Consider the following 144,179-nt stretch of genomic DNA (forward strand, 5'->3'; position numbering starts at 1 on the left):
GGCTGTCCTTATAGAATTTGAAGATTTTCGGGTGATCATCTGCTGTCACTGTACAGGTTATGGTGACCCTCTCTGCTTTCACATACACCCCACTTGACTGATTAAGTGATGTCATTGGTGATTTCAGAGGATCTGTAGTGATGAGATAAATGGTAAAGAACAATTATTCATATTATTTGTTTGTACAGCAGGTCGCCATCGGTATCATTCGCTGGGAAGATGTTTATGGTCCATAATTGATGCTTGATATGGAGGTGACAAGTGTTCTTCTTGAACCTAATGAGCGCATGTCCTATAGTCAGGCCCACATCAGCATTGGGAATGATAAGTCTGTGACCCAAATTCAGTGATCTAAGGGCTGTAGCATTCATCGTGTTTTAAGAAAGACCGTTTCAAGCCACCTGGAAGAGACATGACTGATCCCTTTTCATCAGATTCGTTAGATTTAGTTCCAATGTAGGACCAGGCCAGAACTTACCAACCCTCTCCTATTACCCTCATTGAATTATTGTAAAGGGGTAGCCTTGGCTTCAGCAGTTCTATTTATTTGAAGACAGGTCTCAGATGCTGTTTTCCAAATTTGATCCGAATGATCCATCTCCAGGCTTTCATCAAGATATACTTTATACTTACAACACACCCAAAGCACAAAACAAATGTGGAATTGGCACTGTTTTGATTTTACTGAAATCCCGATCGAGATAACATGTCATTTAAAAACTAATAATCAAATGTGCCAATATATGCGGCATCCCATAAACTCGCCCCTTGTGTAAAATGCAACTCAGCAAATCAGGTTTCATGTTTGTGTGCTGTCCTTTCACTTGCACAGCAGAGAGACAGGGATGTCGAGCTCCAAGCGTAAGCAAGCCACTTGGCTCAAACCTTCTTACAAGAAAAAGCCTTCATGGGTTTGTGTCAGTCCAGAAACGGCCACTCGTCATTCTTTGGTGTGATGCAAAACGAACATCCCCGGGAGAAATGTCCATTTGATGCCAGAAGGAGACATTTCTTCATCACTATAGCGACATTTCAAGAGAAACACAATGGAACATCTCTCTCGAAAAGGGGCACAGTGTTGACACGTTCTAGAGGACGGAGTCAAACAGATACTACATCTTTCAGAATAAGTAATTTCACTATTTCCTCCCAGTACGAGCCTGTCTGAGCCCACCCACTTGGCAGCACAGTGACTCTGTGGTTAGCATTGCTGTCTCACTGCGCCAGGGACCGGTGTTCTTTTCCCGCCTCAGGCACCGATCTGTGTGGAGTTGCACATTCTCCCCGCATCTGTATGGGTTTCCCACGGTAGCTCTGGTTTCATCCCACATTCGAAAGATGTGCAAGTCAGGTAAATTGAACATGCACTTCCCATAATGTTAGATGCATTAGTCATGGGAAAGTCTAGGGTAGGGAAATGGGTCTGGATGGGTTAATCTTCAGAGAGTTGGTGTGGACCTGTTGGGCCGACGGGCATGTTTCCATACTGCAGGGAATCTAATCTACTCTAACCTCAAACTGCCATCAACGTTTATCTTTGTCCATGTCGTCTGATTCTCAAAACTGAAGCAAAGTGGGACTTGAAAGTACTTTGCTGTATGGAACACGTGATAAAATACACCCTGATTGTTTTTTTCGCCCTGGCTTACTTCGTCCTATTTTGTATTCAATGGTCAAATAGTGCAGGTGGAAGGGAACTTTCTAAACCTTTCCACAATTCCACTATTCTGTTTCCTCCTAGCAACAGACCATGTGCTCCATTGTCATTGAAAGGATCGCGGGAACTCATTGCGGGCAATCTCTGAGAAACAGGATGGTACGTCTTTCTCTTATCAGGCACAGTCTTATCACAGTCTCCAGGACGGTGTTAAAAGGATATTAAACATTGCGTAATCAGTAACGTTACTACTTTCTGTCTATCTGAAGTGAGCTTATATTTCTCCATGGAGTTCCAAAAATGACGCTTTATGTTTCTGGAACGTGTGGGAAAATAAACATTCTCCCCTGGTTGCATTCGGTCTTCTTTGCATTTAAAGGTTTAAAAATCAAATTGAAAGGGATTTATTTTTTTCTGTTTCAGAATCATTCCTGATATTGAAATCTCAGACTTAAGGATGCTCGTTTAAAGCAGATATTTTTAGGAAATTATTGTTTCAGATAATTGGGAATCTGTAGAATTCTGACTCCCAGAGGGTAGTTGATTTTGAATCGGTTGTATGTTAGGGACTGTGACGGTCAGATTCGGAATCAGTAAAGTAATCCTGTGCGATGTTGATAAAGTTTGATAGTCGTGTTTGAGGTTTATCAAATCATCCAATTCTCATTGAATAGCAGCACCGCCACGATGGGCTGATGGCATTGCTTCATCTACTGTGCCTGATGGTCTAAATGCTGTACCAGAACAACCACATATTGTCTACGCATATTTCCAACGAATTGGTTTCCCAGCTTCTGAATCAAGCATTCCTGGAAGCAACAAGTTACAATTTCATTGCAACTGGTATGATGTGATACCATGCGCCACAGACGACAACACAATTGAAATCAGAATCAGGGTGAAACCGGAGGTAATGTGGGATTAATCACTTTCCTGTCAGGAAAAGATGATCTCACAATCCGAATCTTCAAACCATGTTCCACTTCATTGTGCAACATAGTGAATTCGCACTGAATGGACTTTGCAGGATGGTTAGGGTCATGCTCTACGAAACAAGCAATGGTGCAATCTCAGCATGCCTTACATCTGGGTACGATTTTCACTTATTTTTATTCAAAACACAAACATTCGGTGAGGAGGAGACCAGCCAAGCAATTCTGGGCTCTGTCTGGAGGTCAGTTCTGAGATGTCAATCCACTCTGTTGTTTGGTCACTTCAAAGTAAACAAACCATTTCGTGACACTGAATGCAACATCAATTTTTGAAAGTACCAAAAGTGCACGTAACAAAGAGGTAACCTCTGTTCCCTGTCACCCACCTGCGATAGTGACGCGCACAGACTGGCTGGGCTTCGATTCCAACCATCTTCCTTTGATGTTGATTCCATACTTACATTGGTATTCGCCGTTTTGTCGTTCATTGTATGTCCAGAATGTTCCTACATTGTCTTTCTCGACAATTTCACCATGTTTCATTACCTGGCTGTCTTTGTAGTGTTCGAATGATTTCTGATGATCATCTGCAGTCACTGTGCAAGTCATGGTGACCTTCTCTGCTTTCACATACACCCCACTCGGCTGAATAAGAGATGTTACTGGTGTTGTTGGAGCATCTGTAAATGTGGGATAAATGATCAGAAAAAACAATCATTTATATTCCTTGTTTCCCCTGTAGTGTACTGTAAGTGGCACTAACTGGAACAATGTTAACGATCCCCTCAATTGCTTGATAAGTTGGTGGTGAGCAGTATTCTTGTTTCATTCCTGACGAAGGGATTCTGTCTGAAACGTCGATTCTCCTGCTACACGGATGCTACCTGACCGCCTGTGCTTTTCTGGCACCACACATTTTAACTCTGACCACCATCATCTGCAGTCCTCGCTTTCTCTGAGTCATCCTGAACCACAAGACCCCATGTGCAGTAGTTAGAGCCAGAACATCATTCAATTGAGAATGTTGAAACTTTGGCCAAGAGGCTGTGATCGAAGAGATGATATACCACCAAGTCAGACCAGGGATTGGCTTTCAGGGAAATTTGATGCTGGTGATATTCTCATGTATCTCCAAACTGACTCATCTAAATGGCAAGGGTTTGGAACGTGTTATTAAGTGAGAGGAAGTGGGTTAATCGGTGCTACATTAAATGATTGATGAAAACGTTCGTTCAGTGCCAAGTGGCAGACTTTTACTTGGTCAAATTATATCACTGACTGTTGGCTTTCTCAGCTTGGGTTCCTGTTATGGACAAGACCAGAGGCTGCACCCCAAAAAGGCCTACATCCAACACGACACAACATTGCAAAGAGTGAAACCTGATTCGACCGTTTATATTTATATAAAGGCAAGTAGAAGGCATTGTATTCTGTTATGAATCGATTGGGTTCACAACTAGGGTTTAACCGAAACACACTTTAGTCTTAGAACACGGTCAAATCTCAAAAATTGCATGGCTTTAACTCAATTGAAAGGCGTATCGAGATAGTGCTCAATTTGACCACCAATCGTTCACTGTTCTGATATAGGCAGCATCCCATAAATAAACCCTTGGATAAGTTGCAATTCGGCAAAACAGATTTTATTGTCATTTGCTGTCATTGTACTCTCACTGCAGAAAGTGGGCTTTATCTGCTCGTGTCCACAGCCAGTTGCCTGAAACCTGATCATTAACTGAAAAACAAATGTAAAAGACTGCCTTGTTTTGTGTGAACACTGCCACTCATGATTTATTTTCCTCATTAAAAATAAACACTCATTCGGAACTCAAAAGCTGTTTACTAATTGCTGGTCTGAAGAAGGCATTTCGATACAACGGTGGAAACACCGCCATGCAAGAGAAACAGGAAAGCTCTGTCAAAGGGCACATATTTTCACATTCCTGAGTACTGAGTCTAAATGATATTTTGAAAATTGTAATCAATGACTGTCCTGCTTCAGCCCTGGAATGTGTGTTCATTTTTCCCATGGAGTGTAATTGGCAAAACAGCAGAATAATGAAACTTTGTGATGTGTTGTTCAGCGATGGGCAGGAACAACGGCACTTTCTAGTCACTTGATTGAATTCCGTTTCCTTTGCATTCAATTGTTAAATAATTCTAGGTGGAAGAGATTTCTAAAATTCAATCCCTCTCCACTTTTCCACTATTCTCTTTCCAACTAGCAAAGGACTACGTGCCACATGATCACAGAGACTCGAGCAGGACTTTGGACAATTTCTCTAAAATAAACAGTTTATTTGAAATGGATAGGTATTGGGAACATTCAGATGTGTCGCAAAGGTATATCAGCAATCTCTGTTCCTGTAAAATCACCTACAACTGTGACGGTCAGAGAGTTGCTGTGTGGTGATTGCAGCCATCTTTCATTGATGTGAACTTTATATTGACATTTGTACTGCACTTCCTGCATTGCATTGATCACAGTGGGGAATGAAATGCTGCTCTTCTAGACTTCTTCAGTGTAGTACTGCTCTTGGCTTCCTCTGTAACTGTAGAATATTCTGGAGAAACGATATTTGACCACAGAACAAGTGACCGTAGCCGTCTCCTGAACGACATACACTCCAGGTGCTTGATCCAGGGAGATCTCTGGCGCTCATGCGCATCTGTACCAAAATGGGCGGCCCACTGACACAGTTGTTTGCACTGCTGCCTCACAGTGCCAGAGACCCGGGTTCTATTCCTGCCTCAGGCGACTGACTGTGTGGAGTTTACGCATTCTCGCCGTGACTGCTCCGGTTTCCTCCCACAGTCCAAAAATGTGCAGATTAGGTGAATTGGCCATGCTACATTACCCGTAGTGTTAGGTGTAGGGGAATGGGTCTGGGTGGGTTGTGCTTCGGCAGGTCGGTGTGGACTCGTTGGTCCTGTTTCCACACTGTTAGAAATATAATCTAATTAGATTAACTGAAAACGTTTAAGGGGAGTCCGTGATACTTTGTCCAAAAGCGTTCTGTCCGCTCATCTTTCAAGAGTCACTAAATAGTTAAATTGGCCTCAGCAGAACTATTCACCTCCCAGCAGAATGGCTTAGATATGGCTCTTTATTTCAGGTCATGCGCGGGTTTCACGTTACTTTATTTCCATATCAGGGCTGGGAGCAACAGTCAGGTGACGGCAAAGCGTCACATTCTGCAAACAGTCAGGGATGCACCGGGAAACAGATGATTGCATGGTGATGTCACCATCAAATGCGCCTCCCTACTTTCGAAATCCAAAAATACCCTCAAGCGCTGAGGTGAAAACCCAATTGTAACAGAAATACTGGCATGCATTGTTTTAATAAACAAACAATATTCTCAATATTAAGGCCAACAGAAGGCAATCTATGATTTCTCACATTCCAGGCACGATATGTTGTGTAGTTCACCAGATAAGCCTTGAGATCACGCTTCCCTCCAGCGTGTAATTCAGTGCATTCACACTGAACGGAGGTCAATGGTGACTTGGCTTCCAGTAAGTGTTCAAATTCTTTCTCATTTTCATAAAATAAACAAACGCTTGATTAAAAGGTGCGCTGTTGCAAAAATGCAGGGCGCTTGTTTGGGGTTGATCTCTGAGATAGAAATCCATGCCTTTGGATGACTCTCACTTTAAAACAACCAATCTGTTACACCACGTTGAATTCAAGTCGATAATTAGACAAATTGTCTCTGTTTCGTTTCACTCTAACCGTCTTCCTTTGATGTTGACTGTATACTTACATTGGAATTGGCCGTTTTGAACGTTGCCATTCACCCGAAATCTTCCCACATGGCCCTTTATGTCGATTTATCCTGGGTCATTTTTGGGCTTCCTTTGTAAAAGTCGAATGGTATATCATGAACATCTTCAGACACGATGCAGATTAGAGTGACTATCTCTGACTCAACGTACACTCCACTTCGATCATCAAGTGACATCGTTGGTTTTCGAAGAGGATCTGTAGGGGTGAGATACAAAGGCAATTACTATTTGTTTGTAGATTAGTGAGAGGTAGACATCGCCCGCTAGAACAGAATTTATTGCCACTTCCGAGCTACCCATTGGTATGTTGAGGGTAAGCTGCTTTATTGGACCCTGCTGTCCATGTCCTGCAACATGATCCATAATGCCGTTAGGGCGGGCGATCCATGATTTTGACAGAGCGTCATTGAAGGAACTTCAAGATGTTTCCAAGTCAGGGTAAAGAGTGGCACCTAGGAGAACTAAAAAGTGCTGATGTTGAAAGAATAATAGAATCCAGGCAGTACAGAAAGATGGCTTTTGGCTTAACTGGTCTCCAACAAGCCACTAATGAGCATTGTATCTAATGCACATACCCCATTTTTACCATGGTGTTGGACTAATGTGTGCAAAGTTAAATCTCACACAACACCAGGTTTACAGCCCAACAGGAATCACTAGCATTTGGAGCACTGCTCCTTCGTCAGGTGGTTGTGGCATGTAAGATTGTAAGACCCAGATTTTATAGTAAATGTCGACAGTGTGATGTAAATGAAATTTAACATTGAGAAAACCCCAATTGTTTGTGAAATCTATCACCTCTTAGAATGACCATGTTGGCTTCAGTTCTTTCATATGTAAATCGTAAAATATCCTAAAAATACATTCTTAATGAACTTTAGCAATTGGTGTCATGTCGGGCAAGATAATTCTTTCAAGGTGTGAGCTACCCTGTGTGAGACTGTGCCACGACGTTCAGACTGATTCTAATCTAAAGGCGGATTTACTGAACCTTACAAGCTCAGTTCTTTCATGTGTAAATCAGAAAATGTTTTTTTACAACTTACATTCCCAAATGAACCTAAACAATTGGTGTCATGTCGTCCCAGATAATGCATTGAAAGTGTGAGATGTACTGTGTGAGACTGTCTGTGCCACAATGGTCAGACTGACTCTAATCTAAAAATGGGCTTTCCAGAATTTTACATGGTCAGTTATTTCATATGTAACTCGCAAAACTTATTTAGAAGCGACATTCTCAAGTCAACTTTAACAATTGGTGTCATGTCGGTACCGATAATGCATTGAAGGTGTAACCTCACTCTGCCACAAACCCAAGGACAACCTCATGATGCTACACTTCTCCAGCTTCCACCCAAAACATATTAAAACAGCATCCCCTATGGTAATGTCCTATGCATACACAGGATCAGTTCAGGTGAGAAGGAACATGATGGGCATCTGGAAGTACTCAAGGATGCCCTCATAAGAACAGGGCACGATGCTCAACTCATCGACCGCCAGTTCTGATGAGCAAGGAACCGTAATGACTTCCTCTGGAGGCAGTCACAAGCTGCATCTGACATGGCACCTTTCATTGTCCAGTACTTCCCAGGGGCAGAAAAACTACACCATGTTCTTCGTAGCCTGAAAATTATTATGAATCAGGATGATTACCTCGCCGAGGCCTTCCCCACACCTCCACTTCACATCTTTAAACAATCACCAAACCTCAAACAAATCATTGCTCGCAACAAACTGCCCGGCTTTCAGGAAACTACCACACAACCTTGTCGTGGTAAATGCTGCAAGACGTGTCAGAGTGTGGACATGGATACCAATTTTACAAGTGGGAGCACCTCTCACCATGTACGTGAAAGGTACTCATACGACTCAGCCAAAGCTGTCTACTCATACGCTGCAAGTCAGGATGCCCTGAGGCATGGTACATTGGAGAGACCAAGCAGAGGCAATGGCAAAGGATGAATGGACACTACACAACAATCATCAGACAGGAGTGTTCCCTTTCATTCAGAGAACACTTCAGCAGTCAGGGACATTCGACTCGGAATTTCGGGTGACCATCCTCCAAGGCAAACTTCGGGACAGACAATAACGAAAAGTGGCAGACCAGAGGTTGATAGCCAAGTTCAGTCCCCCATGGGATGGCCTCAACCGGGAATCATAGGTTCATCACACACTACAGGTGACTCCATTGCACTATACACACACACACACACACACATACACACACACACACAGGCAGATGCACAAAAAGACAATCGCACACACACATAAACTGCTACACACACACATACACACTCCTTTCCACACATACACTCATCTTCAAACCCATTAACTCACGCAGACCCTCTCTCATGCACTCAGACATTATTCCCACACTCACACACACTCTCACAGACTATGCCCCTTTCCACTCACTCTCACACAATACACACATACACACACAATCTCACAGAAACTCATAAAACCCTCCCTCACGCCTATACAGCAACCCACATTCACACAGAAACACATAAGCTTGTGGGGTGAATTTGAAATTGCAGGATTACGTTTTATTTTGCTCAAACCCTGGCTGAATCTAGTAAGATTCTGTAAACCTGTTTAGATTAGAATCAGTCTGATCCAATTTCGATTTACCTTGGTTAACAATTCAGCCTGTTCATCCATGGACTGTATAGATCAGTTTAACATGGCCAACCCACCTAAGCTGTACACTCGTGGACTCTGCGAGGAAACCACAGGACATGGCTGAAACCCGCATAGATAGGAGGTGAACTGTCAATCTCTAAATAGTCGCCTGAGGTTAGATGCAATCCCGAATCAAAGGAGCTATCAGTCAGCAATGATAAATAGTTTGTCACCAAAACGATTAAGTCTCGTACTTCCCTGTTGTTTGTAGCGGGATTTGAAACCATGAGCCCAGAAAATGATCACGGAATTCCACATTCACCAGAACAGTGACACTACCATCATACAAGACGAACCCAACCTATGGATGTAGGTTTACTTGCTGAGCTGGGAGGTTCATTTCCAGACCTTTCGTCACCCAACTACGTCGCATCTTCAGTGAGCCTCAGGCGAAGCAGTGTATATGATTGCTGCTTTCTATTTATATGTTTGGGTTTCTTTGGGTTGGAACATCGCTGAAATGATGTGCATGACTCATACGTGAATTGCCTCCATTTGGATTTAAGTGTTTGGAATACTGGAAATAATTGCTGGTCAGGCATCATCTGTTTGTGCGGCAAGAAGGCAAGTGATGGCCAGGCTATGAAAATTGAATCCATTCATGTAACTTGCTAATTGATATTCCACTAAAAGGCTTCAAAGGGTAGCATAATTTAATTTAGTGAAACGGCAGGACGGACATTGGAATTATGAGAACAACACGTTATTCGGTAGCAAATTGCAGGATTAGGGTGAGAGGGGAAAGATATAAAAGAGACCTAAGAGGCAACAATTTTTCACACAGTTGGTGAACATTTTCAATCAATCACCCCCGCTGTCTTCCTTCAGCTAGCCAATTTCTGATCCAAACCGCTAAATCACCTTCAATCTCGAAACGCTGTATTTTGTGCAATAGCCGTCCGTGTGGAAGCTTACTAACGCCTGTCTGAAGTTAATATGCACACATCACTCGCTGTGCCTTCATACACCTGTTTTGACACCTTCTCGAAGAACTCAGTAAGGTTATTGAGGCATGACGAATCCTTCTGTAAACCGTGTCGTCGATCCATAATCAAATTACTCCTTTCCAGATGATACAAATCTTATCTCTTATAACATTTTCCAACACCAGCCCAGAATCGAAGTAACTCTTTCTGACCTTTCATTATCAGGTTTAAGCAGAGTCCCCTTCTTAAACAAGGGTACAGCATTTGCTTTCCTCCAGATGTCTGACACTCCGCCTGTCGACAATGAACCATAATGATCAAAGCTAAAGTCTCTGCAATCTTCTCCCTGGCTCCCCAGAGAATCCGAGCGTAAATCCCATCCAGCCCAGGGGGCGTATCTATTTTCAGATTTCGCAAAATTGCTAAAACCTCCTCTTTGTCAAACACAATATCATCTAATCTAGAACCATACATCTCCGTATTCTCACTAACATTGCCCTTTTCCAATGTGAATAGTGATAAAAAGTCTTCACTCAGCTCTTCCTCTGTGTCCTTAGTTTCCACGCACAACCTCACACTGCTATATTTGATTCGCCTAATCTTCCTCTCGGTAAAAACAATGACTGCAGATGCTGGAAACCAGATTCTGGATTAGCTGTACTTTATTCCTGATGAAGGGCTTTTACCCGAAACGTCGATTTCGCTGCTCCTTGGATGCTGCCTGAACTGCTGTGCTCTTCTAGCACCACTAATTCAGAATCCCTAATCTTCCTCTGGCAATTCATTGTTCCCATATATTCCTATCAAACGCATTAGAACTTTCCTTGATCATATCCAGTAGCAACTGCTCATATCCACTCCTGGCTCTTCTTAGACCTCTCAATTGATCATTTCTGGCTAACCTATAACTCTCAAGACACCTGTTTGAGGCTTCACACTTCGTTCTCACATAAGCCTCCTTCTTCCTCCTGACAAGAGCTTCAACTTCTTTAGTAAACCATGGCTGAAAGGTATTTAGTTATCAAGGACCCGCTGTAGCAACTCCTTGAACAAGCTCCACAGTTCACGTGTGTCCATTCCCTGCAGTTTCCTTCCCAATCCTATGCACGTTAGGTTTTTCTAATCGCATCATAATTGTCTTTCCCCCAATTATCCCTCTTTGTAACCTCGGCCCAAACTACCTCTGTACTCAAATATTATCTCAGCTGCTGTAATACTACTCTTGATTAACAATGCCAACCCATCCACACCAGCCCCAACCCCTTTTAGCATCTTCTCTCTTCTTACTGAAACATCTATATCGTGGAATCTGCAACAACCATTCCTGTCCCTCCTCTAGCTACGTCTCTGAAGTGGCCACGACATCAAAATCCCAGTTGCCAAACCACGCTGCAAGTTCATCCATCATATTCTGGATGCTCCTGGAATTTACGTACACACATTTCAATTCAAAATCCTGATTGCAGGTGCGCTATCGCGACATCGTAATCCTATCCCTGACTTATTTACTCTCAAACTCCTGTACACTGGAACTACAATTCATAGTCCTATCTTCCTGCTGCATTATTCTAAAACACCTCCACGAAGACCATTTACAATTCCGCCCCCAGCACAAAGATATTGGTACCTCTCTGAATTATTTGAAGACCAGCCTGTTTTGGAGGAGCCACCTTCCCCAGAAAGTGCACAAATTATCGCCGAATCCAAAAACCTCTCTTCTGCTCTATTCCTGCAGCCACATGTTCAGCTCCGCTCTTTCCCTGATCCTCGCTTCTCCCGCAGGTGGGACGACCAACAAAACAGAGAGAGCATCTCGGTTGTTCTAGCTCGAGGTTTCCACCCTAGCGTCCTACATTTCTGCCTGAGATACCCATCTATCTTCCTACCTTCTTTGTCGGTGCCAATATGGATCACGATTTGGGCCTACTCCCCCTCCACTGCAAGGGTCACAAAATCACGATCAGAGATATCACAAACCCTGACACCTGGGAGCAAACACACCGAACGTCAGTCTCCGTTGTTCCCACAAAACCTCCTACCTGTCCCCCTAACAATGAAATCCCCAATGACAAAAACTCTGCTCCTCTTCCTTTCCCCTTTGAGCAACAGAGACAGACTCTGCGCCAGAGACCTGCACCCTATTGTTTTTCCCTGGTAAGTAGCCCAACCGCCAACAGTATCCAATTCGGTATTGATGCTTTTAAGGGGAACAACCACACGTCTTCCCTGCACTTGCTGCCAGTTCCGTCTCCTACTCCTGTCGGTAGACCCTCTACTTTCTTCACGTGGCTGTGGAGGAACGACCTTCCTGTAACTCCTCTCAGTACCCGCCTCTGCCTTCTCAGTCATCCAAAGAAAATGCAATTGAAACACCCTCCAGTTCCCACAATGTGCTCACTTGGTTGGGCATCAACAAATGAAGTCAGCAGGGGCAATAGAAGTGACCCTTACCTCCCACGTACTGCAGGAAGAACATTCAATTGCCCTAACCTCCTTCACCTGCTCCCCGGACTTAGTCTGAGTCACGACATAGATACAAGTGTTGGATGAACTGCTCAGAAGTTCCAACATGAATCTCAGGATGAGTAAAAACACAAACCACTAACCTAAATACCACAGGTGGTACCATACAAAATAGACCATAAAGAATGACCACAACAGGATAACGTTTCCTGAGATAAAAAATAGCAACAGGATTTATTTCTTTCGGCTCTCCATCTTTGCATCTGTAGCCTTCTCCCCAGCGCCATGTGCCAGGAGTCTTTTCCAGGCTCTGCTGCTCAATACAATGTGCTTGATCGTAAAAATATTAAGCAGAAGAATCAAAACAAATGGAACACATGGGATTATAATGTGGTGGAGAAACTCACAGCACCACACAGACCCATGGACTGTTCAGAAACGAATAGAAGCTTGTGAACATGAAATACTAGAAAATGTTCTTTAAAAAGCTCAGGACAGTCACCGTCCCCAGAATTACAGCTGCCGTTTTCTCCTGGCAGTATTGAATTTTCAGTTTCTGGCAACAAATGGCCACAAATCGATCAAAGGTGAAAGCGACAGGGAACCACTCAGAACAATCAGTGACTGCGTAAAGGAGGACAGCGTGGATGTTACAACCTTGGATGAAATATGGTGCTTCCCCATAAACGACAGGAGTTTGTCTCAAAGCTACATCGAGGATAATGACGAGTAGATCCGTAGTGTCCATGGCCACCGAGTAACAAGTAATACATTTTGTAAGTCCCACACTATCCCCTTGACAGGACTGCAATAGTCATTAGGTTGTCTATGAGGAGTGACAATAGATTAACACATTAGTGTAACAAAATGATCATCAGTTTCTTTTATTAAATAGGAACCTGAAATTTCTTTCTGTATCAACTAAGACATTGAATTTGGTGTGTCTGTGTCATCTTTGTGCGAGACCTACACACAGCCATTTCTGGTAATCAACAGTTAAGTGGAAAATGTAATGTTTTGTACATATCGCCACATGATCAATCTGAGTAATGAAGAGAGTCTCCGCAGAAATTGACTATGTTCACTATTTCTGAGGACTGGTGGCTCCATATTTTAAAAGGATGCACAGACACACACTTAAGTGGTAAGGCAGTTATGGAAAGAATAATTATGATCCATGACTGTAAGTTAGCGTGGAATGAATCGAGACAGGGTTCCAAATAAATTTGGGACAAGCCACCCAGGGTTTCTGCTTCACACAATTATCCAGCAAGTCCGTATTATTTTTGAACGTTCCATTCAGTTAGCGATCAAACCAATTTTTAGATTAGATTACTTACAGTGCGGAATCAGGCCCTTCGGCCCAACAAGTCCACACTGACCTTCCGAAGAGCAACCCACCCAGATTGAGAATGAACCCTTTGACTCATGATAATTATCTGTCGCATGTCAATGCTCTCTGACTCTCAATAATTCAATGCCTCTGTGACTCTAAGATCGCTGATTGGCTCTGAGTACTTTATGACTATGCAGATCATTATGACTCAATAACACTCAAAGATTTCCTATTAAACTTGACGTCCGAAAGTGAAGACATACATGTACAGGGCAGTGAAGAAGACATTTTTTTCACTGGCCTTCGTCAGCCAGATCACTGAGTGTAGAAGTTACAAAGTTATGTGCAATTATATAGGACGTTGTGTTCAGTTCTGCTCAATTTACTTTCAGAAGGCTGGTGTTAAACTGGGAGAAAGTGAGGACTGCAGATGCTGGAGATCAGAGCTGAAAAATGTGTTGCTGGAAAAGCGCAGCAGATCAGGCAGAATCCAAGGAGCAGGAGAATCGACGTTTCGGGCATAAGCCCTTCATCAGGAATATCCTGAAGAAGGGCTTATGCCCGAAACGTCGATTCTCCTGCTCCTTGGATGCTGCCTGACCTGCTGCAATTTTCCAGCAACACATTTTTCAGCTCTGTTGTTAAACTGGAAAGAGTAATGAAGTGATTTACAATAATGTTGCCAGGACTCGAGGGTATACGTTACAAGGAGACGATGAACAAACTTTTTCTTCAGAGTGCAGGCCACTTGCGGCAGGGTGTGTGTGTGTGGGGGGGTCCTTATCGAAGTGCATAATATTGTGAGAGGAACGGACAGAGTGACTGCACTCAGTCTTCTTCCCAGTGTTGGGGAAGCAAGGACAAGAGGGTATCAGTTTAATGTTAGGGGGGAGTGAATAAAAGGTAACCTGATGGGCAAAACGTTTTTACACAGAGGGTGGTACGCATAAGTAATGAGCTAACAGTGGAAGTGGTTGAGGTGGACTCATTACCAAAATTGAAAAGTCGTGATTGAGGTGGACCCGTTATCAAAATCTAAAAAACGTTTGGACACACGCATGGATTGGAAGGGTTTGGAAAGGTATGGACCACGTACATGGAAACAGGGTGCGTGTGGACTGACATTCTTGTCAGCGTGAACCATATTGGCCTAAAGTTTCTGCCTCCGTGCTGTAGTAATCTATAACTGTATGACTCAACGTCTGTCTAAAACTTTTGAAGACTCTCTCTGAATTTATAATTCTTGATCGTTCTCCAAAACTCAAAGATTGTCGACGTCTGCATAATGACTCCGTGAGCCACTTTTGGAATAATCTTCATCTCCTTCCTATCCGAAAGATGTTGTGAACAGTAAGGCCTTGGACAAGGTTTCCCATGGGAGACTGATTAGCAAGGTTAGGTCTCATGGAATACAGGGACAACTAGCCATTTGGATACAGAACTGACTCAAAGGTAGAAGACAGAAGGTAGTGTTGGAGGGTTGTTTTTTTTTCAGACTGGAGGCCTGTGACCAGTGGAGTGCCACAAGGATCGGTGCTGGGTCCTCTACTTTTCGTCATTTACATAAATGATTTGGATGCGAGCATAAGAGGTACAGTTAGAAAGTTTGCATATGGCACCAACATTTGAGGTGTAGTGGACAGTGAACAGGATTCCCTCAGATTATAATGGGATCTTGACCAGATGCGCCAATGTGCTGAGAAGTAGCAGATAGAGTTTAATTCAGATAAATGCGAGGTGCAGCATTTTGGGAAAGCAAATCTCAGCTGGACTTATGCACTTAATGGTAAGGTCCTAGGGAGTGTTGCTGAACAAAGAGACCTTGGAGTGCAGGTTCGTAGTTCCTTGCAAGTTGAGTCGCAGGCAGATAGGAGAATGAAGAAGGTGTTATATGAGTTATATGAGTTACAATCCCTCTCAATCTCTCTATGGCTCTTGTTACGGACCAAGTCACACCCCCTGAAAGTACTTTTAGAAAGAAGCCTTCAACCCGACTTGCTCTTATTTTGATTAGATTACATTACATTACAGGAGAAAGTGAGGACTGCAGATGCTGGAGATCAGAGCTGAAAATGTGTTGCTCCTCATAGACAACCTAATAACTATTTCAGTCCTGTCATGGGGAAAGTGTGGCACTTACAAAATGTATTACTTGTTACTCGGTGGCCATGGACACTGCGGATCTACTTGTCATTATCCTCGATGCAGTTTTGAGACAAACCCCTGTCTTGTATGGGGCAGCACCGTATTTCATCCAAGGTTGTAACATCCACGCTGTCCTCCTTGATGCAGTCACTGATTGTTCTGAGTGGTTCCCTGTCGCTTTCACCTTTGATCGATTTGTGGCCATTTGTTGCCAGAAACTGAAAATTCAATACTGCCAGGAGAAAATGGCAGCTATAATTCTGGGGACGGTGACTGTCCTGAGCTTTTTAAAGAACATTTTCTAGTATTTCATGTTCACAAGTTTCTATTCGTTTCTGAACAGTCCATGGGTCTGTGTGGTGCTGTGAGTTTCTCCACCACATTATAATCCCATGTGTTCCATTTGTTTTGATTCTTCTGCTTAATATTTTTACGATCAAGCACATTGTATTGAGCAGCAGAGCCTGGAAGAGACTCCTGGCACATGGCGCTGGGGAGAAGGCTACAGATGCAAAGATGGAGAGCCGAAAGAAATAAATCCTGTTGCTATTTTTTATCTCAGGAAACGTTATCCTGTTGTGGTCATTCTTTATGGTCTATTTTGTATGGTACCACCTGTGGTATTTAGGTTAGTGGTTTGTGTTTTTGTCTCGTCCTGTTGTAGAACTGGGATTCATGTTGGAACTTCTAAGCAGTTCATCCAACACTTGTATCTATGTCGTGACTCAGACTAAGTTCAGGGAGCAGGTGAAGGAGGTTAGGGCAATTGAATGTTCATCCTGCAGTACGTGGGAGGTTAGGGTCACTTCTATTGCCCCTGCTGACTTTATTTGTTGATGCCCAACCAACTCCAGCACATTGTGGGAACTGGAGAGGGTTGCAATTGTATTTTCTTTGGATGACTGAGAAGGCAGAGGCGGTTACTGAGAGGAGTTACAGCAAGATAATTCCTCCACAGCCACGTGAAGAAGGTAGAGGGTCTACCGACAGGAGTAGGAGGCGGAACTGGCAGCAAGTGCAGGGAAGTCGTGTGGTTGTTCCCCTTAAAAGCATCAATACCGTGTTGGATACTGTTGGGGGTTGGGCTACTTACCAGGGAAAAACAATAGGGTGCAGGTCTCTGGCGCAGAGTCTGTCTCTGTTGCTTAAAGGGGAAAGGAAGAGGAGCAGAGTTTTTGTCATTGGGGATTTCATTGTTAGGGGGACAGGTAGGAGGTTTTGTGGGAACAACGGAGACTGATGTTCGGTGTGTTTGCTCCCAGGTGTCAGGGTTTGTGATATCTCTGATCGTGATTTTGTGACCCTTGCGGTGGAGGGGGAACAGGCCCAAATCGTGATGCATATTGGCACCGACAAAGAGAGTAGGAAGATAGATGGGTATCTCAGGCAGAAATGCAGGGAGCTAGGGTGGAAACTTCGAGCTAGAACAACCGAGATGCTCTCTCTGTTTTGTTGGTCGTCCCACCGGCGGGTGAAGCGAGGATCAGGGAAAGAGCGGAGCTGAACATGTGGCTGCAGGATTAGAGCAGAAGAGAGGTTTTTGGATTCGGCGATAATTTGTGCACTTTCTGGGGAAGGTGCCTCCTCTAAAACAGGATGGTCTTCAAATAATCCAGAGAGGTACCAATATCTTTGTGCTGGGGGCGGAATTGTAAATGGTCTTTGGGGGAGGTGTTTTAAAATAATGCAGCAGGAAGATAGAACTATGCATTGTAGTTTCAGTGTACAGGAGTTTGAGGGTAAAGAAGTCAGGGATAGGAATACGAGGTCGCGATAGCGCACCTGCAATCAGGATTTTGAATTGAAATGTGTGTACGTAAATTCCAGGAGCATCCAGAATATGATGGGTGAACTTGCAGCGTGGTTTGGCAACTGGGATTTCGATGTCGTGGCCACTTCAGAGACGTAGCTAGAGGAGTGACAGGAATGGTTGTTGCAGATTCCACGATATAGATATTTCAGTAAGAACAGAGAAGATGCTAAAAGGGGTTGGGGCTGGTGTGGATGGGTTGGCATTGTTAATCAAGAGTAGTATTACAGCAGCTGAGATAATGTTTGAGTACTGAGGTAGTTTGGGCCGAGGTTGCAAAGAGGGATAATTGGGGGAAAGACAATTATGATGCGATTAGGCAAAACTTAACATGCATAGGATTGGGAAGGAAACTGCAGGGAATGAACACACGTGAACTGTGGAGCTTGTTCAAGGAGTTGCTACAGCGGGTCCTTGATAAATAAATACCTTTCAGCCATGGTTTACTAAAGAAGTTGAAGCTCTTGTCAGGAAGAAAAAGGAGGCTTATGTGAGGACGAAGTGTGAAGCCTCAAACAGGTGTCTTGAGAGTTATAGGTCAGCCAGAAATGATCCATTGAGAGGTCTAAGAAGAGCCAGGAGTGGATATGAGCAGTTGCTACAGGATATGATCATGGAAAGTTCTAATGCGTTTGATAGGAATATAAGGGAACAACGAATGGCTAGAGGAAGATTAGGGATTCTGAATTAGTGGTGCTAGAAGAGCACAGCAGTTCAGGCAGCATCCAAGGAGCAGCGAAATCGACATTTCGGGCAAAAGCCCTTCATCAGGAATAAAGGACAGCTAATCCAGAATCTGGTTTCCAGCATCTGCAGTCATTGTTTTTACCGAGAGGAAGATTAGGCGAATCAAATATAGCAGTGTGAGGTTGTGCGTGGAAACTAAGGACTTAGAGGAAGAGCTTAGTGAAGACTTTTTATCACTATTCACATTGGAAAAGGGCAATGTTAGTGAGAATACGGAGATGTAAGGTTCTAGATGAGATGATATTGTGTTTGACAAGGAGGAGGTTTGAGCAATTTTGCAAAATCTGAAAATAGATAATCCCCCTGGGCTGGAAGGGATTTATGCTCGGATTCTCTGGGGAGCCAGGGAGAAGATTGCAGAGACTTTAGCTTTGATCTTTATAGTTCATTGTCGGCAGGCGGAGTGTCAGAAGTGTGGAGGACAGCAAATGCTGTACCCTTGTTTCAGAAGGGGTCTCGGCTTAAACCTGATAATTATAGGTCAGAAAGAGTTTCTTCGATTCTGGGCTGGTGTTGGAAAATGTTATAAGAGATAAGATTTGTATCATCTGAAAAGGAGTAATTTGAATATGGATAGACGACACGGTTTACAGAAGGATTCGTCATGCCTCAATAACCTCACTGAGTTCTTCGAGAAGGTGTCAAACAGGTGTATGAAGGTACAGCGATTGATGTGTGCATATTAACTTCTGCCAGGCGATAGTAAGCTTCCACACGGAAGGCTATTGCACAAAATACAGCGTTTCGAGATTGAAGGTGATTTAGCGGTTTGGATCAGACATTGGCTAGCTGAAGGAAGACAGCGGGGGTGATTGATTGAAAATGTTCACCAACTGTGTGAAAAATTGTTGCCTCTTAGGTCTCTTTTATATCTTTCCCCTCTCACCCTAATCCTGCAATTTGCTACCGAATAACGTGTTGTTCTCATAATTCCAATGTCCGTCCTGCCGTTTCACTAAATTAATATATACTACCCCTTGACGCCTTTGAGTGGAATATCAATTAGCAAGTTACATGAATGGATTGAATTTTAATAGCCTGGCCATCACTTGCCTTCTTGCCGCACAAACAGATGATGCCTGACCAGCAATTATTTCCAGTATTCCAATCACTTAAATCCAAATGGAGGCAGTTCAAGTATGAGTCATGCACATCATTTCAGCGATGTTCCAACCCAAAGAAACCCAAACATATAAATAGAAAGCAGGAATCATATACACTGCTTCGCCTGAGGCTCACTGAGGATGCCACGTAGTTGGGTGACGAAAGGTCTGGAAATGAACCTCCCAGCTCAGCAAGTAAACCTACATCCATAGGTTGGGTTCGTCTTGTATGATGGTAGTGTCACTGTTCTAGTGAATGTGGAATTCCGTGATCATTTTCTGGGCTCATGGTTTCAAATCCTGCTACAAACAACAGGGAAGTACGAGACTTAATCTTTTTGGTGACACACTATTTATCATTGCTGACTGATAGCTCCGTTGATTCGGGATTGCATCTAACATCAGGCGACTATTTAGAGATTGACAGTTCACCTCCTATCAATGCGGGTTTCAGCCTTGTCCTGTGGTTTCCTCGCACAGTCCACGAGTGTACAGTTTAGGTGGGTTGGCCATGTTAAACTGACCTATACAGTCCATGGATGAACTGGCTGAATGGTTAACCAAGGTTAAACGACAATGGATTAGACTGATTCTAATCTAAACAGGTTTACAGAATCTGACTAGATTCAGCCAGGGTTTGAGCAAAATAAAACTTAATCCTGCCATTTCAAATTCACGCCACAAGCTTATGTGTTTATATGTGAATGTGGGTGTGCGTATATGCGTGAGGGAGGGTTTTATGAGTTTCTGTGAGATAGTGTGTGTGTGTGTGTGTATTGTGTGAGAGTGAGTGTAAAGGGGTATAAGTCTGTGAGAGTGTGTGTGAGTGTGGGAATAATGTGTGAGTGCATGAGAGAGGGTCTGCGTGAGTGAATGGGTTTGAAGGTGAGTGTATGTGTCTATAGGAGTGTGTATGCGTGTGTGTAGCAGTTTGTGTGTGTGCGATTGTCTTATTGTGCATCTGCCTCTGTGTGTGTGTGTGTGTGTGTGTTTGTGTGTGGAAAGTGCAATGGAGTCACCTGTAGTGTGAGATGAACCTATGATCCCGGTTGAGGCCATCCCATGGGTACTGAACTTGGTTATCACCCTCTGGTCGGCCACGTTTCGTTATTGTCTGTCCCGAAGTTTGCCTTGGAGGATGGTCACCCGAAATTCCGAGTCGAATGTCCCTGACTGCTGAAGTGTTCTCTGAATGACAGGGAACACTCCTGTCTGATTGTTGTGCAGTGTCCATTCATCCTTTGCCGTTGCCTCTGCTTGGAATCCCCAATGTACCATGCCTCAGGGCATCCTTACATGCAGCGTATGAGATAGACAGCGTTGGCTGAGTCGTAGGAGTACCTTTCACGTACATGGTGAGAGGTGCTCCCACTTGTTAAGGTGGTATCCATGTCCACACTCTGACACGTCTTGCAGCATTTACCACGACAAGGTTGTGTGGTAGTTTCCTGAAAGCCGGGCAGTTTGTCGCGAGCAATGATTTGTTTGAGGTTTGGTGATTGTTTAAAGGCGTGAAGTGGAGGTGTGGGGAAGGACTTGGCGAGGTAATCATCATGATTGATAATATGTTTCAGGCTACGAAGAACATGGTGTAGTTTTTCTGCCCCTGGGAAGTACTGGACAATGAAAGGTACCATGTCAGATGCAGTTTGTGACTGCCTCCAGAGGAAGTCATTACGGTTCCTTGCTCATCAGAACTGGCGGTCGATGAGTTGAGCATCGTGCCCTGTTCTTATGAGGGCATCCTTGAGTACTTCCAGATGCCCATCATGTTCCTTCTCACCTGAACTGATCCTGTGTATGCATAGGACATTACCATAGGGGATGCTGTTTTAATATGTTTTGGGTGGAAGCTGGAGAAGTGTAGCATCATGAGGTTGTCCTTGGGTTTGTGGCAGAGTGAGGTTACACCTTCAATGCATTATCGGTACCGACATGACACCAATTGTTAAAGTTGACTTGAGAATGTCACTTCTAAATACGTTTTGCGAGTTACATATGAAATAACTGACCATGTAAAATTCTGGAAAGCCCATTTTTAGATTAGAATCAGTCTGACCATTGTGGCACAGACAGTCTCACACAGTACATCTCACACCTTCAATGCATTATTTTGGCCGACATGACACCAATTGTTTAGGTTCATTGGGAATGTAAGTTGCAAAAAACATTTTCTGATTTACATATGAAAGAACTGAGCTTGTAAGATTCTGTAAATCCGCCCTTAGATTAGAATCAGTCTGAACGTCGTGGCACAGTCTCACACAGTACATCTCACACCTTCAAAGAATTATCTTGCCCGACATGGCACCAATTGTTAAAGTTCATTGAGAATGTAATTTTTGGATATTTTGCGATTTACATATGAAAGTACTGAAGCCAACATGGTCATTCTAAGAGATGAGAGATTTAACAAACAATTGGGGTTTTCTCAATGTTAAATTTCATTTACATCACACTGTAGACATTTACTATAAACTCTGGGTCTTACAATCTTACATGCCACAACCACCTGACGAAGGAGCAGTGCTCCAAATGCTAGTGATTCTTGTTTGGCTATAAACCTGGTGTTGTGTGAGATTTAACTTTGCACACATTAGTCCAACACCAACATCTTCAAATCATGGTAAAAATGGGGTATGTGCATTGGATACAATGCTCATTAGTGGCTTGTTGAAGACCAGTTAAGCCAAAAGCCATCTTTCTGTACTGCCTGGATTCTATTATTCTTTCAACATCAGCACTTTTTAGTTCTCCTAGGTGCCACTCTTTACCCTGACTTGGAAACATCTTGAAGTTCCTTCAATGACGTTCTGTCAAAATTATGGATCTCCCGCCCTAACGGCATTATGGATCATGTTGCAGGACATGGACAGCAGGGTCCAATAAAGCAGCTTACCCTCAACATACCAATGGGTAGCTCGGAAGTGGCAATAAATTCTGTTCTCGCGGGCGATGTCTACCTCTCACTAATCCACAAACAATTAGTAATTGCCTTTGTATCTCACCCCTACAGATCCTCTTAGAAAACCAACGATGTCACTTGATGATCGAAGTGGAGTGTACGTTGAGTCAGAGATAGTCACTCTAATCTGCATCGTGTCTGAAGATTTTCACGATATACCATTCGACTTTTACAAAGGAAGCCCAAAACTGACACATGAGGAAATCGACATAAAGGGCCATGTGGGAAGATTTCGGGTGAATGGCAAAGTTCAAAACGGCCAATTCCAATGTAAGTAGACAGTCAACATCAAAGGAAGACGGTTAGAGTCTAACCTCAGCCGGTCTGTACGGCTCACTATTGCAGGTGAGTGAAACGAAACAGAGACAATTTGTCCAATTATCGAATTGCATTCAACGTGGTGTAACAGATTGGTTGCTTTAAAGTGAGAGTCATCCAAAGGCATGGATTTCTATCTCAGAGATCAACGCCAAACAAGCGCCCTGCATTTTTTCAACAGCGCACCTTTTAATCAAGCGTTTGTTTATTTAATGAAAATGAGAAAGAATTTGAACACTGACTGGATGCAAGTCACCATTGAAATCCGTTCAGTGTGAATGCACTGAATTACACGGTGAAGGGAAGCGTGATCTCAAGGCCTATCTGGTGAATTACACAACATGTCGTGCGTGGAACGTGATAAATCATAGATTGCCTTCTGTTGGCCTTAATATTGAGTTTATTGTTTGTTTATTAAAACAATGCATGCCAGTATTTCTGTTACAATTGGGTTTTCACCTCAGCGCTTGAGGGTGTTTTTGGATTTCGAAAGTAGGGAGGCGCATTTGATGGTGACATCACCATGCAATCATCTGTTTCCCGGTGCATCCCTGCCTGTTTGCAGAATATGACGCTTTGCCGTCACCTGACTGTTGCTCCCAACCCTGATATGGAAATAAAGTAACGTGAAACCCGCGCATGACCTGAAATAAAGAGCCACATCTAAGCCATTCTGCTGGGAGGTGAATAATTCTGCTAAGGCAAATTTAACCATTTAGTGACTCTTGAAAGATGAGCGTACAGAACGCTTTTGGACAAAGTATCACGGACTCCCCTTAAACGTTTTCAGTTAATCTAATTAGATTAGATTTCTGACAGTGTGGAAACAGGACCAACGAGTCCACACCGACCTGCCGAAGCACAACCCACCCAGACCCATTCCCCTACACCTAACACTACGGGTAATTTAGCATGGCCAATTCACCTAATCTGCACATTTTTGGACTGTGCGAGGAAACCGGAGCAGTCACGGCGAGAATGCATAAACTCCACACAGTCAGTCGCCTGAGGCAGGAATAGAACCCGGGTCTCTGGCACTGTGAGGCAGCAGTGCGAACCACTGAGTCACTGGGCCACCCATTTTGGCACAGATGCGCATGAGCGCCAGAGATCTCCCTGGATCAAGCACCTGGAGTGTATGTCGTTCAGGAGAAGGCTGCGGTCACTTGTTCTGTGGTCAAATATCGTTTCTCCAGAATATTCTACAGTTACAGAGGAAGCCAAGAGCAGTGCTACACTGAAGAAGTCTAGAAGAGCAGCATTTCATTCCCCACTGTGATCAATGCAATGCAGGAAGTGCAGTCCGAATGCCAATATAAAGTTCACATCAATGAAAGATGGCTGCAATCACCACACAGCAACTCTCTGACCGTCACAGTTGTAGGTGATTTTACAGGAACAGAGATTGCTGATATACCTTTGCGACACATCTGAATGTTCCCAATACCTAACCATTTCAAATAAACTGTTTATTTTAGAGAAAGTGTCCAAAGTCCTGCTCGTGTCTCTGTGACCATGCGGCACGTGGTTCTTTGCTAGTTGGAAAGAGAATAGTGGAAAAGTGGAGACGGATTGAATTTTAGAAATCTCTTCCACCTAGAATTATTTAACAATTGAATGCAATGGAATCGGAATTCAATCAAGTGAATAGAAAGTGCCGTTGTTCCTGCCCATCGCAGAACAACACATCACCAAGTTTCATTATTCTGCTGTTTTGCCAATTACACTCCATGGGAAAAATGAACACACATTCCAGGGCTGAAGCAGGACAGTCACTGATTACACTTTTCAAAATATCATTTAGACTCAGTACTCAGGAATGTGAAAATATGTGCCCTTTGACAGAGCTTTCCTGTTTCTTTTGCATGGCGGTGTTACCACCGTTGTATCGAAATGCCTTCTTCAGACCAGCAATTAGTAAACAGCTTTTGAGTTCCGAATGAGTGTTTATTTTTAATGAGGAAAATGGATCATGAGTGGCTGTGTTCAGAGTTCACACAAAACAAGGAAGGCTTTTACATTTGTATTTCAGTTAATGATCAGGTTTCAGGCAACTGGCTGTGGACACGAGCAATTAAAGCCCTCTTTCTGCAGTGAGAGTGCGAAGACAGCAAATGACAATAAATTCTGTTTTGCCGAATTGCAACTTAGCCAAGGGTTCATTTATTGGATGCTGCCTATATCAGAACAGTGAACGATTGGTGGTCAAATTGAGCACTATCTCGATAGACCTTTCAATAGAGTTAAAGCTATGCAATTTTTGAAATTTGACTGTGTTCTAAGACTAAAGTGTGTTTCGGTTAAAGCCTAGTTGTGAACCCAATCGATTCATAACAGAATACAATGCCTTCTACTTGCCTTTATATAAATATAAACGGTCGAATCAGGTTTCACTCTTTGCAATGTTGTGTAGTGTTGGATGTAGGCCTTTTAGGGGTGGAGCCTCTGGTCTTGTCCAGAACAGGAACCCAAGCTGAGAAAGCCAACAGTCAGTGATATAATTTGACCAAGTAAAAATCTGCCACTTGGCACTGAACGAACGTTTTCATCAGTCATTTAATGTAGCAGCGATTAACCCACTTCCTCTCACTGAATAACACGTTCCAAACCCTTGCCATTTAAATGAGTCAGTTTGGAGATACATGAGAATATCACCAGCATCAAATTTCCCTGAAAGCCAATCCCTGGTCTGACTTGGTGGTATATCATCTCTTCGATCACAGCCTCTTGGCCAAAGTTTCAACATTCTCAATTGAATGATGTTCTGGCTCTAACTACAGCACATGGGGTCTTGTGGTTCAGGATGACTCAGAGAAAGTGAGGACTGCAGATGATGGTGGTCAGAGTTAAAGTGTGTGGTGCCAGAAAAGCACAGGCGGTCAGGTAGCATCCGAGTGGCAGGGGAATCGACGTTTCAGACAGAATTCCTTCGTCAATAATGAAACAAGAATACTGCTCACCACCAACTTATCAAGCAATGAGGGGATCGTTAACATTGTTCCAGTTAGTGCCACTTACAGTACACTACAGGGGAAACAAGGAATATAAATGATTGTTTTTTCTTATCATTTATCCCACATTTACAGATGCTCCAACAACACCAGTAACATCACTTGATCAGCCGAGTGGGGTGTATGTGAAAGCAGAGAAGGTCACCATGACTTGCACAGTGACTGCAGATGATCATCAGAAATCATTCGAACACTACAATCACAGCCAGGTAATGAAACAAGGTGAAATTGTCGAGAAGGACAATGTAGGAAAATTCTGGACATACGATGAACGATAAAACGGCGAATACCAATGTAAATATGGAATCAACATCAAAGGAAGATGGTTAGAATCGAAGCCCAGCCAGTCTGTGCGCGTCACTATCGCAGGTGGGTGACAGGGAACAGAGGTTACCTCTTTGTTACGTGCACTTTTGGTACTTTCAAAAATTGATGTTGCATTCAGTGTCACGAAATGGTTTGTTTACTTTGAAGTGACCAAACAACAGAGTGGATCGACATCTCAGAACTGACCACCAGACAGAGCCCAGAATTGCTTGGCTGGTCTCCTCCTCACCGAATGTTTGTGTTTTGAATAAAAATAAGTGAGAATCGTACCCAGATGTAAGGCATGCTGAGATTGCACCATTGCTTGTTTCGTAGAGCATGACCCTAACCATCCTGCAAAGTCCATTCAGTGCGAATTCACTATGTTGCACAATGAAGTGGAACATGATTTGAAGATTCGGATTGTGAGATCATCTTTTCCTGACAGGAAAGTGATTAATCCCACATTACCTCCGGTTTCACCCTGATTCTGATTTCAACTGTGTTGTCGTCTGTGGCGCATGGTATCACATCATACCATTTGCAATGAAATTGTAACTTGTTGCTTCCAGGAATGCTTGATTCAGAAGCTGGGAAACCAATTCGTTGGAACTATGCGTCGATAATATGTGATTGTTCTGGTACAGCATTTAGACCATCAGGCACAGTAGATGAAGCAATGGAATTCAGCCCATCGTGGCGGTGCTGCTATTCAATGAGAATTGGATGATTTGATAAACTTCAAACACGACTATCAAACTTTATCAACATCGCACAGGATTACTTTACTGATTCCAAATCTGACTGTCACAGTCCCTAACATACAACCGATTCAAAATCAACTACCCTCTGGGAGTCAGAATTCTACAGATTCGCAATTATCTTCGACAATAATTTCCTACAAATATCTGCTTTAAACGAGCATCCTTAAGTCTGAGATTTCAATATCAGGAATGATTCTGACACAGAAAAAATAAATCCCTTTCAATTTGATTTTTAAATCTTTAAATGCAAAGAAGACCGAATTCAACCAGGGGAAAATGTTTATTTTCCCACACGTTCCAGAACCATAAAGCGTCATTTTTGGCACTCCATGGAGAAATATAAGCTCACTTCACATGGACAGAAAGTAGTAAAGTTACTGATTACGCAATGATTAATATCCTTTTAACACCGTCCTGGAGACTGTGATAAGACTGTGCCTGATAACAGAAAGACATACCATCCTGTTTCTCAGAGATTGCCCGCAATGACTTCCCGCTCACCTTTCGGTGACAATGGAGCACATGGTCTGTTGCTAGGAGGAAACAGAATAGTGGAATTGTGGAAAAGTAGAGAAAGTTCCCTTCCACCTGCACTATTTGACCATTGAATACAAAATAGGCCGAAATAAGCCAGGGAGAAAAAAAACAATCAGGGTGTATTTTATCACCTGTTCCAGACAGCAAAGTACTTTCAAGTTCCACTTTGCTTCAGTTTTGAGAATCAGACTACATGGACAAAGATAAACGTTGATGGCAGTTTGAGGTTAGAGTAGATTAGATTCCCTGCAGTATGGAAACAGGCCCGTCGGCCAAACAGGTCCACACCAACTCTCTGAAGATTAACCCATCCAGACCCATTCCCCTACCCTCGACTTACCCATGACTAATGCATCTAACATTATGGGAAGTGCATGTTCAATTTACCTGACCTGCACATCTTTCGAATGTGGGATGAAACCAGAGCTACCGTGGGAAACCCATACAGACGCGGGGAGAATGTGCAACTCCACACAGATCGGTGCCTGAGGCGGGAAAAGAACACAGGTCCCTGGCGCAGTGAGGCAGCAGTGCTAACCACAGAGTCACTGTGCTGCCAAGTGGGTGGGCTCAGACAGGCTCGTACTGGGAGGAAATAGTGAAATTACTTATTCTGAAAGATGTAGTATCTGTTTGACTCCGTCCTCTAGAACGTGTCAACACTGTGTCCCTTTCCGAGAGAGATGTTCCATTGTGTTTCTCTTGAAATGTCGCTATAGTGATGATGAAATGTCTCCTTCTGGCATCAAATGGACATTTCTCCCGGGGATGTTCATTTTGAATCACACCAAAGAATGACGAGTGGCCGTTTCTGGACGGACACTAACCCATGAAGGCTTTTATTTTCACTTTGTAAGAAGGTTTGAGCCAAGTGGCTTGCTTACGCTAGTAGCTCAACATCCCTGTCTCTCTGCTGTGCAAGTGAAAGAACAGCACACGAACATGAAACCTGATTTGCTGAGTTGCATTTTACACAAGGGGCGAGTTTATGGGATGCCGCATATATTGGCACAGTTTATGATTAGTTTTTAAATGACATGTTATCTTGATCGGGATTTCAATAAAATAAAACGGTGCTAATTCCACATTTGTTTTGTGCTTTGGTTGTGTTGTAAGTATAAACTATATCTTGATGAAAGCCTGGAGATGGATCATTCGGATCAAATTTGGAAAACAGCATCTGAGACCTGTCTTCAAATAAATTGAACTGCTGAAGCCAAGGCTACCCCTTTACAATAATTCAATGAGGGTAATAGGAGAGGGTTGGTGAGTTCTGGCCTGGTCCTACATTGGAACTAAATCTAACGAATCTGATGAAAAGGGATCAGTCATGTCTCTTCCAGGTGGCTTGAAACGGTCTTTCTTAAAACACGATGAATGCTACAGCCCTTAGATCACTGAATTTGGGTCACAGACTTATTATTCCCAATGCTGATGTAGGCCTGACGAGAGGACATGCGCTCATTAGGTTCAAGAAGAACACTTGTCACCTCCATATCAAGCATCAATTATGGACCATAAACATCTTCCCAGCGAATGATACCTATGGCGACGTGCAGTCCAAACAAATAATATGAATACTTGTTCTTTACCATTTATCTCATCACTACAGATCCTCTGAAATCACCAATGACATCACTTAATCAGTCAAGTGGGGTGTATGTGAAAGCAGAGAGGGTCACCATAACCTGTACAGTGACAGCAGATGATCACCCGAAAATCTTCAAATTCTATAAGGACAGCCAAATAATGAAACATAGTGAAATTGACATGAAGGACAATCAACATCAAAGGAAGATCTTTGGAGTCAAAACACAGCCAACCTGTTCGGGTCACAATTGCAGGTGGATGCAAAGGAGTGGAGATTACCTGTTTTTCGACACGATTGGCATTTACGCACGACCATGCTGTATTCAGTTTCACAGAACGGGTTGGTTACTTGGAAATGACAGCAAACTAACAGAGTGGATTTGCCTTTCAGAACGAATCCCAAACTGAGCCAGGAATTGCTTGGCTGGCCATTACCATCCCGAGGGTGTGTGTATTGAATGGAAGTCGTGAGAATTGAATGCAAGTGTCACGTGGACTGAGCTTATCCTGTTACTTGTTACGTAAAGCACGGAAGACTGACCCTGCATGGCCCATTTAGTGTGAATTCATGGACTTGCATACTGCAAGAATCAGAAATCAATGACATGAGATGACAGTTGAACAGGTTTGTCTGAAATCGCAAGATTTTGAAGTATTTCCCTTCCTCAGGTGAAATGAAGAAAATCATGCAGGTATGGATTTTATAGGAAGAAATACCAATAGGCAGAGAGATCAAAAGATCATGCCAATGGTGTGACTAGATAGGCTAAATAATAAGTCTCTGCAGTTGATCAAATGTTTCAGACGGTGTGAGTAAAGTGTCAACACTTGAGTACTAAGTGAAGGAACTTAACTGCAATACAATTAATTAAGGCAGAGGTGGTGCGGGAGACCGCTCAAATGGCTGGAATAACATGATAGTTATCAGAGTCACATGCCGACGGTCTAACCAAAGCAGCAAGTAAACCAAAACAGTGCAAACCATTGAAGGTTTAGACATCACAACACGTTACCAAGGTGATGAAGTTAACATGGGTCAATAAGGAAGATTTTGCAAAGACAGAACAGTATGATGAAGTTTTCAGGAGCGTGACGTGTACCCAATACCACCACTGAGGCTGTTTTCCTGCGTATGGAACTTGGTTTCCTTCCTTCTCAGTGATTCTACGTTGTTGTGCATGTCGAAGGCCGCCTTGGAGGACGCTTTCCAGAAGATTGGATGCTGAATGCCCTTGATCATTGAAGTGTTCACCGACTGGGAGAGAACATTCTTACGTGGTCATTGTTGCATGGTATCCAGTTGTCCGTGGTCGTGCCGTTTGTATCGTCTCACCAATATACCATGCCCTGATGTTGACAGGGTTGGAGAATTTGAGCGGCAAAAGGATGCTGACCTGGCGGGTGCTAATGTTTTTTGGAGATTCGGAGGCAGACTGCTGAGCTCAAAGAAGTTTCTAAATTCATGAGGAGCATGGATTGGTTGAAGAGCCCTGATTCTTTCCTTGGGTTCGTGTTTCCAAATGTCGAGGGCAGAGGTTTAAGGTCATTTTTTTTTATCTTGCAAAGGCTGGTGTACATATAGAAGCAACTGCCAGAGGAACATATTGTATTATTACAACGTTCATAAAAACATCTCTATGGATGTCTGAATAGGAAGGGTTTAGAGGGATATGCTCCAATTGCTGGCAAATGGGACTAGGTTAATTTAAGATCCCTTGCCGACATAGACAAGTTGGACTGAAGGGTGCGTTTCCATGCTGTACAGCACTTTGACTCTAACAGCGCCTGAGAGTTCCCTTGATCAATCGACAGGTGTGTGTGCAATTGGAGAGAAAGCCGCTATTACGTGCTTTGCAGTGATACTGTGTTCGTGTTATCGCTCGGTTTAGAGGTGTATGAGAAACTTGTAAGTTGAATGCAAATGAACCCAAATCTACCAGCTGGAAAGCAGGCTATGTTTATACAATTCCACCCCATGATCGTGACACCTCCATGTTCCATTGTGCATAAGCTTTCTGTGGTGAACATATACTTGATGCAATTTTAACATGAACTATTCTTAAAATGTACAGACGCCGTTATAAATAGCTCTCTTTTAATGACAACCTCAAATATTTAAGTGAAATTCAAAATCTTGTGTCCACGCACAAATATATGGATAAGAAAGGATGAGAAGGACATGAGCCAAGAGCAGGTAAAATTGGGTTAGCGTGGATAGACATTTAGGTCAGCATGGATCGGTTTGGCAAAACATCCTATCTCCGTGTTGTTGGATTCTCTGACTCTACATATTGAGCATAGAAAGAAACGCGGCATTTTTCCTTCAATTGTAGATTTAAAGAAACCGAATATATCAGTGGATTCTCGTGAAGCAGTTGAAGGCAGCACAATCATCATTAACAGCACTAGCCCTCCGAAAATTTCGGCCACCATATTGTATTTAGAGACAGAAGCGTCGAATTACTCTGATACCCAATCATTTAACGCCAGCAGCAATGCTGGCATTTTAACGGTCACAAGTATTGATCTGGGCGAAGGACGTTACTTGAGTCAGTGTATGAAACCGATGTGAAGGGACAAAAGCTAAATGCTTCTATGAGTGATTCTGTATACATAAATGTAAGAGGTGAGTGCGATAAAACTGATCGTGAGTTCATTACATTTCATTGATATATATGTTTCAACTTCAGATTTTACTGATAATTGTAAGTCCCAGTTTAAAATTAGATGCAATGGCTTTCATTCTCCTTTCATCTGAATCGATCTTCCAAGTTGCTGCTGCCTCTCAGTAACACAGATTGGACTTTGTAATGTTTCAGGACTAGTTCTGTCCCACAAAAATCGCATGTTTCTATATTAACCTCGAGAAACGTAGAAAATGGGAGCGAGAGTCTTTCATTCCGACCGTTGAACTTGCTCTGCTGTTCAATAAAATCAGGTCTCCTTAGTCCTCTGTTCCCCTTTTGTACCATAACCTTTGATCCTTTCAACCAAAACAATTGTTTGGACTGCTTATGGAAGAATATTCAGTGTAATGACTTCAGCAACTTTGTGTGACAGAGAGTTCTACAGATTCGTCGCTCTCTGGGTAAAGACTCGTTCATTCCTAACCCGTATCCTTAGACTGTGATGTCTGGCCTTGAGACTCCCTAGTTATTGCAGGCATCCTAAAAGCATGTATCCTGTCCAATCGCTTTAGAAAACTAAATTTTGTACGAGCTCCACATTAATTAGAAACGCCAGTGAACATAACCCAAAGTGTTCCATTGTGTCTTTATATGTCACTCATCGAGTCATCGAGTCTAAGAGCACGGAAACAGATCCTGTGGTACAAATTGTTCATGCTGACTAAGCGTTCCCACAATCCTGCCACCGTAAGAATTATTCTGGTAAACCATCAGTGCCACCACGGATTCAATCACTGTATGCACTGAAATTTCTTTCTCTGATGAAGGGACCAAAATTTCACATAATTCCATAGGCTGGGTCTCAACAAGGTCCTGCATAATTTCCACAAGACATGCTTGCTCCTGTAGTCGAATTGTCTCAATGCGAACCACAGTATACAATTTACACTCTTCACCACTTGCTTCAGAAGTGCGCATTTCTGCTTGAGACACTAGGCATTGACTCGTTCGAGCATGTCCTCTTCATCTACTTTCGTTAAATCCTTTGCAAATTTCTTATTAAGATTTGCACTGGAGTTTCGTGTTTGTTCTACTGTGTGTCTGATTCTTATCCTTGTTCTGATGGGTGTGAGTCTCTGGATGCAAGGTGGGTTAATTCGAGTGTTCTCGCTGTCAGTACAAATTTCATAGACATAGGAGATTACAACACAGAAGAAGTCCCTTCAGCATATAAAATTTGTATTAGTCAAAACCAATCACTTGACACTACAAAACCCACGTTTCTGTACTTATTCTATAAATGCGTATGTCTTGGAATCACAAATGGGCATCTGAATGCTTCTTCACAGTCATGATGTTTTCCGTTTGCCACCGATCATCCTATCTGTCAATCTCTACACCCAGATAGCGGAGATATCATCCGGCTTTTTCTCACAAATAGTTTATTTTAATGTCAATACATATTTACTCGAACAAAGACCAATTTGACTGTTTTTTCAGTCCGGCCAAAATCGAGATATTAAATCTGTACAATGTAACATAATCATTCTGATGTTGGTCAAAGTGGCTTGGTTTCCAAAGCACCACCTTATCGATTCACAATAAAGTTTTACCATTGATAGCAACTGAACAGAACTGATATTTTCGGTCTCGCTGTTGTGCAGAATATGGTCATAATCAGGTTGTTGTCATCCAAGAGGGAAGTCTGACATTTGGGCATGAAGTTCTGTGTTCACTTCCCACGGGTTAGAGGTGCGAACCTTACCATATTTTATCAGGTTGATGCTACAAACAGTTCAATACATGTTCATCGCTGCAGATGGCTTAACGAATTAGACTTGGATGATGAAAAGAGATAACATCCAAGCATTTATTGATAAAGATACAGTGTACATATGAAATTCAGGCTGAGTGAGCTTAATGTAGAATGTATTTAAGCATCATCAAGAATATTGAATCCATATCTAGGCATTGCCATTTAAGTAAGATGTAAAAGCTATTGAGTGAATGTAAATGAGGTTCACAAGAATTTTTCCAGTAATGAGCAAGTTGCATCATGTGTGCAGTTTAGAAGTAAATTGAGCTTAACAACGATTTTGCATATTAATGATTCGACACAATAACGCTTTTTGGCAGTGTAGATAACAGGAAACTCCTTGGTGGGGGTGGGGGGGGGGGGAGGATGGGAGAGAAGAGATGCCAAGTAATTCGCAGAAGCCATAATGACAGAAGATAAAACAGTTCAAACCGTGAGTGGTTCGAAGTTGGAATGTGGTTCCCAAGATTAAGGAGGCCTATTTTAGTGCTAAGAAATTTGAATTATCTGATAGAGAAAAGTGTGTTGGGTTGAAGGGAGAACACATCGGCAGTGCCATTTATTAAATGGCTATATCAACGGGGATGCAGAGAGAAATGGGTAGAATGTCTTCTTCTTTATTGTAATCATGCCTTGGTGCTGTCTGTAGCTGATGAAAATTATTTGTTGGCCGCTGAATGTTGCAATGGTAGCTTTCAAATATGCGGGCAGCCTGATTTCCTTTGCCATTGAATTCTTGGTCAGTGAACACCTTTATTTAGCTTGAAGACTCCACGATATTCTTAGTATTTTCTGCTGCTGGTCAATGCCTGCTTTCTGAAGGGCGTTCTATGAGTCCATCTGGAAGTGTGACTATCAGATCCTATTAAATTGTTAGCAATTCCTCCCAGGGATAACGTCGTGGCTATCCAACTGATAACAACAACCGCATGCTGATAAAATACATCTGTGAAACGAAACTGGTCTGTAAGACTTCCCCTTGTTTTCTATTTTGTATGACTTATTTTCCTCCAGCATCAGCGAGACATCACCAAAAGCAAAAGTGAAGATTTCGTTCTCTATGCGACAGTGAAGGTGTAGAGCACTTGTAAGTCTCTGGGTCTCCTCTGCTGCTCTCGAAAACTGAGCAAGTCCTGAACAAAGTTCATCGATGATAATTCCGACATTGCAGGATTGACCAGTCATTTGGAATTGTATATAACGTGTTAATAATACAATTTGGTAAACGTTCTGCCATCCACATCCCGAAACCATTGACATGTCAGTTCTCCCAAGGACCATATTCAAAATTATATGGGAGAAGGAACGCACATATTCTCCTTTAAATTTCTGTTCTTCCATTTCATTCTGCCATTCTAGTTCAAATCCCGGCCTTTCGTTATCCACACTCCTGGATGAGCTGGCCTCTTTGCGAAAAATAAACCAGTCATCCTCAAGAACTTCATGCCACCATCCTTGGTTTTTTGAGTGCACGAGTTCCAATTGCTAAAAAGGCTATTCAAAACTTCCCACGACGTGCTATGCTGCAGTACTATCGTTACAGAATCACAGTAAGGATTGAGAGTGACATTTCTGTCATCAAGACTGCTCACACCATCCATTCAGAACATCTCCTGACTTGTACCGTCCTCTATGGTCTTCCAGCCCTCCCTTGCTGTCTCCACATAGCCCAGAAACTCTCCATCTGAAACTCGATGCTACTGAAGAATCAAGCCAACACTTCAATCAGCGGTAGAGATTTCAAAAGACTCACAATGAACTGATCGATGTAATTTCTCACCATTTCCATCTTCAACGAATGGCTTCTTATGCCAATACAATCTCCGAATCGAGACGCCCAGCCGCTCCATCTATGAGAAGCGTTCTCTCAGCAATCACTCAAATAAACACCAACCACCAGTCAAGACTGGAATGTATTTCAACGCTTTTAGAAATGCACTGCCATTACTGTAAGTACCAAAGAGTCAGGGGCTAATTCAGTGTCCTTAATCTCATGATATCCCGTTTATCTCCATCCTCCACTTAGCGAATTTTGTTCCACTTCCTCGGGTAATGCTGACAATAAATGTGCATCAGTTTGGAGGTGATAACTTCCAGAAAATGGATGCATTGAATGCCTTTCCAATCAAATTGGCCTCATAATGTATCATTCTGCAATAGGTGGCTTTCTAGTCATACATCAGAGTACAGCCTCAAAGAGTGATAGATGCTTCCAGAGATGTGGCATGCAAAACAGAACAATGCGAATTGTGGATAAGAACATGCAGTTGTCTGTAGAAGCACCAATCCACATAATTAATGGTGACATCACCGCCACTTCTGGGTAGCTCCAGGGCAAACGTTGACCAATTTGAGAATGTGGCCATTCGTTTCATTATGAGAATGTTCGAAGTTTGTGTTGGTGCTATAAAATGGGATGGTTTACAACATATTTTTTTCAGGAATGTGAGCTGCATCAATTGATCGAAAATCAGCTCATAACAGCACAAAATATTTAATAGAAAATCTCCTCGAGTCCGTTATGAAAATAATACTCAGAAACTGGACATGGAAAATTGCCTTTTTTGTAACTGATGCATCCCCACTAACCCCTTATTTGAATGAAATTCATTCTTGGTTCATTGCCTTCATTTAACCGGAAGCAGGCTAAATATTCGCAGTTGGGTGCTCTTTACCGCCTTGCGTGATGATGCAGTCCCTTTAGCCATGTTATGTACTCCTTCTTTTTTTTTTACAAGATGTGTTCAGGATTTTTTTTTCCTTGTCTGGTTTAGTTTGTGACAGGGAGTCAAAAGAAAATGCTGGCGACCTGGAGAAGCAGCTGCAGTGAAACGGGTTTCCATGCTTCAACACATGTTACTTGTCTGGACTTTCTCACTGACAACGTTCCTGCCTGTAAACAGTTCTGTTCGAAGTTATCTTTTTGCTGAAGGGCGTGTTTATCGGATGTTGCACGAAGGGGAACAACTTCATGATGGTGCGCTAGAGGCGGTTGAGTTACCAGTTTAGATAAATTGTACTATATATTGTTCGCTTGTGTTCACGTTTCAACCTTAGTCTGCAAATGAATTTTGTTTTGCTTGAACTTAATTGGTTTGACAAGCTGCGTTACTCCTAGTATATCTGGTGTGCATCTACTTTTGAAAAACAAAGTTCGAGGCTACCTTCTTAAAAGGCTTGAGGGTCTCTTTCCTGATCCATAACACTTGGATGTTCTTGTGGTGTAAGGTATATAACAATAAATCGAAACCATGCAACACACATTCCTGTTCCGCTTAATCTCAATGTGTGCCGTGACATCCTTGAACATGTCAGTTAGAAAAGATTTTGACAAGGTCCCAGCAGAGGTGCAGATGGAGAGCGTCAGCTCAGGATCATGTCACAATTAAGGTTAATTATAAGATTGAAAATTACTTGAATTTCTGTTCATTTCTTCGTCTCCTTCGCCAGATCTTCTCCTCTGTGTTTTCAAGTTTTAGGGTACAGTTCTTTAATCTATTTGCAGCTTCGGAGGAAAGTTTAGTTTTACTTTCTGTCACGGAAGCATTTAAATTTAAAAGTTAAACAAATATATTAAAACATTGCTTTTATATAGTGAGACCTACTGTGAGACAACAATTCAATCTCAGCTTCCAATAATTTCTTAACAGTTTCCTTAACAAGATAATTATATAAGGATTGCACACATAGCTGAATGAATGAATACATTGAGAGTGGGCCAAAATCATCACTATAGATTCAACTTATTGAAATTATTCATCTTGCACTTGCCTCTTGCTTGTATAATTTATCAGATAGCAATATACGTATTAAAGATAGGCATGCAATGGAATTAATGGCTGACGTATCTCCAGAAATTGGTACTCAACATTCTAGATTTCTAACAGAAGTGTCATTGGAAATATTGGAGCTCGGCACAGTCATCGTGAAAATGTATCCAAAGTTCGCAGCAGTTGGAGGGTGGAAATATAACATGAGTATTTGAATATAGCAGAAGAGCAAACCCAAGAAATGGTAACTCGCCAGTTTGTCCAGCATGAGTACCTGGGGAAAATAATGTAATAAGACGTGATAACACAACATTAGAAAGTATTAACCGTGTTTAAATAAGCCAGCTTGGACTTTTCATGGGCAAATCCTGATAATTAAATTTAATGGGAATTTTTGTTTTGTTTCAGCATGCAGTAGAGTCGAGTAAATCGGGGAGAACCTATGAATGTGATTTTTTTGAATTTCAGAAGGGATTAACTAGAAGCCTTTTAACAAACGAGCTTGCAAATAAGTCCTTTGTCGGGGTGTAGGTTGAATTGTAAATCACCAACAGGAATTTTTTGCGTTGGAATATGGGAGCAATGTGAATATTGTGTCTGTTTAAACTCATGAGTTTGAAACAATGGGAGATGACGGTCATCAATGTCGGACGCAGTTCAGTGGGAGAAGTTCAATTGCAGCACAAACCTACACATTGAATTATGAAATCTAGCGGTCCGAGTTGCGATCTCTGGAATCCTAAACGGCACAGTTCAGTTTTCAGAATAATCCTGGAACTGAACAGTTTCGGAAATTTGGAAGAATGGATCAGTACAACAGAGGCTGTCCATACGCCCTTACAATAACGGAGTCATGATTTGGAGTCGATTGCATTGAAACACACTTAAAAGAAACTGAACTTCCATTTCTCAAGGACATGTGCTCTACAATAGACTTACATCCCCGAGCAACCATAGCTCTTCATGAACATAGAACATCAGTTTTTATGTATTTTATATTTTGCATTGCATTTCTGTATAACCAACTGAAATGTAATAATCCATAACTTTGAAGTTCAGCTTCAGATTAAAGAAGACTCTCTTCCACTTGAAGTCTGGGCAGAAGCCAACGATGGCCAATAGAATTGCTCAAATGGAGCAACTAGGCAAGAATTCTCCCATAGATCGAGATTAATCAAAGGATCTTTGTGTCTGTGAAAGCTGATAGTGAAAACTAAACCAAATGATCAATAGAGGGAATGAGTCATAGAGCAGAGGTTTATCAAGCCCGTTGTGTCAACGCTGACCGACCGACAATAATCCCATTAGGTCCATAGGCTTCGTTGTGACAGTATTTCAATTATTTCTGTATTGTGACATTTCTTGTATCTACTATCCTCCCACACAGTGTATTCCAGATATTTAACACTGACTGGCTGAAAAATATATTCTGAAAATCCACACCAATTATCCTGCCAATCGCATTGAAATCATGATGAATTTTTATTCACATTTCAAATAAGAGGTGCAACTGCAACTTACCTAATCTATCCACAGCCTTCATAATGTTACTGGTTACTCCTCCGGGGTCGCAACTGTAAAGAAATCAAACCTACCCGAACCAATCATTCTTCATAGAGCAAATGCTGCAGCCAGACGAGACAACATCGTTCCAATCTCGTTTGCACCCACTCCACTGCAATCCCATCCCTTACACAGGGCAGAGACAAGACTGCACACAAGCTCTGTCTGTAGCCCAGACAATTATCAGCCGCATGACGCTCCTGATCTTAAAGTCTACACTACCACTGAAAATGTCAAGTACACCATCTCCCATCTGAAACACTCAATTAAATTTGGATCTGTGGACGAGCGCCCCAAACATCTCTGCTCAAGTGACTGTCAAACACAACATTCTTTTGGTCCATCACAATCTCCTCGTTCTTTAGAACACAAGTCATAGAACAATACAGCGCAGAACAGGCCCTTCGGCCTTCAATGTTGCGCTGATCTGTGAACTATTCTCAGCTCGTCCCTTTCCCCTATTCCAAAGTCATCCATGTGCTTATCTAAGTATCGTTTAAATCTCCCGAATGTGGCTAAGTTGACAGCATTAGCACGTGGTGCATTCCACGCCCTTACCATTCTCTGCGTAAAGAGTTGTCTCTGACGTCTAAATTAAATCTATCACCTCTCAATTTGCAGTGATGCCCCCTTGTACACGCTGATGTCATTATCCTAGGAAAAAGACTTTCACTGTATACCCTATCTCAACCTCTGATCATTTTGTATGTCTTCATCAAATCCCCTCTTAGTCTTCTTCATGCCAATGAGAACTGGTTCAAGTCTCTCCGCCTTTCCTCAGAAGACCTTCACTCCAGACCAGGCAACATCCCGGTAAATCTCCTCTGCACCTTTTCCAATGCTTCCACATCCTTCCCGACTTATGGGGACCAGAACTGTGCACAATATTGAGAGTTTGGCCGCACCAGCGTTTTGTGTAGTTGCAGCACGATATTGCGGCTCCAGAACTCAATCCCTCTCCGAATGCATCCCAACACACCATATTCCTTCTTAACAGCACTATCCACTTGGACGGTAATTTTAAATGATACAGCCATTCCTAATACACTGATAGTCAATCTAGGCATTTCCGTACATTCCTCCATTCTCTTACTTTCAACGCTATGTGATATTAATTGTAGCATTTCATTGCAAATTCAGATACACAGCAAATGTTTTCCCATTTGTGTGGACTGCTGATGCAATTTCTTTATTAACCACAGGATGGACGTCATGCACCACACCTTTCAGTTTCAGACAAACATTGATATTTATAATCCAGATTCCCTTCTCTCTTCTGTAATGAAAGCACAATCTCCAAGTCAGGAATCCAACTCAGTTGTCAGAAATGAGTTTTAATTGCTTTCATTGTTTGAGAGTCAATTCTGCTTAGTTTTAAAGACGTTTCTCAATTTCAGTCGGGTTCATTGTTCCTTTTTTGTTAAGGTCCCCATTATACACGTTCAGTTTCTCAATTAGTGTGGTAGATTTTAATTATTGACCAGGCACTTGTCGTTTCATCGCCATGAGAGAGATTGGGTGTGCATAATTGAAATCAGTCAAGGTAGTCAGATTAGATTCCCTCTGAGTGAAACATGCTGAATTTTCCTGATTAATACCTGCCTGTCTAGTTGCCGACTCATTCTGCCTTGCACGTTCGTGGTCATCAATATAATTCACAATGAAAGGATAATTTTCAATGCAACAGGCATCATAGTGTCTTAACTCTGAGAGATCCTTTCCAACTAATATCAGTATGTAAGTTGGATTCGCTTTTTGGTCCTCTCACTCTATGTACCATCACACTTCAGATAGATATCTATATTCCTTTCCAGGTCTCTTAATTACTTAATTAACAAAGACTGTGGCAATGAAGCTTAATAATCTCCATTTCTGTACCAAACTTGTATTTTTTCCTTCTCTTCCATGGTTCAATGTTTTAACTTCTTGCCGCATTTATAAAACATCTCGTCATGTACCAGGATTCCTGGGGCTCATAATCTTCATTAATGTTTTCATGTGCTATTGCTTAATTACAGAAATGAAATAAACAATGACAAAAAAGATGGAAGATACATGACTATAAACTGGTTGAAAATGGGATAAACAGAGATACATAACGTCTTTCAAGAGTTGTTATTAAGCATAGAGATTTTGCTTCATGGAGTCATATGGCACGGAAACAAATCCTTTGGCCAATCTTTCAGGTCGAAGATGATTTCCATGCTAGAGTAATCTCATTTAGCTGTGTTTGGCCCATATCTCTCCAAAAATTTCCTATTTATGTAGCTTTCCAGACGTATTTTAAAATGGTTTAAATGCACTTGGTAGTTAATTTCAAATGAAAACTACGCTATGTGTGAAAAAAAGAGAGGACACTCATGTTCCTTTTAAGTATCTCTCCTCTCATCTTCAAATTATTACTCCTTGTTTTGAACTGTCCTACCCCTAAGGAAAAATGCCCTTTCTGTTCAAATTACCTATGATCCTCTTGGTTTTATAAAGTTCTGTAAGATTTCTAACCTCAACCCTCTGCGTTCCAGAAAAACAAAAGACCCAGCCTATCGACATTCTCCTTATAATTCAAAATCTGTACTCTCGGCAATATGCTTATAAACCTTTCCTGCTTTAAAGCAAAATGATTCGTTGGTCTTAGGCCTTGTTTAGGATTCTGAAAATCTTCCCTCAAAACCCTGAATTTCGAATGAGGAAACAGTAAGTAATTGATGCTGAAACAGAGGTACACTGAAAATAAACGATTTCTACACTGTCAAGGAAATTGCACTGAGCTGAATACCGTTCAAAATATGAACAATCAGCCAACAGTCAGTGAGGAGTTATTGTATGGGCTGCAATAGACTGCATCGTTAGAACACCAAAATAATTTGTTTCTTTTAAGATTAACTTGCAACGTTTTTTGAGGATTTTTGATTGTTGTTGATTTGCTTACTGTAGGCAGACAGTGAAACAATTTATCAATGATTCCAACACGTAGTTACACTCATACTCATGAGGAATCTCCTAATGTCTAAATCTCGCATGTTTCTGAGAAATTTATTGAGCCTGAAATGTTAAACACAGTTTCTCATTCTACTGGCGATTTGTAGTTTATAAGGATTTCCAGCTTTCAAAATTTTATTATTCAATAAATAAGTACCAACGCCAGACCATGAATAACCTAACCACACGTTTTTTTTTCAAAACTGTACAATAAAATGACGTTCACAATCTTCACTTAACAAGTTGATGTTTAACATTACGTTAAATGTGACATGAGGTTCATCAGTTACTCTTTGATGGGCAATCATGACGCTTTTCTCAAGTCGCATCAATTGTGGAAATCATTTGAGTTTTGGCATTTTGTAGTCATCATGAGCATAGCAAAGATTTGTTTTGTGGTAACATGTGTGAGAATTGATGATTTCGTGAGACAGAAATGTAATGCCTTCTTACGCGCATAACTGATTCAAGTTATACAGTTAAATAGTGGCCCTGGTGCATCATACAGCACAGAGACATTGAAGTTTTCGTCAACTGGTGGGAGATTCCAGAATTACATGGAGTTTAACGTTTGCTATCCGCTTGGAAGTTAGTCGTTATGATTTGTAACTCACCAATTTGTATTGAAAATGATTCAATTCGAAAACATTCTGAAAATATTAGCGCTTTACAGATCCAGAAGAAAACGGAGTCCTGTTCTGTGTTTTACATAACTCTGACTGCATGAGGGCAAGTGTTCCATGACACATTGGAAACTGCGTTTGATGCCTGCAGCTGTGTGTATAATAAAAAGTAAATATTCCTTCACTTACAACCTCTGTAGTAAGAAAAGAAAATAGTTACTATGGAGACCATTGAAGGCAGTGGTCGGTTGCCACAGGTGTCTTTATGGGATTTATGTCCATACAGCTGCAAATGATTATCTGTCACTAAGATGTGGCAAAACGTTCATTAGCTGACACTTACCATCATTTTCGTTTTTCGATCACGATTAACCACGCATTCTGACTACTTGGTGGCTCGATGGCACAAAAATGTCTAATTCTCCCAGTGTCAGCAGCCTTGAAGATTGATCTCTAACAACATTTCCTTACAGTTTCTGCTAAGCATGTTATGTTTTCATTAAGTGCAACACCCCGCTTTGATATCATATTGCTGAATTTATAATAGGATGCCACCACAGGTAGCCACACGTTCAATGATGAGGAAATTCACTCCAGTTTAGTTATCACCATATGTTGTTTGCAGTAAAAACAATGATCGAGTGAAACATCTGTTGAAGGCATGCTGTGGCATCAAATATGTAAACAAACGAAATAATTTCACAGTGCTGAATCCTGGCAACTCGTATTTATATGGGACAACATGCTCAATTATGTTCTCAGTTTTCTTTAACGTTCCTACTTCCAGATACTCTTCCCGAGATTCAATAAAAATGTAAGGTCATTCTGCACTGTTCAAGAACTCAAAGATGGCAAAAAACATGTTACTTCGTCTGGAACTGTGTTCAGGTTCAAGTTTCAGTACTATGAGAAAATTCTGTTTGTAATCAATTTGCCAATGGATTTGCATTTATCTTTGCAAAGTATCCCGGAATAGCTGCATCACGTAATACAATCTCTTTTGATCATTATTAGAATCGCTACAATGTGGAAACAAGCTATTCAGCCCAACCAATCTACACTGACACGCCAAAGAGAATCACACCCCGGCCCATTTCCTGGCCATCCACGTTTCCCCTGACTAACACAGATAACCTACAAATCACTAATTGCTGTGGGTAATTTGATATGCCCAGTCAACATATCTTTCACATCTTTGAACTGTGGGAGGAAATAAGAACATCTGGCAGCACCCCAAAGAGTCACAGGCAAACATGCAAACACCATTCAGACAGACGCCTGAGGTTATTATCGATTCCCGTTGCTGTGAGGCAGCAGTGCTAACCACTGAGCGACCGTGCCATCCCACATTGGTTTAGTGTAATCCAAGCGAAGGAAAAAAGAGGCACAATGTTACGATGTTGTTGCGTGTGTGGGCAGTCAATGGGATGAGGAAAATAAAACAAAGATCAATGATACACGTGAGATCTCGCAAAAGTATATGGAGACTAAAACTATGCCCAGAGCTCCAAGTGTGGTGTGTCCAAAGGGTAGCAAGTACAAAATAGACTGACACGAGGCTCAGTGGTTAGCACTGCTGGCCTCACAGTGCCAGGGACCTCATTCGATTCGAATCTTCTCGTGACTGTCTGTGTGGAGTTTGCATATTCTCCCTATGTCTGTGTGGGATTCTCCCACAATCCAAAAATATTCAGGCGAGGTGAATTGGTTGTACTAAATTGCCCATAGTGTTAAGTGCATGAGTCAGGGGTAAGTATATGGAAGGGGAATTGGGCTGGGTGGGTTCGTATTCGGAGGATCGGTGTGGACCTGTTGGGCCAAGTGGCCTGTTTCCTCCCCACAGAAAATCTAACCTAATCGGATAATTGTGGGCGTCTCGCTGAATATGGTTTAGCTGAGAAATATTGGTATCACAACTGAGTGCAGTTCTCACCGAACTTCAAGAGATATGACGACTATAAAACGGTGCATAGTGTTCGAAGTGAAGTCTGTCCAGGGATAACGATGTCATATCTGTGTGATTATCTCAGAGTATGTACGAAGGGAAAAATGTTAACATCAAAACTAAGCGTTGTGCTCCTAGTAACATTACTGCTGAGAGGCACAGAGTCCATAAGTGCGGAGAATGTTCTAAGAGGTAGTCTCACTAAGAGACACTGAGACAATAACATTACACAGTGTCTCAGGTGATGCCAAACCAATGATCAAAGTATATGTTAAATAACTTCACCACTTTTTAACTCTGCTGACCTAACATAAAATGCCCAACTGCAGAAATAGTATGCATACCTTGAGAATTAGATGCGGAATTAACTTTTATTCTTTCATCTCCTCAAATGAGAAAAGTCAAAACTTTACCTACGCCTCTTCAGGTAGAAAAACACTGCGGTTGAGCACTTTTAGTGACTGTTCTTGGAAAAATGGAGAAGTAGAAAAAGTCCAGCAATGAAGATATAAGAATAAATTCTGAAATAATGTGCAGACAACCTGCCTTCAAACGCAGTCCATGCAGAATTCTAATTTTCATTCCGCTCTTAGTCTTGATCCGAACCATGTCTGACTTCATCTCAGGATTCACAAGATCGGAGAATTGTATAATCCCTTATTGACCTGTCGATCAAAAATCAAACTAAGGGAGCCTTGATGTAACATATATATTAAGCCAACACAAACTCCTGGGAAAGCGAATTCCCACTTGAATGAATTCCCAACTTGTGAATTTCTTCTCATTCCTACCTGACCGAGGTTAGACGTCCCATTTATCGTCTGGTCACAGCAGATTTTAAATGTAACCGGGTTGGTGATATGGCTAACGGTAAAGTTTCAGACTGGGTCAGGTTCAGCGGTAAGAACAAGTCAGGCAGATTTTTTTTAGTCAACAACAAATAGCAGGCTACTTCCTGAAGTGTGCTTCCACTACAAAAGTACAAAGCTTGATGGCAACAAATTTGGACAGTAAAAACACCCAACGAGTATCCAACTGATCCACTGTCCTCAAATTGCTGTATAACATTATAAGATATTTAAAACCCCATAATATAAGCCTTTCACCCTGGGAGTAACTGAAGTGAAACATTTCCGAGCAGCTTCGAATGGAACGATATCCTTCATCAGGTAAGGAAACCAGACACACTTCACACAAAGTTCTCCGTATGTGTTCTCAGTCAGACTGGTACAGCTGCAGCAACACGTACTTCACACAGGGTTGTTTAAAAGTGCAGCCAGCAGGCACGTTTTACACCTTTATCCTTTTTATATAGTAACTTCATTTTATTACCGTGATGAGAAGATTTATTTTCTTTATTCAGAGTATTGTGAGATTTTGTTTGAAACTCTCTTCTCAGAGAGCATTGAAGGCAGAGTTATTGAATATTTCTGAGACACAGACAGTAAGACTCAGGAATAACAACGAGTCAAGGATTATGAGGGAGTGGGCAGGAATGTGCAGAGTGGGTAACAAATGATGACAGTGATACAAAATGAGACTGCATTTCACCAGAGCATCAAGGAATACAATGTAAGATGAAATGATAATGTTAAAATGCTGAAAGTGATGGGATGAAGTCGCCCTTGTACAAGAGAACCACAGAGCTGCTTTGTCATGAGAGAACCACCAATTACAGTGGTTGAACCTGAGGGTCACCACTCCTCCGGTGAGGAGGTGAGGTTGAGAAACCGGGCCCTTCATAGTAACCTCTGTCAGTGTGGGGAAATGAACGTGCGCTATTGGCCTTCCTCTGCATCAGAAACCAACCGTCCTGCCAACTAAATGGGGGACTATGCCACTGCTATGGACAGAAATACTCAAAGACAAATGGCAATATAAAGTTGGAAAAGAAGGAAGAAGCTACGAGTCAGACAATGTTCATGATACCGGATGACGACAAAAAAATAAAGTTCTATCCAAGAAATCACATCTTATAATGAGACAAATGTTTCGATGCAGTCTTCTGCTGAACAAAGTATGGGAAGGCAAGTAATACAACCAGAATTACTGACAGTAATTAGATATTGATAACCATGAGATAAGCAGATAAGTTTGATTGGTCTGTGTAAAGTGTGGTTGTGCTTACATAACGTATAAGGTGATGCAATCAATTGGTTGGAGATTATGGTCTCGTGGGAAATATCTAGTCTGTTAAAACTTTGAGTTTAACACGGATCTCTCTGGCCACAAAACTCCATTCAGTCTGGCAGAATTCAACAAACAGTGTGCTGTTCCAAGATAAATCTAGATAGGATTCAACGCCTCCTTGTGCGCTCGTATGTTCAATACCCAGAATGCACACAGTTGAATGTCCAAATTTCAGTTATCCCTCGCTGTCATCATTGTCTGACTGCACACAGCAGAGTGGGAAAATATCGACCTGAAACATAGTAGGCATTTTAGTCCTGCAGATATTGTGTTTCTGTGCAAATTACACGGTATTTGTACTGCTGAGTGTCGAAGTATCCGTCATCAGATAGCGTAGACATTGCAGTACTGTTAACAATACATAACTTGCACACTGCTGTGCGTCCAAACATTAATTGTCCTTCATTGTAGGTATTGCAGTCCTTACATATTTCACAGGCAGAACAATGCTGATGTTCCAAGTATCAGTCATCCCTCACTGAGATATTGCAATATTTTCAATATTGAATTGCTGTCGACAATACATATCCTGTATACTAATGATTGCGATGTCTCCACGACAACGCATTGTTGTCCAAACGACGCAGGTTATACACTGCTGCCTGTCCAAAAAACAGTGATCATACATCTTAGATATGCAGAAGACTGAGTGCACAATGATAAGTTTCTCAATGTCCTCCGGGAAGGAAACCAGGCACATGGGATTGCAAACTCACTGCAATGTGCTTGTCATTTTAAAGTCCCACTGAATAATTTGTGATGTACAATACATTTTGATCAGCCACATCGACTGAATGAACGAGAAGAACATTTAAGTTAAACTTTAAGATTATCAGTTCTGGAACGATGGTCGGATGTTAGCCCTCCTTATTTGATTATACTTAGCTGAGTAACTGCAAAGAGCTCCCGCTCATTTTCACCAGGTTAATCATGATTCATTTCTGTCTCCCCACTAACAAATCTCCTTAATCTGAGTAGATGATTCACTGATGAGCGAAATGATACTTTCTCATACACATCACAGAATCGTTCCTTGCTTTAGCAATTATTAACAGCAATGTAGTTTGTGTTATCCTATAAAGAGTTCCCATTCTCCAGGTATTTCACAGTGTGGAAAGAAGAAATCAGCGGCCATGGGAACTGCCCTGTTCTTACTTTTGGGATTCTTGGTGACAGTCCAACTGGGCACTGCTGATGAAGGAGTGCAACCACGTCCTTCCTTTAAACGTGAGTCCATGTCTCCTCAAACATCCTTTAGAAGAATTCAGAAGGTCAGATGAATGTGATTCATCCCCTGAAGACTACATTCTCCTCTGTCGTGTTTAGATTTAGAAATGCTTAAAAAGAATTAATTGCTATGTACAAAAATCGGCCATGGAATGGACCCATCTCTGGCAAAGCTAATATTTTTTGCACCTTCCTAATGTCCCCAGAGGACATTCAGAAGTGAATCGAATTTCTGTGAATCTGGAGTCAGATGTAAAAAAGAAAAGGTAAGAATATCAGTTTACTTTCCCTGAAGGATATGAGTTGAGTAGGTATTTCCTACTTGCATTTCACAATTTGAACGTCATTCAAACATCATCACCTTCCATTGAGAGAGTCGAAGACAGGTCCTCAGAACATGAGCTTGTTCGTTCTGGATTGTGATTCTGGTTACAGTCCTGCAAGTCCACCCTCCAGTCTCACGGCATTTGGTGAAGCAGTGCAGTTATTTCCAATGAGTGCGGAACTCATTTTGGCTCCGAACCATCTGTGGTGTTTTCCTTCTGATTAGAATTATTTCACTATTTCATCAATTACCTCCTCATCTTTGCTTTCCAGACATCGTCCCCGAATGCTCAGCACTTAGAGGAAGATGCTGGCCTCGAGAATGTCCAGTGGGTAGCGTCCAATTGGAAGGGATCTGCCTCCAGCATGGCAATTGCTGCAAACCTCTCACACATTTCACTTCCGATGGGTAAACGTGCGGCCAACCAAAGTGCATCCGAGGCTGTGGCTGAAGCTAATTGCTGTCTCGGTACTTTGACTGTGTACATCCCCATAAAAACTACATTTCTATTGAATCGCGAATAAAGCCCTCACTGCATTGCTCACATGTCGTGTCACGTGTCTTATTACAGATTGTGCCCAGTATGCATTATATTGTCACTAATTTGGGGAGTGGAGGGGCATGAAACTCCAATAAATAGCAGAAGTACAGTCGCCTCTGTCGGCTCCAAACTAGCCTCCTTCAGAATCTTACATTTTGGATCCATAGCAAATGACAAACGAACATCGGCCCAAGTATGAACAGATGTATAATGAGCAACTCCTTCCATTTCGATGGTCACCTTCATTTAGAAAGTGAACGGGAGCAGATATAGAGGAATTCCACCGCCTTGCTAGTTCCTCTCTGATCCACTCACCATCCAGATTTCCAAATGTATCAGCGGTTCCTCCTGTTTAATCAAAATCCTAGAATTCCTTCCCAATCCTTTCATTTTGGGCTACTCCACAGCCAGCAGATGGTTCACATGCAAGTTCACTGGCATCCCCAACATTTTCAAATGAGGCAACTGTGACGACCGACAAATAACCGAAAGGCCAGCGTCCATCACGACCCATCAGTCAAAAGAAATCAAGGATTAGTGACTTCAGTGAAGTTGTGCAGAGGGGGTGGGGTGGCCATGTTGGTAAGGGATGATATTCAGTCCCTTGAGCGGGGGGGAACTGGAATCAGGGAATGCAGAGTCAGTGTGGATAGAGCTGAGAAATTCTCAGGGTAAAAAGACCCTCTTTGGAGTTATCTACAGGCCTCCAAACAGCAGTCTGGATATCGGATGTAAGTTGAATCAGGAGCTGAAATTGGCCTGTTGCAAAGATATTACTATAGTTGTTATGGGGGATTTCAACATGCAGCTAGACTGGGAGAATCAAGATGATATTGGACCTTAAGAAAGACACTTTGTGGAGTGCCTCAGAGATGGATCCTTAGAACAGCTGGTGCTGGAGCCGACCAGGGAGAAGGCAATTCTGGGTCTGGTATTGCGCAACGAACCAGAATTGATCAGGGACCTCGAAGTGAAGGAGCCCTTGGGAAGTAGTGACCATAATACAATAAGCTTCAATCTGCAATTCGATAGATTCGGGGTCAGTTCCTGCGGATTGGAGGGTGGCTAATGTTGCATCACTTTTTTTGAAATGTGGGCGAGAGAAAGCAGGAAATTATAGACCAGTTAGTCTGACCTCAGTGGTGGGAAAGATGCTGGAGACTATTATAAAGCAGGAAATGACGACACATCTGGATAGTAGTAACAGGATAGGTCAGGGTCAGCATGGATTTATGAAGGGGAAATCATGCTTGACTAATCTTCTGGAATTTTTTGAGGATGTAGCTCTGAAGATGGACGAGGGAGATCCAGTAGATGTAGTGTTCCTGGACTTTCAGAAAGCTTTTGAGAAAGTCCCACATATGAGGTTAGTGAGCAACGTTAGGGCGCATGGTATTGGAGGCAAAGTACTAACTTGGATTGAAATTTGTTTGGTTGATAGGAAACAAAGAGTAGTGATAAACGGCTCCATTTCAGAATGGCAGGCAGTGACCAGTGGGGTACCACAGGGATCAGTGCTGGAACCACAGCTTTTTACAATATATGTTAATGATATAGAAGATGGTATTAGTAATAACATTAGCAAATTTGCTGGTTAGCAGGGTGAAATGTGAGGAGGATGTTTGGAGATTACAGGGTGACCTGGACAGGTTAGGTGAGTGGTCAGATGCATGGCAGTTGCAATTTAATGTGCATAAATGTATGGTTATCCACTTTGGTGGCAAGAACAGGAAGGCAGATTACTACCTAAATGGAATCAATTTAGGTAAAGGGGCAGTACAGAACACCAGTCAATGAAGGTAAGCATGCAGGTACAGCAGGTAGTGAAGAAGGCTAAGAGCATGCTGGTCTTCCTAACAAGAGGGATTAAGTATAGAAGCGAAGAGGTTCTTCTGCAGCTGTACAGGGCCCTGGTGAGACCACACCTGCAGTACTTTGTGCAGTTCTGGTCTACAAATTTGAGGAAAAACATTCTGGCAATTGAGGCAGCGTAAGTTCACGAGGTCAATTCCTGGAATGGTGGGACTAGCTTACGCTGAAAGACTGGAGCAACTGGGCTTGTATACCCTTGAGTTTAGAAGACAGAGAGGGGATCTGATTGAGACATATAAAATTATTAAAGGATTGGACACTCTGGAGGCAGGAAACATGTTTCCGCTGATGAGTGAGAGCCGAACCAGAGGACACCGTTTAAAAATACGTGATAGACCATTTAGGACAGAGATGAGGTGAAACCTCTTCACCCAGAGAGTCGTGGCTGCGTGGAATGCTCTTCCCCAGAGGGCAGTGGAGGACCAGTCTCTGGCTTCATTTAAGAAAGAGTTGGATAGATCTCTCAAGGATAGTGGAATCCAGGGTTATGGAAATAAGGCAGGAACAGGATACTGATTCAGGATGATCAGCCATTTTCATATTGAACGGTGGTGCAGGCTCGAAGGGCAGAATGGCCTACTCCTGCACTTATTGTCTATTGTCTAATTAATCTCTGGGATGTCTTTCCTTCTCACACCCCGCTTCCACCTGACAACATCTCTGTCCTGTTGGCTACTACTGAGTTGTTTTCCAGCCTTCTGCTCACTTTGACTCTCAAGACTCGACCGTAAAACTTTTCAATCGTTACAAATGTTCATAAATGAATGCAAAAACTAGAATCCTCACGAACGTCCAGCACTGTAAATCCTCGAACTGACGTTTACCGACTGAAAGCAATAAAGAGTGAAAGAAAGAAAGAGAAGGAAAGATAGAAAGAAAGAAAACAAGAAAGAAAGAAAAAAAGAAGGAAAGGATGGAAGAAAGAAAGGAAGGAATGAAAGAGAGGAATCAAAACGGAAAGAAGGAAAGAGAGAAACAAGGGAAGAGTGAGACAGAGAAAGATAAAAACAAACAAAGGGAGAGAAAGAAAGAAAGAAAGAAAGAAAGAAAGAAAGAAAGAAAGAAAGAAAGAAAGAAAGAAAGAAAGAAAGAAAGAAAGAAAGAAAGAAAGAAAGAAAGAAAGAAAGAAAGAAAGAAGGAAGGAAGGAAAGAAATAAAGAAAGAAAAACAGACAGAAGGAAATAAAGAAAGGAAAAAACGAAAGAAAGAATGAAAAAACAGACAAACAATGAAAGGAAAAATGAGATTTTCCTGTTGAGTTCTGTCAACAGCTCTCACATTGTGGCGGAGAAATGTGCGGGTATCTGCACACGTCACTGTATTGTACAGTATAAATGGATGAAGATTACCGCAATACCAAAAGTATCCTCACTACCCGAATAGAACGTGAACAAACATGGAAGAAGTGTACCGACTTCCCTCTAACTTTAGATCAGTTTGTCAATGCTATTAAAGAACAGTCTACTACCGTCGCACACTTGCAGTGTGGAGACAAGCCAATCAGCCGAGCGAGGTCTCTCCATAGCTTCTAAGAACTACCTTGAGGACACAGAGATGATGTGCAAACTCCACACAGATATGCACCAAGGGTGGAACTGAATGCAGCAACGCCATCCCTGGAGGACAGCAGGACCAATGTGACTGCGGTTGTTTCATGCTCCAGGTGGACTGGGTTATCGGAGTGAGCCACTTGAGGTGATTGCCTGAATTGATGTTGCATTCAAAAACCAAACATTGGATGTTTGTGCGGTGATGTAGGGAGTCCAGCAGAGCATGGGATTCCACCTTTCTGGACTCAGGACGGACAGAGAGAAAGGAACTCTTAGATTTTGAGTCATCATGTTGTATGTCACTCGTTTAAAGTTTTTGGCATTGCAGGTTCAGGTGGTCACAGAGGGAGACACACACGCACAAAAACACACCCACACGCACAAACGCTCACACACACACAAAACCAGTCACAGGCACGCATGTACACACACCGAAAACACACGCATACTCTCCTCCTTCTCAATCTACATTGCAATCGGGATATGAGAAAGGGTATGGGCACTGTTGTAATATCAATGCCAGCTTTGATCATTTGGCTCACACTCTGCCTGACGCATTGAGGGGAAGCAAAGGTAAAAGCACACTATGGTCAGTCTCTCACGGGAGAGAAGAAGTATGAAATATTATCGAGAGAAAGAGTTAGATTCCAATGCAATCATGATTGTCATTTTGTCATTCTCTCCCAAGTCTTTCCTTAACTCCTGTTTGTCTTCGTTTGACGTTCCCTTTTTCCAACTTCATGTCGTTATCTGTTCGTCTCTGCATTTCTCTTTTTCTTTCGGACTCTGTCTCTCTTTCTTGTTCAATATCGGTGTCTTTCTGACGCTGCCTTGCTCTGCGATCCTTTCTATCTTTCTCTCTCTGTAACGTTCTCACATACATCCCCGCTCCACTCCTACTCCCCATCCTGCTTTATTTCAATCTCTCGCTTCCATTTCTTTCTCTCCAGATACCACAATGAGGGCAGGCAAGAACAAGGTAGGACTAAAAAATTAAACTGCACTTATTTCAATGCAAGGGGCCGAACAGTGAAGGCAGATAAACTCAGGGCATGATTAGCAACATGGGACTGGGATATCATAGCAATAACAGAAACTTGGATCAGGGATGGGCAGGACTGGCAGCTTAATGTTCCAGGATACAAATGCTACAGGAATGATAGAAAGAGAGGCAAGAGAGGAGGAGGGGAGTGGTATTTTTGATAAGGGTTAGCATTACAGCTGTGCTGAGGGAGGATGTTCCCGGAAATACATCGGGGGAAGTTATTTGGGGAGAACTGAGAAATAAGAAAGGGATGATCACCTTATTGGGATTTTATTGCAGACCCCGTAATCGTCAGAGGGAAATTGAGAAACAATCTTGTGAGGAGATCTCAGCTATCTGAAAGAAAAATAGGGTAGTTATGGTAGGGGATTTTAATTTCCAAACTTCGACTGGGACTGCAGGAGAGGTAAAGGTTTAGATGGAGAGGAATTTCTTAAATGTGTACATGACAATTTTCTGGTACAGTATGTCGATGTACCGACTAGAGAAGTTGCAAAACCTGACCTACCCTTGGAAAATAAGGCAGGGCAGATGACTGAGGTGTCAGTGGGGGAGCACTTTGGGGCGAAACTTTATCAGTTAACTCCACGATAATGCCTCTGTTTTTATTACAACTACAACATGCACGATATTTAAGTTCAAGGTCTGTAACATTGGCCTAGAATGAAACGGTCTCATATTCTTGCGTTTTAGACCATTCTAAGAATGTAAAGGGATTGTGATCGTTGTACACAATCGGCTCCGACCATGATTCGTGACATAAACATTAAAATGTTGTCAACCTAGTAGGAAACTCAATAGTTCATTTTCGGTCATACAGCGTTTCCTCTGGTGGACTTTGAGTTTATTCAAAAAGCAACTCCATCAACATCTTCCTACAACAGTACAGTCCCCACTCGTATGTGACAAGCATCAATGGCAACCTTCAAGATTTTCGTAATGTTTGGGGTAGCTTAAGTATTTGCGGTAGTTAATATGTTTTTTAAATGGTCAAATGACTTCTGGCCTGGTTCTGTCCACCGAAATGTTGTGCTTGTCTTCCGCAAATGGGTTAACGCTGTCACTCTACTGCTGAAGATTGGAACAAATCTCCAATATTATCCTTTTAGTTCTCAGAATCAAAGCACCTCTTTCTTCGAGGTTCGTCTGAGAAATTCCTCGATGGCCTTCACCGTTGCATTTCATGAGGTCAATCTTCAGTGAAAGACATTTTTGTCCCAGGAACGTCTCCTCTGCTTTCGAGATTTCAAATTGTTTAAGGTTATTACAAGTTTTGCATCTCGGAGTTGTTCAAAGAGCTTTACTAACCATACCATGTGATCTTTCCAGGACTTACTAATGATCAATACATCGTCCAAATAGACTTCACAGTTTGTTAACCAAGCCACAAATCTGATCACGAGTCTTTGGAATGTGGCAGGTGCATTTTCTTTCATTTCATTGACGTAGCCCAATTGGGGTTGCAAATTGGAGTTTTTTATACATGCCGCCCGCTTCTTTGTATAATATGCCCTTTTAAGGCGCTGTTTAGCGAAGTCACTTACTAGATTTAATCTTTCCCTCACCTCCAATACATAATCTATGTGTGAGATCTCCGACTTTGATCCTGTCAGTTTCTCTTTAATTGATTACAAAGCGCCTCTCAGTTCATGCCCGAATATGAATTCTAATGGAGTGAATTGTGTAGATTCGTTTGGTGTACCTCTAATGCAAAAAATGCGAGTGGGATGCCTTTATCTCAATAAATCAGGTAATTGTGGCAGTGGTCTTCAAGGTCTGATGCCAATTTTCTACAGGTCCCTGGGATTCAGGATGATACACGCTGGATTGAAAGTGCTGTATACCTAAGCTATCCATAACCTCCTTAAACAGCCTAGCAGTAAACTGTGACCCTTGACTGACTGAATATTTCTGGATAGCCCATACTGAACGATGTAAGCTGACAACTCCTCCACCACCATTTTGGCCTTGACACTCCATAATGGAATTTTCTCTGGAAATCTCCTATGACACAATCATTACGATGACAGAGACAGGGAGGTGCTGTAGTCGCTGGAGGGTTTCACTGGGATAGGGAGGAATGTAACAGCGGGCAGGAATAACAGGCATAGCGAGGGGTGTAATAGCAGGAGGATGTCACAGTCATAGAGAGGGGTTGCAGCTGCTGAAGCGGGTCACCGAGATATGAATGGGCGTAACAGTTGGAGGTGGCCACAGACATCAGGAGGGCGTGTAAATGCTGGAGAGTGTCACACATACAGGGAAGGGTTCAGAGGTTGGAGGGGCTAACAGAGGGAGGGAATGGTATAATGCTAGCGGGGGCACCAGAGATAGGGGAGTATTCAGGCAAAAGGGGCTCACAGAGAATGTGAAGTTTGTTGGATCTGGAGGAGGTTACACAGAAAAGGAGGGGTATAGTGCAGGAGGAGTTCATAGAGATAGCAAGGGGTCTAGGGGCAGGAGGTGGTTACAGCAATCGGGAGGGTTTAGGAGCTGAAGGAGATTACAGATGTGGGGGTGTGGTAGCTGGAGCATGTTACAGATGTAGGGAGGCATGTGGTAACTGTTGGATGTTGCAGAGATCGGGCGAGGTGTAGGAGCTGGTGGAGGTTACAGAGATAGGAAGTTTTAGTAGCTGGAGGCGATTATAGAGATGGGGAGAGGGTTGCCTAGGCTGGAAGTAGTCACACAGGTAGGGAGGGGCACAGTTACTTGAGGGTTGAAAGAGATTGGGAGGTGTTAAAAGTTTGGCGGTCTCAGAGCAATGGAGGCGTGTAGGAGCTGCAGGAGGTTAGAGTGTTAGGGAGGAGATGCAGCAACTGGTGATATTTACTGAGATATGGAAGGATGTAGTAGCTGCAGAGGTTACATTAATAGAGAACGGAGTATGGGCTGGAGGAGATTACATAGATAGGCAGGGGTGTAATGCAGGAGGAAGTCACAGAGATAGGAATGGATGTAGGGGCTGGAGGAGGTTACAGTGACCGGGAGGGTTTTATGGAACGGTGGACATCACAAAGATAGGGCCAGATATCGGGGCTGGATGAGGTTACAGAAATAGGGATTAATGTAGTAGGTGGAGGCGGTTAGCGAAATCGGGAGGGAGTCGGGGCAGCATGAGGTTACTGAGATAGGGAGGCTGTATTGGCTGTAGGGGGCCACAGAGATAGGATGTGTGTAACATCTTGAGGAGGTCACAGAGGTCAGGAAGGGTGTAACAGCTGGAACGTGTCACAGACACCGGGAGGCAGTGCAGACGCGAAAGAGTGATGGCGAGACAGGGAGAGGTGTAACAGCTGAAGTGGGTTACAGAGATAGGGAGCGTTGTACCAACAGAAGGGTTCACAGACATTGGGAGGGGTTTCAGAGGCTGGAGGGGTCACAGGGATAGGGAGGGGTGTAATAGGTAGAGGGTGTCACAGAGAGAGAGGGAGGTTTGTAAGACCTGGAGGAGGTTACATAGATAGGGAAGTGATGCAATGCTGGAAGATGTCACAGAGATATGGAGGGATGTAGGGGCTGGAGGGGGTCACAGTGATAAGGAGGGGTGTAATAGCTAAAGGGGGTCAGGGGAAGAGAGGGAGAGTTGAAGGGGTTTACAGAGATAGTGAGGGGTGTACGAACAGGAGGGTTCATGGGCATTGGGAGGGGTTGCAGAGGCTGGAGTGGTCACAGAGACAGGGTGGGGTTTAACAGGTAAAGGGAGTCAAAGGGAGAGAGGGAGAGTTGTAGGAGCTGGAGGAGGTTACATGGATAAGGAGGGAGTGTAATGCGAGAGGATGCCACATAGATACGGAGGGGTGTAGGGACTGGAGGGGTTCACCGAGATAGGGAGGAGGTCTAATACCTAGAGGGGGCACAGAGAGAGGGATTGGTGTTGTGCAGAAGGACGTCACAGAGGTAACGAATGTTGTAACGTCCATATGGGTTCAGAGAGATAGAATGAACTGTATTGCTGGAGAATATTTCAAAGATAAGGAGGGGTGTAGGAACTGGAGAAAGTTACAGTGATGGAGAAAGGTGTAAGTGCTGGAGGAGGTTGCATTGAAAGGGAGGTGTGTCGGATTTGAGGATGTCACATAAATAGGAGAGTTCTATAAGCCCGAGGACGTTATAGTGATCAGGAGGGTTTTCAAGGCTGGAGAATGTTACAGGGAAAGGGAAAGTGCAGTGTCTGGGGGAGGTCACAGAGTTAGCAAGGTTCGTCTTGCCTGGACGGGGTTCCAGAGTTAATGAGGGATGTTGTAGCAAGAGGAGTTTACAAACAGAGAGAGAGGGATTCGGGCTGGAGGATGTTACGGCGAGAGAAAGGGGTGTAGGGTCTGGAGGAAGTTAGAATGATAGGCAATGGTATGACGTCTTGAAGAGATCACAGAGAGTGGGAGTAGTAGCCATTCTGCCGGAATTTACAGCCGCAAATATGATGAAGATTGTGGAGATACGATGGGTCACTGAGAAAAAGGATGGATGTAGCAGCCGGAGGATGTGAAAGGGATACATACAGAAATTATATGGAGAGTTTAACGGTATTACATGATAAAGTATTGAGATAAAATGTAGAAATCTGTGGAATCGACAAGGTAGTTGGACTAACTGAAGGAAGAAGAGGTCGTAGGGTCCAATCAGAAGAGACACGGTGTCAGTATCGTATAGGACAGGAGAGGCACATCTATTGACAACGACAACAATAAAATAACCCTGTGGAACCTGCAAACTGCTCCTTTGTAACGTTTGGGTGCTCGGGCCAGAATTGGCGAAGCTGCTCGACAAACTGTTTAAGCAACAAATGACACAATGAAACCTCATGGTGTCAGATCAAAACGGATATTCAAATCTTTTTGTGACTGCCCTCTCTCAGCCTCAAGGTGTCAAATCAAACACTGACAAGGAAACCTCCTGCTGACTCTCCTCCCTCAGCCTCATGGTGTCAAAAAAAATCACACGGAAACATCCTGCTGACTACCGTCCCTCAGCTGATGGATCAGTATCCCTCTACATTGTACAATAATTTCAGAAGCACTGAGAGAGTAGCAAAGGAGGATAATGTTTACTGTGAGGTCCATTTCAAAACTGGCGTCAAGAGGGTTTCAGCATTGTCAATCGAGCAGGTCCAGTCAAAAATGACACAACTGCTGGACTTGGTCTGCATTGGATGGGGAGGGAACGACGAAGAGGGAGAAATATACGTGACCTCATGCTCACCAATCTACAGACACATTGATCGATGTCCAAATTGGTAACAGTGACTACTGCATGTAGCATATGTGGAGTCAATGTCTCACTTTTACATTGCGAGCACCCTCTGTGTGTGTATGAAATCATCATCGTGCTACTCGACGTGACAGATTTTGAGTTGATCTAGTAACTCCACACGCGGCTGTGTGATGTGAATCTGGGTCATTACCAACAGAGGTAGAATTGTACTCCAGCACAATTTTCACTAACACAGTCTGGCATCTGCTCCACATTACCCTGACCATCAAGCCCGTTGATAAACTATTGTTCAATGAAGAATTAGGTGTCCATGTTCATAGATGCCTGAAAGATGCTTCTGCACGTAACGACTGGTAGTGTTGTTAAGAAGGCATATGGTTCGTTAGGTTTTCCTGGTCGACGGATTGAGATTCGAAGCCAGGACACCATGCTGCAGTTGCGCAAAACTCCGGTGCGGCCGAACGTGGAGTATTGTGTGCATTTCTGCTCACCACCTTATAGAAATGATGTGGAAGCTTTAGAAAAGGTTCAGCGGAGATTTACTAGGATGTTGCCAGGTATGGACAGGACGTCTAACGAGGAAAAGCTGAGGGACTTAAAGGCTTTTTTTCATTACAGCGAAGAAATGTGTGAGGTGGCTTAATTGAGTTTGAAGAAAAATCAGCATGAAACATGGTGGACAGCGGCAGCATTTTTCCTTGGATGGTGATGACGAGCACGAAGGGACATAACTATGCATTGAGGAGTGCTAGATATCGGACAGATGTCAGAGGTAGTTTATTTAGTCAGGGAGTGGTAGAGACATGGAACACACTGCTTGCAACAGAAGGAGACTCGCCAATGTTTAAGACACTTAAATGCTCATCAGATAAATATTTGAATGAAATTGGAGTCCTGTCGGATAGATGGGCTTCAGATTGTTTCCACAAGTCAGCGCAACATCGAGTGTGGAAGGGCCTGTAATGTTCTATGTTCTAATAAGGAGGCGCTACCAAGAGTCGCACTAGGCACACCTACAAGTGGGATGAAGTTACCAAAACAGCACCACTTCAACAAAAAGCATACGTTGCAAGTGACGGACCACAACCAACACATCCGACCCCATCGCTGCCATCCTATCACATGAAGTCTGGTTGAACGGTGTCTGGACAAACAAACAACTCAGTGTAGGAAACGGCTGCACAAACATAGTTATTCTCGGTGATGGAACAGCCCAACACGACAATAGAAATGATAAGGCTGAAACATTCACAACAATGTTCAGACAGAAGTGTCGATGGGATGATCTTTTTTGAGTATAATCCCAGATAGCAGTCTTCAACTATTTCGAATCACTGTGTGCTTTCGACAATTGACTGAAAGGATTGGATCATGAAAAGGCCGTGGGCTGTGATAACATTCCATTCAATCTGTTCCTGCGCTACAGCACTGGTCTCTATCTAAGAATGTGGGAAGGTATCGATGTGTGTCCTGTACACACACAGACAAAACATCAAACAATCAATGACTGCCCCATTGTTCTAATCCCTAACATTAATAAAGTGATGAAAAGCGTCATCTACAGTGGGATCCAACTGCATTTCCTCAGCACCAACATGCTCACTGAAGCTCAATTTGGGTTCTATCAGGGTCACTCATCCCCTGACCTCATTGAAGCCTTCGTTTAAAGTTGGGCAACATTTTTTTAAAGCTGAAATCGGGAGATGAGGCCAGAGTGACGACACTTAACATCATCATACCCGTATTTGACCAAGGATTAACAGAAAAACCGAAGCAAATGGGAATCAGGGAAATCTATGCATTGGTTGAAGTTATACCTGGTGCAAAGTAAAATGGTTGGGGTTGGTGGAGAGCAGCCATCTCAGCTCCAGGACAGCTCTGGGTAAGTCTAAAGATGTGAAATGGAAAGGTAAAGCACTATGCTCCTATGGGATTTTAGGATTGCTCTCTCGTCAGACAGAGACGCCTTGTTGTAGTTTAAATGGACATTCATCCTGCGTCAAGCAAGGAAGAGGTTGAGTAGGACAGACTTTTCCAGTCACCTCAGTCAGTGCAGGAATGCAAAACTGTTGGCATTAGTCTCCATTATAAAATAGCCGTCCCATTGATTGAGATAAGCACGTCGTCACTCATCTCCTGAGGGGAGATATGTTAATATTAATCTGTTCAGACATGCAGTTACAAACCTCAGAAACTCCTAGCTTAGACGGAGGGACAATATCAATGAGTCATAAGACTGTTCTCTCCCCTTGGCTTAGCAATCTTCAGCTGCTTGATAAATTACCATCCTTCCACCGTACAATCACAACTGCGGGTGTTCGCCAATGATAAGACCATGATCATCGCCATTCGTGGTGGCTCAGGTATGCAAAATATGCAGCTCTGTGCGTAAAATTGACAAGTAACATTTGCATTACATCTCTTCAAGATAACGATCACTTCCAACAATACAGAATTGGACATATATCCTGCAACATTCAATGTCATCACCATCATCGATCTCTCAACTACTAATATCACAGGGATTGCCATTAACCAGAACTGGACTGTCAATATCAATTAATTACCCGTTCTTGTGAAGGGCTTATGCTAAAACGTCGACTCTCCTGTACCTAGGATAATACCTGAACTGCTGAGTCACACATTTACAGCTATTGGCTGGAAGAATATGTCAAGTGATAGCATTCCTGCAAAAATAACTTTTCCCATGTTTTCCTAAAGCTTGTCCGACATCTGTAAGACACAAATTGAATGTGTGTGCGATGAAATAGCCCCCTTTAATTCTATGAGTGCATTTTTACCCCTCATACACTGACAATCAGTCGTATCAATGTCTGCCATCGACATGGTTCTCTGCAATCATTTTACAAGGCTCAGAACAATGTCCCTCTGAAACCTTGACCTTCAAGAAGGACAATGAAAGCAGATGCATGTTCACGTTGATTCAAAGCAACACGCTATCTTGGTTTGGAAATATATTGCTTTTCCTTCAGTGTCACTGTTTCAAGTTCCCTCGCTAATGGCATTGTAAGCCTGTTGACAGTGCTTGAACTGCAGCGGTTCAATACAGCAGCTCACCCCCACCTTCACAAGGGCTATTCGGGATAGGTGGCACGGTGGCACAGTGGGTAGGAGGCCTACCACACAGCTTCAAGGACCCAGGCTTCGTTCCCCACCCTGGGCGACTGCCTGTGTGGAGTTTGCAGATTCGCCCCGTGTCTGTGTCAGTTTTATTCAGCTTCCTCCCACAATCCAAAGGTGTGGAGGTCAGATAAGTTGGTTATGTTAAAATGCTCATCGTGTTAGATGCATTATTCTGGGGTAAATGTAAGTGAATGGATCTGGCTGATTTAATCTGTGGAGGGTCAGTGTGGACTTGATGGGCGAAATAGCCTGTTTCCAATTTGTGGGACATCTGATCATGTTCCATGAATAGATTCGAATGAAAAGTATTGTCCAATCATGCTCATTCCTGGACAAAGATTGTTGGGATTTGTGAGCGCTAGCTGGTTGCATCCATTCTATACCTTGCTTTATGCAAACAACGTAAGGGATCTGCAGTTTGAAAATATCTGGCCTACATTCATGGTATCACACAGACACTGACATTCACTCCCTCCCTTCACCACCGACACTCAGCAGCAGATGTGAGTACCATGTCACTCCTCAGACAACACTGCCCAAACTCATTATCACTGCCATCTTGTAGAGCAAAGGGCAGTATTTAGGGACTCGTGATCATAATTCATTTGATTTCTACATAAGTATTGTAAAGCATAAAGTTAGCCTAAGAGTTAGTGGTTTAATATGGCACAGTCGAACTTTGATAATCTGAGAAGAGATTTAATTGAAGTGATCAGGAAACAAGAACTAGAAGATAAATCAGAATCAGTGGATTGGCAGGCATTCAGAGGAGAGATTAACGTGGTTCCAAGAAAATGCATATTCACAGACTAAAATTTATCAGGCTGCTAAATCCAGAGCTCCATTGAAATCTAAAAACGCACAGGCAGAACAGTAAAGCTTACACCTGACAGTGGGAAAGCAACTCACACAAAGCCAAGAGGAGTATGCAAAGGAGTGAAATCAAAATCGAAATTACAAAGCAAGCGGTCAGTGTGAAATGATTCTGGCAAGAAATGGCAAGCGACCTTGATCAGATTTATTTCGAAAAGAGCGAATGACAAGTAAAATAAAGAGGATAAATGACAAGAAATAGAAACCACACGTAGCTGAAGAAGGTTTGTATACGGTTCTGAGTTTCAGCTGAAGCTAAAACGGACCTAAACAATAAGCGCTATTCTGATGAATCTGGAAGAATTTTCTGAGATGCCCATCAGACTAATTTAGATGTGACTGCATTTAGGAATATGAGATCTAGTCATAGAGATAGGGTGGTAAGAATGGCAAGATGTGGGAATCTTTGATGACAAGAGACATTGCGAGCACAGACAAAAAGAAAAATGAGGCACATATTGGAATGTGAATTCAAGACACTCAGAGAACTCTACAACCATAACACACAGGAAAAATGTAAAGAAAAGATTGGGAGTGCTAAAAAGGAAATGACTTTGCGAAACAGTATGGAGGGAAATCCCAAACTAGTTTATCGGGATTCAGATATTAGCCAGTGAAAAGAGTAGGCCCACTCAAGGACAATGGGGAGAATTAATTGCGGAGCTGGTGAAAGTGGGTGAATCCTTCAGGAATACTTTGTATTGGTATTCACAAAGGAGAAGGACGTCGTGGCTCGTGAGCCTAGAGAAGGATCTGTTGATAATCCACGTCATTTCTTTATTAAAAAATGGAGGATGTGCTGGTTGTTCTGAAAAGCGTTAATATCGACAAGTCTCAAGGATATAATGGGATCAATCCCAGAATTCTGAGAGAAGCAAGGGAGTAAATTGATGGGGAGTTACCAGTGCAGTTCCGCAGGGATCAGTTCTGGGTCCTCTGCTGTTTGTAATTTTTATTAATGACTTGGATGAGGGAGTCGAAGGGTGGGTCAGTAAATTTGCAGACGATACGAAGATTGATGGAGTTGTGGATAGTGAGGTGGGCTGTTGTCGGCTGCAAAGGGACTTAGATATGATGCAGAGCTGGGCTGACGAGTGGCAGATGGAGTTCAACACTGTCAAGTGTGAGGTTGTCCAGTTTGGAAGGACAAATAAGAATGCAGAATACAGAGTTAACGGTGGGTTCTTAGTAAGGTGGAGGAGCAGAGGGATCTTGGGGTTCAATGTTCATAGCTGTTTGAAAGTTTCCACTCAGGTGCATCGAGCTTGTAAGAAGGCCTATGGTGTATTCGCGTTCATTAACAGAGGGATTGAATTCAAGAGTCGTGAGGTGATGTTGCAGCTGCACAGGACCTTGGTAAGGCCACATTTGGAGTACTGTGTGTAGTTCTGGTCGCCACATTTTAGCAAAGATGTGGAAGTTTTGGAGAGGGTGCAGAGGAGATTTACCAGGATATTACCTGGAATGGAGAATAGGTTGTAAGAGGATAGGTTGAGAGTGCTAGGCCTTTTCTCATTGGAACGGCGAAGGATGAGGGGTGACTTGATAGAGGTTTATAAGATGATCAGGGCAATAGATAGAGTAGACAGTCAGAGACTCTTTCCCCGGGTACAACAGGGTGTTACAAGGGGACATAAATTTAAGGTGAAGGGCTGAAGATATGGGGGGATGTCAGGGGTGGGTTCTTTACCCAGAGAGTGGTGGGGGCATGGAATGCTTTGCCTGTGGGAGTGGCAGAGTCAGAATCATTGGTGACCTTAAAGCGGCAATCGGATAGGTACATAGATAGGTGCTTAAGCTAGGACAAATGTTCGCCACAACATCGTGGGCCGAAGTGCCTGTTCTGTGCGGTATTATTGTATGTTCAATGGCCTTTTCTTGCAATTAAGGCTGTACTTTCCCTTAAAATGATATAAATAATGTGTAATTTTCGAATGTAATTTCGTCATTTCTTCACGGATCACAGAAGATTTTAACATATGTATTTCTGGACAATTCAGCGCCAGGCTGTCTTAAGTTATTAAAGTGGTAACCTTGCTTTAAACAGACCGCACTCCTCGTGATCCTTTTGACCGATCCCGAGAGCGAGGAGACTCGGCAAGAAGGTCTAGATCTTCGCATGTACTTGAATAAAGTCCATTCTGAATGCGTTTCTATTATTCAAATATCGTTCAAATCTTGTAACTGGACTCACATCAATCATTTTCTCAGGATTTTCATTTCACACACGAACTACTCACTGTGTAAAACACTTATCCCGGTGTCATTTTAAATCTTCCTCCTCTCACCTTAAACATACACCGTCGAACTTTGAAATCCATCCTCCAACGTAAAAGGCGCCTGTAGTTTTAATGATTTTAAAAACCTCTTTAGGTTTCCCCTCAACCTCCTTCACTCCAATGTAGAAAGTCCCAGCCTTGTTAGCCTCTTCTTTTAACTCTAAACTTCTATTCCTAACACCATTCTATGAAACATTTGCTTTTCTGTCTCTTGCTTATTAATATCTTGAACATTACAGGACAGGGCACTACTATAGATGATGCCTCAGTGGAGATCAGATCCAGAATAAATATCCAAGTTTATATTTCCAAAGACCTCCAGCACTTCCATTTTTGTAAAGTAAACTATTCACACAATACCAATATTTTCGCATGTACTCCACTCTGTATTTGTTCTCACCGTAATAACTTAATCGTGACATTCATTTACTATCTCTCCCACCTCCTGCAGCTCAAAAGAAAAGTTGACTTCTTCCACTTGAAACCGGCCCTATTTGTTGTCTTGCTCTTAATATGCGTTTAGATATGTTTGGATGGTCCTAACAACTATTTGCCAAGGCTATCTCATATACCCTCGTTGGCTGTGTGACCGCATTGTTCGGAATGCTACTGCACACTTTGTCCTGTTCACGAGATTCATTCGAACGCAGTTTTTTATATATCTAATGATTCTCGTTTATTCTAACATGACAAGCCTATCATTACTGTGATCAATCTTATTCTCATAGAAACCCTAAAATGTCGGATCAGGCCATTCGTTCCAACAAGTCCACAGTGAACCTCGGAAGGGCATCGCAGAAATTCATCTACCCTGTAACTCTGTGTTTTATTTGGTTCAACCACCTAACTTAGCCATTCATAGACGCTATGGATACTTTAGCATGGCTAATCCACATAACAGCACACCTTTGGGCTGTGGGAGGAAACCCAAGCAGAACCAGGGAAAATATGCAATAACCCCACAGCGAGTCATCAGAGGCTGGAATTGAACCTAAGTGCTTGACGGTGTGAGATAGCAGTGTTAACCACTGAGCAGCCGATTGTAACCCTCCGATGGATTACTCCAACACATTTTTCGTTAGTCACGTTGCTCAACATAACTCAAATATTCCAATTGTAGTTAAACTCTTATAGTGTCAGTAGGACATCTCACTGTTGTTTCCTGGATCTCTTGAAATAATGGCCAACATTGTGTTTGCCTTCCTAACCACCAACTGTACCAGCATGCTTGCCCGAATAGAATCCTCAACTCGATCTCCCAAAACCATTTGCACTCACATTTCTAAAGCCTTTCCTTCTTCATTCTTCCGACCAAACTGTATGAGCTCACACTTTCCTCAGGCCGCTTCTTTTTCCAGCCTATTGGAGTCATTGTTCAGTCTTCCCGCTTCCTCAGAACGACCAGTCCCTCCATCCGTCATTGTATGGTCTGCAAACGTAACAATAACAACGTCTAATTCCTTTGAACAATCTTTCATGCTTAACGTGAACAGTTGTGGTACCAACACTGACGCCTGCTGAACTCCACATTTTTCGGCCTACCAGCCTTGAAAACACACCTTTATCCAGCTCTCTCTCCTCTGCCAGTCATCCAAAGCTCAATCCCTGGTGTACCTTACTCATAACACGATGGCTCTCATTTAACAGCTTTCCATGCTGCACCTTTCCAAATTCCGTCTGTTAATCCAAAAAGATGATATCCACCGGCTCTCCTTTGTCTAACTTGCTCATAATCACCTCAAAGAATTCAAACATATTTGACTGATATTGTGTATCCTTACCGAAGCTGTGCTGACACTTCAAATACTCGGTAATCACATCTTCGCAATGATCTGCCACATTCTGTTTCAGAAAAGCTCATTTATTTAACTTTTTTAAAGTTATTAAAGCTTTGATTTCAGTCCTCAAAGTGAGGAATAGCAAATTTCAAACCCTGCTGAGATATATGAACTCTTTGCTTTCTCAGCAGGTCAATCAGTGAATGGTTTCCGTTCTTACACGGAGCAAATTTAAGGCCTGTACCCCAGTCGGAGATCTCTGCTGTCTCAGCAGTTCGAAAAGTGAGATAACTGTTTTTTCTCACGTGGAGCAGGTGAATGCTTTCTCTGTAGTGTCAACTTGCTGGTATACTGAGAGTTGCGATGACCACCCGAATCCAGTCCCACAATGAAATCATCTGAGAGTTCTCTCAGCATGCGAACATGTTGATGATGAAACAGTTCCCACGATCTTTTGCATTGATTCCCCGCTGTCTGAGCATTTACAAGACCTCTCCTCAGTGTGAATACGTTGATGACAATTCACTATCCAGGAACTTATGCAGCACATCATGCAGTCTGCGCAATATAAAATATATCTCTACAGTGTGAACTTGCTGGGTTCTTAACAGGTTGGATGACCAAGTGAATGACGTCCCCCGAGTAGAAACACTATTACTCTCACTGCCCAGCACACTATCCTAACACCACTCTGCCTCCTTCATACACTCCCATGCGCACACCTTTCTTCCACAAACCGTTTCACTTACCTGTATGCACATTCCCACACCATCATGCGGAGTCCCCCACACAGTCCTCCAATGGCATTCTCACTCCCGCGCACACTCCCCTAACATCATACTCACTCACACATGGACATCCCCCTTTGGCAGACACTTCCCAGCACACTGCCTAACCGTGACACAAAAGTTCATTGCTATGCTTGATCTGCCACACACTGCTTCACCGTTAAGCTTCCTTCCTGTTCACTTTCCCACAGTCGTGCACACTGCCACACGCAGTCACGCTCGCAACACACCATGCACACTCTCCTGCTCACTCTCTGTCACGCTCACTCCATCGCACTCACAGTCACTCTCACACTCACAACCTTCACACACCCGCAAGATTCTGTTGTAATCTTATGTAACACTCCTCACTGTCCACTGCACCTCCAAAATTCACATTGCCCCATGCGCACCCCAAGAATCATGCTGACTCCCTACTCACATCCCTACTGTCACACTCACTGCCCTGTTCACTCCCCCACAATCACACCAACTCCCCCATTCACTGTCAACCAAATTCACACTCGCCTGCTTACCCAGACAGATTACACACACACACACTCTCACACACAGTCACACAATCCAGTTGACTCCACCGCGCAGGAGACAGCTATCAGGCTCATTCCCCTGCACATTCCCTCAGACTTCGGCGCAGAAGCCTGCACCCTCTCCAACTGTCAAGCTCACCCTGCCGCACAACACTGCACGGGCATGCGCAGTACCCGCGCACTCTACGCCATCATGGCCAAGGACAGTATCACATACCCAGTGTTCCACTCACTCTCCGGAGTCTCCCAGAAAATTGCACTCAATTCACAGCACACTACCATACTGTCGGGCTCACTCACCTGCACACAATCGCACACACGTCGCCACCATCCCGCTTACTCGCCCGCTCACTCCCGCAATGTGGCACTCACTCACCCAAAAAAACCCACATGGTTACGCTCACTCTCCCTCACAGTCCACCATTGTCCCACTCAGTGTGCTGTGCAGTCCCCCACTGTCACGTTCGCTTCCTTACACACTGCTATGCGCATTCCCCCAGGCTCACTATCACTCACATCCCTCTCAGACTCTCCCACTGTCCGGCACGCACCCCGCACACTTCCTAACATCTAACCTCACTCAATTGCACACTTCTTCGCCAAAATGCTCACTTATTGCACACTCCAACACAGTCACACTCACTCCTCGGCGCATGTCCCCACCAATACGTTCACATCCTCCCACACATCTGCCCACCGTTATTCTCACTACATGCATTCTGTCCCAGAGCACGCACTGTGCCCCGCACACTTGCCTCACCATCACTCTCAAACTACAATCACAACACAGCAAACTTCCCCCAAACTCACGCTCTTCGCCCGCACACAACCCTGTTCACTCTCCCACATAATGCTTAATGCACCACATACTCAACTGCTATCCCACGCCATCTCCTGCGCACTCCACAATTTTCAAACACTCTCCCTCACACACAACGCAGCACCATGCTCACTCCCACACACAATCCAACACCATAGTGATCGTTGTCCTGCGCTATCCCCACCATCATGCTCACACGCTCGCACACACCACCACCGTCACATTTACCATCGTGGGTACTAACTCCATTGTCACGCTCAATCCCCCTCACAACTCACTACAATTTCACGGACTCTGTCACACATTTCACCAGCTTCACTCTCATTCCCTCACACGCTAATCTGCACATTCCTTCCATCTCCCTCTCTCCCACACAAGCTCTTCAGTGCACTCTATGACTCTATGACTATGACAGTCCCTCACATACTCCCCCACCATCATGTTTTCCAACCCACACACTCTCACATCAACACACTCTATTTCCACACATAATCCGTCCTCATGCTCACTTCCTCATACATTCGGAAGCCATTAATATTAATCGAGTCACTCTCATTCAACATCACGTTCAAACCTCAGCACACTCCACCACCACCACAATAATGCCACCTGCACATGCCTACACCTTCATTGCCATCACATGCATACACCCACACTGTTTTACTCAATACCCGCACACTCACACTATCACACTCACTCACCCGCACACAATCCCACAGTCACGTTCACTTGCCTAGACACTCCCCGTGATTGCACTCAGTCCGCAACTTTCTACATTACCCATGCACAGTGTGCTTATCTCTCATCAACCATCGCAGACACTCCGCTGCCTACTCCACCACCATTATGCACACTCCACAAAGAGACTTAGACACCAGGTTCATATCCCCGCTCATTCATCCATAATCGTGCACGCTCATAACTCATTCCACGACGAGCTCACTGACTTCACGCCGACACCCCTATGTCATGCTCACTCCACCGCACAGTTGCCCACCGTCACATTCTCTCCTCTGCCCTCACCGCCAGCATCCCGCTCACTGTACCGCACACTCTCCCACCACCATGCTATCTCTGTTACACACTCCCACACCGTTATGCTCTCGCTCCTACACAAACGTCTACCAACAACCTCATTGCCCCGCACACCCTTCCACTTTAACGCACAGTCCCCACACACTCCCACAAATGTCTGCTAATTGACCCTCATAACCAGCCACCATGGTGTACCCTACTGTGCATACAACGGCACACAATCACCCATCGTCACGGTCACTCTCCCAGACACTCTCAAAGTGACACACTCAATCCCACCATCACACTTACTCCCCATTTACTTCACCACAGTCACGCTCACCCCGCCGCACATTCCCTCACCGTCATGCCCTCCACAACTTGCACACTGTTACACTAATTCCACTACACACTCTTACCACGAGTCACTACGCTGCACATTACCCAATTGTCAAAGGCGCTCCCACGCCATTATGCCCACGCCCTCACACACACACCGCATCTATTTGTATTTGTTGTCAGCATTATCACCTGGAAAAGTACAATGATTTGTCGCATCGCATTCTGTGATACCAGCTACGAGAACAAATTAGGTTAAGGTACATAAGGAGGTGGTCTTCACGATTCATGAAAGTGTGAAAGTTGATAAGTCCCTTGGGCCAGATGGGATTTACCTAGAATTCTCTGGGAACCGAGGTCGGGTTGTGCGGGGAGGGGCGGTGATTGTGGAGCGGTTGGGTTTGTTCTTTTAGTCGTCCTTGTCTTCAGGAATAGTGGCAGAAGACTGGAGGTGAACAAATGGTGATCATTTGTTCAAGAAGGAGAGTAGAGACAATGCTGGTAATTGTAGACCAGTGGGCATTTTTTTCAGTTCTGGGTAATGCGTCGAAAAAGGTTAAAAAAATAGGATACAAATCCTCGGGAAGGAATAGGAATGATTAGTGACAGGGAACACTGTTTTGGCAAAGTTATCTTCTGCCTCAAAAACCTTATTCAGATCTTTGAGAAGGTGAGCAAACAGTTAGATGAGGGTAAATCGGTTGTCGTGATGCATATGGATTTCAGTAAGGCGTTTGATAAGGTTCCCCACTGTATGCTGTTGCGCAGAATTCGGAGTTATCAGATTCAGGGCGACTCGGCCGTGAAAATCAGATATTGGTACGCTGACAGAAGATAGAGAACGGTGGTTGATGGGAAATGTTCATCCTGGCGTTAGTTCCGAGTGGATCTGTGTTGGGTTCACTGCTGTTTGTCTTTTTTATACTTTGCCTGGAAGAGGGCGGAGAAAGATGGGTGAGTAAAATTGCGGATGACAATGAGGTCGCAAAGTTATGGATAGTGCTGAAGGCTGTTTTAAGTCAGAGGGGGACATAGATAAAGTGCAGAGTTGGGCTGAGAGGTGGTAATTACGAAAAGTGTGAAATAGTTCACTTTGTAAGGAGTTACAAGAAGGCAGAACACAAGGCTAATGGTAACATTCCTGGTATTGTAGACGAGCAGAGATCTCGGTATCCATGTACATAGATTCCTGCAAGTTTCAACCACGGTTGATAACTTTATTGTGAAGCCACAAGGTGTGTTAGCTTTTATGAGGAGAGGGATTGAGTTTCAGAGAATGAGGTCATGCAGAGTTATGGATAATAGCTATAGAAAACTCTGGTGCAGCTGCAGTTGTAGTATTGTGTAAAGTTCTTGTCAACGCATTATGGGAATGATGTGGAAGCTTTGGAAAGGGTTCAGAGTACATTTACTGGGATATTGCCTGTTAAGGAGGGAAGGTCAGATGTGGAAGGCATGAGGGACTTGAGGCTGTTTTCGGTAGGGTAAAGGAAGTTGAGAGGTGACTTAAGTGAGACATGTAAGATAATGCAAATGTTAAGTATGATGGGCAGTGAGAGCCTTTTTCCTCCGATGGTAATAGCTTGCACGACGGTACAATGCTTTAAACTGAGGGGTGATTGATAGAGCACAGATCTCAGAGGGCAATCCTTAATTTAGTGAATAGTAGGGGCGAGAAACAGCCTGCCTGCAACAGTAGTAGAGTCGCCAAATTTAAGGACACTTAAATGCTCATTGGATAAACATATGGATTAACATGGAGTAGTGTCGTTTTATAGATTTCAGATTAGTTTCCCATTTCGAGCAACCAAATAATCTGTCCTCTCCTGTGTTGTTCTATGGTCTCTCACACTCACTCAGCCACACAGTAACATCCCATCAAACGTAATCCCCTGTACACTCCCAAACCTAAAGTCTCAAACACCTGCATACTCCCTCACTGTCACACGTATTCGCCCAAACATTATGACACCACCACACTCATTTCCCTGCACTCTTTACCAGCATCACGTTCATTCCCCTGCACGCTCTCATCCAGTTTTTTCACTTCCCTGTGCACACTCCACTGTCACATTCTCTCCCACATTCAATCCGCTGCAGATTCCACTGCCATCACATTGACTCCGCAGTACACTCACGTCACATCAGGTTCACTCTCCTGCGTAACTTTAACACCATCATGCACAGTCGCCATACATTCCCCCACAGTCACTGCCACTCAAACGCACACTCTGCCACCATCACACTCACTTTCTCTGCATTCTCCCCCACTTTCGTACAAACACTACACCACAATCATGCTCACTCTTCCACACATGCCTCCACCTGCACACTGAAATCACCCATTGTGATGGTTCTCAGCCATTGTGAAGCTCATATTCCTGCACACTTCATCGCTGTCACTGTCGCTCTCACTCCAGTGAATACTGCCCAAGTATCACGTTCATTCTCCCAGAGAAATCCACACCCTCACGCTCAGTCCCTCACATACTCCCTCTCTGTCACACACAGTCTCACACACAGTACCCCACCATCGCAATCACTCTCCATGCATATCCCCCACTATCACTTTCACTCACCCCCGTTCATCCGAATGTCGCGCTTCCTCCACTGCACACTCTGCTAACGTCAGAGTCTCTCCTGCGCACATTTCTACATGGTCATGCACACTTGTTATACACTCCGCCACCCTCATCCTCATTCCCCCGCACATTCCCTGATTGTAATGTCACTCTCGCTGCACACGAAGCCACCGACACACTTTTGCTTTGCACAGGACGACACGGTTTCGCTCACTCCCCAGCACGGACGCCCTACTTCATGCTAACTAACCTGGACACTCTCCCACCATCACACTCACTTCCCTACAAACTTGCATACCAACAAACCCACTCACCAACAAACACCCTTAACGTCATGCTGACTCCCCTAAATATTACCACACCATCATTCGTACTTCCCATACTTTCATTCACCGTGACGTTCACTCACGCACACACTCTCCCACTGTTTTGATCATTTAACTGAACACTTACCCATAGTCACACTCACTCCCCCGCAAACTACCCCACAGTCTCACTTACTTCTGTGCATGCTGTCTCTCCATCACTTTCATTCCCCCACCCACGCCTTGAGCTTCACACTCACTGTCTCAGAACACTACCCACCATCAATCTCACTCCATCACTGACTCCCTTACCACCATGCTTACTGCTTAGCATATTCTGCCACCGTAATGCTCACTCCCTCGCTCACTACCCCATGAACATGTACACTCCCTCGGTTTCCCCATGACCATCACACACATTCCCCTTCTCCCTCTCCCAAAGTCATGGTCACGGCTCTGCTCACTTCCACTTGATCATGCATACCCCCACTAACTTCCCCACCATCATGCACAATCCCCGGCAAACTCACCGACCTTCAGGCATGCTCCTGTGCTCAATCTCCCCAGTACACTCGTTCTCTCATTCACATCCATACCGTCAATATAAATATTCCTCATACTCTTCCACGATTACACTCATTCACTCATTATCACGCACACTCCGCTTCCCTGCACATCTGTTCCATCACACTCAGTCTCTGGCTCACGGCCCGAACATCATCCTGACTCCCACACATAATTCTGCGCCTTCAGGTTCACTCCTCTGCACACTTTCACACTGTTTTGCACAGATCCCATTTTTTTCATGCGCCACTACCGCCACTACCAATTGCCCACAGATTTCCCCACCGATATGCTGACTCACCATAACACTAGTCCTCCATCACGCTCACCAATCTCACATTCCCGCACCGTCACACTCACTCTCCGTGGATACTCCACTCCCAGATATTCAGAACCGCACTCACACCCACCATCAAACTCATTGTCCTCCACTTACCCCACTGTCAAGCTCATGCTGCTGCACTCGTCGCTCCCATCTCGTTCACCCTCCGTGCACACAACCACCCATCAGGCTTAATCCCCTGCTTACTTGCACACCGTCATGTCCACTCGTTGTTCGCTCCATCAGTGTCACTCTCATTACATGCAGACTCCACCATCATCGCACTCACTCTCCTTGCAAACTAACCCACTGTCACACTCAGTCCCCTCACACTACTCCACTGTCACACTCACTTCTTCACACAGCTCCCCACTGTCGAACACACTCCCCAGCACAAGACCCCACCATCGCTCACACTCCACGGAACACACCTGAACCACATGTGCACTCCCTCACACACTTCCATGCCATCAAACGCACTCTCTTGTACAATCTCACATCGTCATTCGCACTCGCCCATACTCTACTCCAGAGTCAGGTACACTCCTCTGCACACTCCTGCACTGTCACGTTCACATCTCAGCACACTCGGTCATCATCACGCTCACTGGCCCAAACAATCCAACACCATCTCAGTCACTAACACGCAGACACTTCTACCATCCTAATGTCAGAACTGTATTTTTCACTCCTATGTGCATTCCCAGATCGTCATAATCACTTCCCCGCACAGACACCTACCTTTATGCTCAGTCCCCTGCACATTCGCTCCATGTAACGGTCCCACAACCCCACTGTCACACTAACTAACCAGAACCGACGTCCACTGCCACGCCCACACCCCTACACATTCACCTACCCTCACACCAACACTCACTGTACACTACATCACCACACTCTCATTCAGCTGCAGACTACCCTCTGTCCCGTAACTCCAGTGCACACTCCCTCAGCATCATGCGAGCTGCTCTGCACTCTCCCCCACTGTCGTACTCAGTTCTACCCTCAAAGTTCCCACATTCAGACATACTTCGCCAGTCAATACTCCACCATCATGCTCATTGCTCTGCACACTCTCACAGGGTCACGCTCACTCCCTCGCTCACCACCCCTTAATCAAGCGCACACCACCGCTCACTTACCCACCGTTATGCTCACTGATCTGCATACTCACTCACGTTCAGCACACTTATGGACTTTCTCCCAAACCGTCACACTCATTCCCGGGCACATCCACACCATTATGCAAATACACCCATTCAATCTCCCATCATCATGCTGACTCCTCTGCTCTCTCCAACAATGTTACACTCACTTCCCTGCTCATTTCCCTTCGATCACACACACTCCACTCTCACTTCCCCACCACCACGCTGACTCACCCACAGACTACTGCAGTGTCAGTCTCTCTCCCGGGGCACTACTCCATTCTCAGGCTCACTTCTCCACAAACTCTGTCACTTTGTGCACACTCCCCTTCCGCCATACACACTCAGCCTCACACTTCTCCAGCGTCACTCTCACCTCCACATCTACTACTCCACCGTCAGACACACCATCCCACTCATTGCCCCTCTGTCAAGATCACTTTCCCCCACACTCACTAACCTGAGCACTGGCCTGTAAACCCCTCCTCAGCGAATCCTCTAGAAATGGCCTCCGTCCCCATCCGCACACAATCCCCTGTTGTTCCAATCCCACTGTTACATCCTGGCCACAGCGTGGTGCCATTCGTACATTTGCACCTGAGTAACGTTCAATGTTCTCACACCAACTGTGTCCCCTGTGAACGCATTGGACCCAATCCGCAGCTTTTTACCGAAGCAACGGACTGATACTCCACAACACTTTCTCTGTTACTCTGTCAACGACCAATAATGCACAGCACCACCAAACCCTGTCTCTGTTTCCTTACAACGGAAGATGAGAGAGGATTCGAAGAAGGTAGGTTTAGAAAGAGGGATATTAAGAGACAGAGAGTGCAAGACCGAAAGAGACTGTGAACGAGAATGGCGAATGGGCAGAAAAACTGAGTTTGTTAACGGAAATAGCAGAGAGAAATATATATATAGAGGGACAGTGTGAGCGCTGGAAGGAGATATGGATAGAAACCGACAAAGCAAATGAGTTGAATTCTGCCGAAGGCAAGATCGAACTGAGTGACCCAGCGGTAAAAGTAGAGATGGAGTGACTTAAATTAATCACCTGAGATCAGCTCCGTTACTCTTACATTCCCTGAGGTCCAGGACTTGGTGCTGAGTCAGTCTCTCTCCAGCTCAGCTTCTTCAACACAAGCAGAAATAACAATATAGCTCACTCTGCTGCTTGGAACTTCTTAATAAACACGTTTATTGTTTACAATTTGAAGTGATCCATGCAGATATTGGGATGCTTCATTGCTTACTGTCCCCTGAATTGTGAGAAGCTTTGAAATGTGTCCCTATAATTCCCTGTAGGATAAGATTTGACAAAACAGCACGATCCTCAATCGGTTATCACGGTGTCAGGTTGTTTTGTTGTTGAAACAATGAACTGAATCGAGAAAGACCTTAAGGTATTGATTTTTGAGGGAATGTAATTGATTTTTTAATTTGGGCAAAGGGATATTTCAACACATTCTTCAGCTGTTTTCTGTACTTTTTCTGTGTTACAGCATAAATCACAGTGTTTGTGCAGCAACTGAGGAGCTGCAGTATGAAGCCCAATTCCGTCACAAATCTATGTAGAAAAATAGCATTAAACCCAATAAGATGCATCCGGTCCCATATAGAATAAAACATTAACGTTGACCATAACAGGATGAAATTTGCCGAGATCACAAACAGTAAAATGACAGATTTTTGTCGATTTCTCATTTCTGTGTCACACTGAGCTTTCACATTATTGTGAGCCCGGAGTCTCATGCGGGCTCTGCTGGTCACCAAAATGTGTCTGACGGTGAAAACATTGAGCAGCAATATCAGGAGAAATGGGAGAGCCGGTGTTAGAATGTGGTGTAGCAACTCGATTGCAATCCAGACTCTGGAGTAACGAACAGTTTTTTTTCATCACAAAACCAGGGGAAGTTTTCCAGCCAATACTTAGCTGTGAACATAAAGTACCAGAAAATGTTCTTTAAACTGCTCAACACTGTCACTGTTCCAAGGACCGCAGCCGCCGTTTCCCTACTGCAATATTTAGTTTTTAGCTTCTGGCAACAAATTGCTATAAATCGATCAAAAGTGAAACTGACGGCGAACCAAACAGAACAGTCAATGGCTGCATAAAGCAGGACAGCGTGGATATTACACACGGGGATGTAATACATGAAATAAAACTGTTCATAATAAACAACAGGAATGTGTCTTAATATCAAGTCGAGGATAATGACCAGTAGATTTGCCACTGCCATGGCACCCAGGTAATGTCTGACATATGGAGACAATCCACAATCTTTAGAAAGAAGGACGTAGATCGTCACTATGTTAACTGTCAGAATGGAAAACACACAAATTATATATCAGCCTGGAGTCAAATTATCCGGTTTTTTTTCGAGGACCCAGTGACACTTTTGAATGTGTCATTGCTTTTATGGACTTGGTCAAATAATTGGAGCTGAAATGATAAATTGCAAGGTCTGACTTAATGACAAAAGTATGACATAAAACGCAAGAAAACATCCCTCACTAAGCAGACGGAGACACAATAACAGATACTTTCTCGAACATTCCCACACACTCATTCACCTGAGAGTTCAAGTACAGAGGGTGAAAACTTTGCAGTCCTGAAGGTTTCTCATCCAGTTTATAAAGAACAAGCGCAGTTTGGAAATTTCTGTCTTTCAGTCTAAATTGTGATGGATGCTCTGTCATGTAGAAATGTAAACGTCGGGAAAATGTATTCACTTCATTAAATGTCCGAACTGGACCTGCTTCCACTTGCAAAAGGATAGTGCCCCTCGGGATCGTATCTTTGGTTCAAATCACTGACATTCGGCCGTTCATAAATACTGTCAGTGAAAGAATATTCCTGGCAATGTCAGTCATAGGATCATTTATACAATGTTAGTGATAGAACTTTCCAGACAATGTCAATTATAGAATGCTCCGGGAAAATTATTTTTGGATTGTTTCAGAAAGTGTCGGGTGTAGAATGTTCTGAAGAATGTCGGTATCACAATTTTCTGGTGCATGTCAGTTGTAGAATGCTCCGGGGAAGAGAGACTAGATTAGAGTGGTGCTGGAAAAACACAGTGGGCAGGCAGCATCCGAGGAGCAGTAAAATTGATATTTCTGGCAAAAATCCCTTCATCAGTAATAAAGGCAGGGTGCATGCAGAGTGGAGAAATACATGGGGGGATGGGAGTGGGGAGAAAGTTGCATGGAGTACAGTAGGTGAGTGGGGGTCGAGATGGAGGCGTTAGGTCAAAGAGGAGGGTGGGGGAAGGTAGCAAAGCTTACAATGGGAAAATGGGGATGGGGATGAATGTGATACTTCGGAGAGGATGGTGGAGTGGATAGGTGGGAAGAAAGATAGGCAAGTAGGACAGGTCATGAGGGCGGTGCTGAGCTGGATGGTTGAAGGGGGGTGAGGTGGGAGAAGGGGAAATGAGGAAACTGGTGAAATCAACATTGATGTCCTGGGGTTGAAGTGGCCCAAGTCGGAAGATGAGGCGTTCTTCCTCCAGGCTTTGGGTAGTGAGGGAGCGTCGGTGGAGCAGGCCCAGGAACTGCATGACCTCAGCAGAGTGGATGGGGCAGTTGAAATGTTGGGCCAGAGGGCGGTGGGGTTGATTGGTGCGGGTGTCCCGGAGATGTTCCCTACAGCTCTCTGCTAGGTGGCGTCCAGTCTCTCTAAAGTAGAGGAGACCACTTTGGGAGCAACGGGTGCAATAATTGATATTGGTGGATGTGGTTTTAAAACTTGATAGATGTGGAAGGTTCTTTTGCGACCTTGGATGGAGGGGAGGGAGGATAGTGGGTGCAGGTTTTGCAATTCCTGCGGCAGCAGGGGAGAGTGCCAGGAAGGGGAGGTGGGTTGTTTTGGGGGTGCGGACCTGACCAGTTAGTTACGGAGGGAATGCTCTTTGTGGAAAGTGGAAATAAATATATCACGGGTGATGGGCTCCATTTGGAAGTGACAAAATGTCTTTGGATGATGTTGTTTTTGCGAATGTTGGAAGGCTGGAAGGTGAGCACCGGGTGGCGTTCTGTCCTTGATACGGTTGGAGGGATGGGGTTTGAGGGGGGACGTGCGGGATGTTGACTCAATTGGCACATTGTTGCAATACTAATACAGCGAAGACAATATCTCGATCATTTCATGAAAGATCCTTTTTTTTAAACATCCAACAAATGCCATCTCTTATTCCGACATCTCCCCCACCTCCTTTGACTTTTTGTATAACACTCAAAAATATGAAATGCTTCAGATGTTCAATTTCCAATGTCAGACATCTTTTAGTCATTTCTCTCTAATGCCATTAAATCATATGAACTTCCCCTCAAAGTATGCAGTGAACTCCTTGATCTATTTTAAGGATATCATACACATTTTGATTGAAGACCATTCGTTCAACTGTTTAACCAAATATTCCTTGCTTCATTGTTCCCTTTATTCCTCAAAATGACCAGTCAGGAAAAAGGTTGAAGCTCTCATACTCACAGAATCAAAACTGATGGAAAATGTTTCATGAAGTACCATCACCTTCCCTGAGTATATCCTGTCCAACCGATAGGACAGACCATCTCTGGCTACATCGTGGTATGCATTCAGGGTCTGAATTACTTTGCAAATGCCGAACATTGATTCCAAAACTAGAGAAATCTCATGGTAACAGTTCTAGGAAATCTCCTGATGGTGGACATCCACTGTCCTCCAAACCAGTTGTTTTGCAACAAGTATATCCCTGTCAATGCTGAAAATAAATGAAGAAGCGCTTGGGTGGCAATGACACCGAGCGTACTCTGGGTCTAGGACTTTAATGTTGATCACCAAGAGTGTCTATATAAGCAAACCACTGACAGTGCAGGGAGAGGACTCAAACACATAGCAGCCGAACTATGGGAATTGATGGATGAACAAGCATTCTCGCCAAACTACCTGTCACAGATGGATCTGCCCCAAACAATATCTGTAGTAGGAGCCAGCACATAGTCCTCGTGTTGTGAATTTCTCCGTTTAAAATTGAAGATACAGCCCAATCTGTTGTCTGACACTAACTCCTGTGAAGTTGGATATATTTCCAAAGGACCGAGCAAATGGAAACTGGGCATCTAGCAGCTGCAAAATCAATGTCCTTGCCTCCATCGTTAAGTCAGTGCTGGGCTGTTCTCTGATGGTTCAAAAACGTTCAGCACCATTCACACCTACACCGACACTGAAGCAGATCATTCAGCCCATCAAGAGTTCCAAACAGCAAAAGAATGACGACATTCAGCCATTCGAAGCTGTTACTCAGCTATTGGAGGAGAGCGTTTAATCTCTCATGCCTGTCACATAGGAAGTGTTAAGAAATGTTTAGACTTTCAAATCTGAACATAGGTGGACTGGTTACAGAATCGGAAGACTCAATAAAATTGATAAATTAGTCTCTGAGTTTAACAGACATTAACAACTACAGTGACACAGTAATCAGTGCTGAGTCCACAACTATTTGCAAACATTACCAATGGTTTAATAAATGGAAGAAATTCATTCTCATTAAATTCATCAGTGATGCTAATATAGTCAGGAAACGAAGTTGTCACCGGATGCGGAGAGTCTGTAATATGATAAGCAATCGGGATTTGGCAGTTGGCACATAACATAGTTCATTGAGAACCTGTGAATGTTTCAGGAAAAAATAAAAAAAATGAATATGATAATCAACGGAAAAATTACAGAACTTCACAATACAGAGTCTACTGGAAGGTTCACTCTGACCCGTTGAGACGTCGAAACTGTTGCTCCATCTGCCTGATGATGACTTACGTGATGTTCCCACTGGCATAATTGCACTCAGTGCACACGGGATATTTTATTTGATTGGTTGGTGGTGGCGAAATGTGAGGGGCAGTGTGTACTGGACCTTTTGTCAAAGCCTTTACCCGAGATGCCATTCTTCATTTCGTCGAGGAGACCCGAAGACAATGGGACATGGGTATTCACCAACATGATGTACTGTGCATGGTCACACTGTAACGTCAATGGAGTGAGACGAAGTTCCAATCATAAGCATGAGAAAATTATGTAAAGACATTTCCGTACTGAACAGTTTTATTGTGTCACATTATCAATTCACCGCACGAAACCAACTCAAACACCATAAATCCAAAGGAGATATCCATTCGGTTCTGCTCTGTCCAATCAAGCAACTGGCCCAGAGGGGAACACTGTGTAGTCTACACCATTGCAATGATCTATAAACCCGGACGAGATATTTGTCCAGAACAAGAGCTGGGCAGTTCGCAGTTGTAGAATATGTTTCTATAGCTTTCTGAGTGAAGCACTCGCCATCAGAATCTTTAGAGATAGCTAACATTCAGTTGAACATGCCGCACCCTGAGATTGAGGGAAAGGACATGGAATTACGATAAAAAGCAGAGAGAAAATAAAAAAGAGAGAGAGATAGGGAACAGAGAGAAGGAGAATTGGAGGGAAAGAGAGAGAAGAAAGGGCGCACGAGGCGGATTGTACTTCAGAAAGTGGCGTGAAGAAAGGAGACCAAAAATTCACTTTCTCAATCAGTGAGAACTCACGTGGAAGTGCAGAGAATTGGAAAGACAAGCTAAGCAGCTGGAATGGCTGACATTTATGAATGGGTTCATAAAAGAAAGGTTGGATTTCAAACTAAAATTCTTTCCATCAGTGACAGAAATTCGGGAAACGGAAAGCGAAAGATAATTCTTAGTGAAGATCAAAAGGATAATCGACCACAGGATAAAAGGGAATCCCTTGAAGTGGAAAGTAAAGTTTAAAAGAAAACCTCCAGCGTTTTCACTGCAGAAAAATAGGCCAAGTGAAGTCACAATGTTGGTGTGTTAGGAAAATACCGGGAAGATAGATGTAGGAATCAAAATTAAGAATAAGCCAATGAATTTGTTTGGAGTGGCAGCGAGAAATCACAATGAAGATTAAAAAGGTAGACCAGAATGCACAAGCTGGACAAAGGTTTTTAAAGAGGAGGTACCACATCTTCTTAAATCATTTACTGTGAATGAAAAGTTTATTCGCTTATGTCAGGAGCAGCAGTTTAAGAGATTACAATATTAAGATTTGCAGTTTGCTCTCAATCTGTGAGGTTGAAAGATAACGAGATATGTACTTCTGAAGGACTATTTCCAGAAAAGTTCTGAGTAACGAGAATTCAAGGTGAGACAAAAAAAATAATTAAGTAAATTTCGGTTAAAATGTCGCGCAAAGAGTGGGAAATTTGCAGAAGGGCAGAGACAACTAGAAATAACGAAACACAGTGATCAGCGAAACAACACATGAATCAACGAAATTCAGTCCATTTTAATTACTTTTTTTGGCATCAAGTGAGAAGATCGCAAAAAAATGATTGAGGAGAAATTGGTAAGTCAGAATTCACAGAACACCTATTTGGACCATGCATAAAATGTTTGGTCACAACCAAATAGAGTGGGGAGATCACAAGACAGCATTTGAATGTATCGCAGCATACAATGGAACAGGAAGCAGACAGGAAATCAAAAACTGGAGTTTCTGCTACCGTATATAAGGTGTTCATGGTATTCCCAATGTTAGGTGAACCTTTACAATCAAGGTTTAGTGGAGATTATCGAGTCAAAAGCAAAAATGTAGTGAAGTGAACTCCAGACAGAAAGGAATTTCACAAAGTGTGTCATGCGAATATGTTCAAGAGGTGTTTTGACGGGGAAGGAAAGCAAAAGGAGACTATGCTCTTGGTTTCAACACAGAGGGAAAACCAAGTCCAGAAGATTCTAAATCAGACGTACCTCAATTTAAATTGGACAATGAGGAAGTTTTAAAAACTGGGTTAAATTATTCAGTTATCTTCCAGAGGTAAATGGAAATGACCTGAAAGTGTTATTACTATCACATGGGGTGATATGTGGAAATAACATGGGAAGTACTAGCCGAATTATGTTTGATTCTGGAAGTAAGGACGGCAGATGTTGGAGACAAGAGTCGAAGAGTGTAATGCGGTAAACGCACAGCCAATTAGGCAGGATCCGAGGAGCATGAGAATCAATGTTTCGCGAAGATAAAATCTCCATCAGGATTGGTTAAACGAGAATAGGAAGATAGTTTACAAATATATTAATGGCAAACAAAAACTTGTTTTTGAATTCGGCCTCGTAAAAACGGGTGTCACGGTGTCTCAGTGGTCAGCATTGCATTCTAACAGCACCAGAAGCCCGGTTTCAATTCCAGCCTCGAGTGACTGTCTGTGTTGAGTTTGCACATTCTCTCCATGTCCATGTAGGTGTGCTGCGGTTTCCTCCCAAAGTGCAAAGATTTGCAGGTCAGGCCAACTGGCCATGCGAAATTGTCCTAGAGTGTAAGGTGCGTGAGTCAGAGGGAAATTGGTCTGGGTGGATAATTCTTAGGAAGGTCAGTGTGAACTTGTTGCGCCGAAAGCCCTTTTTCCACACTGTAGGCAATCATTAAAACAAAAATCAAACAGTCATATATGTAAGGAAACACTGCAGAATAACCTACTCTTTCAGACTGATTGTCACATGTACTCACTCAAGGTTTACATTTTGCAACACATCACACAACATAAGGTATGAAGGTACCTGCCCTCCCCATAGAACAGTATCGTTTCACAAAATAGAAGAAATGTCTAAGTCTAAAACACGGCTGTCCTTCCGTTGAAAGTGTAAAAATAAAGAAACACGATTTAACTACGAGTTCTCAAGTGCCTGGTCATGCTGGATTCACAATACTCCCAATGACTCGGAATCCCTGGGTCCGCTGTCTTACAGGTTGCTCCCGCTCCGTGGTGAAATCCTACACGAGTACTTACTGTGAATAAAAACATGGACGCTCTGGAACTCGGCGAAATAAGTACACGTCGTTAAGTTATGCAATGAGGCCACATGATGGAAGAGGAATTCTGGAGGTCTTTAATATGTTAACCAGAGATAAATATCCAGGGATTGTACAAGTTTGTCCCGGGTCATTGTGGGAAGCTAGGGAAACATTTTACGCCATAGTTGAGATATTTGCATCGTTCTGGAGTTCTGGAGAAGAGTCACGGGATCCAAATTGTTAACTATCATTTCTCTGCACAGATGCTGCCAGACCTGCTGAAATTTACCAGCAATCTCTGTTCTTGTTTCTGCAATGTCTGCAGTTATTTCAGTTTTACATTTGTATCATCGACAGCCACGGTTGAGGTGCTGGAAGTATGGCCGACAGCTTATGTTGTGACATTATTTTTAAACATGCAGAAAGGAAAATCTAGGGAACTAGTGAACAGTGAGTCTGTTGACAGGGTGGGTAACTGTTGGGCGTAAAGTCTGAGAGAGAGGACCTACATGCATTCAGGAAGTCAAGAACTGATTAATGATAGTCAGCATAACTTGGTGTGTGAGGGAAACGTCTCTCATAAACTTGACATAACTTTTCCTCGTCGTGGCAAAGCAGATAGATGAAGGTACAGCAGCATACGTTGTCGGCATGCACATCAGCGAGACCAAACATGGTTCTGCACGGGAGACATTTTAAATGGAATCAGCGAAAGCTAGCCAATTAGATACACAATTCGCTTAACGGCATGGCAGTGGTTCTTTGTTTCAACTAGAGGCCTGTGAGCAGCTGCGTGCCACAAGGATAGCTGAAAGATCTACAGTTGTTTGTAATTTTCTGAATAGGCTGGATGAGAAGATAGGAAGCAGGGATACTAAGTCTTTAGACGACTCAAAATTGGCGATATATTGAAGTGTGAAGAATGTTATCTAAGCCGACAATGTCATCTCATTCAACTGGGCCAGTGCGCCGAACAATGGAAGATGGTGTATCGTACATTTAAATGTCATTTGCTGCATTTTTGTTCGAAAAAGTAGGGCAGGATTTACACAATTAACAATCGAGCCCTGGGAGTGCTGCTAATCAGCCAGAACCAGGGTGCAGTTGCAGAGTTCCTTGACATGTAATCGCAAATTGACAAGGATGGTATGAAATTATTAGGCATGCTACACTCATTGGTCAGAGCACTGTGAATAGGAGTTGCGACGCCAAGTTATGACTGTACAACGGTTAGTACAATTCTTGTCGCCCTGCGATACAAAAGAACATTATAAACGGGAAATGGTAAGACATATTTAAATTGATGTGACGGAGACAGGATGATTTGAGACACAGTGATAGGATGTGCAGCGTCGGACTTTTTCTCGTTTGCATTGGAAAATATGGGGTAATCTTCTAGAGGTTTATAAGATCATACCAGACATAGATAGGAAGAACAGCAAAGGTTTTTACCCCAGGGGAAAGATCTCTAAAAGCGGATGGCAGAGCATTACTTTGACAGCGAAGAGATTTAAACGAGATCTAAGTGGAAGATTTTTCTCACAGAGAGTAGTATGTACATGTAACGAGCTAAGAGACAATGTGGAAGAGGCAAGTAAAATTACAACATTTTAAAGACAGTGAGATGTAAATAAATAAATGGGAAAGTTTCAGAGGGATAAGTGCCAAATGAAGCTAAATCGGACTAGCTACGTTTAGGAAAACTGGTGAGAATGGACGATTTAGTTTGAAGGGTCTGTTTATATATTGCACTACGTTAAGAGTCTATGACCTTTCAACTCATCTATCACCACTAATTCTTCATTACACTCAAGTCAGTGACGAGTGTGGTGAACATGCTGGGGTGAGAATCATGTGTACCTAAAACAGACGATTATCAGCCAGAAAACGGTCGGACTTGACTCCTTGCATTCCAAACAGCAGAACCAGAATGAGGTAGAGAGGAAGAAATGATCCCCACAATAACAGATCAGATCTAGGCTTTGCAGTCCTCCCACATTGTGGGCGGCACGGTGGTACAGTGGTTAGCACTGGTTAGCAGTGGTTAGCACTGCTGCCTCACAGCGCCAGTGACCTGGGTTCAATTCCCGCCTCAGGCGACTGTCTGTGTGGAGCTTGAGCATTCTCCCCGTGTCTGCGTGGGTTTCCTCCAGGTACTCTGGTTTCTTCCCACAATCCAAAAATGTGCAGGTTAGGTGAATGGGCTATGCTAAATTGCCCATAGTGTTAGGTGAAGGGGTAAATGTAAGAGACTGGATCTGGGTAGGTTGTGCTTCAGCGGGTCAGTGTAGACTTGTTGGGCTGAAGGGCCTATTTCCACACTGTATGTAATCTAATCTAATTTTTAAAAAATCAGTCACAAATGGTGATAGAAAATTAAACAGCTCACTGGAGGAGAACGTTCCACGAATATCCCCATCCCAAGTAAAGGAACAGCTGTGCATTCCTATACAAATGACAAGGTTGTCGTATCTGTGTCGTCATCAAGATGACCAGAGATTCAAATGTGCGAGTCGTTAATCAATGCGATCCGCTGCACATAACGTAGAAAAGCAGCTGAACACAGAAGATATGATCAAGGTCTTGACACCATTCCAGCCAAAAGGAATGAAGACTTGTGCGACATCAGAAATGAAGTCACTGTGGAAGCTGTTTCATTCCAGCTCGAACTCTGACGTCTACCCAGCAATTCGGAAAATGACTTAACTTTGCCCAGTCCCCAAGAAGAGGATAATTACATTCTGCCCAACTGCCATCCCCATCTGCCCCATCATGATCATCAAATATGTTGGATTTCTTTTTGACACGGCTCAAATAGTCCAACCCTGGCAAATTCCTTTTAAGTCTTTTCTGAATCATTTCAGGTTTCGGAACATCCGTCTGAGAGGAAGCAGAATGGAGTTACACACACAGTTCGAATAATGGCCTAACCAATGGTCTGCACAGTCACAATATGATCTTCAACTCCTGTACTCAACAGTCTGACAAATAAAAGAACGCATACCAAATGCCTTCTTCACGACCATATCTTTGTGCGACTCCACTTTTCAGAAACTATGATCCTGCACTGCAACGTCTCTTTGATCAGCAACAATCGTCAGGGGGCCTTACATTTAATTGTATAAACCCTGGTCTGAGTTTTTTTCCAAATGAAGCACATCACATTCAAGTGAATTAAACTCCAGTCTTCACACCATTGGCTCATCTGATCAATATCCCGTTGTACTCTGAGGTAATCTTCTTCGCTGCCCACGACGCCTCCAATTTTGTTTTCATCTGACTAAGTATACCTCCTTTGTTCACATGCAAATCATATTTATAAATTACAAATAACTTATTGGGCAGAGCATCGAACTTTGTGGGACACCACTTTTCACAGACCTCCAGTCTGAAAAGCAGTCTTTTGCCACCACACTCTGTCTTCTACGTTCGATAAAGTTTTGTCGTCAAATGGCCAGATCTCCCTGCTGTGGGTGTAGGTTTGCTCACTGAGCCGAAAGGGTCGTTTTCACGCGCTTCATCACCATAATACGTAACGTCTTCAGCGATCCTCAGGATTGAAGCACTGCTGCTATAGATTGCTTTCGAATTATGTGTCTGGGAATCCTTTTTTGGTTATGTCATTTGATGTGGTGTCATTAATTAATACGGTGATGTTATTGCTTGTTCTTTGTTTCAGGGATGCTAAATGAAATCCAAGTGAACCTGTAAGTTGATAGAGTTCCAGATGGAATGCCATGCTTCTAGGAATACACGTGCATATCTCTGGCTTACCCTAGGATGGGTGTGTTGTCACAGTCGAAGTATTTTCCTTCCTCAACTGTATCTAAGTACACCAGTGAGAGTGACTCATGCATTTTTGTGACGAGTTGATGTTTAAATGTCCTGGTGGCCATTTTTCTTCATATTTGTCCAATGCAATGTAATGTTTGTACACCTCGTGCAACATATTTGTAAAGTGATGTAAGTTTTCCTTGATGCTTTTATAGGGACTTTCATGTTCATTAGCTGCTCTGTTATTGTGTTGGTATGTGTTCGGGCTTTTATGATGCGAAGGGTCGGAGTACACTGGCAGTAATTTCCGAGATATCTTAGATGTAGTGGAAAGTGGCTCGGCTGTCTGGACGTGTTTGGATGTGTTTGGTCTGATGACTTGGGCTTGTTGCTGAGAAACCAGCGGTCCATTAGCATTGGGTACCCATTATTTTTAATACACTGTATAGTTGACTAATTCTGCTCTTTGAAGTTTTTCTGCGCTGCAGTGTGTGATGGCTCGTTGAAGTAATCTTGTAATCCAGATTCGTTTGTGAACATTGGGATGATTGCTTCAGGAGTTCAATATTTGTTTCGTATGTTTTGCTTTCCTGTGGATGCTGGGTTGAAGTTCCACATTGGCTGTTCGCTCTACTGCGACACCTGGAAACGTCAATTTATTTTTGTTTTCCTCCCCTTTCGTGAATTTTACGCCGGTTAGTATAATATTGATGGTCTTGAAAGTTTCCTGTAATTTGATTCGTTTAGTCATGACAAAGGAGTAATCCACGAAGTGGACCCAAATTTTGGGTTGGTTGAGTCTCTGCATTAATTCCTCTGAGAGAATACCTAACATTGGAGATCTCATGGGTATTCTGTTGGTTTGTCTGGAGGTCTTCTTTGTTTGAAGTTGAAGTGGGTGTTAAGGGATGGATCAAATAGCTTGAAGATATTGTCCTTGCTGAGGAAGTTGGTGGAGTTTGGTGTATGTGTCATTAGTTCGTCTTTTGGTGTAGTCACTGTTTCAATATCCACATTGATGTTGATAGATGTGAACAGAGCTGCTACGTCAAAGGACTTTGTCAAAGAGAAATCAATGCCCTCCAACAGAGGTCCGCCCACGAGCAGCTGTATTTAATGTACGAATGACGAACGAAACAGTTGCTACCTAAATGTCTTAAGTAGCATCTTATTTTCCATCTTATTAAGAGAGCAAAATACAGATATGCTTGTACACCCTCGTACCAAGCGAATGGCAGAGTAAAATTGCCACAGAATGCTTCAGTAAATGATTAATGAGGCCCACAACAGACTCTATAAATACAACAGGGAAGTTTTCCACCAAAAACCTTCACACACTAATGCAAAGGGCCATGAATGGAGAGACAAAATAGAACATGCTATCGACATTGGAAAACGACAAACACAAAAAACCCCAGAAAACTAGATCTGCAGAAAAACAAACTTACACTATAGAAAATGAAAATGTTGGCGAGCAAGATACAGAGATACTTGCATCTAGACTAGAAGAGATTGAGATTCACAGGGAAGAGTTATTAGAAATACTGCAGAATGTGAAAATAGATAAGTCACCTGGGCCGAATGGGATCTATCCGAGGATCCTCTGGGAAGCAAGGGAAGAGTTTGCCGATCCTTTGCATTGATCTTCAAATCATTATTGTGTACAGGAATAGTGCCTGAGGACTGTAGTATAGCAAATGTGGTTCGCTTGTTCAAAAAGGGTAGTAGAGACAACCCTGGTAATTACAGACCAGTGGGTCTCACTTCAGTTGTTGGTAAAGTGTTGGAAAAGGTTAAAAGAAATAGGATTTATAACCATCTATAAAATAACAATCTGATCAGGGACAGTCACCACGGTTTTGTGAAGGGTACGTCGTACCTAACGAAACTTATTGACTTTTTTGACAAAGTGACCAAACAGATAGATGAGAGTAAACCGGTTGATGTGGTGTATATGGATTTCAGCAAGGCGTTCGATAAAGTTCCCCACAGTAGGATATTATACAAAATACAGAGGAATGGGATTGTGTGAGACATAGCAGTTTGAATCAGCAATTGGCTTGCTGAAAGAAAACAGAGGGTTGTAGTCCAATTACTAGCGGCGTACCGCAAGGGTCAGTGATGAGTCCATTGCTGTTCATCACTTTTATAAATGACCTGGTTGAGGGCTTAGAAGAGTGGGTTAGCAAATTTGCGGACAACACTAAGGTCGGTGGAGTTGTGGATAGTGAAAAATGATGTAGTAGGTTGCAGAGAGACATAGATAGGATGCAGAGCTGGGCTGAGAGGTGGCAAATTTTGTTTAATGTGGACAAGTGCGAGGTGATACACTTTGGACGGATTAATCTGGATGCAATGTATTGGGCTAATGGTAAGATTCTTGGGAGTGCAGATGAGCAGAGAGATCTCGGTGTCCATGTGCACAGATCGCTGAAACTTGCCATCACATTGACAGGGTTGTTAAGAAGGCATACAGTGTTTTGTCCTTTGTTAATTGTGGGATTGAGTTCCGGAACCAGGAGGTTATTCTGCAGCTGTACAAAGCTCTGGAAAGGCCACACTTGGAGTATTGTGCACAGTTCTGGTCATTATGAAAAGGATGTGGAAGCTTTGGAAAGGGTGCAGAGGAGGTTTATCAGGAGGTTGCCTGGTATGGAAGGAATGTCTTACTAGGAACGTCTGAGGGTCTTGAGGCTGTTCTCGTTCGAGGGAAGAAGGTTGAGAGGTGATTTAATAGAGACATGCAAGATAATCAGAGGGTTAGATAGGGTAGACAGGGAAAGCCTTTTTCCAAGTATGGGAACGGCAAACACGAAGGGACACAACTTTAAAGTGAGGGGAAATAGGTAGAAGACAGATGTCAGAGGTCGTTTGTTTACTCAGAGAGTAGTAAGGGTGTGCAATGCTTTGCCTGCAACGGCAGTAGATTCTTCAAATGTAAGTGCATTTAAGTCGTCATTGGACAGGCATATGGACGGACGTGGAATAGTGTATGTGGGATGGGCTTCAGATTAGTATGACAGGGTGGCGAAACATTGAAGGCCAAATGGCCCTGCAACACAGTGTATTGACCTATGTTCTATGTTCTAAAGTAACATCACAGACAACACAGATGCATGGATTTTAAGAATAAACTTATCTTACCAATCCTGAATAGACACTAAAAAGCCGTCTTAGTGAGAGGATTAAGATGTGGACAAGAACGATTTCTTAACAGCTTGAGAAACCACATTGAAAAATAGCCAAATCACAGAATATACCCAGCAAACCATCGGAGAGACAGTCACTCCAACATTAAGCAGGAAAAGAAAGGAAACACACTCAATACACAAGAATGGAGCGCACGGGAAAAATGACAATAAAGATCAACTCATTGTTAATCTACCTGCAGAAAAAAGACGCTTGACGGTCATTTTAAATCAAAGGTCCTACATTGACAAAGCGAACACACTACTTGCCGATCACAAAACTTAACAACACGCGCTGATAGACTCGACCGCATGACTAGAGAACTGAATCACAGCCCTATTTAAAAACTTGCAAAAAAAATGAAACCAGACCGATCCAACACACCACGCATCTACGGATTACACAAAATACACAAACCAGGAGACTTCTGAGACCCATTGTCTCGCTACATGGAACACCAACTTGCAGGTTGGCCAAAGAGCTGCACCAACGTCTAGAAGACTCTCGCCATTCCATCCATTCCACCCAAAACTTCCTGAAGACTGTCAAAGATAACAAGATAGAAAAGGATGAAAAATTGTCTACTTTGAATTAACCGCCCTGTTCACATCTGTCAACGGCAACCTGGACAAGGAAAGACCAACGGAGTGCAAATGAACACAGTCCATTGTTTACTCAGCAACACTATTTCCTATTTCATACACAGAAACACCCCAATCTCTTTGTGCTGCAATTTTCTTTTATTTCCTCCACATTAAAGGATAGTTCGACTTATGGCTGTCTGTGCCAGAGTACATAACCTCATGCTTAGTTTTTAGAATAAACTCCATCGGTGTATTATTTGCCCAGTCGCAGAGCTGATCTACATCCAATTTGAGGTTCCTCACATCCTTATTGCAGCAGCACGTCCCCATATATTTGAGTCATCAGCAAACTTAGATATTTATCGCACAGAGACCCCAGCATCATCACATTTTGATAACTGATGTCATTGCAATGATATTTGTGGAAACACAGGAAATACATCATTTTATTCTGATAAGGACCTTTTTCTCCGGACTCTCAGACGTATTTGTGTTAATTAATCCTCATTCCATGCTCATATATAATCCGTCATACTGGGGGCTCCTGGCTTGTGTAGGGACCTTTATTTTGTGGTACTTGTGGATAGTCTCGTGAAACCCCAATGAACTGTCTACAAGGATTCCGGGTAAAATGTTGCATGATTCTTCAGGGCTATCATCATCTCCCTTTCTAAAAACCATGTTGATGCAGCTTAACGCTTGTCGAAATGCCCTGGAATTCCTTAATTTAAAAAAAAACAGATTCTCCCATAATTACCTCTTTTCTGTCTCACTCTCTTGGAGAAGGCATTTGCGATGTTGAAGATTCTTCAGTTTCGTTGGAATACTCATGCAATCTGGCCAGTTATGGAACATTTCACGCAATGCTTAGTTTGTCTGCAAACACTTCTTTTAAAAACTGCTAACTTGTCTACCCTTAGTTTCACCGTTTTATCAAAATCCTAGTTCCTGTGTGAGGGACCGTTTGAGCATTTGCCTCCCATTACCGTCTTGCTTATATCATTGAAACACACATAATTTCCCCCGTGAATAACAATGTTACGTACTGGTATAAATTCTCCACTTTTTTTCCCCTTTAACGAATTACCGAGTCACATACTCCAGGTGTCCCTTATATATGTTCCTGAATTTCTCGCATCCAAGGGACACATGTTAATCTTGAACGACAATAAACATCGCAAATCTGTCCTACACTAGTTCTCACCAATTTGTGATCGAGGAGAATACTTGAAAGCATTTGTGAAGTATGGGTAGTTCATCTTCTTATCGAGCCCTTCTTTTCATTTATTGTTGAGTGCTATGACATGTTTGTTTAAGAGTCTGCCGCTCTGCACCCACTGACATTCACCTGGATATATTTTCGCATCCCACATAAGATACAAAGCTGTAATTTCGAGGTCTGATTATTTTAAATCATTTGCATGCGGCTGAACAACAAATCATCTGAGATGTAGTTCAAGATTAATGTGTGACACTTGGACGCGGGAAAATCAGCAAAGTATATAAGAGACATCGGGAGTATGTGATTAATGAATTTGTTAAAGAAAAAAAGTGGAGAATATAAACCGATGCTTCTCATCTGACAAAATTCTTCCAGTTCCTGTCTCTCTGTCATTTCCGTTTGATGATTCCATATTTCAGTTGAAGCCTCCCGCATGACTTCCTTTTCTGTCAATTGCAAATTCCCCCAACTCTCATGGACAGGGCCATCAGCTGTTCCTGTCCGATATTCTGTGCTTGAGCCCTCACTCCTTCTTCTCCAGCCCACAACCATGCGAGAGATCCCCTTGTCCTCACATCCGACTGCACGAGAATCAACATTCACAGAATCATTCGAGACCACTTCCAACTCCACCATCAGGACAGCAGCATGAAACACATCTTCCCCTTCCATCTACTGTCGGGAATTCACAGGGGCCATTCCCTCTGTGGACACCCTCCATCGTGGCGAAAGAGAGGACGGCAGATGTTGGAGGTTAGAGTCGGGCAAAAGGTCCTCATCACGAATGAGGCTGTGTGCCCCAAGGGTGGAGAGATAAAACGCCGATTTCCCTGCTCTTCAAATGCGGCCTGGCCGGCTGGACTTTTCTAGCATTACACTTCTGACCCCTTTCACCACCCCAAACACTTTCCTACACCCCAATGGCACTTTTCATGCAATTGCAAAAGATGCAACGTTTTCGTTTTCACCGTTTCACTGTATTGTCCAAGGCCCCAAATACACCTTCTAGATCAAGCAGTATTTCACTTGTACTCTTTCAATCCAGTCCAATGTAATTGCTGCTCACAATGCAGTCTCCTTTACTTTTACGATGTCAAAAAATAAGACTGCTTAAGGTCCAAAAACCAGCTGTCTGTAAGAATAAGCCTGGCCTTCTCATTGCTTCACACTTCACTAATCTACCTTGCTCTCATGCTGACATTTCGGGCCTGAGCTGCTGCTGATTTTCAATGAAGCACAATCCAAGCTCCTCTAAGACCTCATTTTCAATTCTGGTACGTTCTCGCCTGTCAGAGTCAATATTCAAACCAAAGCATCTCAGCTTGATTCGCATTATGACTATTGTCCATTTGTCAAACAATCTCCCACTTGGTTTCCCTTGAAAATTGTATGGTTGAGTCTTGCTTATTTCATTCAAAAGACAGCACGTCCTTACCCCATTCGTTCACATCCTAATTTACATTAATCTAACAGCTCTATCTCGTTCACCATAACTAAAGTCCCATTGCGTTGTGGCATTGCTCCTACACGTGCTGCATTTCCAGTCATCTAACCCCCCACCTATGTGAAGATATTGAAAAGCCAAATTTCCAATCCTTTTCAGTTGTGAAGAAGTGTCACACTGGATGTGAAATATTCAATGTGTTTCGCTGGCTGCACAGATGCTGCCAGACTTGCTGAGTTTCTCCAGACAACAAGAGGCACAGCTCACCTTTTAAATTAAACAAATTACGATGGGTATTCGAAATGAAAATATAAATAGCTGGAGAAAACAAAAGCGAAAATGAATGGTCTCTGGAACTTAAAAACATAGTCTGCTTTGACTCCACAGATGCGGCCAAACTTGCTTCCGTTCTCCAACAATTGCTTCTGTTGAACAAGTTTGAAAGGCGTGCGTCAAAGCCCCTGAAACACCTTGTTCGACATCGAGTGTCATACAATTTGAAGTGAGCGATAACGCAAGATGCACAAATTCATTGATACTGAAACGACACAAGTCTGGTATTACTGACATCACAGAGCTCGTAATCACAGACAAGGAGAGAAACAGAGATAAATGCATTCACATTAAACACAGAAGATGGGCCTCCTGGAAGGTAAATGATTCAGATAATATTAAAAAGGCTTTTGAGAAATGAATTTCATTGGAGGCGTGAAACCATGGCGAGTCCCTAACAGAATGAGAAAATCAAAATAACCACATCAGAAACCAGAGTGGTTCACTGAGCTCACACTGTGCTATGCGTCTGGAGTCACATATCGGCCAGAACAAGTAAGAAAGGGTAGTTTACATTCCTAATGGGCATTAGTGATGCAGATGGATTTTTCATATTGTGAACATTTGTTACATTATTTACTCAAGATTCCAAATATTTGTTGGATTTGAATTCCGACACCTTCCCTGCCAAGATATGAACCCAGGTATCCAGGACCACACATCAGTGCCTTAATTCACAACCTACCAGTCGTACAACTCGCCAATTGCTTATCCGTACAAAGAACTGATAAGCCCAGCACATCAGTTTGTAAGATAATGTTGCAGTGTTGAAACCGTTTACAGCCAGAAGTGTTGTGTGGATGATGTCGACAAAATCACAGTTGGCAGTTTTCGATTAGATTCTCTGCACATGGCGTCAGCAACAGCGGTACAGGAGATATGGAAAAGGCAATGGGCCCTGACAACATTCCTGCAACAGAACTGAAGACCTGTGCTGTAAAACAAGCTGTCTCATTCCAGCTCCAATTTTGACATGGACCTGACATTGTGAAAAAAGGTCAACCATTTCCAGTACACTCAGAGTAGAATAATTACAATCTGAATAGTTGCCACGTCCTCAGTCTCATCACGATAGTCAAATTGGTGGGAGTTCTTTTGACCAAGCTATCAAGCAGCACAGAAAGTACCAGTTCAGCGTGGTGTTCAATAGTCTTCCATTGTGGTTCTGTTCGCCGAACTGGGAATTTGTGTTGCAGATGTTTCGTCCCCTGTCTAGGTGACATCCTCAGTGCTTGGGAGCCTCCTGTGAAGCGCTTCTGTGATGTTTCCTCAGGCATTTATAGTGCTAAAAATTCAGGAGAAAACATCACAGAAGCGCTTCACAGGAGGCTCCCAAGCACTGAGGATGTTACCGAGACAGGGGACGAAACGTCTGCAACACAAATTCCCAGATCGGCGAACAGAACCACAACAACGAGCACCCGAGCTACAAATATTCTCCCAAACTTCGAATAGTTTTCCATGTGGAGATGGTGCTTTTGTGGAAATGTCACTGGACTACACAAGGCTAATACTCTGGAGGTTGGTAGAAGTTAAAAACAATTAATAAAACATCGCGATCTGAGATCTGGTATCGGTAATCGTAACTTTGAAGCCGATGTCGATTGTAAGCACCAAAGCCCATTCCCAGTGTGATGTCAGGATGCAGTACTACATTGTTTTCCTGGTCTTGTCTGAAAGTGACTCCAGACACACTGACATGTGATCAACTCTTCAATGGTCTCTGATCCAGCTGAGCAAGGTACTCAATTGTATCAAACTGCTCCGAGGTCGAAAATGATTAAACACAGCACCAGCTTCTGTATCAGAAGAGGGAACGTGAAACACCTTCATGTTGATCCTGCAGAGCTTTCCTTCCGTACATCTGAGAGTTTGTGACAACACGTACAGAGCTATCCAACAGACTGCACAGAAACAGAGGACAAGGGATAGGCCATTGAAGACATTGAACAAATACCATTCTAGTACATGGCCGAAATTGTCTTCAATGCATTTTTCTCACACATTGTACGCATCCTTTAACGTGATCTTCTCACACAAAGAAGTTATCAATTATTGACCATTCGAAGCATTTAAAGTAGGAACTGCAGGTATCCTTTCAGTACATGATTTTTCTATCCCGTTCAATCTAACTAAGCTTGACAAATTATTTCCACACCATACACCTGCAATTTCGCAATCCCTTTCGGGTCTCGAATCCCTAGTTATATTCAGTGCCTTGGTTTCACATCCTAATGTGGAAGACAATTTAACAGGTTTACCAACGTCTGAATACTGACCTTTACTCTCAACACAACGCAGAGTGGCTTGCCTGTACCAAATATTGTGTTTCAAAGTCTTAGAAATTCCAGCCAGGGAAATTACCATCCCTGCTTCCAATCTGTCTCACCCTGTGAGCATGTTACATGTTTCACTGAGATCCCCTCTCACATTATTCGAAAACCCATGTCATACAACTCCATTCGACTCAAACCTGATGTCACTACAAACCTGTCATCTCAAAGATCAGTCTGGTCATCTTTCTCTGACCTCCCACAATGTCAAGTTTTCCTTTTATTAGGTCAGGAGTCCAATGCTGCACAATGCTGCACAATGCTTGACATGTGGTCTCACCACCGCCGTGTACAGTTGCAGGAAGACATCCTTACTCCCGAACTCAAATTCCCCTTATAATGAACGTGAACACACCATTAACGTTCCGACTTGCATTCTGTTCCGGTAATAATGCTTTCAGTGACCTCTGTACCAGGAGTTCCAGATCATTTTCAGTGTTACGGCTGCCCACTTGTTGGTCTATGTATACTGGTCAGCCAATGCCTTTTAAATTGGTAGACTGCCGTTGTCTATTTTCCACCAAAGTGCCCAAAGTTACAGCTATCCACATTGCACTTCATCTTCCACGTGTTCGCTAATTGACTCCACTTGATTAATCACCTTGAATTTCCTTTAAATTCTTCTCACCAACTCACAATCCAAATTCATATAGTGCCATCAGCAGATTTGGGAATATTGCATTTGATTCCCTCAACCAAATGTTGGTGATGTTTCAGGAATAGCTAGGGCCCAGGCACCAATCCCTGTCATATCACATGTGCCTTCACCTCCAAAAAAAACAATATTTTATTCCTCCTTACTGATTCCTGCCAGCCGTACAATTCTACAACTATGTCGAAATATTAACAGATGATATTAATATCATCAACAGATGTTACATTGTACAATAGGCTTCGGCCTATTCAAATGTCATTCTGAAAATCCAAATGTATTTCATTCTTTGCTTCTCCGTGATGTACCTACCAGTCAGTCTCTCAGATATGATTCCCATTTTGTAAAACTGCTTTAACTTGTCTATACCTATTAGTATCATTCTATCCCCTCCCTCTCACCAGGATTGGTTTCCCTAGTATTGCAGATAACGTTTTTGTTTTCTTTTGTTTTGCATCTTCTTTGAAGACAGGACTGAAGCAGTTGCTCCATAGTTCTACCATTTCCCGGTTCTCCATTCTCCATTCTCTGATTTCAGTCTGAAAAGAAGCTGCACTTATTTTCTCTTGACTTTCCCATTGGCAGCCCCATTTTATAACACTTCTTCATGCACTGTTTAGCCACGCATCAATTCCTGTCTGAAGATTCTCAAGGATTACCAGAGGAACCTTATCAAATGCCTTGCTGAAATGAATGAGTCTCATGGTAGACTCATTTATAAAGTCAGAATGTATGGAATGCAAGGAGATTTGGCTATCTGGATTCAGAATAGATTGGGTGACAGATGGCAGAGTGGTTGTAGATGGAAATTGTTCTGCCTGAAGGTCAGTGACGAGTGGGGTCCGACAGGGCTCTATTCTTGGGCCTCTGCTCTTTGTAGTTTTTGGAAATGACTTAGATGATGAGGCTGAGTGGTGGGTTATTAAATTTGCAGATACCACAAAGGTTGGAGGTGTCGTTGATAGCGTTGAGGGCTTTTCCATTCTAGATCCCGACATTGACAGGATGCAGACCTGGGCTGAGAAATGGTAGATGGATTCACCCTGGATAAATACAAAGTGATGATTTTGGAAGGTCGAACTCGAATGTTGAATTTTGGATTAAAGACAGAATTCTTGGCAGTGTGCAGGAACAGAGGGATTTAGATGTGCAAGTACATGGTTCTCTCAAAGTCGGCATCAAAGTTAATAGGGTTGTTTAGAAAGCACATGGTGTTTTGGCTTTCATTAAAAGGGGAATAAAGTTTACGATCCACGCAGTTTTGCTACAGCTCTACAAGTCCCTGGTGAGACCACACATGGAGTATTGTGTCCAGCTCTGTTCAGCCTACTATAGGAAAGAAAGATACAGACTTTGGAGAGGTTGCAAAGAAGGTTTGCCAGCATGCTGCCTGGACAGGATGGCTTGTCTTATGAAGAGAGGGTGAATAAGCTCGGAATTTTCTCCCTGGAGAGAAGGAGGAAGAGAGGAGACCTGATCGAGGGAGACAAGATAATGAGAGGAATAGATCGTCAATAGTCAGATACCCTTCCCTGGGGCAGGACTGACTGGTACAAGGATTCATTGTTTAAGATATTTGGAGAAAGGTATAGAGGAGACGACAGAGGGAGGTTCTTTTCAGAGAGTTGTGAATGCATTGCTGTTTTAAAAAAACTCTCAAGGTCAGGTTCGTAGGAGAGTAGTCTGACACAGTACAAACGACCAAGAGGCGAGTCTGCTAGAATATGAGCATTTTATTCCCCGCAGCGTCGCCACAACCAGGTCGCATACTTACAACGGGACTGGCTTATACTCACTCTACATGTTACCGGAACTGGGAGCCGTCAGTTCTCGTAGAGCGGTTGCCAACAACCCACGCTCGGCGGTTAAACGTAACCCCGGAGCAGACTCCCGGGTCTGGCTTATACTCACTCTACATGTTACCGGAACTGGGAGCCGTCAGTTCTCGTAGAGCGGTTGCCAACAACCCACGCTCGGCGGTTAAACGTAACCCCGGAGCAGACTCACCGAACTGGAGACTTTTCCAGCTGATATACTCTTTTCCAGATATAAACATTCATGTGAACAGCAGAGCAAGGCTAAAAAACACATTCCATTCTGGTTACATACAGATAAGAAGATTCACACGGGGAGGTGTGTAATAAGATTCACACGGGACTAAGCAACACCTCCATTCCGGTTAGATTCACACATGTATTGGGACATAATTTTTAACCGTTTCACCACATTCCACTGCTTGACCCAATACATGTGTTACACTATGATTCACACATGTATTGGGACATAATTTTACACCACATTCCACTGCTTGGCCCAATACGTGTGTTACATTATGCTTAATTCAGTTCAATTCGTTTCAGTTAATTTCAGTTCAGTCAATTCAGTGTAGTTCAATTCAGCTCAGTTCAGGTCTGTTCAGTTCAATTCAATTGTGTTCAATTCAGTTCCGTCCATTTCAATTCAATTTAGCTCAGTTCCATTTTGTTCCGTTCAATTTGATTCACTTCAGTTCCACTCAGTTCAGTTCAGTTCAATCCCATTCAATTCTGTTAACTCCGCTTCAGCTTTTTGGACATGCCCACATCCTCCGCTGTACCCCAGGCAAGGGGTTCTTCGGCAGGACTGGGATCCTCTCAAGGGTGGACAGCAGCGACCCTGGGGTTCCTCCGGTCGCCCCCCACCATTTCTCAAACAAACTGCCACGTCATGCCACGGTCCATGCCATCCCGGGACGGTCGGGACCTCCACAGTTTGTTCTTCTGGTTTCTTAGTCTTTTTCCAAAACATTGTTCCGTATCAAAATCTCTCCTCAATTGCGATTGACCCTGCTCGCAGCGCCAAATGTTTTAAAAAATTCTCAAGGTCAGGTTCGTAGGAGAGTAGTCTGACACAGAACAAACGACCAAGAGGCGAGTCTGCTAGAATATGAGCATTTTATTCCCCGCAGCGTCGCCACAACCAGGTCTCATACTTACAACGGGTCTGGCTTATACACACTCTACATGTTACCGGAACTGGGAGCCGTCAGTTCTCGTAGAGCGGTTGCCAACAACCCACGCTCGGCGGTTAAACGTAACCCCGGAGCAGACTCCCGGGTCTTGCTTATACTCACTCTACATGTTACCGGAACTGGGAGCCGTCAGTTCTCGTAGAGCGGTTGCCAACAACCCACGCTCGGCGGTTAAACGTAACCCCGGAGCAGACTCACCGAACTGGAGACTTTTCCAGCTGATATACTCTTTTCCAGATATAAACATTCATGTGAACAGCAGAGCAAGGCTAAAAAACACATTCCATTCTGGTTACATACAGATAAGAAGATTCACACGGGGAGGTGTGTAATAAGATTCACACGGGACTAAGCAACACCTCCATTCCGGTTAGATTCACACATGTATTGGGACATAATTTTTAACCGTTTCACCACATTCCACTGCTTGACCCAATACATGTGTTACACTATGATTCACACATGTATTGGGACATAATTTTACACCACAATTGCCTAGGGCGGTCGTGGATGCAGAATCATAAAGGATATTTCAGCGACTGCTGGACATGCGCGTGGATATCAGTGAGTTGAGGGTGCATAGGTTAAATTATTACATTTTGCATTAGGATTAAAACTCGGCACAGCATCGTGGGCCTAAGGGCCTGTTCTGTGCTGTACGTTTCTATGGTATACATTCTCCATGTTCGACGATTGACCTCCCATAACCGTACAATCACAGAGCCATAAACTATGTATCATCAGAAATAAAGCACGGTCTACATTACTCCCACTTTCCGACACGTCGCCCGTAGCTGTGAATGTTTTTTTACTTCAAGTGCCCGTCCAAGTGCGTTTTTAACGATTCTGACGTTACCGTGGCAATGCTCCTCTCAGGACATACATTCCACCTTTTGTTGGAAAAACAACCATCAAAACCTGTCTAAAACAGAAAACGCTTCACTTCTAATGTGTGCTTCCTTTTTTTTATCTAACCACAAAAAAAAGCAGCTCGGATATATCCAGTCTGTCTATGCCCCTTGTAATCTTATCCATCTGAAGCACGTCCCCCTCAGGCTACTCTGCTCTAAAGCCAACAATCCGAGCTTCTAAGCCTCTCTTCATAGGTGATATGCTGCATCTCAGGGAACATGCCTGTTCATCCCTTCTGCACCCCTCCCATGCATTTTCATTCTTCTTGTGCTATGGCGCCCAAAACAGCACACAGCATTCCACCTGTGGGGAAATAAAATTCTGTTTAGCTCTTACTCTCTGTGCTTAAATGAATAAAGGCCATATCCACAGTCCTGTGGGCCTTCTCAGGTGAATTATTATCCTGTTCAGTCACAATCAGGGATCTGTGGTAAAGCACACTCTGGGCTTTCAATGGTGCTGCCCTTCTTTGAGGATTCTCCTGTCTGGTTCCGATTCCCAAAGTGCATCTCCTCATATTCATAGGGTTACATTCCATTGACCTGCCCACTTGACCTACCTATCCATATCTTTCAGTAACAGAAGACAGTCCTCTTCACTGTCAACCACATAGGAATTTTTTATATTAAGCTCAAACTTACATGTCTCACTCAACCCATCCCCGTCCACCCTCCAATTTATATCATTGATGATTACTGTGAATAATAAGCGACACAACACTTACCCCTGTCTCCTGCTACTGAGAAGATTTTGTGTGTAAGTTGTCTTGAAACTCTATGGGGCTTTATCAAAGGTATTGCTGACAACACATATAAACGAACACCTAAAAAAAACAATAACATTTATTAGGCATGACGTCCTTCGAATGACGTCATGCTGATTATTCCTGATTCTGCATTGCCGATCCAAATGGAGAACATTGTTCTCCTTTTCTGGTTTCTCCAGTAGTTTCCCTAACACTGATCTGATATTCATTGGTCTATACCTCCCTGTTGTATCTCCACCACCTTTCATCTAAAGGGTGTTCTCTATTCCTCTGGCACATCCCCTGTGACCAGATTCTACTTAAACGTTTGAGCATAGAACATTGACCATTGAACATTACAGCACAGTACAGGAATTTTAGCCCTCCATGTTTTGATGACCTTATATCTTTCTCTCAGATTAAACGGAGCCAGCCACCCTTCATTTTACTATATTCTATGTACCTATCCAGTACTCGTTTAAAGTTTTCTCATGTATCTGACTCTACTAATACTGTGGTCAGTGCATTCCACGAGCACAAAACTCACTGTGCAGGAAACGACATCAGGCATCTCCCCAAAACCCTCTTCCAAAAACAAGAAAATTATGTCCCAATATGATAGCCATTTACGCCACGGGCAAAAGTCTCTGGCTATTCACTCCATCTATGCCTGTGCTGTACCTCTATCAAATCACCTCTCATCCTTCTGATTTTTCCTTGAGTAAAGCCCTAACTCTCTGAACATATCTTTTGAAGACATGTCTTCCAGTCCAGGCAGCATCCTGGTAAGTGTCATGGCCTTTCCTTTCTTGTATCCCACAGCAGCATGGGATAAAACTCACCTAGTACTGAGGATTTGTTTAATTTTATACTAGGCAAAAACAATCATTCCTGCTCGCATTTTATGTAAATGTGTTTAAGAGCTTCACAGTCAATCTTCTCGAATTCTTGACATGCATCATCCTTCTCCATAACAAACCAGGGGTGAAGCTTTCATGTAACAATGTAACAATGTTTACGAGCTTCACACAAAGATTGCCTGCTTGGTTTCTTTTGGACAGTAATTGTTCCCTGGTAATATTTTGCTAGTTGCTGCAATTCTGAATAATCCTGGGATTCCGCCGAACTTTGCCTGCTTGCAATTTTTCATGTTCCGGAGTTAGTCAGTCCCCACTGGTGTGAATTTTCAATGTTTCACTGCGATCACCTCTCATTCGTTGAAACTCCACTGAACACAGACGGAGAATCATCGGACAATCTTCGAATCTGCAGCATTAAACTGGAGAATACCCATTCAGTATATGTGATCAGTATATACTTGTTTATATCAGAAAATCATAACTGCACACAATGCTACAGCTTCCCTCTCACCAACACACTATGAAACTGGCGCAGGATCTTTTTACTTCTCGTGGAAACAAAGTACTGCAGATACTGGAATCTGTACTGAAAAGAAAACAATTGCCGGAGAGCTCATCAGGGCAGGCAGCATAATTGGAGAGACAGCAAGCTGACGTTGAGTCGAGATGACTCTTCATCATCTATCTCGTGATGCCCATTAAATGAAGAAAATCTGAATTTTACAAACTCTGTTTGCATAGGTTCATCTCAATATCATTTGCTTTAAATTTTTTCTTAGAATTCACTGTGTGAACTCCCTAAAAATGTCCCCCGAGCATTCAACTATACCACATCCACAAGTTCTTATTTGTTGATGTCTACAAGAGATATCTTCAAACAAGAAGAATGTAAACTATGACTTCCCTTTCATTAACAGTCAATCATTCCCTTGAAGTTTGCTTTCATTTTCTCAGTGAAAGTGAGGACTGCAGATGCTTGAGAGTCAGAGCCGAAAAGTGTGACATTGGAACAGCACAGCTGGCCAGGCAGTAACGGAGGAGGAGGCGAGTCGAAGTTTCGGGCAGAGGGCCTTCATCAGGAATATGGGATGGAAGCAGAACGAGGCTGACAGGACATCTTTAACTGCCACCGCGTCCATCTTCTGTCCCACCTGCCTTCTCCACCAGTAACTGTCACTTCCCACTGTATCTACCCATCACCTTCCTAGCTACCTTAGCCCAGCTTCATCCCCACACCCTATTTTTCACAGCCTCCGGACATCGCACCGCCCTCATTCCAGATGAAGTAATTATGGCCGAAACGTCATCCCTCCTGCAACTTGGATGCTGCATGACCTCCCTTACTTTTCCAGTGCCTCACAGTTGTACGAGCAGTGAGTGTCCAATATCGCATTTTTAAGTAATAGATCCCAACACATTCCCTCATGTAGATGACAAGATAACTAGTCTGTAGTTCTCGACTCAACCTTTCCTCCCCTTTTAAATCTATTAGAATGCGATTATACCCTTACAGTTTTAACTTGGAAGAATGCATGATCTTCCAGGCATTCAATAAGTCGATTTCTGCTTGCTCTGATATTCCGGTATCAAGTGTATTTTGTCCATCAGACTTATCAAAACTCAATAAAGTTTTGTTTCCAATTACTACCTCGTCACTGGCATAAATGATTGCGTTTTAGTTACACATGTTCCTGGGTCATAAGTTATTCATGGGAGATTTTCTAAATCTTCCTCCATGAATAAAATACAATTAACTGTTTCCTTTTTCTGTCATTTTTTGTTCATTTAAAAACAATACCCTGTCCGCACATTCACTGTTCCACATATGATCTTGCTTTTATTTTCCTTTCAAGAAATGTCAGAAGCTTTACGCCAGTCTTTATGCTTCTTGTTATTCTGCATCATTGTTTTCTTTTCTTTGATTTCCTTCTCAGTTTATTGACCCTTCTTTGTTGTGTCCCAAATTCGCTGATTCAACAATACATGGAACTTTTCTGAGCCACTTCCTTTGATCTAATAAAATGTTAAGCTTTTATTGTTAACCATCTTTCCGTTGCCTTTCTCTTTTGCTATTTTCACCCTGAGGGGATGTACGCATACTTCATACTCTGAAGTGATTCTGCAAGTAACAGTTATTGCCTGTCTTTTTGAAATCTATTTCATGTACATTTTCAGTTCATTTGAAGCCATCACCTTCTTCATTCTTTCCTGGCTTCCGTAACTTAGGCACTTCCAATTGAAAATAAAACAATCAGTTTTGTGTTCAGACTTTGGGCCCTTGAAGACAGAAACAGGGGAATATATTACGGGGAAGAAAGAAGAATTGAATTGGTACTTCAAAACTGTGTTCACTGGAGTACAGACAAGCAATTTCCCTGAGGTAACAGTGGCTGAGGGACCTGAAGTTAAGGGAATTTATATTTTCCAGGAATTGGTGTTGGAGAGACTGTTGGTCTGAAGGTTGATACGTCCTCGGGGCCTGATGGTCTACATCCCAGGGTACTCAAGGAGGTGGCGTGAGAAATCGCGGATGCGTTGGTGATTATTTTCCAGAGTTCGATAGATTCGGGATCAGTTCTTGCGGATTGGAGGGTGGCTAATGTCGTACCATTTTTTAAGAAAGGCGGGAGAGAGTATAGACCAGTTAGTCTGACCTCAGTGGTGGGAAAGATGCTAGAGTCTATTATAAAGGATGAAATTACGATACAGCTGGATAGTAGCAACGGGATAGGTCAGAGTCAGCATGGATTTATGAAGGGGAAATCATGCTTGATTAATCTTCTGGAATTTTTTGAGGATGTAACTCTGAAGATGGTCGAGGGAGATCCAGAAGATGTAGTGTACCTGGACTTTCAAAAAGCTTTTGATAAAATCCCACGTAGTAGGTTAGTGAGCAAACTTAGGGCGCACGGTATTAGGGGCAAATTACGAACTTGGATTGAAAGTTGGTTGGCTGACAGGAAACAAACAGTAGTGATAAACGATTCCATTTCGGAATGGCAGGCAGTGACGAGTAGGGTACAGCAGGGATCAGTGCTGGGACCGCAGCTTTTTACAATATATATTAATGATATAGAAGATGGTATTAGTAATAACATTAGCAAATTTGCTGATGATACTAAGCTGGGTGGCAGGGTGAAATGTGAGGAGGATGTTAGGAGATTACAGGGTGACCTGGTCAGTTTAGGTGAGTATTCAGATGCAGTTTAGTGTGAATGGTTATCCACTTTGGTGGCAAGAACAGGAAGGCAGATTATTACAGTACAAAGAGATCTGGGTGTTCTTGTACACCAGTCAATGAAGGTGAGCATGCAGGTACAGCAGGTAATGAAGAAGGCGAATATAATGCTGGCCTTTATAAGAAGATGAATTGAATATAGAAGCAAAGAGGTGAGTCAGCAGCTGTATAGGCCCTGGTAACACCACACCTGGAGTATTGTGTGCGGTTCTGGTCTCCAAAATTGAGGAAAGACATTCTGGCTATTGAGGGAGTGCAGCCTAGGTTCACAAGGTCAATTCCTGGAATGGCGAGACTACCTTGCGCTGAAAGACTGGAGAAACTGGGCTTGCATACCATTTAGTTGAGAAGACTGAGAGGGGATCTGATTGAGACATATAAGATTATTGAATGATTGGACAATCTGGAGGCAGGAAACATGTTTCTGCTGAAGGGTGAGTGCCGAACCAGAGGACACGGCTTAAAACTATGGGGTAGACTAGTTAGGGTAGAGATGAGGAGAACCTTCTTCACCCAGAGAGTGGTAGTTGTGTGGAATGCTCTGTCCCAGAGGGCAGTGGAGGCCTAGTCTCTGGATTCATTTAAGAAAGAGTTGGACAGAGTTCTCAAGGATAGTGGAATCAAGGGTTATGGAGATAAAGCAGGAACAGGATACTGATTAAGGATGATCAGCTATGACCATATTGAAAGTTGGTGCAGGGTCGAAGGGCAGAATGGCCTACTCCTGCAACTATTGTCTATTGTCTATTGTTATGCCAAATTAACTATTCCCAATATCTCCTTTACAGCAAGGTTTTCAATTCGCTCTTTTGATCATACAATACCAATTCCAAAACAGCCTGATCTGAAACTTGGTGCTCAACATCATGTTAAAGGAAACCATTTCACCCATGCTCGTGATATCCATTTCTCCACGCATTAGCATTCCCTTGGTTTAATGCAGGTTTGACGCAATTGAATTGCTTCGTGATTTCTGCAGTGCCCAGAATCTGTTAGATGTAATTTCCTATTTTATAACATGCCCAACATTCACATTGCAGTGTTTGCTTTACTACGTAACTTTGCTCCATGTTTGCGTCTTCATACTGATCCTAATCTCCACCTCAGCAGATTCAGTGGAATCTGAGTGACGCGGGCTCTGGGATATTAATAGTAGATTCATGCAAGATCTTTCGCAGGGTTGATCTCAGCATTGATATCATGTTGCAACATCTCATCTCTTCTTCTTAAGTGTCATTGTGACATTTTTTACCTGATCGCCTGTTACTCTGGAGGAGTGGGGGAGGACAATGATCTTTCAACAACAGTGTCTGATCCCCCAAACAGCCGAGATTGCTGTAAACTATGAGAACCTTTCAGCAGGTTGGCAATGTGTTACTGCTACTGTACATGATCGTAATGAGTCACTATTGGATCAGTTTGTACAGATTTAACAGCCTCACTCATGACAGGGCATTAGAATTAACTCAGAGGTTATTCTGAAAGTACTGTATTCATCATATAATCACTACAGTTTGGAAGGAGGCTATTTGACCCATCTACTTCACACTAATCCTCCACAGCACACTCACACCCTACACAATCTCTGTCATTCTGCATTTTGCGTAGTTAATGTGGGCGGCACGGTGGCACAGTGGTTAGTACTGCTGTCTCACAGCGCCAGAGATCCGGGTTCAATTCCCGCCTCAGGTGACTGACTGTGTGGAGTTTGCACATTCTCCCCGTGTCTGCGTGGGTTTCCTCCAGGTGCTCCGGTTTCCTCCCACAGTCCAAAGATGTGCAGGTTAGTGAATTGGCCATGCTAAATTGCCCGTAGTGTTAGGTAAGGGGTAAATGTAGGCGTATGGGTGGTTTGCGCTTCGGCGGGTCAGTGTGGACTTGTTGGGCCGAAGGTCCTGTTTCCACACTGTAATGTACTGTAATGTAATGTAATGTACCCAGTCTGCACGTCCCCGATGTTTTAGATAATTGATCTTGGCCAATCCACCTAGACTGGTCATCTTGGGACTGTGGGAGAAAACTGGAAAACCTTGCAGAAACCCATGCAGACAAGACCGGAATATGCAAACTCCACACAGACAGTGATGCCTGACTGGAACTGAACTCAGGTCTCTGACATTGCGAGGCATCAGAGCTAACCACCACGCTACCCTGTGTGGTCGAAGGAACTCTCGTGCACATCGAAGCATTACAAAGCCTTGTTTCTGCCCAGTATCGGAAAGGGAACTTTCCTATATGAAGTGAATGTGATAATTTCATATTCTGACGCTTCTGTGCTGTCACGCATCATATATCGATTTACACGAAACAGGTTTTTTTTTGCGGTCAACTTGAACAGAACTCACCCGTAACAAGATGCAACTTAACACCTTAACACTTATAAGTGGTAGCAATACGATACAAACCCACACTTACTTTGATACAAAGCCTAAATCCAGCACCTTAGCCAACTCAGCCACACGACCAAATTGAACTGAATCCATGAGTGAAATTTGCTACCAGCTCCTGAGGGTTTTGCTGCATCTCTCGCAGCACAAGGAAGTGATAAATCCAGTGAGCCATCAATTGAACTTAACACAAAGTTCTCTGTCAAGCCCAGGTAACAGGAATGGGAACACTGTTTCCTTTAAACACGGGAATCACGTTCAATCAATATCTGTCTCCTTCTACATCACCAAGTGGAATCAACATCCTAATGGAACAGCAAGATGGGGTTGAGAGAAGTTTAAGCAAGAACTGGTTCATGTGAGGTGTCGGCACCTCTAAGATTTAAACCCTGGATATCTTTGTTTAACGAGATGGCACTTTAAACAACTAAGGCACACGTCATATTAACGGATGAGACAGAGAGATGGGCCGGTTGATGCAACACCTATTAAAATTTACAAGGATAACAGGATTTGTTTTAAAGCTCACCAAGAGAAAGCAATTACATGGCAAATTGAGGAGTCCAATTCAGATATCGGGCCTGGAACAATAGAACAGCAAGAGAAACGTCTTCAAACCTGTTGTAGCAGATAAGGAGGATGCTATTAAATTCCTGTATCCTCATATACTGTGTCAGATAGAAGACAATTAGTCCATCGATACAACACCATAGGACCCATGATAGACCATGCAGCACCTGTATCGTGTTACACAACAGAAGAATGAGACTATTCAGCCTTCTCAATGATGAAAAACTATAATTGGAAGAAGCCACAAAGTGAGGGGAAATTGTTAGTTTAGAGCAAGGCTATTTCGCCCATTGAGTGTGTTGCACAAGAACAGCAGAAAGACGTGAAGCTTGTTGAGTTTTTTCACGTAAACATAAGGAGGTAATTCAATCGCATTTCTGTTGAATTGGACCAGGAGCAAAACAGTCACTTACTGAAACTCATTTCAGCGATATAGGAGGAGACTGTTCAGGATCTCGAGCCTGTTCTCGACGTTTTTGAGAAGTCACTTGAGCCTCTTGAAACGTTGCACCATAGCAGGACGATTCTGTAAATCCCCAAAAGTCTCCACAATAACACGAGGAGAACATTCAGATCTTGAGCGGCTTCGTCAGGAAAAGGAGCAGGACATTCATGAGTATCGAGACTACAATGTCCGAAACACCCGGAGTACATTCAGCGAATGAAGTAAACCAGGACAAAAATGAATCCATTCAGCCAGTCATGCCTGTACCCAGCAAACGGAGCAGATCTTTGAGCGTTTTGCGTCTGTTACACGGGAAATGATTTGGGAACGTAGAGGTTATAGAAATGTAAGCACTTAGAATAACCAGCCACACAAGGGGATATAAAGTAGAGAGCAAACTATTGGAATTGATGCTGTTGTTGAAACCTGTTATTAAACGATTAAAAATAGGGGATTGTCAAAGTCCAAATAGAATCCATTACAGTCAACATCATTTTAAGAAAGATAAGTCGAGTATGAATTGTTTGCCAAGTGTATATATAAATGTGTCAAACAAAGTGGAGAAAAGGCATCCTATAGATATATTGTAATTGAACATCCAGATGACATTGGCAGAAGGTGCCCCACAAATGATGGCCATGCGATACAAGCACCAGCCGGCTTAAAAAAATGGTTGGAGGGATGGTTGGCTAACCAATGAATGCCGTGCTATGGAGGTAACAGTGTTGGATTGGGTTGGACAAGGTAAAAAAAATCACACGACACTAGGTTATAGTCCAAAGGGATTTAAAAAAAAAAACACTAGCCTTTCAAGCGCTGCAGCTTCAGCAGGTATTAATGAAAATGAAGGCCAGAGAGATAATTTATGAGGAAAAGATCAAAAGGTCATGCAACTTATGCACATAGATTCAATACATGTAAGATGGCTCTAACATCTTTAGTCAGTGAGAATGGAGGTGAAGGGCTTGATACAGCAGTCTTCAAATTTCAGACTTTATGTCAAATCACTGCCTGGAGATAACTTAAGGCATTATCGATGTAAAGGAGGGGACCCTTCTGATCAGGTCATGTATTTTAGGCGTGTGGAGGTTTTGAGACTGTCTGTGTTTTCAACTGGTGCCAGACCCGTTTTATTTCCAAGTAGGACTTCATAAAATGTCACATTATCTGATGTCCATATATTTTATGGTCTTAAACAAAATATAATCTATCTGCAAATACAAATCAGCAAATATATATTCACACCAAATATTTGAATATATGGGCTTGTGTGCGTGTCTGAGAGAGTATAAGTGTGAGCTTGTGAAAGAGAGTGAGAGTGAGAGTGTGTCTATTTAAGACACAGACAGATACAGCAGAGCCCTCTCCCCACACGCTCTCACTCCATTGTTTCATAACTTCGCCTCGCAGCACCTCTGCTTCACTTGTTCATATTGCCGACCCAGATGGTGTAAGTACGGTCCACATGCGCCGTCCAGAATTGAGTTACAAAATGCTCAGTTCCCCGTGATCGTCTGAGGCAAATTATAGCACAACCTCCAACAAACAATCCCCAGCACCTCCATTAACGTTTCAATAGCAAAAGTCAGCCAGAAGCCCCTCAGCTTCAAGTTAGATGCCTTGTCCTGTACAATAATACTTGGGGCCATCCCCGTTACTGACTGCACGATCAGCTGGGAGGGACCAACAAAGGCGTTCAGAGGACTGGCACAGAACAAGTTTCAAAGATGTGACTCAGATACCATGACCAGGGAAAAATACAGAGGGGCAGGGAGACTCACGAAAAGATAGAAACAAACAATTCATTAACTGAGAACATGTTGTGGAAATATAGCGGAAAGAAAGGCAGAAGTGTTATGCTTTGGACGGTTTAATTCAAAAGAATGAGAACATTGAAAAACGGCTTTGCCAGGTCAACTGATATGGCACGTCACATCACATTCTGAAACTGCCTCACAGAACCAGCCCAGACAGTAGAAACTGAGACAAGGTAACAGAAAAGCACAGACAGCTGTGCAGACAGTGCTCGTGCATTGGTCAGGAAACCAAGCTTGTGTCCAACATTGGAAGTATTTCAAACCTGTGTCAGTATATTGCTGTGAGCCGTGAACTAGATATCTGCTGAACAAGTGAAGATTTGCAGTAATTGGGGTTCCCGCAAATTTATTTCTGTATCTGTACGTACCAGCTCAAGGAAAGGTTCTTTATGTGTGCTTGCATCTGTATCTGAGGCGGTGGTAGATGTGAAAGTCATTGTGGGACAAAGTACACCCATGGAGGAAGTCCATTTTAATATGAGTAACTGGAAGGGGTGATGTCATGTTTGTTAATATTAAAATAATGGCATTACGAATCCCAATAGCAATATAAATCACTGCGCACAAGATGGATCAAATTTCGGTGCGATTTCAGATACGAGCCATGGAGTGTCAACCCAGATTTGCTTCTTCAGGTTTGATGCTGGAATTGTCAGCAGCAGATTATTGACATCAGTAAGACTGTATTTCATAGGTCAATGTCCCAGATAGGCTGAGCCAGTGAAATATATTCTGGAGTTGTTATGAATGACAATTAGAATGGTGAGTTATGGTAGCAGAAATCAGTTCATGGTCAAAGCGATCACCACAGCTGCACATTGTCTCTTTCAGGCTCAGATATTGGCTCGAAATTGGAGTGAGATTAAGAAAATGATGTTTGTAATCAGAACAGAAGAGACTAATCTCCACACTCACAATATTCAAATAACAGGGGCAGTGATACAATGAATCGTGGTTCACAGCTGAAACTGAAAGATCAACATAGAGACACACAAGGGACTCTGCCAGAAGGAAAGAGAGAGAGAGAGAGAGAGCATTAACAATTTGACTGATGTAGATAGTTTGTGGAGTGAATATCTGGATTCAGACTCTCAACTGGTACAATAGCAGCAACAAGGAGAGTCGAGTAAATGAAAATAACAGTATTGTGTTCACAAACGGTGTATGTAATTAATAACTGAAAAGTAAGACTTACCAGGGACACCAACAATAGCCAGGATTGGATAATAAATATATTGAATAATGTTAAGTACATATGTAATTCGCCCTGACAATGGCAAATAATCGTAATATGTAGAGAGAGCCCAAATATTCCACGATAAATCCCTGTCCACTGTTGCAATATTCCGGTATAATGTAGTCAGATTCTGATCCATTGTTGGAACACTCCCGTGTAATGCTATAAGATTCTGATCTGTCCTTCCCCTCTCCCTGGAGCTGCTGATTCCTGCTCGTGCTTTAGTGGCTCTTACTCATTTTTTGGTATAACACTGTGAATGGAGAGCAGTTTTCATTAAAAGATGTAAACCCTCCACTGGGATAATTTCAATCCATGGAGGCTCTCATTAATCACAGTCACTGTACAAACAGTTTCAGTTAACCCCTTCCTTTCATCACTTTTCAATGCCCTAATAAAAGGTAACATTTACTGAGAGGGTATGGATGGAATGAATGAGAGTTTTTGAAGGATGGACCATAAATCTTTCAATGTTTTTAATCCTTCGTGCTTGTATTGGGGAATAGTGCTATGCCACTGCAGAGTGGTGCATTTTCCACCCTGTTTATACGAGACCAGCGGCAGAACGTGACTGATTGGAAAATTAACAGAGATCATAAATTACGATAGCAATATTTATGGCCTATGGACATCATGTAATGCTGCACCTATTGTGAAGTACCCTGATTCCAAATCGTATCGTAACATTTAGATATCATTTAGATCATTGGTTTGAACTTCTCCGGAACAGGGGTAACAGTCTATCACCGTCTTTCTGAAAGAAAGTGACAGGGGGAGACCATTCAGCCTTTCGTGCATGTTGCAGGAAGTCTTGAGCTTGTTCTGCAGCAGGTGTTGGCTCTAAAAGAGATATGCAGAAGAATTGTCCTGATATAAATATTCAAGTTCTAAATTTGTTAAAGCCAATAATGCACGTTTTAGCGAAGCACTTCGAAAGTACTTTGGAGAGATTACGCGCTGAATAATGGGATATCTTCAGAAACGAAATTACAAAGACTAGCAGCATGATATTACTGTTCAAGAGGAGGGCAATGTTGGCAGTTGTGAAGTATTTTGGATGACTAGAAGCAGAGAGTCTGGTCAAGAAACAGAAAAATGCATATGATGGGTTTGGAGAGCAGTGATCACTTAAATCCATTGAGGAGTATAATGACAGCAGGTTCATACGCAAGATGGAAATCAAGTGGGCAAATGTGAAACCAGAGAAAGCTTCAGTCAATAGGGTCAGGGAGAATCCAAAGGGATTCTACAAATGCAGTAAGGGCAAGGGAGTAATTGGGGAGAGAACAACAAATCCACCTATCTGTGGAACCACAGATGTTTGATGAGATACTATATGAATACTTCATGTAGTTGTGGAGAAGCTTATGGAATCTAGATAAATTGTGGAAATAAATAGTGATATTTTGGGAAGTGTCTATAATCGAGAAGAGGAAGAGTTACAGTATTAAAATGCACAAAGGCGGATACAGCCCGGGAACCTCATCAGTTGTAACACCAAACCCCTTGGAATGCTAAGGATTTGATTGTTTGGGCATCTTAATGAGATATCTGCATCATGGATCGCCATAGACGCGGTGCCAGAAGATTGGAGGTGGGCTAATGTCGTACCATTATTTCGGAAAGGTGATAAGGAAATGCCAGGAAATAACACACCGGTGAACCTGACGTCAGTGTGGGCAAGCTCTTGGAGTATATTCTGAGGGACTGAATTACTTGTATTTGGAAAACAAAGGAGTGCTCAGGCGTAGACATCAGGGCTTTGTGCGTGGGAAATAGTGTGTCTCAAAGTTCGTTGAAGTTTTTAAGGAAATGATGAAAAAGATTGATGAAGGCACAGCAAACGAAACGTCTGCAACACAAATTCCCAGCTCGGCGAACACAACCACAATACCACATAATTCTTACGATCCAAAAACATATTGCTTTCTGTCAGCTCTCCCATTCTTAAAACATGGGAGAGCTGACATGGAATTTTGCCCAATTCCATAATATTTAATATTGCCCACTAGCTTGTATTTATTGATTTTTTTCTGATAACCCAATGTGTTGAATCGATTGTTTCACCAAAATGTATCTGTCGGTCAATTTCTCATACATGATTCCAATTCCATAAATCTATCTTGGCTTTCAGTCCCAATAATTTCTCTAAAACCATTTCTTTCCTAATTACATTTTTTTTTCTCTCACCAGACTGAGATTTAGTGCATTACTGCAATGTTTTTGTTTGCTGGGTTTCTGCCCAGGGAGTCCCAGGCAGGCGAGCAGGATTTGTTTCAGAAGGATCAGGCAGAATTAATCTTTCTGCTTTGTCTTGAGACAGTAACTTGCAACTTGATGTCATGTACTTGGAAACAGAATCGCCTGGACCCAGGTGAATGAAGCAAACAACTAAGAGAAGTGAAAGGCAAACAATTGAGGGGCACGCAGAAGGTAAAAGAATACTTCAATAATATCTTTAAGTGAGGGAATGGCTTCATTTCCTCTATCAGCCAAAATGCAGAATATAAGTTCATGAAGCTTCTGCTGCAAATGTGGAAATAATGAATTCACTCGCAAATTGTGGATTGAGTGCATTTCTGGTCACCTTGTCACATGGAAGGAAAGAATTGAACTGAAGAGAGAACAGAGGAAATTCATTAGTCTGTGACAGTCAAAGTGCAGTTATGAGGAATGTTTGGAGCAGAGCAGGCTGAGAGGAGATTCGATAATCAATGCTGATCAATATGGTGACCTCAACAATGTTCTGTACAGCTACAGCATGACATCACAACTCCGACTCTCAACGTTTTCATTGTGACATCTCGGAAGGGGAAAGTGGGTACTGCAGATGCTTGAGATTAGAGTCAAGATTAGAGTGGTGCTGGAAAAGCACAGCAGGTCAGGAAGCATTCAAGGAGCAGGAAAATCGATGTTTTGGACAAAAAAAAACGCTTCATCTGGGATGGGGAGTCCGTTTGTGCTCTCTTCATCTTTGGTGAATATTATACCAGTAAGTTCTTGAGTTTGCAGGTTTCTTCAAATTTGTTCCATTTCGCAATAAAAAAAATGTGTCATGCAAATACCGGATGCAAAGATTGGTTTGGAACATGTGAAGGGCTGTTTGCGAAAATTTTCGGATAACTGCTTCTGCTAAGAATCCTGGTATTAATAATCTCATACGCGTCCCGTTGATTTGTTTGTCTGTCTGATCGTTGAACATGAAGTGGGCAATGAGACACAGGACTACTACCTTGAAGATGCTATACTTTCTGATGGAGTTAGTGCTGTCTGTTACTTACATCCTTGGCACCGTCTCGTCGTGCAGTCAGTGTTTCTTTGGCCAGGCAGATGTTAATTGATTTTGCTACGTCAAAGGTAACCATGACTTCGTCTTCCCCTAGCTTGGTGCATGGGTGATGCTGCAGAATTGTTTGGTGGAGTGGATTCAGTAGCGTAAGGTTTCTAATAACTGTTTCAGTTTTTGGTGAAGCTTCTCTGGTCATCTGTATTTCGGTGTGCCAATGAGTGGCACTATGGGTCTGAAGTACCCCCCCCCCCCCCACCCCCCCACCTCCCCGATTTGTGGACCTTCGGTAATTCGTAGAAAAGGGATGTGTTGTATCTACCAGGTTTCGTTCTTGAGCAGTCAGTCTTGTTCATTTCGCCTGCTTTGTGGAGATTCCGCAGTGAACTGTGATCCAGTTTTCATGCTGTGGAGTCAGATCCATTTCCACCTGTAGTAAGGTGTCAGTGTTTGCCTTTCCAATGTACTGTGTTCTTTAAGAATGACGGCCACGTGCCCTTTTTAATCGGTAGGATTACAATATCATTACATTTTCTCAGTCCTTCCAGGGCTATCCTTTCATGGGTATTCGAGGCGTGTCCCTTGTTTTGTCCTGTTTAGTGCTGAAGCTGCTGTCTGTCTAATGGCATGCTCAGATTCTTCATAAGTCCATTGTCTTTTGGATTGGATTCCAGTGCTAATCGAAGTTGTTTTTGTTCAAAACCCTGGAGTTGTCGTTCATCCCTCTGACTAAAAACTGCATCAGTCTCACAGGCAGGACACTAGCTGTCAGGATACACGAACAGCAAATAGCCACCAAAAGACATGAACAACTATCACTACGATATGTACGGACATGCACGGAAGGACACCACTTCGACTGGGAGAATGAATTCATCCTAGTGCGGGCTCAACAAACATACTGGAATTCATGGTGATGGATGAGACTCCCAGCTTTTGTGAAGTCTATTCAGTTGGGCATTTCCTGCGTACCTACTGGAGACAGAGAAACAGAGAGAATAGGAAAATAGAGTGATTCATTGCGTGTTACACTTGGAGAATGGTGCTGAGGCCCACAGAGACCACGAAAATCCCAGTCTCCGCCTTCGCCTCTGATACCTCATCTCTCTGGAGCGGAAAATTCTGTTCAATCCGGATCTGGAGTAGCTGCAAAAGGTGAAGGCAGAGGAAATTGGACACACATGGAGAGGGATAACACATGAATATATATCGAGTGATAGCACCAGAGTTCAGGAAGGTATCAGGATCAAACAATTGTCACGAAGAACGTGGGTAGAATTGTATCAGTACTCAGGGGTGAGTGATCTATTAGTGGTCAGACGATGGCCGTGTGTTATTCACAAGACTGTTCAGCAAGGGATATCCATTAATATCTTTCAGGGTAGAAAATCTGTTATCAGCAGCTGTCTGACATGTATATAATCCAGAACAAAAGCAATGTGTTTGAGTCTCAGCTGATCTCTGAAATTGTCTAGCAAGCCACTCACTTCAAGGCCAGCTCGGGCAAGAAACACTGAACAGCGAGAAACATCTACATCGCACGCATCAAATAAACATAACCCTGCTGGGACTTGTGTCCTGGCCAATCCCATCCATATGTTTATGAAAAGGTATTTAAACAATCAGAGAAGACGCAGAGACATTGTTCAGGTGAAAGAACCTTTCGAAATTCAAAGAGGAAAAGGAAAGTATCGGAAAGCATTGGAGATATGGCAAAAGACAAAGTGAAAGGAACAGGAATGGACAGAGTTTGAACTAAAACTGTACATCACCTAATAGGTTTGTTAGAGGAAATGCTGATGACATGTACATAATATATTTTTTTCGGAAAGAGACAAATTACCTGAAATAAGTTCGATGGACAGACGTGGTAGAAGAGTGAACAACCTGTAGAACATAAATATTCAATAATATACAACAGTCCCGAGGCTCAGGCTGAATGGGAATGCAGATTGTGTAATCCTGACAAAGGCATTACAAAAAAAACAATTGGTCTCAGATTATTCAGTGGAATCCGACTGCACTCCAGGTACAACTTGTCAAAAGCACCAGCAGGAGAATGGATTCCCGGCTGCCGAGCAACATTTAATTACTCATCACGGCATTAAACATGAATTATTAGAATTTGTAACAAATGCATTGTAATAGTTTTGGGAGACGTCAATCTTTTTACATTCTGGGACAGTCACACTCGCAAGAGCGTTATTCAAACTGGACTGTGGGGAATGCTTTTTGTCATATTTCTTTGAATACCAAATAGTGCAAGTCGTTATGAACATAGCTCTCTCAGATCGATGAGGAGATGAAAGTGAGGGAATGAGAGATATTCACACTGAGCGATCCTCAGCGAAAATGTAATATATTGGAATTCAAAGAGATTATGATTCTTTAAAATGACCAGTAGGCACAACTGATAATCATATAAAAGTCGATTACTTGAGTTTGAGTGGAGAACTAACTAAGCTAAATAGTGTAAACAGACTGAAATGTGCTGCTGGAAGTGAACAGTGGAAAACATTCGAAGGAACTGTGTAACATATTCAACAGAAAGTAAAAAAAAATAGCAACACAACCTTCAAAGAACTGTGTCGTTGCATCCCTAGGTCTTTCTGTTTGGTAAAACTACCGAGACCACGAGCATTCATTCGAAAAGTCCCGCCATGGTTTATATTCGCAAAATGCAACGTCTTTAAAATCTCCACCTGCTGTACCTCAACAATGGATCAGCAGTATTGTTGATCCCGTTGTACTCGTAGAGAAACGACTTCACTGTCCACGTTACCACCAATTTCAATGTCACTCGTAAAATTGCTATACATAACTCTTGTTATCACATTCAAATTGTTTATATAAACAATGGGAATGTGTTGCTGGAAAAGCGCAGCAGGTCAGGCAGCATCTAGGGAACAGGAGAATCGACGTTTCGGGCATTAGCCCTTCTTCAGGAATTCTTCAGCCCTCATTCCTGAAGAAGGGCTAATGCCCGAAACGTCGATTCTCCTGTTCCCTAGATGCTGCCTGACCTGCTGCGCTTTTCCAGCAACACATTTCCATCTCTGATCTCCAGCATCTGCAGACCTCACTTTCTCCCTTATATAAACGATGCACAACAGTGGACCCAGCACCGAACCTCACTGCTCACTGTTTCGCATCGGCCTGCACCTTGACCTCAAACAAATATGAACACAGTTTGTCGTCGACTGTCAATCAAATATTGAATCCAGATGGTGAGCACTCCCTGGCCCTGTGTGATCTAAACTTATTAATACGTCAGGGGCGGGCAATCAACAAACAAATAACTATAGTCTCTACAATTGCATGGCAATTGTTATGGGGAATATTGGGTGAACCAACTCGGTCACATTCGACTTAAGGAAGAGTTAGTTCAGTCTTTCCGTGATAGTTGGCTAGTACAGTATGAAATGGAATCAATGAGGGAACAATCTGTCCGAGATCTGGTCCTACGTAATGAGGCAGATTAATTATTGATCTGTTTGTTTGAAATCCTCTTGGGAGGAGTGATCATGCAATTTTTTTCCATTTAGAGTATAAGTGGAGTGTGTGAAGACAAAATCAAATGTCAAGGCCCTGTGCTTAAAAACGGGAGACTACAATAGAATGAGCGAGGACTTGACTCAAATAGACTGAAAGCAAATATTTTAATGTGAATATGTTGACGAGCTGCGCAGGACATTCAGAGCATGTTTTTCAAGATGCTCAGCAAAACAAAAAAAATATTCTAGCGAAAGGAAACGGCTGTAAGAAAAGCGGGTAATATGCAATGATTATCCGAGGAAACAAGGGAGGCTAACAATTGAAAGAGAAGCGATGAAAAGGTTCCAAAAACAGCAGGTATCGAGAAGATTGGGAACACTTCAAAGATCAACAGAGAGCCGCCAAAAGCGCTACAAAGAATAGTAAGGTAGAACATGAGATATACTACCACAGAAGAAAATGCAGTTCCAGTTCAGACAGCAAAATGTTCTATAATTATTTACAACACAAAATAAAGTAAATATTAGTTATTTAGATGATGAGGAGGAACATTTAGTTAAGGAACACGATAAAACAGCTGAGGCATTTAGTTATGGAACATGATTAAACGACTGAGGCATTGAACAGGTATTTGTGATCAGTCTTCACAGTGGAGGACACTCAAAACATGCCAGTGATCGATAAAGAGATGAATGTAGGTAAGGAGAGCGCTGCTTGGAAAGCTGCTGCTTCCAAACGAAATTGTTGAAATATAACCCGGTTTTGTGTGAATTTTAACTTTGTCCACACCAGACGAACACCAGCACCCTCACAATTTGACAGGAGTAACAGTTGAAACGATTATTACTTGAATGGTAAAATGTTGCAGCACTCTGCTGTGCAGAGGGACCTGGGTGCACTTGTGCGTGAGTCAGAGAACGTTGGTCCGAAGGTGAAACAACTAATTAGGAAGGCAATTAAATGTTGTCCTACATTGGTTGAATGGATTGATTTTAAGAGCAGAGTGTTTCATTTTGCAACTGTGCAAGTTGCTGCCAAAGCCTGGATTACCGTGTGTTGTTTTGGTCTCTTTACTTGAGGAAGGATGTATTGACACAGGAGCGGTGCACAGGACGTTCACATGTTCGATTTCGAAGTTGAGCGGATTGGCTTATAAGGAGATGCAAAGAGTATTTTGGGACTTTATTCATTGGAATTCAAACCAATCGGGGAGATCTCAGAAAAAATGAAACTATGAAGGGAGAAGAGATCATAGACGTGGAATGGATATTTCCATTGGCAGGTGAAGCTAGAAGAAGAGGGAATAGGCAAGAGATTAGAAAGAGCAGCATTCGGACTAAGTTGAGAAGGAACCTTTACACCAAAAACGCTTTTAATCTGTGGCATTCCTACTGCAGTGAAGCAGGTCACATTACTTCAGTAAACGTTTTAAAGCTAAGGTTGACATACTCTTGACAAGAAAAAATAATGAAAGAGTAAGATGTGCGCGCTGATAGTTTGTTCTGAGTCCAGGAATAGATAAGCAATGACCTTATTGAATGGTGGAGCAGGCTTGAAGGGCCAGAGGACCGACCTCTGCTTGTAGTTGTTATGTTCTTTTCTTCTGCCATGCAGTACTTTGCCAAAGGCCTTGTTAAAATCCATGTAGACAAGGTGTACTGCTTTACCTTGGTATACACTTCTCGACCTCCTCAAAAACCAGTCAGGTTTGTCAGAAACCACTTTACACGCAAAAACCCTTGCTTACTGTTGCTCATTATTTCTTGCCTTTCCAAATGCATGATGATCTATTTTCTCAGAATCTACTCCAACAACTGATGCACCACATTCATCAGTCTCATTGGTCTTTAGTGCCTGTCGATGATATAAATATATCTGCGAGCGGCTCTCAATTTCCTCCTGAGCATCTCATGAAGTGCTGTTATATGTCTGCTCATGTCCCTAGGTTGCGTAAACCTTTTAGCATTTCAAGACTTCTAGCACATCTTATTTTATAACGTGAACACTTTCCAATTTATCACAATTTATTCTCCGTGATTCCTGAGCTTCCTATCATTCTCACTAAGAGGTCCTACAGCAAGATATTTGTTTCAGATCTCCCCCATCAACAGTGGATACGCATGGACAACCTCATTGAACTTTAAGAGGCCCTAATCTCTCCCTAGCTAAGATTTATCCCTTATTCAAATTGTTCCAAACGTGTCTGGATCTTCAAACGTCCCCAAACCGAGAGTCCTCTCCCACATCTCTATCAATTCTGTCATTAATGGTCACTCCAAAATGTAAAATCCAAACAGGATTAAAAATATTTCCCTTTCCTAAAATCATGTGTATCCCATTGTTTCTAAGTGTGCAGTTATTATTTATTGTCATAGCCTATCTATTACAGTCTAGCTTTTCCCAACTTACTGTCAGGGGCTAGCACCGTTTGATTTCACACAAGGAGATTTGAGAATTCTTGTGTAAGTGGCAGCTTACAGGTCGGCGGGTAATAGAATATGTAAACAAGATGCTGTAATTTATTACAATGGAAATGGATTGCAAAGATAGGGAGGACTTGCTAAAATTATACAAGTACCGAATCAAATGAAGCATAGAATAATATGAACAGTACTAGTGTCTCAGGGAAAGAAATTCTGGCTTTGCAGGCAGGGCAGAGGATGATCGGTTGATCTTGGGGCTGGACCGATATTCTAATCATAAGGGGTTGTGTCAGTTGAACTTGAACACACTGTAATTTAGAAGAATGAAAGAGAATTTCAATACACATCCAAGATTCTGAGTGCATTTGCCATGGTAGAAACTGGGAGGTTAGAAATTAGAATAGTACAGCACAGCAAATGCCCTTCGGCACTCCATGGCTGTGTTGATCATGATGCTTGTATCAACTAATACCATCTGCCGCACGTGGCTCATATCTCTTTAATCTCTGCCTGTTCGTATTTCTGTCTGAACTCCACTTAAATACTTTGCTAACCTTTCCTCTTCTACATTATCCTGGGCAGCTTCCACTCTGTGCAAAAAAAAACTTGTGTCGTTCATCTCATTTAAAATTGTCATTTTCACCTGAGACTAAGGCGCCCTAGCATTTGATATTTCCACGTTGGAAAAGAGATTCCGACGATCCAGACTATTCACGCCTCTCCCAATGCCATATATCTGGAGCTTCCACACTCTAGAAAAACAATCCAACTGTGTCCAACCTCTCCTTATAGTCAACACTTTTGCATACAGGCAAAACTTCGACTTCTCCTTGTCACATTGTCATCCAGGCAACATTCTGGTAAACCTCTTTTGCACCTTCTTCAAAGCCTCCGCATCCTTCCGATCGTGTGGCGATTAGAACGACACATACCATTCCAAACTGAGCCGATTGAAGCTTTATTCAGTTACAGCATGACATATAAACGTCTGCAATTAATGCTGCGAACGAGGGAGGCAAACATGCCGTACACCTTCTTTACCATCACATCATGCCGTGTTGTTATTTTCAGGAAGCTATGGAAATGCAACCAAGACCCATCTGTATAGCACAGTCGGTTGTTTGTAGTGTATTTGACTCTACCAGTTGACTTCCAAAATGTTTCGCTTCATATTTGTCACGATGAAATGCAATTTTTTAAAATTTCTCCAACCAGTGTTACAGCTAATCGACATACTGCTACAGTCTTTTACATCCTTCCTCATTATCCACAATACTCCCGGATAGCCCAATAACTAATTGTCTTTCCACATATCGTCAGGCAAATTATTAATCAGAGCGCTGACGTTTTCCTCTTAATCACTGATATAAAGTACAAACAGAGATTGCAGCACTGATTCTTGCACAACATCCCTGACCACATACCTGTAAACAGAAATAAACCGTCCGATACCTGTGACAACTGTGACAAAGAAAATTTTGTATCCAAATTATCAATCACCACGGATTCCATAGATTGTGATTTGATTTTGCAGACCAACCTGCCATCGTCAAGTGGTTTAGTAATGTTAATGTAGAGAATCTCCACAGCCTTACGCTGAATAATTATTTTTGCCACATCGTTTTGTTTTACTTTGTGTGAGAATCTGTGACCAGAGACAATCAAATCTCAGCAAGATCTTATTCACTCAATAAGGAGATGAGGATGAATTTAGCCTCTCTGTGGGTATTGAATCTGTGGATTGCGTAACTGCATAGGGCTGTCGAGGCTAGGTCATTAAGTATAATTCCGACAGTGATTATCAGATTTTGGTTAGTCCGGGAAAGAAGGGTTTCCTTGAAAGCCGCGATGAGAATGCTTGGAGTGTTTCAGTGATAGTGTGTGTTTGAGGGTTAGTTAGGATTATAGAGTTACAGAAGTCTGAAGGCGGTTGAGTTTCTTACAGGGTTAAAGGCAGTTACCAGCTGTCAGAGAATGTCAGAGAATCGCGCAAGGATGGGTTTTGCAGTTTGGAGCAAGTTGCAGACTTGGAGTGCCTAGATGAGATTTCAGAGGTAGGGACTGCTGTAAGGCTGTGGATCGTCACAGTGGCCAAATTGAGCCGGGTGTGGAAACATTCAGTAGAGTCGAGAATGTGGTAGATTTAATAGCAGTTGTAGAGTCTGGAGAATATTACACGAATGGGAATTATGGCATGGATTGGAGAATATTACAGGGATATGGAGGATGGGGTGGACTGGAAAATGTTACAGGTTTAGGGAATATTGAATGCTCCTCGGATGGGATACATAGTCTATGTAGATTTCAGTAAGAACTTTGATAAGGTTCCATATGGCAGGCTGCTCTGGAAGAATAGATTATATAGAATTCAGAGGGAACTGACAAATTGGATACAAACTGGCTTGATGGTAGGAAACAGAGGGGAATAGTGGAAGGATGCTTGTTGGACTGGGTGCTTGTGAGTAGTGCGGTTCCGCAGGGAATGGTGCTCAGGCCATTACTGTTTTTTTTTCTCAATGACTTCAATGACAACGTTCAAGCATGACGAGGAAGTTTGTAGATCACACTAAAAAGGGCAGTATCGTGGGCAGTGAGAAAGTTTATGAGAAATTATGACAGGTGGGGAATTAGGCTGAGTAATGGTAAATGTGGTTTAATATAGATACGTGTGAGGGCTTGTATTTTTTAAGATCAAGTAAAGGTAGAATTTCCATGGTGAATGGCAGAGTCTTAAGCGTGTACTGGAAAAGACATACCTTGGCGTTCAAGTGCACGGGTCTCTGAAAGTGGAGTCACAGGTACACAGTACAAGGAAGGAGGCTTACGGCACACTGTCCTTCATCAGTCAGGACATGAAGTACAGACGTTGGGAAGTTATGCTGCAGTTGTACAGGATGTCGGTGAGGCCGTAGTCCGATCATAGTGTTCAGTTTTGTTAACCTTGCTTTTGGAAGGATATTATTAAACGGGAAAATAGTGCCATAGAAATTTAAAAGGATCTACCTAGGACTCAATGCTCTCAGATATAGGAAGAGGTTGGACAAGCTATAACATTTATCTTGAGAAAGTAGGAGACAGAGGGGTATCTTTTGGAAGTGTAGAGGTCATGCGAGTCATGTAGAGTTTGAACACATTCAGTATTTTTTCCCAGGGTAATTGAAGAAACCCCGAGACTCGAGTCTCCCTTCCGAACATCAAAGACCTCTCGGAGATGACGACCAGGTTACTCCGGCCCAAGGCATCATGGCAGCCCGCAAAACTACCAGGACATGTAAACAGCTCTTGATGGCTTTAAATGACTGCGTAACCACAACCTGTAGATTGAACGTCATGTACAAAATGCCTTGCAACGACTGCAACAAATATGACATTGGACAAAAGGGCATTAAACTAGCCACCAGGATATATGAGCATAAACTAGCCACCAAAAGTCATGATCAGCTATAATCGGCATCATGCACATAAACGATGAGGGACATCAGTTAGACGAGGAGAACACTTCCAGCCTGTGACAGACTAAACAAACACACTTACGAGAACTTCTGGCATTCCAACCGGAACTCTATCATCAAAGGCATCCACATGGTAGAAGAGGCCAGCACAACAATAGAAAAATAAGGCTGAAACGTTCACAAAATGGTTCAGACAGAAGTGCCGAAAGGATGATCTATTTTAGTCTCCTCCAGATGACAGTTTTCAACTAACTTGATTCAGTTCGTGTGGTATCTCTAAGCAGGCTGCAGGGACTGGATAATGCAAAGGCTGTGGACCATAATAACATGACATTCAACCAGTTCCTGCAGGGTTACAGCACTGGCATCGACCTGACAATGTGGGAAACTATCGAGTGTGTCCTGTACATGCACAGAAAAACATCACTCATTGACTGCCCTATTGGCCTCACACCTATCTTGAATATTATGATGAAAAATGTCATCAGCAGTGGTGTCAAGCAGCTCTTTCTCAGCATCAACTTGTTCAGTGAAGCTCAGTTTGAGATCTGCCAGGGCACTCATCCCCTGGCCTTATTGAAAACTTGGTTTAAACATGGACAACAAGAAAACACACAAATAAATTCTAAGGTGAGTCAAGAGTGGCTGCACTTAACGACAACATAACTGCTCTTGATCAAGTGTGGAATAAAGAATTAATTGCTAAAGTGGAGCAAATGTGAATCAGAGAAACTTTTGTACTGGTTCAAGCTCTTCCTGGTACAATGGAAGATGGTTGAAAACAGCTATCTCAGCTCCACAACAGCGCTGAAGCGATTAACTCGGGGAAGTGTTTCTGGGTATGCCTGTAGTTCAGAAATGGAAAGGTAAGGCACCATAATCTGAAGAGATTATGTGGTTACACTCTTGTTAGACAGAGACAATAAGTAGTACTTTAATTGGATAGTGAGTGTGCCACACAGAAAGGAGTAGCTGAGTGAAACAATACTGTGCAGGACAGTACAAACAGTCAGTGCAGGCATTGAAGCAACACTGTTGGTATGAATCTGCATTACAACTAGCCATCCAACTGATTGAGCTAACGACGTCCTCACTCGACTCCTTAGGGAAGATGTTTAAATATTCAACTGTTCAGATATGTTGTTACACACCTCTGGAGTAGGTGGAAGTCGAAGCAACTTCCCAGCTCAGAAAGAGTGTCATTATCAAAGAGTTCTTAGAGTGATGTCTGTTCTCGATCTAACAATCTTCAGCTGCATAATGAAAAACTATCTCTCCACCGTAATCTCACAAGTGGGAGTGTTTTCCAATGATTGCATAATATTCAACATCATATGTGATTACTCACACATGCATAATATGCAGGCGCATGCTTAAAAGCGACAAGTCACCTTATCCTTACACACATCTCAGACAACTATCACCTCTAACAACACATTCAATGCTATCGCCACAACAGAATTCCGAAGGACGAATATACTGGATATTACTGTTAAATAGAACTGGATGGACCAAATAAATTCATTATCCGTTCCAGTGAGGGGCTTATATTGAAACATTTTGACTCTCTGTACCTCAGTTGTTGTCTGTCATCCTGTGCTATTCCGGAACCACACTTGCCAACTGAAATAAATTCATTGTCTTTAAGAGTATGTCAGAGGCTATGAATCCAGTAAAAATACATTTCCTCAAGATTTATGAAAGCCTATCCGCCATCATTTTGACACATGTTGAAAATGCGTGTGATGAGGTATACCCCATGTATCAATATGAGCGCAGCTTCACTCCTCATCGACTGACAGTTACTAGCAACAATGCCTGCCTTCTACATAGTTCTCTGCAGAAATTAACCGAAGCCTCTGACAAACTAACCTGAAAAACCACCATCAAGAAGGACATGGGCAGCAGATACATGGGAACACCAGAACGGTCAATACCAAGACACCCACCATCCTGATTGGGACATGTATTGCTGTTACTCAGTGTCATTGTTTCAAGTTCCCTCCCTGAGGGTATTGTAAACGTACCTATAGCGCATGGTTTGTCGTGTTTTTTTGTGGCAGCTTACCACCACCTCCTTAAGGGCAACATGGGAAGGCAATATATTTTGGCTCAATCCCATCCCATGAATAAATTAGAATGAAAAGTATTGTCCAATCAATGCCCAAAGTTGGGCTCTGAGTTTTTGGTTTTGTGAGCGCACGCTGGTTGGGCACAGTCAGTACCTTGATTGCTGTGAACAGCTCAAAGGATTTGCTGTTTGAAACATATTGTCAGTCTTTCAAAAGCATGGCCTCCATACCTAACATCAGGTACACACTGATATTGACACATCACATTCCTGCGCTATGAGAAGGACAGAAGCAATTGACAATGTAGCCATATCTATCTGTAGAACGTAAGACAGTGAACATGATTGTGTGTGAATGGTAGCTCACAATGTTATTACAAGGGAAAGTAATTGCGTCCTTCCACTTCATAATAATTTGCTCTTGGTTGTCGTAATGAGATGCATCATTCCAAAGCCCCTTACTGTGATTTGTGCACTGCTTTCATCATATAGTTATGATAAAAGTGAACAGAACAAACGGGTGGGTTTGTGCTTATCGGACAATGGAAAAGACAATATTACCTAACGATGTCGAACCGTCAATAAAGCGATTTTGCTGTTAATGGTTTGACCAATGCTGAAAATACCTACACAGAAATTTCTATCTCGAGTCACACACTTCGAAGTTGGTCTGGGATCATGCTGGTCATCAATTCTGCTTACATACTGACATTGTGGAGCTGACATACACTGAACATGGTTTATGAGGGATTCAGTACAAGACACCATGTGCGTCAGGAGTCCATCATTTTTATAGCAATTTCTTTTCGGATCGCGTCCAAGGTGGAGACATACAGAGTTTCAGTGGCATACGAGAATAGATAAACTTGCAAAACATTCTTGTGGTCAGATTTTTTTTACAAATGCTGAATTGTGTTTGGACCAGCATCAAGCACTGTGCTCGTCAATTAGCCATGTAATTCCCTGTTGTTCAGATCTGTCTCTACTTGGTCTGTTGTGAGGGATTGTGCGAAAACTGGCCAGCTCCAGTTTGAAAGGACTCTGGATAGATTTTGGAGCTGGCCAGTGTTTTGGAGGTAGTGGTGAAGCCCAGTAACACTGCGTCTGAATTCAGTTTTTTAAAAGATATTTTCAACAGCTTTGCTGACTGCAAAATGGTGTGTTCACTGATATGAACATGAATCAGCTGCTTACTGGATTGTATAATAGTTAGATGTGCTCTCTGGTAATTTAATTATTGCTCACTTCAATTGTGTTCAACTGAAAACAATGAATTTCGGTTCATTTTAAAACAAGTAAGAAATAAAGTGAAATTACATCTTCATGGCATAAAATGTAAAAGGAACCTGCCATATATTTCACACAGACTAATCAAGCAACAGGCAGACATTGTCTTTAAAGCTGGATTCAGGGAACAGGACTATGTCCCAGTCAACATCACCATTTTCTTTTGTAGGTTCTGTCGCCCTGAAAGGACAAACCAGGCGGGGGTGGGGGGCGGAGGGGTTGAGGGGGGTTGGTACGTCGCTTCTTGGTATATAATCAGCATTGCGTTCAGCATTTATGCTGAATCCTGTGGCTGCTAGGTTACTCAGAGGCACGTTATGAGAAGCATACAGATGACAACATCATCACCCTTTCTCCTACTTCAGAGAGACACCTCTGAATTTAATATATCAGTAACTGTTGCCACTGCATAGAACTTGTGGGGAGGAAGGGTCATTTTCACATTTTGTAACCCTTTATTATATTGTGTGGCAATCTGTGAGCTGAATGGGACAGATGTTAAACAGATAGAGCAACGAACGTGTAAGAGGCCATCAGGCAGCAGCAGAATCATGCGCTATACAACTCATACGGTCACGAACCTCACGGCCCGGCATACCTCCATCTCTGCAGTAAATATGAAGCCAGTGCTCCAGCCTGGTACAGCGAAGAGTGCAGAAGGACATGCCGGAAGCAGCACCAGCCAGAGCTAGATATTTGAGAGTACCCTGGAGCAGCCTTTATTGCCGTCAGCTACAAAAAGATGCCAACTTGCATGTTCAACAGCAGAAGCAGCAAGTGAAGGACAGAGCTCAGTGGTCCCACAATGAATGGTTTAAATCTGCCTCTGTTGTCCTGCCAAATTTTGGTGTAAATGATAGTGGATAATGAAAGAAACCATTAGAGGAGGAGACTGCTCTCCAACAATGAAATACACAGCTATGGGGGAGCGCAGCATGTCAGAAGGGAAATTAAATCTGTTGCGTTTATAACAACCATCAGCCAGAAGGGCTGAGCAGGTGATCCATTTCGGTTCCTTTAGGAGGCAACAGCATCAGAGACCCCAGTGTTCAGACAACTTGATTTACCCCACACAATGTCAAGATATGGCTGAAGACACTAGACACTGTGGCTTACCTCCAGAGATTGCCCCACCTCCAAAAAATCTGTTCCATTTGAGCAAGAACATTAACATCTACCCACAACGTGATAAGTTGCACAGTATGCCATGTAAACAAAAAACAGGGACTTGCATTGCTGTTGGTCACTGAACCATTGGTGCACGATCTACCATGTAAATATAAAGGAAGCAATCAGCAATAGAAATGTGATCAATCAGCAATAACCTGCTCAGTGTCATTCAGTTAGTGTGTCGTTTGTCTCACTGAGCTGCTGTCTCCATTGCAAGCTCAGTTTAAAGGAGTGGAATTCCAAAAGGGCAGTGAGAGCAATTGCTCTTTACATCGAGGCGCCATTTAAAAGTGTGTGACGATAGGGACCCGAATAAAATTATAGTTAACTGGAATCTGGGGAAAATACACTCCTGCTTGGAATAATCACCAGCGCTAAAATGCTTGTTGTGAGTGTCAGCAATTGGAACTTCAGGACAGCTCTGCAGCCATACCTCAGGATGGCAAGTGTGCAAGACTTAGCCACTTCCAGTTGCTGCAATGACTCTCTGTCTATTATAAGTTCAGACGTGGAAATATTCACTGATCATACCATTCCCCAGATGCTGAAACAGTCCATCCGCAATGAGACCTGGAACATACCCACGTTTAGTCTCATAAATGGCAAATAATATTCATGCCACATGAATGCTAGAAAAATACAGCAAGAAGTAATCAAACCATCCTTCTTTGATTTTCAATAGCATTACCACCACAGAGTGCCCAACATAGTGCTTCTGTGCATAGAATTTGTTATCATTGACCAGACATGTTATGGACTAGCCATATAAATGACACTGCCATCAAGAACAGGTCAGAGGCCAGCAATTCTGCATTTTAATGGCTGATGTCCGAAAGCCTGTCCCCAAAGACTATGATGGATACGTCCCAGAATAACACTGGATAAAATCAGTCCTCATGATTGCTATCCATACCCTCCTCCACTGAGGCACAACAGCAGGTGTGAGTGCCGTGGCATTCCTTAGACAGCATTTTCCACACTCATGACCACTGCCATTTGGAAGGAAAGGGGCCTTATTTAAGGAATGGTGATCATAATTCATTTGATTTTGACGTAAGTATTTCAAATGGAAAAGCTAGACTAAGAATTGGCTTCTTAGCATGAATGATGCTCATTTCATTAACTTGGGAAAAATGTCATTCAAGTGAAGAGGAAACGAGAACAAGTAGATTAATCAGAATCAGAACATTGTCGAGAGTGTCATGCTGGCAAAGCACATTCAGTCAGGCAGAATCTGAGGAGCAGGAGAATCGACGTTTCGGGCATGAACTCTTCATTGGAAATTGTGCCACACTCGTGAACTGTCCTACCTGGCCAGATTCCTTCCCACCTATCTGCTGCAACCTCCTTTCTGATTTATCACGATCACCTCCACATCCATCTATCGATCACACTCTCAGCTAACTCACCTTAGCCCAATCCCCCTCCTCTTTATCTCTCCAAACCGTTGGCTCACAGCCTCTTTCTTGATGAATGCCTCATATCCTAAAAGTCGCTTTTCTTGGTCCTTGGATGCTGTCTGATCGCCTGTGCTTTTCCAGCACCACACTCTCGACTCTGATCTCCAGCATCTACCGCCCTCATTTTATCCTCAAATCAGAGCAATATCAGTTAGAGAAAAGTGGCTCTGAGAAAGGGTTTTCCCAAAAATGATAAGGGTCTGGCTGCTAAATCCAGAGTTCCCTGGAAGTTAACAAGCATACTGTCATAAAAAGGCTTCGGTAATGTTATTTAGAGGGATCTCAGTACTACAGAGGAGAATGGAATGTCGAGGGGTGTGACCAAAACAGAAATTGTGAAATGATAGAGCAAGATAGAGCAAGCGATACTCAGGAGACATGTTTTCAAAAAGAAAATGAAAACAAATAAAGTAAGGAACGCAAAAGGCAAACGACAGAAACCACCTGTAGCTGTGCAAGGTTTGTATATGATACTTAATTTGAATTTAAATTTAAAAGGACCTCAACAATGTGAGATATGGTAATGAATCTGAGAGTATTGTTTGAGAAGACTACATTCAGCCCATCGAGCCCGCTCCGACATTCAATCATGGCTGATGGATGTTTGAACGCCACTTAACTGCACTTTCTACGTAACCCTTACTTCCTAGAGAGATTAAGAATTTATCAACCTGTGCCTTGAACATATTTCATAACCCGGCATCCAATGTGCTCAGTGACAATGAATTAACCAGACCCACCACTCTGTGGCTGCCCAAATGCTAAATTGACCTCGACTACATCTAAGGTCGGGGCCACAAGTCCTAATATCCTCACCTGACAGAAACAATTTTCCAGCGTCCGCCCATTGCAAGCTATGCAATATCTTGTACATTTCTACTGGATCTTCCCTCAACCTTCTAAGCTCCAATGGATACCATCCCAGGATCCTCAGCTGTTCATCTCATGTTTGGCTTGCCATTCCAGGGATCATTCATGTGCATCTCCACTGAACACGCCCCAGTGCCCGTATGTCCTTCCTGAAGTATGGGGCGCAAAGCTCGACTCAGTATTTTAAACGGGGCCCAGCCAGATCTTTATAAAGTCTCAGTAGCACTTCACGACTTTTACATTCCAACCCTCTTGAAATAAATGACAGTATAATATTTTCTTTTCAAATCACGGACTCAACCTGCAAGTCAACCTTAGAGAACTCTGTAGTAGCACTCCCAGATCCGTTTGTACGTTAGCAATATGAATTTTCTCAACATTTATAAAATGGTTCATGGCCGTGTTCGCTTTTCCAAAGTGCAAGTCTTCACAGTTGCTCACAGTGAATTTCATCAGAATTTTCTTCGAACATTTTCGTTAACTGTCTAAATGTTCCTGCATTTAGGAATATGAGATCCGATCATCGACACAGAGAGCTCAGAATGGCAAGATTTGGGAAGCTTTGGTGACAAAAGGAATGGCGAGCTCATTCAAAAAACGAAAATGAGGAACTTGTAAGTGTGTGGAAACTGAAGACACTGACAGGCCTCGAAAACTGCATTAAAAACACATAAAAATGTTAACACGGAGCTCAGAGAGTTAAGATACATCCTGGAATGTAACTGGGTATGGAATTAAGGTAAACCCAAGCTGGTTTATCAGGAGTAAGGCAGTAGCCAAGGAAAGAGTATGTCCATGCCTGGACAAACGAGGGAATTAATGCGTGGAGGAAGTGGATGAAGTCTTTAACGAATATTATGTATTCGTATTCATAAAGGAGAAGGACAGTATGGATGGTAAGTCGAGACGGACATTATGGATGGTAAGTCGAGAGAAGGATGTGGTGATATTCCAGGGTACTTCAGTTTCGAAAAATTGGAGGATATACTGGTCGTTTTCTAAAGCATTCAGTTAGACAAGTGTGTTATATATGATTGATCAATCACAGAGTGTTGATGGAATTGAGGGAAGAAAATGTTGGGGCATTGTCCACATTCTTTTTTATGCTCTTCTGGTCACAGGAGAGTTTACTGAGAATGGGAGAGAGTAAACATTGTTTCCTTTTTGAAGAAGGGAACGAGAGGTAATCGAAGAAAATTCAGTTCGTGAGCCTTACGTCAGTGGGAGGGAAATTACTGGAGAACATTCTTAAAGATACAGCTGACTCATGGAAAAACATGGGTGATGCGCGAAAGGCAGAATGACTTTGTGTGGGGAAGATCATGTCTCACAAATTCAATTGAACATTTTGAAGAATTAAGAAAGGTGATTGATGTGGGAATGGGGCTTGATGGTGGTCTTATGGACCAGAGCAAGAACTTTGATCGTGCTCCTTTTTGTAAGCTCACACAGAATTGAAGTCACACGGGATCAGCAGTCAGTCGATAAGATGGGTCAAGAACTGTGAGGTCATTTTGGACTAAGTCGGTGTGGGATGGTGTTTTTGTGAATGGAGATATCTGAAAAGAGTGAGGGAGTTTTGATTGTGAGAATGATTGCGAGATGACACACCAGCATATCGGTCGGTTGGAAACTTGGAAGAGAGATAAAAACACATGCAATTTAGTTTGGACAGTTGTTCGATGATGCATTTTACAAGGCCAATTGCAGGAGAGAAGCATCCAGTAGAAGAAAAAAATTATTAGTCATATCGATATCGGAACGGTTGTCGGAGTACAGCTCCACAATTCCCTGAAAGTGACAACATGGGTAATCATAGTGGTTAAGAAGACTTGGGTACATCTGTCGGAGTATACAGTATAAATATTGGTGGATCATGTTACAGAGTTATAGAAATTTACTGTGGCCATATTTCGAATATTGTGTACAGTATTGGTTTTCACAGCAGCAGAACCGAGGTGTTGGAGAGCAAGTAGAAAAACGTTTCCAGAATATCGCTTGGTTTCTCGGATATTATTCTGAAAGAGAAATTGTACCAAATGGGTTGTTTTCACGTGGACATCAATGGCTGAGGAGCGACGTGATAGTTATTTTCAAAATTGTTAAAGGCATAGAGCGGAGGGAAGTTAGAGGCTATTTTCACCTGGAGTAGAAATAGCAATAGCTCGGGACATATGCTTCAGAAAAAGGCGGGAAGTTTGATGGAGATGCGACAGGCATTTTTTTCTTTTCTGTACAGAATGTGCCTGAGATACACTGACAGAGGAGAAGAAAATAAATTAGCAACATTTTAGAGGTATCTTAATGCGGAGATGAGTCGGTGAGGAATAGAATAGCATAGGATGTGTTGACGCAAGAGCGTTCTTTTTAAATTTAGAAAGGCAAAATGTGCCAGTGCAGGTTTGTTGGGATGGAGGGCCTATCCCCGTGTCATTGTGTGCTTAGTATTACGACATAGGAAAACATCTCCTGCTTAATTTAAAACCAGTCACACAGAAAAGGTTTATCCCGTGCAGTCAGCTGTACATATTCGAGTGGAAAACAACTGCGTTGAGTAAACTTAACAACATAATTTCATAAAGTATACCAGAGAATAATTAACTAACCACGATTTGCAATTTGTTTCTCAAACCTATCCTTTCCCTTTCCTTCTGTAATTCTAGTCCGATACAACTCCCAATTAAGATTTACAAAACAAAATCCAATATGTTTGTCCAATGTGTGCAGGAGGGTTTCCTGACACAATATGTAGTCAGGCCAACAAGAGGTGAGGCCATACTGGATTTGGTTCTGGGTAACGAACCAGGCCAGGTGTTAGAATTGGAGGTAGGTGAGCACTTTGAGGACAGTGACCACAATTCAGTGACTTTTACTAGAGTGATGGAGAGGGATAAGTGTGCACTACAGGGCAAGAGTTATAGCTGGGGGCAGGGAAATTATGATGTGGTGAGGCACGACTTAGGTTGCGTGGCTTAGAAAATTAGGCTTCAAGGCATGGGCACAATTCATATGTGGAGCTTGTTCAAGGAGCAACTATTGAGCGTCCCTGCTAAGTATGTAACTGTCAGGCAGGGAGGAAAGGGTCGTGCGAGGGAGCCGTGGTTTAATAAGGAATTGGAATACCTTGTTAAATGGAAGAGGGCGGCCTATGTAAAGATGAGGCATGAAGGTTCAATTGGGGCGATTGAGAGTTATAAGGTAGCCAGGAAGGACCTGAAGAGAGAGCTAAGAGCAGCAAGGAGAGGACATGAAAAATCCATTGTTGGTAGGATTAGGGAAAACCCTAAGACTTTCTATAGATGACCTGGAGGAGGGGCTGGAAGATTGGGTGAGCAAGTTTGCGGATGATACGAAAGTCGGTAGAGTTATTGACAGTGAGGAAGGATGTTTCAGGTTACAGTAGGATATAGATAAGTTGCAGAGTTGGGCAGAAAGGTGGCAAATGGAGTTCAATGTAGCTACGTGTGAGGTGATTCACTTTGGTAAGAGTAGCAAAAAGATGGGGTACTGGGCAAATGGTCGGATACTTGGTAGTGTGGATGAGCAGAGGGATCTTGGTGTCCATTTACACAGATCTCTGAAAGTTGCCACCCAGGTAAATAATGCGGTGAAGAAGGCATATGGCGTGCTGGCTTTTATTGGTAGAGGAATTGAGTTCCGGAGTACTGAGGTCATGTTGCAGTTGCATCAGACTCGGGTGCGGCCGCATCTGGAGTATTGTGTGCAGTTTTGTACGCCATACTATAGGAAGGATGTGGAGGCACTGGAACGAGTGCAGAGAAGGTTTACCAGGATGTTGCCGAGTATGGTAGGAAGATCGCATGAGGAACGGCTGAGGCACTTGGGGCTGTTTACATTGGAGAAAAGAAGGTTTAGTGGTGACTTGATAGAGGTATACAAGGCGATTAGAGGTTTAAATAGGTTTGACCATGAGAACCTTTTTCCACATATGGAGTCAGCTGTTACGAGGGGACATACCTTTAAATTAATGGCTGGTAGGTATAGGACAGATGTTAGGTGTAGATTCTTTACTCAGCGAGTCGTGAGTTCATGGAATGCCCTGCCAGTATCAGTTGTGGACTCTCCCTCTTTATGGGTATTTAAACGGACATTGGATAGGCATACAGAGGATAGTGGGCTAGTGGAGGTTGTGTGGGCTTGGATCGGCGCAACATTGAGGGCCAAAGGGCATGTACTGCGCTGTATTTTTTCTATATTCTATGTTCTAACACTTCTTATCACAAATGTAGGCAACTTTAGGTGCTTGTCTTCGGATCTTCCTGTGCCTTCTTGAGTCCTTGTCAGGAATTTCTGCGTCTCAGGCTCCTGATCGAAAAGGTACTTTTCAGAAAGATAACATTTCAAGCAGTCTGTTACATGGCGGGACTTGGCTGTTCTCCTCTCAACTGGTCAATTTTCCCTGGTCTTCTATCCGCAAAGCATCAGATTATGTCATTAGCTTTTAAGATTGTCAATATATTTAATTCAAACAGGATTGGAGTTTGGTATTTTTCGGGATATAATCTGAACTATTTGTCCGAATTCGAACTTGTTTTTTTTTGGCTCCAGGCACGACCTGATCATTTTGGTTGGCCAATTGTAACTTGCATTGTTGCCTCATTGAGAACAGTTGCCTGGAAGTTCCGCTGACTTTAAATCTCTGAAAGTACACCCACATCTGCATAACACCTCCCCCCTTAAAAAAACCCATCATAATGAAAAGATCGCTGCATTTTCTTTACCTACTTTTTAAACTCGTTATCCTAACATACAAATAACTTTAGTATTAGTTCACCTTACCTTCTTCCCTTCCCCCTTCTGCTTGTGTGACATCTAAACTCTATCAGTTATATTTGTGATAACGCATCAGTGATTGTAGTCTTCCGATCTGGATATGTATTTTTTTTTAATAATTAAACGTCTTTAACATAAGACTCCAACGAAATAGTCTCATATTCTCAACTTTAAAACATTCTAAGAATATAAGTGGATTGTGATCCGCGTACAAATCGTCTCAGAAATATTGTTCATGAAATGCACATTTAAATGTTGTCAGGTCAGTACCAAATTCAATGGCCCATTTTTGATTGTGGAACATTTCCACTGCAAGATGTTTATCATTTTTTTTCGAAAAGTAACCAGCTGGCAGTTCAATTCCATCTTCACCTTCCTGTACAGGTCCAACTCCAATATCAATTGCATCGATGGCGACTTTAATGTTTTTGAAACGTTTGGTGTTGCTAAAACTTGTTTGGTCGTGGATATCGATTTCAAATGGTTGAATGCCTTCTGGCATGGTTCTGTCCACCTAAACGTTGTGGTCTTCTTCAGAACATCTGTTAACGCTGCCAGTACCCTGTTAACGTTTGTAACAAACTTCCAACAGAATTCGCTGATTCCTAAATATTCAAAGCACCTCTTTCTTTGAGGTTGGTCGTGTAAATGTATCGACAGCCATCGTTGTGTGTTCCGAGGGAAGGAGATAATCCTTCCATGACGGATGTTATGTCCAAGATCATCACCTCCGTTTTCATAAATTCCATTTTATTTTCTTTATCACCATTTTTGCTTCTCGTAGTCATTCAATGAGGTCTGCCAACTGTAACAAGTGATCTTTCCAGAACTCATGAAATATCACGACATTGTACAAATAGACTGCACAGTTTGTTAAACTAACCGAAGCGCTTGTCATGAGTCTTTGGAATGTGGCAGCAGCGTTCTTCATTCTGAAGGGCATCACTTTAAACTAATGTAACAAATTTGGTGTTACAATGGGAGACATTTATTTTGCCGTCTCTACTACAGGTACATGCCAGTAGCCACGCATTAATTCCAATTTTGGTAGTGTAACCGACTTGTCTGAAACCATCGATACAGTCCTCCAACCTCGGAATTCGATATGAGTCCAATTTTGTAAAGGCGTTGACCTTCCGACAATCCGTATAGAATCGTTGCGTCTCGTCAGTTTTGGGCACTAAGACGGTCGGCAAACTCCACGCGCTCTGGCTTGCTTCAATGGTGTTCTCATCGAGCATGGCCTCCACCTTCATTTGGACCTGTCTGGCTTTCAAATCTTTAAACCGATAGGGGTATTATTTTATAGAACAGTATTCCCTTCATCTACTTCATGTACAATAGTATGAGTCCTCTTCATCTGATTTTTACTTCGTTCCTTATGTTCCAACTCTTCCAACACCGTTCCACTCTCCTGAGAAAGGTAACTAAGTAATCTATCCCACTCCTTAAGGACTTCCTCATATTTAATCTATTCTGAGGTACTTCAAAATCCATACCATCTGGATTTGATTCCTCATTTTGCGCGCAGTAACTAGCACCTTTTTCTCCAGTTCTGTTTCTCTGCTATACGTTTTCAACGTCTTCACATGGCATACTTGATAGCTCCTTTTCATTGATAGCATCTTTACTAAATAATTCACGTGACTCAACTTTTTCTCAATTTGATAGGGACCGCGAAACGTGGCTTTGAAGATATCTGCTATCATTAGAAACAGTACTATCAATTTATCCCCTGAGGAAACGTCCAAGTCTCAGAAGGTTTAATCTTCCACCTGCTTCAATCGACACCGTGCCCTCTTTCGCTGCTGTACAACTAACTCTACTACTCGATTTAATCTCTCCATCCCGTCCGATACATAATCGAATTCTGAGATCTCTGACTTTGGTCCGACCAATTATTCTTTAATTTCAAAGGGTCTCTCACGTTATGATCGAATATTAACTCAAACGGAGTGAACTGAGTAGATTCGTTTGTGAGATCTAGAATGGCAAACAATACCAATTGGATGCTTTTATCCCAATCATTTGAGTAATCCTGACCATATCCTCTTGACATGATTACACTGGATTTAAAGTGCTGTATACCTAAGCTATACATGGCCTCCTTAAACAGCCTCATATTAAAATTTGACCCTTGGTTCGTCCGCATCCCCCTGGGCAGCTGGTACCGTGTGATGAAAGCTGTTAACTCCTCTACTACCGTTTTTGCACATAATACTCTGTAATGGAATTGCTTCCGGAAATCTGGTAGTCACACCCATTACGGTTAACAAGGACTATTTCCCAGTTTTACTTATTTGGAGGGGACCTACACATTAAATTCTCACCAACGTGAAAGATTCTTCAAATGTGGTCATTGGCAATAGAGCTGCTGGTTTCATTACCGCCTGTGGCTTACCTATTATTTGGCATGCATGACACTTATGGTTTAAGTTAACCACATCCTTGTGCATTCCTGGCCAACAAATATGTTTTGTACCTTAGCCTGAGTCTTTTATAACGCTCGGTGTTGGTTCATTTTTTACGCATAAGATTACAAAGGTAACGAACCATGGGGAATTGGGGCAAACACACAGACATGGCCAGTTGTTTTGGTCAGAGAATCTTCCAGTGATAGCGACTGCTGTCGGGAGTATCCGTGGAGTGGGAAGGGTGTAGTTACTGAAGAAGTTTACACTGACATAGACAGTGTTAGGAATCAAAGAATCTGACAAGATAGCGAGGATTCTATAGATTAGAGGAGATTACAAACTAAGGATTATAGGAATTGGAGGAGATTACAACCAGAGGAAGGTCTGTAGAGTTGGGAAGACGTTAGGAGGACGGTCAGGGTCAGGATGGGGGCAACTTAAAGTAATATAGTGCTAGCGATGGTGACCGAGGAAGTGACAGTCAAAAAGAACGTTTTTTCTATCTCGATCAGTTTACACAGACATGTGAAATGTTCTTAGAGTTGCCATCAGTACCAATGATTCGGAATGCAATATAACTTTTTTTTTCATTTCTCTATTCCGTTTGTATGAATTGTGCCGACGTACTCTGTATCTCAGATGAAACTGTGTGTTGATGATATTGTTGCATTGTACCTGATACTGTAACTGAAGAGTGCAAATCAGATGGTGCTGCAAGTGTCGAATACATTTGAGTACATGTGGAGATAAAGCTAATTCATTGATACATTTATTCGAAAGTTGCAGTAGCAAAAAGAATCCTAACGACAGGAAAAAATGACAATCATATGGAACTTTGTGATAACTGCAGAAGCTTACATAGGCGACACGTGTACAACATATTCTTCACAGATTGAACGAGAATAGTGGTATCCAGGCAAGATTCTAAAGAAAAGGGTGGTCGACTGCGGTAAGATGCGATGATACAGAAAGTTGCAAAGATTGGCACAGTTCACAAAGTTCACAAGGATTATAGGAACCGGAGGAGGATTCATTCAGGGTATGCTATAGGGACGAGAGGAGGTTACATCGACAGTGTGTATTCAATGGATTGGAGGTGATTACAGCAATTGTAAGAGTGGTGGATGATGTAGTCGGTTACAGAGACAAGGACGGTTGTGAAGACTGGATGAAGTTAGAAATACTGAGGGATTCAGAGTTTGAAAGGACTGTTCGGACTGGCCAAGGTAACAGGGAGAGAGAATTGTCCGCACTACAAGAGGTGACAGTAATCAATTGGATGTTATCCATTCACTGATGGTTTCAGTGACTGCAGGAGGTGACAGCGTTAGAAAGGCTAGTAGTAAAGGTAGGCTGTCACAGAGACAGAGAAGATTTCAAAGATTGGGCGAGTTTACAGATCAAGGGAAGGTTCAAAAGGTTTTATAATGTCACATAAAGGGAGTATTGACTTGAAATGCTGTACGAACTGGAGTGCTTTAATCAGCTAAGGTGATTTACAAGTATGGTAGAAGATTAAAGGGAGTGAGATGCAATCTGATAGAATCGGGGAATGCTTCAGGGAAAGGAGAAGTTTATAGGAATATAGAGACTGTAGAGTCAGGAGGATGGTGCTCAGATCGGGAGATTCCTATTGGCTGGAGGATGTTACAGAGGTAACCTGAGCTGGAGTTACTTGGCAAGATGACCGAGATAAGGATTTGGTAGTTTATTGGGTATGGTGAGCAGCATTTTGTCAGTTTCGAAGTCATTACGGAGAGAGATAAGGATTGTGCAGAAGATAATAGTCTAAATTTAGGTAAGGCCAATTATCATTAGGTATCACTAGACATTCTAACCGCCTTTCGACAGGATGTGACAAATATAATCTGGGAAGAACTATTTGCAGTTGAGTCAAAAATCGGGAAGTGGTAGTAATGTAAAGTAATACAGTGGGAATTCAGGGATAGTTTGTTCATCAAAAGTGAATGACAAAAGGCAGTAATTCCAGTCAATACTGATCATTACTGGTGAGTTTGATAAATAAATTACAGTATAATAAAAACAGCTGAAGGAGACGACAGGGGCGTTCTTAAAAATGAGGCGCAGACAATGGCCATGAACTATCCTTGGCAGGTTCAAAAGGTGTATTATAAGATAATTAGAGTAATAATGATTACCAGGAAAAGAATAGGACGTTTTAGAAACCAAAGCGATAATCTGTGTATGCAGCCGAATGAAGGAGGTGAGGTCTTAAAATAATACTTCTCATCAGTATTCACACTGGAGAAAGACATTGTCGCCAGAGATTTCAGTTCGAACGTTGAGGTTCCAGAACCTGTTAAGATCAATAAGGTTGTCGTATTAAATGTTTCGTGGGCATAAAGGTGAAGAAATGCCAGTTCCCAAGAGAATGTATTCCAGGATGCTATAGGAGGGAAGGGAGGAGATTGCAGGAGCACTGGCGTATGTATTTAATACTTTGCTGGACACAGGTGAAGTGCTCCAAATGAAGGCTGCTCCAAAAGGGAAGAGCCTATGGAATACAAGATAAGTTGGCAATTTGGATTCAAAATTGGTGGACGGTTTCTTTCGTGATGAGCAGACTTTGCCCAGTGGTGTACGACGGTGACATGCGGCGGTACCACAACTGTTTATTATCTACATTAATGGTTTGGATGTCAAACTAGAAGGTATCAGTAGAAGGTCTGCAGATGACATGAAATGTCAGCGTGCTGTCCACAGTGAGGTGGATACTTTCTGTATACAGTCTGATATTGATCCGTTGAAAAACAGTGCAGGGTAATGGAAAATGTAGTATACTTCTGCTCAGTATGATTTAATACAATTTGGGAGGTATGATAAACAGAGCACATACCTGGTGAACGATGGATCCTTCGGGAGTGTTGAGGAACACACGGACTTCAATGAACAAGTCCATAGATCCCTGAAGTTGTCAGCACCGTTAGACAGGGTGGGGAAGACACCTGAACTGGAAGCGGGAGGGGATTTCATCTCCAGCTGGGGAAATTCTGGAACTACCCAAGAGGAGTTAAACTAATCTGGCAGAGATATTGGAACCTGAACAGTTGTAAGGACAGTAAGAAGGTTGAAGCTGTTGCAGACGTTAAATGAGTAATTTCAATGAACAATGCAGACAAATATAAAGCAAGCAACGAGGGAAAACTGATGAATTAAACTGAATTCATTTACCTGCACGGGGCCTGACAGCTAAGGCAGATGAACTCAGGGTATGGATGGGAACATGGGACTGGGACTTCACAGGTATTACAGAAACACAACTGAGGGAGAGACAGGACTGTCAGTTCATTACTCCAAGGTACAGATGCTTCATGAAGGATAGAATGGAAGGAAAGAGAGGAGTGGTGTTGGTTTTGATTGGGGAAACCTCTGTTATGACACGGATTAATCCCCACCCAGACAGTTGCTAATTTGGAAGTCCAACCCTGAAACGATTTAACCCGTCATCTTGGAAAACTCGAGAGATAAGGAACTATTCACCCAAATCACTATTTAAACTAAGAATTGATTTTTTTAAAATAAAAACTAACAGAGTAATTGAGTAATAACTATTTACTGTTCCTTTCTCTTACCCATTTTTCTTCCTTTCCCCGTCTACATGGTACCACAAAACCCCCATTAAGATTTACCAAAAGCTTCAGATTTCAAAACCAGTCAGCTGTCGAATCTTCACTTTACATCTTCCTCTGTCTTCAGGTTTACAGGTCATTGACAGAAAGAGGTATCTTCAAGATAACCATTTTACGGGCCATCTGCACATGCTCGTGGCTTGGCAGTTCTCCCCTCAACTGTTAATTGTTTTTCGATTTCATACCCAAAGCTGATCGGTTCAGTGGTGTTAATATTGTCAAAATGCTAAATTCAAACTTGATTGGAGTTTTGTAATTTTGGGGCATAATTTAAACGGATTGACTGATTCGAATTTTTTTTGTCTCATAGCATCCCAGGGACTGCCAACTGCATGGCGAAATGTTACATTGTAAATTTTCTAGTACTCGGTGTATTTGCTAAGTCCTTCAACTCATTTAGAACTTCATAACACACTCCCCGAAAAAAAATCAAAAGGAGCAATCATAATGAAAATGCGGTTTCACATTTTTGTCTATTTTTCAAACATATTGCCATGACATGCAGATTACTTCAATCTAATTCACCTTAACTTCTTCGTAATATTTCCGCTGGTGGATGTTAAGTTTCGTCTAAACGTAACTCAATGACATTTCAACACCATTCTCATCTTACTATAGCAGTACAGCTTCTGCTCCTCTGTCACTAGCATCAACGACGACTATAAAAGTTTTTGTGAAGGTTGCTGTGGTTTGGTTTTCAAATAGTTGAATATCTCCTGGCATTGCCATGTCTAACAAAACTTTGTGCTCTTCTTCAGTCACGTGTTGTGGACTGGAAGTTTTTACGTATATTGATGGGCTGTAACTTTGTTCCCATTGCTTCAGATGCTGAAGGATAACCTTGTCAAGTGTTATGAAATCACGAGGGGCATTGATAGGATGAATAGCGAAGGGCTTTTCCCCGGAGGCGGGGGGGTGTCCAAACCCAGAGAGGATACATTTAAGGTGACAGGGAAGAAATTTAAAAGAGATGTAAGGGGCAGCTGTTCCTCACAGAGGTTGGTGTGTATATGTAGCGAGCTGTCAGAGGATGTAGTATTTGGACTACAATTACGACATTTAAATGACAATTGGATTGGGACATGCATAGGAGGGTTATTTGCCAAAAAAAGAAAAATAGAAGTAGTTCAGTTTAGCAAACCCGGTGAGCATGGATGGTTTGAGCTGGAGGGTGTATTTGCATATTGCATGATGCTGTGAGTCTGTGACTGTATACCTCCACTTTCATCACTAAATTTTAAATGCACTCACCTCATTTACAGGTCAAAAATCGCCTGTAAATGCCTTCAAAGATTTACCTCTCCAAACTTTATTAAATAGAGAATTCTTGACATTGATATGGTAATGAAGACCACAGCAGCA

General features: G+C 42.7%; 1 pseudogene; it reads right to left on the reverse strand.

The window, feature by feature from the left end:
* Nucleotides 1-32,709: 32,709 nt before the first annotated feature.
* On the reverse strand, nt 32,710-112,584 carry LOC148147051 (putative G protein-coupled receptor 139; annotated as a pseudogene).
* Between the last annotated feature and the right edge of the window lie 31,595 nt (nt 112,585-144,179).

Source organism: Chiloscyllium plagiosum, unplaced genomic scaffold (assembly GCF_037043375.1).
Source record: "Chiloscyllium plagiosum isolate Xiang-an unplaced genomic scaffold, Cpla_swu_hap1 HiC_scaffold_18, whole genome shotgun sequence".
Lineage (NCBI taxonomy): Eukaryota > Metazoa > Chordata > Chondrichthyes > Orectolobiformes > Hemiscylliidae > Chiloscyllium > Chiloscyllium plagiosum.